The sequence below is a fragment of the Dendropsophus ebraccatus genome, chromosome 5, assembly GCF_027789765.1.
Source record: "Dendropsophus ebraccatus isolate aDenEbr1 chromosome 5, aDenEbr1.pat, whole genome shotgun sequence".
Taxonomy (NCBI): domain Eukaryota; kingdom Metazoa; phylum Chordata; class Amphibia; order Anura; family Hylidae; genus Dendropsophus; species Dendropsophus ebraccatus.
The window spans coordinates 120,745,074-120,889,252 of NC_091458.1; the positions used below are offsets into that span (position 1 = coordinate 120,745,074).

At 41.5% G+C, this 144,179-nt stretch overlaps 2 protein-coding genes across 3 annotated transcripts in view; both read right to left on the minus strand.

The window, feature by feature from the left end:
• Window positions 1-3,388: 3,388 nt before the first annotated feature.
• Window positions 3,389-64,472, minus strand: P2RX1 (purinergic receptor P2X 1). 2 transcript variants are annotated; one of them, XM_069971141.1, is made up of 14 exons: window positions 64,153-64,472; window positions 43,573-43,720; window positions 40,418-40,489; window positions 37,311-37,377; window positions 33,444-33,479; window positions 25,501-25,597; window positions 23,737-23,817; window positions 21,767-21,908; window positions 19,732-19,859; window positions 12,707-12,797; window positions 10,932-10,997; window positions 8,186-8,278; window positions 5,425-5,556; window positions 3,389-4,844 (listed from the first exon to the last, which is right to left on the minus strand). In XM_069971141.1, the coding sequence occupies exons 1-13, from the start codon at window positions 64,287-64,289 to the stop codon at window positions 5,458-5,460; spliced, it is 1,257 nt and encodes a 418-aa protein (XP_069827242.1). In that variant the 5' UTR covers window positions 64,290-64,472; the 3' UTR covers window positions 3,389-4,844; window positions 5,425-5,457. The 2 variants fall into 2 exon arrangements, with proteins under 2 accessions (XP_069827242.1, XP_069827244.1); XM_069971143.1 differs by lacking the exon at window positions 33,444-33,479 and having other exon boundaries at window positions 64,153-64,471.
• Window positions 64,473-87,311: 22,839 nt separating this feature from the next.
• Window positions 87,312-144,179, minus strand: part of ATP2A3 (ATPase sarcoplasmic/endoplasmic reticulum Ca2+ transporting 3) — a 140,581-nt gene continuing 83,713 nt past the window's right edge. The window contains exons 7-22 of the mRNA XM_069971144.1: window positions 143,044-143,129; window positions 140,841-141,305; window positions 122,371-122,459; window positions 119,468-119,570; window positions 117,270-117,401; window positions 116,663-116,788; window positions 113,963-114,181; window positions 113,547-113,882; window positions 112,435-112,655; window positions 111,006-111,208; window positions 109,968-110,053; window positions 108,839-108,972; window positions 106,105-106,222; window positions 105,542-105,659; window positions 97,958-98,033; window positions 87,312-89,395 (exon numbers count right to left, since the gene is read on the minus strand). Of these exons, the coding sequence (XP_069827245.1) occupies window positions 89,350-89,395; window positions 97,958-98,033; window positions 105,542-105,659; window positions 106,105-106,222; window positions 108,839-108,972; window positions 109,968-110,053; window positions 111,006-111,208; window positions 112,435-112,655; window positions 113,547-113,882; window positions 113,963-114,181; window positions 116,663-116,788; window positions 117,270-117,401; window positions 119,468-119,570; window positions 122,371-122,459; window positions 140,841-141,305; window positions 143,044-143,129 (2,558 nt within the window). The 3' untranslated portion in view covers window positions 87,312-89,349. The remainder of the gene's footprint in view (window positions 89,396-97,957; window positions 98,034-105,541; window positions 105,660-106,104; window positions 106,223-108,838; window positions 108,973-109,967; window positions 110,054-111,005; window positions 111,209-112,434; window positions 112,656-113,546; window positions 113,883-113,962; window positions 114,182-116,662; window positions 116,789-117,269; window positions 117,402-119,467; window positions 119,571-122,370; window positions 122,460-140,840; window positions 141,306-143,043; window positions 143,130-144,179) is intronic.

Below are 144,179 nucleotides of genomic sequence, written 5' to 3' on the forward strand. Positions count from 1 at the left end.
TCTTATAGCTGTGCCAATGAATTATCTATATACACCTAAGAGCCTGCACACATTACAGTACATCTGTTTAGAGTTTAAAGGAGGAATACAGGTGTATCACATCAGACTGCAGGTATACAAAACATAATTGATGTGGTGATCTCCCTGGATCTGGCCGCCACCTGTACTACTAAATAGTAATACACTTCACATAATCTAGCATATTTCATTTTCTACATAATTATATTGTACAGGGATGTTCTCTATATGAGTAATAGCTGCATCTTTGTTTCCATCCTGATTACAGAAAAAGGCCATTTACTTGCTGATGCATAATCGAGAGCAAAATATAGCAATCTCAACATGTGCGCTCCATTTACATAAAGGTCGGACACATTTGTAAGAAAAATATTTATTAGGCTTTTATTAACAGAGTGTCACTTTTGTAAAACACACAGATACTGCTGACAACTGCACAAAATCCTAAAATGTTTATAATGAAAGACAGTGAGTGGTTCTGTCCCTAGGGGGAGATTTATCAGACATGGTGTAAAGTGAAACTGGCTCAGTTGCCCCTAGCAACCAATCAGATTCCACCTTTCATTTCCCAAAGAGTCTGTGAGGAATGAAAGGTGGAATCTGATTGGTTGCTAGGGGCAACTGAGCCAGATTCACTTTACACCATGTTTGATGAATCTACCTCTAAGGATGTAAAATGACTGCAAAAATATACAAAGAAAAACCCAATAGTGAGCAAAAAAAGTCACATAATATAACAGATGATGCAGGTGGATCCAGTGTAAAGTGCAGCAGGTCAGACCCGCTGAGGGGTAAAACTGACAACCTCAAACCCGCCAGTCATTTGGCCAATGGCTGCTACTCCTTCCAACATCCCCATTAACATAGAAGCAAGCTTATTTACCCTGACAATTAACCATAGACCTATGTCCTTCCTTATTTGTCTGTTTTAACCCCTTAGTGGCATAAATAATTTTAGCTTGGAAGTATCTGTAAAAAAAAAAAAATATTCCCTCTGAGATGCAGCAATCAGAATTTTTATTTTGATTAAATGTGGTTGTATTTTGCAGGATAGATGTTAGTTTTTATATTGATTGAGCATTGGATCATTGTATTGAACAACTTTTACTAATATATTTTCTTGCCTTTTTTGTGGCATGTGTTGTGATTTTTATTAGTACTCTTTGGGGGTATTTATAATTTATTCATCTTTTTGCTAATTTATGTATTTAATTATTTTTATGGGTGGTGGAAAATGAGCTATTCTTCAATGTTTTTTTGTTTTCACTGTACATTTACAATGTGAATTTGTGGAAATACTATGGGTTTGTCTTTGTCCCTTCTTTCGGCAGATAGCGGAATACACCGGCCCATAGAATGGTGTCTATGGAGCCAGCGGAAAGGCACGCGGACAGCTGACGGAATTCCACGGAGTTTATCCGCGAGAATTCCTCAGTATGAACCCACCCTCAGACAGGAGTGGCAGCAGAGAGCACTGAGTCAGACTGAAAAGAATACACCACTTCCTGCAGGACATACAGCAGCTGATAAGTATGGAAAGACTTGAGATTTTCAAATAGAAGTAATGTACAAATATATATAACTTTCTGACGCCTGTTAATTTGAAAGAAAGATTTTCGCTGGACAACCCCTTGAATGCTTTGTAAACTACAACCACTTTTTATGAGCACTTTGGCCCTTTTTTTTTTTTTTTTTTTTTTAAAAAGCTTACTTAAAGCATGCTGGCTCATGTATGGCTTACAGCAGCATCTTTCTATAGTTCTTACATTTATAACTGTATAACCTGTTCTTCACTTATTAATAAATATTCCCTTCTATAAGTGTCTTTTACCCATTTCCCTCTACTACACCATAAATCAGCTTAGAACTATTATAATCAGAAAGTGATCAATCCTGCTGTAATCCATGGCTGGGCATTAACTGTGTGTGTGTGTGTGTGTGTGTGTGTGTATGTTATCAAATTATTATGTGTAAATGATAAAAAGCGGAAATGTTTGCTAGTAAAATTCTGAAACATTACAATCTTCTATATGATTGGTTTTTTATCTGAAAATTACAAGATTATCATTTATATGGCTATTCATTCTGCTTTAGGCTATGTTCACGTAATTTTGGGTCTAAAATAACGGACGTCATTTAGCTGTCTGGTCTCCCCTTGATGCAATGATGACTGTTGGTGCATAAAGATTATCAAACGGATTACACTGGTCAACAGCCAAAAAGGTTCCGACATGAAAACAGTTGAACTTAACTAATTTTGGGGTGCTGAGATCGAAAATGATGATCAAATTTTGAAATTGGCTCTAATTTTCAAGATATAGACGTACTTTCTACACTTCTCACAGTTTGCATCATCAGTATTGCATCATCAACTGGTGTATTGCATCATCTTTTGCGAAAAACAGATGAAAAAAAACAGAAGCATTTGCGTGCATACGTTTTGATCTGCTTTTCCATTGACTTTCATTATAAAAAAAAAAAAAAACGGATCCGTCAACACTACTTTTGTGTCCGTAAAAAAAAAGGATCCCTTTCGATCATTTTTTTTAAATTTTTTATAATAGAAGTCAATGGAAAAAACGGATCAAAACGGATGCACACAAATGCATCAGTTTGTCATCCAGTTTTTTGCAAAAAACAGATTACAAAAACCGATTGCAAAAATGCAGTGTGAACATAGCCTAAGGTATCGGAGTAAATGGAACCCATCAATGCTTGTAGATTACTGTTGGACAGTTATCAGAGACAATCCCATGTATGAATACAAAAGACATGTAAATGCACCGAGAAGCCATTGAATAAGGACCTACATCCCAGAGTTCAATAAACAATTAATTTGTAAAAATTCTTAGACATGCCTGTAAATTGTAGTTGATTTCAGATAGAACTAAGTTTCCTATGAATATATTTCAAAAGTTTATGAACAGTTAACTTGCTTCCTTATGATTGCAGATGTAATAAATATGTCGGCTATTATACCGTATTCTATACAATTCACAAAACAGTAACATGAGAACTCTTCCATATCATAGAAACTAGAGCCAATTAACATTTTTACTTGTGATATTTGAATTCAGCACATAAAAATCTTTAAGAAATGGATAATTTTATTTCTGAACCAAACAACTTTTGAAAATTTGTTGACCAGTTTTATCTGCCAAAGATTTTAAGCCAAAGCTGGAAATAGACTATGAACAGAGATCACGTAATAAAGGAAAGCCTGAGATTTCTCTTCTTTTCAAATCCATTCCTGGCTTTGGCTTCAAATCTTTGGCAGATAATCTGTCAGATAATCTTTCTGTGTAAATGGACCCTTATTCTAGTTTAGGTGGACTAACTGGCCTTTGGGTCTGTCTTAATTAAAAAGTCTGTTGAATTTAATAGAAAAAACAGAGAGAACGGTGACAAAAGAAAAACTGTGTGTGAACAACTAGTAAAAAACGTCCGCTGTTTGCAAAAGGCGTCCGAAAACAAATGTCATGATCATTATTTTGACATCCGCAGCGATAATGTCCGTTATTCAATACTTTGTTTGCATTGGACGTTCGTCTTCCCATTGACTGCAATGCATTGCATTTGCAGTCAGTTAAATCGTGGCAATAATGGACGTTTTTTATAATTGCAAAAGCGGCCGCCTTTTCTCTATTTTTTGACGATGTGTGAACATAGCCTTAAGGAGTTTTCTGGGACTTTTATACTGAAGATATATGATAGGCCATTGATATCTAATCATTGGGGGTTTCACTTCCAACACACCTGCTGATCATCCGGCCTCTTCATTTCCTACCAGTTACAACTGCCATACAGACTTGGTACTCCAGCTTGTTATACTGGAGTGGATGGCCTTAAAAGGGAACTCCGGATAAGAAAAACTTGTTTTCTATTAAAAGTACATTAAAAGTTATATAGATGTGTCTATACAATGTGTTACCGTATCTGGGCAGTTCTGCTACACTGGTAGCTGATAGAAATCCAGGAAGTGAAAAAAATGGCCCCTGTGCCAATTCACATTGTCTCCTGCTCCTTCTGCTCTCCCCCCTTAGGAGACAAATATTCCATGCCTCTGTCTCACATTGTGTGTGTTTGCTAAGATCAGGCTGATGAAGCAGACGGGGCAGGGCGTGATGTCACAGGAGGCTTGGCTGGATAACCCAATCCCCTGAGTGATTCACCATGTCTGCCCGGCCAGAAGCAGCTGATGCACTAATTTTACTGATTGTAATGGGTGGTGGCTGTGATGATCACATGAGGGAAAGCATTGCATTCTGGGAAGTGCTAAACCAGGAAGGACAGAAACACAAAACCGAGCAAAACCCCCCCAAACAAATGGATTTTTGGTAGTTTCAAAACTGGGATAGACAGGTAAGTAATGCGTTATGCTTCTGCAGAAGTTTCATTTTTTTTTAACCTCTACCTGGAGTTCCCCTTTAATGAATGTACATGCACACAAGTCTCACAATTCCATCTATTAGCTGAATGAATGAATGAATCAATTTAAAAGTCCAAGAAATTCCATTTAAATGACTGTAGAACGGAATATTATCTAATGGTTAAAGCTTTGCTTGGAGTTGCACCATGTACAGGCATATCTGATAGCGATGGTTTTATAGTTTGGAACCTTTGCTGTTTGGTTGTTGTTATATATAATCACACAGTATTTTATACCTTTGGTAATCAAATATTTTTAGAATGAATGAATCCTCAGGGGCATCTCATGTTAAATGTTCATCACAACCATACTGAGGATGCAGCAGGCACTGATTTGTAAGTTCTAATAAATTCATGAAGGATTTGGATGTTGATTGTTGACTTCCATTGTTGCATTTCTAAAAATAAATAAATAACAATACGAGGTATTACTTTATTTTACCTTATAAATTGAGATTTTGTAGAAAACAAACTAAATAATAAAAATATTGAAGAAATATTGAAAGTGTCACTGGTATAACTTTTAAAATCTAAATCAACAGTAGATGTGATATAAAGCAAGTTTGCAATTTACATTATTATTATTATTCATAGAGAACATCACTTCCTGTTTTCTTTTTACTTTTTTCCATCAAAAAACAGAAAACATCTGAGCGCTCACAGTGAAGGCAGCCATGTGATGGATTGGACACATTGAGCCATGACACTCTGTACTGGCAGGAATTCCTGGGTTTAGTCTGTTTTTTTTCAACCAGCACAAGTCAGAAAATCTGCCTTTAGGAGACTGGGACTGGATTTCTGGTAAGTTCAGCTTTGTTTTACAGCAGGATAACAACAACAAAAAAAAAATATGTAAATTTCAAACTTGCTTTATATCACATTTACTGTTGATTTAGATTTTGAAAGTTATAACGACAGTGACACTTTAAGTGGCTTACAAATATTTGTACATACATACATACATACATACATACTTACCTTGTGCTTTTAAGAGACACAATTCTTGGTTCTCTAACTAGGAATTGCTGTTTCTGGAACCCCAGATTGCTGTAAATTCTCTTGTTGAATATTATTAACATAGGGCGAGCTATCATCTTTACTTAATGTTTTCTGCAAGGAACAGAAGCAAAACAAACAGACTGTGAAACATGTTAAGGCTGGGTTCACACACAGTATATTTCAGTCAGTATTGTGGTCCTCATATTGCAACCATATTGCTGTTTTTTTAAACCAACGTCCGTATTGAAATAATGGCAGTTATTTACCGTTATATGGCGGCCATCCACTCAATTTCATCATTGTGTGAACATTGTTGTGTTTTCAGTCCACTCCTGGTTTTGGTTGCAATATGAGGACCACAATACTGACTGAAATATACATAGTGTGAACCCAGCCTGAATCTGGATCCATACAGGGCTGGAGGGTTGGTTATGTTAGAAAGTTTACAATTTACATTGAAGTAAGATACATCTTTAAATACAGTAGGTTTGTGCATCAATGGCTATTTGAGTGTCACAAGTACAAATCTACAATAGCTACAATGTATGCTAACTTCTAGTGGAATTATAATAAATCTGCCATGTCGTTGGAGACTGCACCTACTCTGGCCAAGAACATCGACTTGCTGTAACCAGATGTTACCTTGAATTCTAGTGCAAATTGAAAAGTCACAACATGTTGCCATTTTTAGAATTTGTGATGTTTTGTCATGCTTCAGGTATGGAGGCATTTCTGGAATTTTCTTTTTTGTTATATAGTAGGCTTTTCTATAGAACTTGAAAAATCACTAAACCTATATTCTAAATGTTACAAGGGAAAAAATGCTACTAAAATGGTTTTATAATGCCCAAGATTCAAGGTTTTCTTTTTTAACAGTAAAAAGCGTAAAAAAGTAACATACAGTAGGGCCGACCATCCTCAACACTGAGTGTACTTCTGTAAGCAAATTAGCTTGCAATAGAAAGCAGGCTCTCTAGTACCACCTATTGGAGCCAGCTACCCTGTAGTCTATGTCAGACTCATATAAAGGCCTTAAAACATGACTGGATAATATATACAGTGAGTCCAAGAAGTATTTGATCACTTGCTGATTTTCTTTGTTTGCCCACTAATAAAGACGCTATCCTTCAGCACTTTTAATGGTAGATATATTCTAACATGGAGAGACAGAATATCAAGAAAAAAATCCAGAATATAATTTTAAAGAATATATTTTAATTAATTTGTATTTCAATGAGGAAAATAAGTATTTGATCCCTCTTGCCAAACACACTCAATACTTAGTGGCAAAGCCTTTGTTTGCAAGCACAGCGGTGAGACGTTTGTTGTAGTTAACCACAAGTTTAGCACACACACCAGGGGGAATTTTGGCCCACTCTTCTTTGCAGATTCTCTCTAAATCATGAAGGTTGGTGGGCTGTCGCTTGGCAACTCTGACCTTCAGCTCCCTCCATAGATTTTCGATCGGATTGAGGTCTGGCGACTGGCTGGGCCACTCCATGACCTTAATGTGATTTTTCTTGAGCCAATCCTTTGTTGCCTTTGCTGTATGTTTAGGGTCGTTATCATGTTGGAAGACCCAACCACGACCCATTTTCAGAACCCTGGCAGAGGGGAGGAGGTTGTCCCTCAGGATTGTGCGGTACATGGCTCAATCCATCTTCCCAGTGATGCGGTGAGGTAGCCCTGTACCCTTGGCAGAGAAACACCCCCAAAACATTATGCTTCCACCTCCATGCTTGACGGTGGGCACAGTGTTCTTGGGGTCATAGGCAGCATTTTTCTTCCTCCACACATGGCGGGTGGAGTTGAGGCCAAAAAGTTCAATTTTGGTCTCATCTGACCACAAAACCTTCTCCCAATAACTTGGTTCATCTTTCAAATGATCATTGGCATACTTGAGGCGCGCCTCCACATGTGCTCTCTTCAGCAGGGGTACCTTTCGGGCACTGCAGGATGTGAATCCATTGTTGCGCAAAGTGTTGCCAATTGTTTCCTTGCAAACTGTGGTCCGAGCTGCCTTCAGGTCATTTGCTAACTCCTGCCGAGTGGTTGCAGGACGATTTCTGACTGTTCTCAGCATCATTGCCACCCCACGAGGCGAAATCTTCTTTGGAGCACCGGGCCGAGGTCTGTTGATTGTCATGTTATACTCTTTAAACTTTCTGATAATTGCACCAATAGTTGTTACTTTCACATCCAACACCTTACTAATCTTTTTGTAGCCCATTCCAGCTTTGTGGAGGTCAACAATTCTGACTCTGAGGTCCTGTGACAGCTCTTTGGTTTTACCCATGTTGGAGACTTGAAATCTGTGTGAACTGTCTGATTCTGTGGACAGTTGTTTTTCACACAAGTGATTAGTGAGAACAGGTGGCTTCAGGTCAGGTAACAAGTTGATTGGGAGTGTCTAACTGGTCTGTAAAAGCCAGAACTGCTAATGAATACTAAGGGATCAAATACTTATTTCACTCCATGAAATACAAATCAATTAATATATATTCCTTAGATTTATTTTCTGGATTTTCTTTTTAATATTCTGTCTCTCCATGTAAGAATACATCTACCATTAAAAGTATAGAATGATCATGTCTTTATTAGTGGGCAAACAAAGAAAATCAGCAGGGGATCAAATACTTCTTGGACTCACTGTATATATATATAATTATTTTTTTTTCTCACAATAAAACTTGATATATTTATCGATTGACATGTTAAACTCATTTGTTAGAAAAGATACCTTTTCACTTTTAGCACACTTGAATTTTTTCTCTTTGTAGTAATTTCTTTTTGGAAGCACATGTAGTAACATTAAGTCACACACAACTGTTGCCTGAAAGACAAAGACACACACAGATTAAAAGAAAAGTCTGACTTTTACAGACTAGAACATTGCCAGAGGGATCTACAGAGTCTCATAATAACTTTTTCTATGAGAGTCACATTGTGGCACTATGTATAGAAGGAAGTGATGCAGTTCTCTGCACTGTGCGGCTATGTTCACACCAAGTTAAAAAAAAACCCCAGAAAAGACGTCAGTTTTTGCCACAAGTCAATTCAATGCAATTCCGGAGGTCTAATGCACACAGTGCATTAGTCCGCCTAAACTAGAATAATGTACCGACAGCGAACCAAACAGCAAAATGAACGAGGAAAAAACGTAGTGGGGACATAGCCAGTGTGTGCGTAGTTCTTGTTCATATGTCTTAACTGACGATATTATCATTCTTAATTTGCACCTGTTGCAATGTGGCCCTGAAGGCAAGGGGATATTGGTACATTGATGCAGAAGAAAACTGTTCCAGAATAGAGAACTATCGGCTGCCTGCCCCCTGACTTGTTCTTGTAAGATGCAGACTGCCTTAAAATGAATACCTGTACTATATATATCTATACAGACTGCAAAACACCAGTGTGTCTGGTCATTGTATGACGTTGCAGCTAGGCCAGATAAGATTAATTGCTCCTAAGTACATGGGCTACAATTTTGGGATGTCACACACTGATGCACAGCATTGGGTTCAGTCAGCTGGTGAGTACATCTGGGCCACTAAAGAACCCCTGCTGTGCCCTACAGTGAACACTGTAATGCCAGAGTGATAACTAGTGTACACTGTACATGTGCCCACCATTGGGTAAATGAGTGTTCCACTGAGCACTCATTTACGATAATCTGCCGGCAGTCACCAATGATTGAGTCTTATATGCTGCCAATAAAATCATTGTTATCGGCCATACACTATACTGCCTTGTATAAACAGGGGATGTGATGAACTTAAAGGGCCAGCAATCATTTGTGAAGCCTAAGTTACAACCTCAATGATGTATAAGATATTTCTAAACATGCAGTGTTTTTATTAGTTTAGAACTAAAAGCCTGTGAAAGTGTCAGAGATCAGCCGACAAGCAAGCAGACGCTCAATCTCTTGTGCAGTGGTAAAAATTCATTATCAGCAGCACCTCTCTCTGTATAAACAGGAGACGTGCCGATATCAATGAGTGTTAATGGCCACTCGAACAATGCAGCGATTGTTTGTGTGGCCCAGCCATGTGATTTGTCGTTGTAAAGGCACTGCAAGTGAGCGCCAATCTCACTGATCGGTGCTAGTTTACGCCCATACACGGCCCCATATCAAAACACGAACTGGAGAGAATGGAACGGCTGCACATCCCATCTATGGCTGATACTAATGCCGCCAGGCCTATGTTAAAAATCAACACCAGAGTGTCTGTATATGAATTGATCAAACCATATTGCCCCGTGTACCACCGCGCAGGTCCTCTGGTCCACACGGGTCCCTACGCTAACTCCACACCGTGTCGGTCAGCGACCGCCAACCCCGCAAAGCGTGCACGTGCAGGGAAGGGAGGCCATGGAACGGCCCTGCAACCCCAATGTCACAGGACCAGACCCAAAAAGCCCCACCAAAACCCAGCCAGCACCACCGGCGGGGAAGGCTGCCCCCAAACGACACAAGTATGGATATGGTATTACACTTACCATTGCTGCTCTCACAGAATGGGGAAGACATAGGGTCCAAACATGTGAGCACAGACATATCCTGCTAATTTTGGTCATGTGGGTCTTATAAAGGAGTGCTAGCTGTTCAGAGAGGGAGAATTGCAAAACACGAACTGGAGAGAATGGAACGGCTGCACATCCCATCTATGGCTGATACTAATGCCGCCAGGCCTATATTAAAAATCAACACCAGAGTGTCTGTATATGAATTGATCGAACCATATTGCCCCGTGTACCACCGCGCAGGTCCTCTGGTCCACACGGGTCCCTACGCTAACTCCACACCGTGTCGGTCAGCGACCGCCAACCCCGCAAAGCGTGCACGTGCAGGGAAGGGAGGCCATGGAACGGCCCTGCAACCCCAATGTCACAGGACCAGACCCAAAAAGCCCCACCAAAACCCAGCCAGCACCACCGGCGGGGAAGGCTGCCCCCAAACGACACAAGTATGGATATGGTATTACACTTACCATTGCTGCTCTCACAGAATGGGGAAGACATAGGGTCCAGACATGTGAGCACAGACATATCCTGCTAATTTTGGTCATGTGGGTCTTATAAAGGAGTGCTAGCTGTTCAGATAGAGGGAGAATTGCAAAACACGAACTGGAGAGAATGGAACGGCTGCACATCCCATCTATGGCTGATACTAATGCCGCCAGGCCTATATTAAAAATCAACACCAGAGTGTCTATATACGGCACGAGGTACATGGGGCAGTATGGCTTGATCAATTCATACACAAAATTCTGATGTGTTTTTTATTTAGCCAAGCGGCACTAGTATCAGCCATAGGTGTGATGTGCAGCACTCTGTTTCTTCCCTGACCCATATCAAGTTGTATAACAGGACCTATAGTCCCTAATATAAATAATGTGTGTGTATTTAGCAGGTATGTGCATGATGTAGACTTACGGATAAAGAGTGCTAACATGACGCACTCTGAAACAGATTCATAAACTTACCACACCAAATATACCAATTCCTGATCCTATTGTTGTCATTGTTGGAATTATATCAAATTTCCCTCCCTGTAAAATAAACATTATAGATATTGTTTTATTATGTACATTTCTCTTACTCATGTGTACTATCTATCACATGGACAATTAAGGCATAAGCTATAATATTGTTGTAGTATCTGCATATGTTGTACCCACAATACCGTATTCTCGTATGTTTAACACTCAGTATTCGTAACTAACATTTATGTGCCTTTAAAATGGTCATAGTTTCCACCCTTTCATAATGAACTGTGTTGTGTTTTTTTTAAGCTTTTATGCTCAGTGCAGAATTTCTCCTTTTGGAATGTTCCATTCTAAAGGCATATATGTACATTTTGCATGACACATATTAACGCTTGAGCAACTGACGGCTGTGCAGAATGTATATGTCTCATCACTATGATTTACTCTTGTGTAGGTATAATAGGTGTCGGTTGCTTCCACTCTAAAACTCCCATTTAAAGGAGAAGTCCAGCAAAAAACTTTTATTTAAGTATTGTATTGCCCCCCAAAAGTTATACAAATCACCAATATACACTTATTATTGGAAATTCACATAAAGTACTTTTTTTCTGCACTTACAACTGCATCAAGGCTTCACTTCCTCAATAAACTGGTGATGTCACGACCCGACTCCCAGAGCTGTGCGGGCTGTGGCTGCTGGAGGGGATGATGGCAGAGGGATGCTCAGTGTCCCTCCAGTGCCCTGTGTCCCTCAGTGTCCCCCTGCCATCATCCTCTCCAGCAGCCACAGCCCACACAGCTCTAGGAGTCGGGTCGTGACATCAACATTTTATCCAGGAGGTGAAGCCTTGATGCAGTAGTGGGTGCGTAAGAAGTGTATATTGATATTTTGTATAACTTTTGGAGGGCGATACAATACTTTAATAAGAAAATTTGGCGGACTTCTCCTTTAAATTAATGAGCTTCAGGAATAAGCTTCAGGACAGTACCCTGCTATGCTAACAACTAGAGATGAGCACATCTGAAGCATGCTCAAGTCCGATGGCTGACAAAGTTGGTATTTAAATGCTGAACAATCACACTCATGCTTGGATACAGCCTATGGCTTTATCTAGTGATGAGCGAATTTACAGTAGGAACACAGTGAATCGCTTCGTTCCTATCTGTATTCTGCTCATCAGGCTGCGGGCTTTGTAGTCTGCTCCGCTCCCTGCCGCTCCTCCCCAGGTGCTGGGAAAAGATGCATCCAGTCCTGGGAAACTTCTCCCAGTTTCCCAGGACTGGATCCATCTTTTCTCCAGAACCTGGGGAGGAGTGACAGGAAGCGGAGCAGACTACAAAGCCCGCAGCCTGATGAGCAGAATACAGATAGGAATGAAGCGATTTGCTTCATTCCTTCTGTAGATTTGCTCATCACTAGCTGTATCCATGTTTTCTAGGGCTGCATCCAACAACTTCAGCTACCGGTGATCAAATACCAAACAATCGGACTCGGCATGCTCCAGTTGTGCTCATCTCTAGTAACTACAGCTCCGGAGGAAACCTGAGCACAAAGCTGCAAATGGGTAAAGTCTCTGCCCATGTTTATACGCACTTATAATCTAACAGGGTTCTGCATTTCTCCTGATCTAATTCATAACAATGTTGTGACTTTTTGGAAATGCCAAAAACACCTTTTCAGACATCTCCTATTCTGTTAAATATAAACATGAAAACTGCCAATTACTCTTGTGTCCAAGTGCTTTCTGGATAGAGCTGTCAGTGTACATTACCTGTCCGTTCACAAGGATGTCAAAGCGAATGCCAAAAACCTTGAATAATATCCTTTTATTTTCATCATTCTCTCTGTAGTGTCTTGCATGCCTATAAGCAAAAAAATTTTGGGAAACATTAATAGTTCTTCTTCAAATGACTGTAGATAATTGTCAGGCTTATTACTGGAGGTATAGTATGAGAATGAGAAAACAATCCCATTAATTACCACATGTAGTTATTGAATTCATATAGAATTTCAGCTATTTATTGCAGTGTTAATAAATTGTTAGGTATACTCATAATTGCAATTTCCAGTGCTATATATATATATATATATATATATATATATATATATATATATATATAGTGGTAACTTGGTTTGGTTTAAGAGCATCGCTTTGGTTTAAGAGCTCCCTGTACTGGGTGGGAGGGCGACTGGGGGAGGGGCATGCTCTGTATAGTGGGGTCCACAGCTCTGTACTCTGATCCAGGAAGTCTCCCTCACCTTCCAAATCATAGGAGATCCACTTCAGGCCGGGGCTTACATCAGGGGACAGGACTGTTGAGGTAATCTCTTCATAGCTGTAACCCCTCCCTCCCTGGACAGAGAAGACTGCATGTATGTGCCCACATATGTCCTGCTCATTCCTTCATGCAGTTCCTGCAGTCTCTGTCAACCCTTGTGTTTCTCATAATCTCCATTACTCTACAGTAACTTATAATATCACATATCTGCTGTTTCTAAATGTTTTTCATTTGTTTTACTTGTTATTCAGAATAATAAATAATCATATTTGGGTTGTGGAACCAATTGTCGGCATTTCTATGATTTCTTACGGGAAAATTTGCTTTGGTTTAAGAGTGGATTTGGATTACAAGCGCGGTCCCGGAACTAATATATACATTTGTGACAGAGTGTCTGGAGAAATAGCAGATGGGGTATAGATTTCCCCAAGATTCCTCATGTCTTTTATATAAAAAGCAACCAGGAAAACAGATTGGCCAAAGATCTGTGGTTTCTGCAGTTCAGGTTTGGCCAAAACCAGTTATCAGGGCCAATGTTGCTGTAGTGGGAAGAGAGGGTGGGCCCCACTCCATCGAGACAGTCCGGGTCTTGGGCTGTCTGGTTAATCAGTCAGTCCTCAGGTGTGCCAGCCTTATAAAAGTCCAGGAGTGCAGACACACCTTGGCTCTCAGCCTGGGAACAGGTCATCTGCTCAGAACCTGTGAGAGTGGTACAAGTGTTATGTACAATTCCCGTTATCACCTGGTTAGTGAGGTATGCTGCTGCTTATTTAGTGCTGGACACTAAATAAACAGGTCAGTTGTATGAACTGTACAAAAAAATGACCCAGATACAAACATGCAAGAATTCTGTAAAAAAAAAAAATAAAAAAAAAATAAAAAATGGCACACGGATCTCCGCAATTAGACACTTGGCCATCCAGCTGTTGCAAAATAGTTCACATCATGCTTTGACCGCCAAAGGAAAGTGTGCAACAGCTGCAGGTTTCCCATCCCTGCTTTAGAAACACTTTCTACAGGGCACAAAAAAGGATCATGACCAGGGGTGGATTAACTCTGCAAGAGGCCCCGAACTGTTCACAAAGCTTCCCCCCCCCAAACTATAACTATGGCAGCACTTGTGCAGTGCTCATAGTACAGGATACATAATGTCATTTTTTATGAAATTTTTATGAAAAATGATTATCAGGCAGCACTGTGCTTACTTTTCATTTTCCAAATTACTTCCGTTTTGAATTTGCTGCCTACATACCCTGTATCCCCCTGCCCCCTGCCCCTACCCCAGACTGGTCACCCTGTACCCCTCTCTACTCCCTGTCCTCCCTGTCCCTTTTGCAGGGCCGGCGTTAGGGGGGGGCAAGCAGGGCAAATGCCTAGGGCCCCCATCCCCCAGGGGCCCCCTACCGCAGTTCCAGTGGAGAGGAGAGCACAGGCAGCGTCCTGCAGCGTCTGGCAGTGATCCCCGGCTGCTGCTATCAGGGGTCACGCAGAGGCTGCAGGACGCTGGGCTCGGTGTCTGCTCCCCCTCCCCCTCCCTCCAGCTCCTCTCACTGCACGTGACTTCCTGCTCTGGTGTGGAGCTGTCGGGACGATGGAGGAGAGGGCTGCCGGGGGAGGATGACAGCCTGCTGCTGCTGCTGCTAAGGAACATGAGGGGGATGCACCACTACACCCAGCATGCTTGAGGGAGTAAGTATTCTGTACATGTAGTGTGTAATGTGTATGAATGCTATGTGTATAATGCATGAATGCAGTGTGTGTTACATGTCCTGTGTATAGTGTGTGGACTGGATGGTTTGTATCTGTATAATGTGTTTTCATGGGTGTGTGAGTGTGTGTGTGTTTATATATATATATATATATATATATATATATATATATATATATATATTAGTGTGTGTGTATTAGCACTGCTGACTCCGAGTGTTGAGGTGAATAGACTGTGTATAGGAGCTGCAGCCATTCTCCGGCCTCATCAGTCCTATGTAATTGCTGCAGCTCCTATGTATAGTGTATGATGACATCACTAAGGCAATACGGTGTATTTTATTGAGAAAAAATAAGGTGGTATTCAGTCCTTAGGTGGTGGTCACTGTATGGCGGTAATATTGGTCTGTATATAGTGTCATTATGCAGTGGTCACTCTTTGGCATTAATATTGATCTGTATATAGCATATATACTGTATATAGTCATTACTGCCATAGATTGACTACCACATAATGACACTATACAGACCAATATTACCGCCATACAGTGACCACCACATAATGACTCTATATACACACTATATACAGACCAATAGTACAACCATAGAGTGATCGCCACATAATGTTGGTCTGTATATAGTGTGTATATAGAGTCATTATACAGGAGTCAGTCTATGGCAGTAATTTTGGTCTGTATATAGAGTCAGTATGCAGTGGTCACTCTATGGCGGTAATATTGGTCTGTATATAGAGTGTATATAGAGCCATTATACAGGGGTCAGTCTATTTCAATAATATTGGTCTGTATATAGAGTCATTATGCAGTGGTCAATCTATGGCGGTAATATTGGTCTGTATATAGTGTGTATATAGAGTTATTATGTGGTGGTCAGTCTATGGCGGTAATATTGGTCTGTATATAGCGTATATATATACAGTTATTACTGCCATAGATTGACTGCTACATAATGACTCTATATATACACTATATACAGACCAATAGTACAGCCATAGGGTGACAGCCACATAATATTGGTCTGTATACAGTGTATATACAGTCATTTATTATACAGTGGTCAGTCTATAGCGGTAATATTGGTCTGTATATAGTGTATATAGAGTCATTTATTATACAGTGGTCAGTCTATAGCTGTAATATTGGTCTGTATATAGTGTATATAGAGCCATTATGCAGTGGTCACTCTATGGTGGTAATATTGGCCTATATATAGTGTGTTTTCTTCAATAACGGTATGGAGGTAATATTTGGTCCTGATTATAGTGATTTTTTTTAATTAATTTTTTTAAAGCAATTCATATAAATAGTTCTTGTGTTTACACCACTAGCGGCAGTCCTGACATGTAATGGCAGTCCTGACATTTAGCGGCAGTCCTGGCATGTAGCGGCAGTCCCGGCATGTAGCGGCAGTCCCGGCATGTAGCGGCAGTCCCGGCATGTAGCGGCAGTCCCGGCATGTAGCGGCAGTCCCGGCATGTAGCGGCAGTCCCAGAATGTAGCGTCAGTCCCGGCATGTAGGGGCAGTCCTGGCATTTAGCGGCAGTCCTGGCATTTAGCGGCAGTCCTGGCATTTAGCGGCAGTCCTGGCATTTAGCGGCAGTCCTGGCATTTAGCGGCAGTCCTGGCATTTAGCGGCAGTCCTGGCATTTAGCGGCAGTCCTGGCATTTAGCGGCAGTCCTGGCATTTAGCGGCAGTTCTGGCATTTAGCGGCAGTCCTGGCATTTAGCGGCAGTCCCAGAATGTAGCGGCAGTCCCAGAATGTAGCGGCGGTCCTGACATGTAGGGGCAGTCCCGACATGTAGGGGCAGTCCCGACATGTAGGGGCAGTCCCGACATGTAGGGGCGGTCCCGACATGTAGGAGCAGTCCCAAAATGTAGCGGCGGTCCCGGCATGTAGCGGCAGTCCCGGCATGTAACCTTCTGAACTGAGTAAGGGCCCTAATACATGGAGCGAAAATTGTCCGAATCAGGATGCTATCGCTCTGTGAGGACACTGGGGAACATGATCAGGTAGTATATATCACAGACAAGGCCTGAGGACACTGGGGAACATGATCAGGTAGTATATATCACAGACAAGGCCTGAGGACACTGGGGAACATGATCAGGTAGTATATATCACAGACAAGGCCTGAGGACACCGGGGAACATGATCAGGTAGTATATATCACAGACACGGCCTGAGGACACCGGGGAACGTGATCAGGTAGTATATATATCTTTATTGTTTACTATATACAGCAAGGATTGCACACACATCACTAATGATATACTGTATATATACACATAGGGGGAGATTTATCAAACATGGTGTAAAGTGAAACTGGCACAGTTGCCCCTAGCAACCAATCAGATTCCACCTTTCATCACTCAGATTCTAAGTAGGTGGAATCTGATTGGTTGCTAGGGGCAACTGAGCCAGTTCTTCTTTACACCAGTTTGATAAATCTCCTCCATAGCTTTTGCTGTAGTAGGCTCTCTAAGCGAGCTCCATTCTACCAGATTGGCGCTCACTTCTGCAGAATATCAGGCCGTGTAATACGGCCTTAAAAGTGGCCGTACACTTCCAATAACTGCTGGCTGAACAATCCTTCAGCTGACAATTATCTCTCCCATCCGGTCCCGTCCTCCCCATACACAGAAATTTGGCACATCTGAGTTTTCCTGTGTTTTCTATAAGAGGGGAAAGCCATAGCCATACAGATCTGATGGCGGCTTATCTCTCTTAGAACAAAGAGGTTGGGCATTGATTTTTCATCAAGCTCGACCCCCTATGTCCACTGATATCATCTGTCAGACTGTCCAGAGAGCCCCATACACCTTACACTGATGGCCGAACCCACCACGAGCAACAGGTACCACCAACAAAAAAGTAAAATGTATGGGGACCTTAAATTGTTGCTAAAATATTTCAACATTTGGGGCCCCACCTTTAACTTTGCCCAGGGCCACATCTAGTCTAAAACCGGCCCTGCCCTTTTGCACATTCCTGTAGCTGTAGACTTCCTCCTCCACACTGCAGTCTGTACAGGACTGGTGGTGACATTATAATCACATGTTGAGGTCCTTTAGTATGTGCCCTAGTGTTGCTGAATTGTCTCCTGGCTGCAGTTTTGCCCTCGTTTGTGCAAAATTTCAGAAAAAAAGCATCATGGCAGTACTGTAGCCAAGAGGCAATACACCACTAAAACTATAAGTCTGTTTGTGTGAGCATGGGCCCCTCAGAAGCTCAGGGCCCTCAGCTACTGCTCAAAATGGACCTATTATAATCCGCTACTGATCACGACCCAAAAAGGAGGCGTGTCCTAAAGTGAAACCATGTATGCAAAAAAAAGCAGTAAAATCAGACTCAAACTTTTGGTGCACTTTAACCCCTTCAAGACCAGCCCTTCGATGCACAAAAGTCCGGGTCGAATTAATGCAATGTTCCTCCTCGCCTTCTAAGAGCCATAGTGGTTTTATTTTTCCACCTACAGGGATGATTGGGGTGTCATTTTCTGCACCATGATCTCTAGTTTTTATTAATATCAAATTGGTGTAGCAGGAAAATTTGGATTGTTCTTTATAAATTTTTTTGTGATATATAATTTAATCCAGCAATCCTCGTGCATTTTTTTTGTTTTGTTTTGTTTCAGTTTACGCTGTTCACCGTGCGAGAACAATGTTATATTTTAATAGATCGGAAAATTCCACACGCTACGATATATAATATGTTTATTTATTTATATTTTTATAATGGGCAAGGGGGTATTTGAAACTTTTATTGGGAGGGGGTTTATAAGGGGTTTTTTAATACTTTTAAAAACTTTTTTTTATTACACATTTTTTTTTTAAACACTAATATATGCAATCATTAGATTGCATGTACTGATCTATGCTATGCCATAGCATAGCATAGATCCGTGTTATCAGCGATCTATGTATAGAGCCTGCCTGAGAGCAGGCTCTACACATAAATCGCGGATCGCGGATTAACGGAGTTAAAGAGCTTACCCCCGCCTGTCAGCACATGCGATTGGGACCGTGCTGCGGGGGTGCAGATCATTCAGTGACAAATGCTTGATCTGTCACCTAGCACCATAAACGCCACGATTGCTGTAGATGGCGTTTAAGAGGTTAATGAGTCTGCTGTGGTATCGCAGCTGACTCTAATTACCTGCGGCTGCGAACACAGATGAGAGCGAGATCGCTATCCCTGCAGCGCTCCTGCTCTCATCAATAACCCCGTCAGTGCAGGAACGTATATATACATTCCTACTGCACGGTGTATGTGCACTAGGAATGTATATATACAGATTGCTGATGGGAAGGGGTTAATTGAAATACTATCTAAAGGTTGGCATATACTTTTACACCTTTAATAACTGTCTGTCAAATGATTGTTCAGCTGACCGTTATCTCCTGTGTTCTCTATGGGGGGGGGGAAGGGGTAGACAGCAGCCAGACAGCTCTAGCGGTGGCTTATCTCCCTGAGAACAAAGGGGTCTGGTACTGAAATTCCAACATGCCTGACTCCATCTGACAGTGGATTCTCAGGAGACCCCCCAAAACACTTAATGCTGATGTGAACTGAGGGTTCACCGCACATACAGTACTTTATACTTACTGTATATGGGGACCTTTAGTTTGCACATAGAAAGTTTTAGTACATTGGGCTATTGTTTTTCAAATATATATATATATTTTTTTGTAAATTGCTTAAAATGCATTACATTATTCCATATCATTACAACATAAATCTGGTAATTATTTTGAGAGAGAGAGCATAAAATTTTAAAATCTGACTTACCTGAAATTGAAACCTTGTGAGACTGAGTTCTCATCATGTAATGCATGGAAAAAATATTGGGGTTTGCAGTATTTCACTGGCCAATCTAGATCACATTTCCAGTCTATTACAATGCCAATTGTTCCTCCCTGTTGAAGGCAATTTATAGCATATTTAAAGGGAATTTATCACCAAAAAATGTCATATTATTTAAATCTGGGGTTTTTAATATTGACTTCAACGACATTGATTTCAATGGAATTTTAAATGCAACAACGGCAGTTGTTTGATACTCAGTACAATGGCCATTGTTTGTACATAGCCTGAAGCAGTATACATTTATTTTAATGAAGATATTTTAAAGTAATATAACTTTATAAAAGCAATGTTTTAGAAAAAAGATACAAAATAAAAAATTTAGTCACCGGAGTACCTTAATAATGATTATGGGCCCACCACTGCTTCCACCTACCATGTATTCTGTTATTGGTTCCCAACTTTTTATTAGCAAGTGTTCCAATGAAAGCTCATTTACGTGATGATCAACCCATGTAAAAAGGGCCAGCGGTCAGCCAACAGGCAAGCAAGCAAATGCATGCTTGACAAAGGGAGCCTATTGCTCTTGAAATGTCATGCTTGATATGGATATGCTGGCATGTAACATCTCCCCTAGTGTGAACAGCGTCCGAACTGCAGATGGCTGAATAAGGACATTTTCAAAAACTTTGACGCCACTACTTTGTCACTGGGTGATATTTATACTTCATGCTTGAGTGTGTGTATGTATGTATGTATATATGTGTATATATATTATATATATATATATTATATTATGTTGGAAAAAATGAAGTTTTTAAGTATTTACAAGAAGTAAGTGTTTGTCCATTATTTGTAGATTTGGATGATTTAAACCAGCTGTGGAGCTACTGGTTAAATGCACATTAATGTTATACCCAGAGACTGTGAACTGAATCCTATTTCTATATGGGTGAGTAATATATACTTACCTGTCTTGCTCCCCCGCCACAGCTGCATCTTGGGCCTTCCGTTCTCTGCCGCTGACAGTGCTTTGTAAACATCCAGTAACGCCCTGCTCTCTCCTGAAATGGATGTCCAATATAGATCCTATACTGTCTTAACTGACCAGCCATTTCCAGAGGGAGTGAGCAAGACAGGTAAGTGTGTCTATCTATCTATCTATCTATCTAATATATATATATTTTGCAGTGAAATGATTAAATCTCTGGAAATAATGAAATGACAGCGCTGTAGCATCATTTCCCTAGGGAATTGATGAAACAACTGACCCCTCTCAGGGAAATGATGGAGTGAACTCTATCATTTCCCCTGCGACATAGAATTCGCTTACCGTTTCGTCTCTCTGCTCCCCCCAGCCTGTCTGCTCTGCTCCCCGTCCACCTCCACCGCCTCTCTGCTCCCCGTTCCGCTCATTTTCCCAGCTACATGCCTCCTGCTCCCCCAGCCTGTCCGCTCCGTTCCCTGTCCGCCCTGCCAGCATATGCCTGCCCGGAGGTGTGCCGTCCCGCCCTGCGACATGCCTCCTGCTCCCCCAGCCTGTCTGCTCTGTTCCCCGTCTGCTCTGCCGCCATATGCCTGCTGGGGAGGTGTGCCGCTCTGCTCCCCCGTCCGCCTCTGTCGCCAAACGTAGAGCTGGGCGACCCCTTGATCGTTCATTCCGTCATTTCCCTGAAAAGGGTCAGTCGTTTGATCAAATCCCTAGGGAAATGATGGAACGGTGTGTTCATTCCATCATTTCAAGGGATTTGATCAAATCACTGGATTCTATCATTTCACTGCAACATATTTAAGGTTTTGGGGCCTACCTAAAGCTCTGCAGCAGCAGGGCCTTCTGTCTCTAGTTTCATTCATAAAATATAATAAGACATGCAGTTTTCAAATAGCAGATACTGAAGCCCCCCACAACGAATCACTACATCCACATTCATATTACCTCTCACGCCATGTCACTCATTTTCCTCCATTATATATTCCAGATGAAATACAGGACACAATAGTTTTTATCTTTTAATATTACCTTTCGTGCTATGTCAATAAATTTCTGTCCTGTTTGCTCCACAATATATCCCAGTCGAAATACGGGACACAACGGGTCCTTATCCTTATGATAAGTGCAGGTTTTGAGGTATTTGCTGGTTACCGATTCCACTAGATTCTGTCTGAAAAATATAAATGTTACAGCAATATCTATTCTCATGGATGAATATAGGAAGTGAACTATGCAACTGTTTTCTTTGCTTTAATCTGTACTTGGGCTGGGCACTCCGCTGAAAGTAGTGGTAGATGGTAGTACCAGGTAGGAACCCGGTTAGCCACTTGCCTGATGGTATATCACGGTATGGGCACAAGGGATAGCAGCTGTAGACCGGGAACCTGACCAAGCCGAGCCTGAGCAATTCTTCGTTGTCCTTAGTCAGGGCACCAATAATTACACCAATGCCAAGGTTCAGAAACAACGGTAGTTGTGTATTTATTGTAACGGTGGTAACTAGCAGCAACAGTCTCTCCAGATGCAACTGGGAATAAGGCAGACTTGGATAAGGCAGAGTAATGGATGATGCTGTGATGATAGCATACTGAATGATGGGAGTGGTAGTGATACTGAGGATAAGATGCTGGGCGGAATGGAGCTGAGATGAATACTTGCTGTTGATGATTTAGAGAAGATGATGAGAGGAATGACTGAAGAACGGCACCCAGATCTTGTGGTTAGGATGAGAATCTTGAGAACTTGAGAATAGAACACAGCCAGGAACACTTCTGGTAAGTGCAGCAGCATGTACCGCAAGGTTGCGGCCTTTTGACACAGGAGCAGCAGCAACACACACCCTGTCCCCCTAAAGGTGGAAGACAGGACTGAGGCAGAGAGGAAGTCACATGGTATTCCCCAGCCAAAGCTCGATGGCCATTGGGGTTACCATGGAAGCAGGGCAGTCACGTGACACCAAGCTATTGCATCATCACACCATTAGGACATATGGGACCAAATATACATGAGAAGTACCATACCTGAACACTGGGGGGGGCAACATAATACCCTTAGGCACTGATAACTGAACATGCATACAAGAAATGAATGGAATAGCAGACCTGAACACTGAGAGGGGTGACACAATACACACAGTTTGCAGTGGACCCTAGCTATCCAGAACAGAACTGGCCATAATAAAGGTGCGGAGATAAAGTGACAAATACTCTGTTCTGGGACACTGCATACTCAGCAAGGGCACGATTATGTTGTTTTAGAAGAGCTTCTAGACCATTTAGGGTATATCCTGCTGTTAACCCTGGTTGGTCATTTCAAACTAACATTATGGCACTAGCTATGTGGGATTATTCAGGCCCTGCGTAGAACTATAATTGGGGTGCTTTTAGCCACTGGCGTAGTTCACATGGAGGCAGACCACGCAGCTACTATGAGGCCTGTGTGGCAGGGGGGCCCGAGGCCCACCCTGGCGATACGTGGTTTGCCTCCATGATACAGCTCACGACAGCATCCTCACCCCCCCCAACAACTGCTGGGGGACTACAGGATTCATCCTAAGAACGTCCCTGCTTATAGCATTGTTTTATAACCACTGTATAGTATATTTATGTAGCCCTCTATGTTGTTATACACAGTATGGGACACATTTAGTATGTATTACTATTTATTTATTTTTTATCTTGACAACCCCATATTTTGCTAGTAATATGTTTTTTATTCAGTCTCATTTATAGCTAGGTAAAGAAGGGAACCACAGTTAACTCCCCAATAAATACAAATTGCTCTTAATGTACTTGGCATTTCAATGGTGGATGCAAAGAGAAACAATGAACTGATCAGATACAGGACTTCTGGCAATTATTATATCGTTTTAGACAGAAAATCTTATTTGTCTCTGGCTCCTCTAATAGCAGATGTGAAGTTGAGTAAATCCATTGATAATGCAAACAATATAATTTATAACCGAGCACATGAATATTAGTATGTTTGCTTATACTTACCTATTAACTTTATGTCTTGGAAAACTAATACTGTTTTTAATAAATAAAGTAAAGTTTTCTGCATGTAACAATAATGGAGGGCTGTGAATTAAAAGAAAAAGGCAGGAATTAAGCTATAACCTCAACCAAGCATGTAAGACCATAATGCAGTCATTTGTCAATATCCTATTTTATCGACAATACTAACAAACACCCTTTGGCAAAAACATTACTGTATTTCAGAGCCATGAATCATCTGTTAGTAGAATGAATTAAAGTGACATCCTGACAACTGTTACTAAAAGGCAAATAAGAAAGATAACAGCGGTAAAACATACTTGTTTCAAGAAAACTTTTACTATAAGCTGTCATGTTTGTTCTTAAGGAGTAACATTATATGGCTATTATATAACTTGTATTTATATACATTTAATTTTTTTCACCACTTTTTTCTTATGCAGGCTTAAAGGGGCTTTCCAGAGCTACAAAAACATGGTCACTTTCTTCCAGAGACACTCTAGTCTCCAGTTTGAGTGCAGGTTTTGCAGCTTAGTTTCAACTAAGGGAATGGAGCTTAATTGCAAACCGCACCTGAACTGGAGACAAGAGCGGTGCTGTCACTGGAAGAAAGTGGCCATGTTTTTGTAGGGCTGGATAACCCCTTTAATTTCTAATTTTAGTTGTCCTTCAGCTGGTGTATAGAGAGCAGCTGCTATGTCTCCCACTGTGCACACACAGAAAAGAGGATTGTACTTCCCTATGTTTCTCTAGCACAAAAAAGTGAGAACATTATAGAGTGCCTGCAATACCGAGCAGTCTAATCTGTTAATCAAGTACTGGGGGGGGAGATATAACTAGATATACTGGACTCTCCCTGTGTCTCACTTTCTGCTTCTTTCTCCAGCCACTCTACCAAGCCCTTTCTGTATACTTATATGAAAGTATACATTTAAAGACACACTTGAGCAGTTTAGAGTGAAGGAAAGGGGGCAGGATAGGAACCTAATATGTGGAGAAAGATGCAGTTTCTCACTTTCTCTATTGATTAATGCAAAGTTTGTTGAAGCAAATCAACCTCTTTACATCACATGACATACATGTACATCATTTATCAGGTGGGGGGGGAAATATGGAGGATAGAGATCTTGCTCCATTCATGGTGGGTTCTGTCTGCTATCATCAGCCAAGCCCAGCTGTTAGTGACCAGCATTGGAAATCGCTGTTATTACTGTCATTTACGTCTCTAGATGAAATAGTGACCATGCAGTTTAGTGAGTTATACTATAGGTGCTGTGCCTATCTTGGTTTTAATCAGCTCCCTATTAGGCCATTTCGGGAAGCAACTAGTAATTGCCAAAATGAAAGAATAATATTTCAGTGACTTATATAGGCATTTATTCAAATTGCTTAAACAAGTCCTTTTATGAGAACAAAAATAAATTTGTAAAAAAAAAAAAGTTGGGAAAAAAATCTCAATAAAATATTAATTTATAATTGTATTGATTAAAAAAAATAACTTTTTTTTTTGGAATAAACAAACAAACAAAAAAAAAAAACATTAAAAGGGCATTGGTGTAATATCAACCCTGGGGGGAAATGTAAATTTTACCAAAAAGGAAACCCAACATTTTTTTTTTATGGTTGTGCAGCAGTTTATAGTAAAATGAAGAATGCCATTATAAAAGTAAAACGTGTCCTACCCCAAAAAAACTCTTATGACTTTTAACGAAATTGTGATAATAAATATGTATTGAGTAATTTCTATACTTGGGGGGGAAAACATACTTAGGAATATTATAGTCATTTTCCACAGGACACCAAGCATAGACTTCACAAGACTTGGTTTCATTGTTGATAGGTAAACACTTTCCTGTCAGGATGCCTAAAAAAAAAATGCACAAGTAATATGGAGAATAAAACATAAGTTACCGTATATCTTGTTCTCATGCAGTTATGAACATATTTTTTGTGTTGGAGCCATTCATTCAATTAAAGCAAATCTGTACTGAGTCCCTAAACCACCAGCACCCGGTAGTACCAGTTCCGGTAGATCTTTTATCAGGGTCAAAAAGGCCGGGCCTAGAGCATCTTGCTTGCTTCAAGATTTTAATACAAGTTCACACATGGGAATCGGCTTATGTTGCTGTAGGACTTTAGTGTTACCTCTGGGTTGCTGATGCACTGCACCATTTTTGAGATGAAGGTAAAATCAGGTCTATGTAAATTAGCTAGTTTAGTGCTCCCTGGCCCCCAATTCCACTGGTCCACCTGCCCACCTGCCCAGGAAGCCAGGCCTTGTAATGAATATTTGTTTTGTTCCCCTGCTTTGATAGTGGGGAACCTATTCTGAGGTCCCATGCTAGCACAGTAACATCTGCTATATGGCAGCCAGACAGTGTTACTGCACATGCACCAGTCTGTCCCTATAATAACTGCAGGCGAGTAAAACACTTAGTTTCACAGCCACCCATGGTCCTGATGCCTCTACCACCTCTCCGCTTATAGTATAGTTTTTGGCTTGTGAATGTGCAATAACACTGTATTTGCCTGTGCAGGATCTCAAAACAGGACCCCCTATGTCTCAGCAGGGGAATGAAATAAATATTCATTACAAAGCATGGCTTCCTAGACAGGCGGGCGGGTAGACCAGTGCAACCGGGGGCCTGGGAACATTCACAGTGCACTTAATCAAGGGTACTATTACACAGAACTATAATTGGGCGAACTGGCCCTATTTGCCCAATTATCGCTCTGTGTAATAAACACAACGATCAGCCGATGGCAACAATCATCGGCTGATCATTGATATAGGTTTGGACCTATAATTGTCGCGCGCCAACCGCACATTGCTACATGTAATAGCGGTGCACGGCTGACGATATGCAAAGTGCATACATTACCTGTCCATGCTGCAGGGCTCCTCTTGCTCTGCTTCTCCCCGGGTCCCGCTCGCTCCAGCTTCAGAGCGGCCGGTCTGAGCTGACAGGCCCCTTAGCCAATCACAGGCTGGGACCGCCGCGGCCAGTGATTGGCTGAGTGGCCTGTCAGCTGAGAAAGGCCGCTCTGAAGCTGGAGCGAGCGGGACCTGGGGAGAAGAGCAAGAGGAGCCCTGCAGCCTGAACAGGTAATGTATACAGTATAAACAAGGGCTGCAAGGACATCGGTGATGATGTCCATATAGCCCTTGTTAAACGATTATCGGGCCGTGTAATAGGCCTAGTAAACGAGTGCCGATCTAGCAGAACGGTGCTCATTTGCAGTTATTATCGGGCCCCCATCGGCCCATATAATACTGCCCTAACTTACTCATGCCTTTAGTATAAAGAATAATGTATATTTTAGAATAAAAATGTATATTTTTTAGAAAATTTAGCTAAAGTCTCCAAACATTGAATATATCAAATACAAATACATCATTATTTACTTTCTCATTTTGAAAACCCTACTCTAACTTATCTTTTCCATTTATCTTTTATCTATCCTTAAACCAAGAAGATATCCAAAGAATGATCAGTGAAATTTTTTTTTTTGCATGACATGAGATATTAAATATAAAGAAAATATGAGTCTTTTAGGGAACTCAATGACACACTTTGTTCAATAATTTGATTAAGCATCATTATACAGTTGTTATACATTATACAGTATCTACCCACAATAAAAAGAAATAAAACAAAGAAATATGCTGTAGTCATTAGAATACAGGACTGGTCATCATATAGCCCAACAGCATTGAATTTGTTTGGATTACTGGGATCATGAGATTCAGAAAATTCTCTGAAATTCTAGTGGGAACAACAACAAATGAGTAGAAGCTGTAAATTAGCTAAAAGCTAGACAAAATACAGAAAAAAATATATTTTATGTTTAATTTCCATGGCTTTACAATAAACAACAACCTTACAAAAAATGCTGTTTTAGTATTCTGATTTCTCTGCTTATAAGACAGTCATAACACACAAAATAGTTCAAGGGAATCTGCCAGCTGTAAATTATGTTCAAACCTGCTGACACTGGTAAATAGCTATTAAGTCAAGGAGACACACAGTACTTTTCATATATACATTGTTCATCCATAATGTACAAAAATTCTTTTATTCTCTTATATAAAAAGTCAAAGGCTTTTCCAACTTCTGAATAGCTGCACTTGGAAGCAGAGTTCCAAGCAGGGTCAGGTATGGGGATGGGAGGGTTAGGACATATTACAGCTTGGTGCCCGTAAGGAGCACGCAAAAGCCTCTTTGTAATATAGAGTAAAAACTTTTTTCTGTGTTAGGCTATGTTCACACAACGTCACCGGTGGAGAGCCGAAAGGAACCTAACCCACGACAGAGTTGGTCAGGTAGCAGTGGGTTAAAATGAGAGTGCTTTCTACCCATCACAATATCAGGATGGGGGCTTGTATTAAGAAATCTTGCTCATTTACAGAGTTATAATTTTTTATAATTGTTACCTTGTCTTGCAAAACGCCCTGAAACCAAGTTATTTGCAAGGTTTCACTTTACTTTCAATGTTACCATTTTGACATTTTCTCTTTTTATTCTATTTTTTGGGAGTCGGCGTACACACCAAATGCTGCCATTATCATTTCATTTACTTTTATGGTTTTCTCCATTTTATGGTATAAATTATCTTGATTCTACAGGTTGGTATGATTACAACAATACCAAATTTATATACTTTTTCCTATGGTTTACTATAACAGAATTTTGCATGAGGAGTTTTTTTTTTTAGTGGGACCACTTTGAGGTACATGAAATTTTTAATTTGTTTATTTTTTAATTAGATGAGTTTTTTTTTTTTTTTACAGTATACACCATATAGGTTTAATCAATTATTGTTTTATAGCTTGTAGCGTTTTGGGCCTTGATTTTTAGGCCATCTGTTACAGGAATCCATCTGAGCTTTCTAGTGACTGTTACAAATTCACTTTGGATCCAACACACTCAAAAGCAACTCACGTGACATTAACACTTAACTGCTCTTTGAACACTGTTATGCTTGCCTCAGACACAAATATTACACTGTCTTCTTAAGCTATGTTCAAACAGTGTAATAAATTAGGAAAACTCTGGCCGTAATGGTCATTGAAAACAACAGCAGTAATTTTCTGAATTTGTTTGGTTCTATTGATTTTAATTAAAGATGAGCGAACCGCGAGCATGCTCGAGTCCATCCGAACCCGAACGTTCGGCATTTGATTAGCGGGGGCTGCTGAACTTGGATAAATCTCTAAGGTTGTCTGGAAAACATGGATACAGCCAATGACTATATCCATGTTTTCCACATAACCTTAGAGCTTTATCCAACTTCAGCAGCCACCGCTAATCAAATGCTGAATGCTCGAGGTTCGCTCATCTCTAATTTTAATAGAACAATGGTTGTTGTTCTGCACACAGGGCATCAACTGCGGCAGTACAAAATAATGAACATGTCTATTTTCCACAGCTGCAGTTCATGAACAATGGCCGTAAAAAATGTTCACACACTGCATGGCCGTCCTGCTAGCCGCAATGTGAATGAAAGTTAATGGTTAATTGATTTTCATTCACACTCATATGGCCAGCAGACTTCCATGTGTGGAAAATAATGTTCCTACGTGCAACAATGCAATATCAGCCAGAAGAACGCGTAATACATTGGCCGTTTTTTGACACTGACACCGACAGCCGTTGTATCACACTGTGTGAACGTAGCCTTATGCTGAAAAATGCCACCAAGACCTGCCAGGAGTGTTTCCTGCTTTTAAGTTTATAGTCATTTTAATCTTCGTTATTTTAGTCACTATAGTAATTCAGTTGGTTATCATAACTGTACTCACCATGTCCCGTTTTGGGGGGGGGGGAAAACAAATGCTCGGCCTCTTTATTAAAGTGTTGCAAAAGAGGTGCACACACTCTATAAATGTTGGCCAAAAAAAAGGCACCAGAATTCAGCCCATCATGGGACAGAAATTTGGCAAATCTCGGTTAAACTGGTCCATTCTCTTTTTGTAAGAGTATCTGCACACTACGAAATTTTGCCAAAAAATTAAAACAGAGTCCACATGGCTTCACTTGAAGTTCCACCTGTCCCATAGATTGCTCAATCTGCCTTCCGCCCAAAGAATTGACATCTCCTCCCTAGTACTGGATGTGCCATTGCTACAAATATTTAGGCTGCCAGGCCCTTCTATCCATTATTCCCACATTACTTTCCAACTAGTTTTTGCAGGAGCTATCAGCACTTACTACCAATAGCTGTGGCAGCTCCTTGGCTGCAACCTAGTATAGAGCAGAAGAACCATCATTGTTGACGGTAGAAACAACTGACTGCTCTGTGTAGAATTTGCAGGAATTTTTAGCACTCTTACCAACAGCCTTGATGGCTTTGTAACATGTGAAAGGATATCTATTTTTTATTGGTAAGGAAGGGCAGGGATAGTCAGGGCAGTATTTAAGAGCTGCAGCTCTGACTAAGGGCCGTATTACATGGCCAGATGACTTCATTTAAGTGAGTGCGGATCTGCTAGATCGGTGCTCACTTACTGAGCCCATATACAACACGATAATCATCCAGTAAGGGCTGTGTGTGTGTGTATATATATATATATATATATATATATATATATATATATATATATATATATATATATATATATGTATATAATATATATATAATCGTTAGTGATATCCGTGCAGCCCTTGTCTAAGAAGTATAAGATAGTAAAGATATACATACCTCTCCACACTCCGATGTCCTGCTAGCTTTGACCTGCTCCCCACAGGGTCTGAAGTGATAGGCCGCTCAGCCAATCACCAGATCACCAGGGCAGTGCTGCGGTCAGTGATTGGCTGAGCAGCCGGTCACTTCAGACACTGCTGGGTGCGGGTCAAATCTAACCTGCTGTCTGCTCCCTAGTGTGCACAGGGTGCTGAGGATGAAGGTCTGTCTCTTACCGTCATCCTTGGCACTGTTCTCGTGCTGTTTGTTGTGAAATCCTTGCCTGGTAAGGACATTAGGTTCACTGAAGGGGGCTACTGCCCCCCGTGCACCGATCCCGCCCGGCCCTTCTAATGATGATAAGCATAGTAGGGTAGCTGGGGGCAAACCAGATAGTGCTCGGGGGCCAGGGCTTACGAGGCAGAGCATTTCACAACAAACAGCGCGGGAACGGCGCCAAGGATAAAGGTAAGAGACTTACCACAATCCTCAGTGTCCCATGCGCCTTTTGGAACTATCAGCAGGTTAGATTAGTCTAGCCCGTTCATAGCTCCCCTTTAAAATTGTAATAGTTTTGCTGTATTGTCTGTATCGATGTAGAGTATACATCTTGTGATTTGTCCACTTGCCACCTAATAACTGCTATAGTGTAGTGTGTGGGTGGGTGATATTGGGGCTGTGAAAAATCCATAGCATATCTACCCTGTGTGAACATACCGGGTAGATATGCTGCAGATTTTCTGATGTAGATTTGTGTACAGAAAACCCACAATATATTGCACTGAATGGTATTTGTCAATCTCTGGTATTTGTCGTACACTACATTAAAAAAAATCAGAAAAAAATCTGAGCATTAATTGATTTGATTTACAGATTTCAATTATTGTGGCTATTCAGCTTTGGATTTTGGACCCCTTTTGTGCTTCAGAAAATCTGCAGTGTATCTGCCCTTATGTGAACAAATGCTAACATTCTGTACGTATAGTGAAATGTTACTATTTATGTAAAATGTAACAACTATGTTCACATGTTGCATATAAGTTGTAAATGTAATCCCTGTAGTATATAAAAATAAATATATTTCACTTTATTCCTCTTTCAATCATTTGACAAAACATAAAATCTGCAATAAAATTCTCAGCATCACCTCCGCAGCTTCGGATGCAGAAAAACTTGCTGATTACAAACTGCAGTGTTTATGCTGTATAAGTTATGTTTCTATTAGATTTGGATTTGTTTGTTTTATGATTAAAATCATCGCTACATGAATTTCTCAACAATCCACTAATCTTTTGCATACACCTCCAGTAGAACTAAAGGAGATCTCCAGCCAAATCTAAAAATAGCAGAAGGGCAGGGGGAACATAATAAGGATGTCATACTAACCCGTCCCCATGCAATGGCATTGCAGCCTCGCCACTCATGGACCTCTGCCACGCTCCTGCAGCTTCTGGTCCAGTGATGTCATGTCCTGGCTCAGAAATGTCTGCTCAGCCATTTAGTAAATGGGGCAGGACACTGCTGCAGTTACTGACTAGCTAAGCGGCAGGGCCAGACTGGCCATCTGGCAGTTCTGGTAATTACCAGATGGGCCTGTGCCCTCCAAGGGCCACTCTTCTTCTCCCAACCAGTGAATCAAGTATTATTCTATTTTAGGCAAATGATGGCAAAAACTACACAGACTTCTAAGCAGCTAGAAGCTGTAATGATGATATTTAAATTCTTGAGCACTAGATAGAGTTCAGCAGAGCCAATCAGTAACTATAAGCTTAAGGATCTTTGCATGAGAAAGAGGATGAGGTAATAGAGTATGTAGGGAAGCTTTGCTAAAGGGAATAAGGGCCACACAGAGTAGTCTATATGACAGAGCGAGAACCATCAGCAGAAATCAGGGACATTATAGAGTCTAATCAGGCTAATGTCTACATTCTATGCATACATTCCATGACAACATTCTAATCCTTCATTGTATCCCAACATTCTAAACCCATTTTCTATGTCAACCTTCTAAACCTAAATTGTAAGTCTACATTCTATTACAGCATTCTATGTCAGAATATTGACATAGAATGTTGGCATAGTATCTAAAGAAGCTTCACATGATATTCAAAACCTACATTCTATGCCAACATGCTATCACAGAATGTCAGTGTCATGTTGTCGTGGTGAATGGTGATATAGAATGTAGGTTTACAAAATTCTAAGCCAACATTTTAAGGCTGGGTTCACACTACGTATATTTCAGTCAGTATTGTGGTCCTCATATTGCAACCAAAACCAGGAGTGGATTAAAAACACAGAAAGGATCTGTTCACACAATGTTGAAATTGAGTGGATGGCCGCCATATAACAGTAAATAACTGCCATTATTTCAATATAACAGTTGTTGTTTTAAAATAACAGCAAATATTTGCCATTAAATGGCGGCCATCCACTCAATTTCAACATTGTGTGAACAGAGCCTTTCTGAGTTTTCAATCCACTCCTGGTTTTGGTTGCAATATGAGGACCACAATACTGACTGAAATATACGTAGTGTGAACCCAGCCTAAACCTGCATCCTATGTCATCATTTAAATCTACATTCTATGTCAACATTCTAAGCCTACATTCTATGTTAACATCCTAAGCCAACATTTTATGTCAATTTCTAATGTTATGTGGGCTGATGGGGTAGTTTGTGTGCCAGGGCGGATTTTTTTTTTTTTTTCAAATCCCAATCCGACCCTGCTTAGCGGATACTTCTGCCAGGACCCGACAAAGCAGGAAGCTGGGAGAAACTAGTAACCAGAGGCCGACAGAGAGCTGATGACGCTGCACTGTGGGGGCATGGGGATGGATAAGCATAACTTCTTTTTTATGTTCCTCCCACTCCAGATTTTAAGTTTTGGCCAGAGTTCTCCTTTAAGGTTACTTCTATATATACATGCAGTAGATTATGTTGGTGCTATAATAATGAGAATATATACATTTGACTAAAGTAAAATTACCACCAACGAATAATTTATGGATGGTTTTGAAGTTACCTGATGTACTCAGTAATGGACCACTGTTTTCTCCTTCTTATAAGTGAAGTTTGCAAAAAGATAAAGAAAAAGCAAAATCAACATTTAAAGTTATGACATTAATAAAAAATGCTATTAATTCTATTTATTACTCTGCCATTTAATGTATTGTAGATAACTGTAACGAAGTGTAGTATGTGTTCTATTACCTAACTTATACAGGAATATATTCACTTACATATTTCATTATATAAGCTGCGTATTTAAAAACAAAGCTTAAGTTACGGATGGAACATAATTACTGATGAAGTTAGGGATGGAAAAGTTAAAGGGTTAAATGGCAAAATTAATATGAATGAATGTATGTATGTATGATGTATGTAATATGTTTTCCAGAAAGCAGGGCAATGAAAACATATGACACCACTGACGGGTAAAGAGTATAACACTGGTTTTCCCACTGTGATGGCAACTGTCAAAATGTAATATAATATAGACAGCAAGTGGACAATCAGTTCATTTAAAGGACAACTCTAGCCAAAATCTAATTTTAATATGTTATTTCATAAGGAAAGTTAGACAAATTCCTAATGTACACTAATTATGGGAATTGCACCTATAGGGGGAGATTTAAAGGGTGTAAAATTTAGACTGGCGCAAATTGGCCACAACAACCAATCACCAATTTTTACACCCTTTGATAAATCTCCCCCATAGTGTTATTTCCCTCAATTTTGTATATTTGGCAGGCTTCAATTTCTGTAAAAAAAAAAAAAAAAAAGCGTCGTCACGAACCAGCCTAAACCTGAACTGACCAGCAAGGGCCCCAAAATACATAGAAAATACATGTAAAAAAATAATCTACCTTGCCCCCCAGCTCACCTCTAACACTCTCCCCTACCCCAGGGCCGCCCGATCACACCAGAAGTACCAGCCCCATCCTGTGCAGCGGGGTGAATGCCTCTCTCCCACTGCAGTAATTAATCAGGTTCGGCAAGGACTGCGATAGAGGAGCGTTCACCCTGCTGCTCGAGACGCGGCTGGTACTCCCGCTGCAGTAATTAAGCCGGAGGGGGATGCTTGCATAACGGCTACTTCAGGGCAGGCGGGGGGGGGTTGGGTTAGTCGGGTAGCATAAATTTTGTGCCGAAAACACAGGAAGGGCCCTGTTATTTTTTAGATGTAATTTCTACATATACTGTGCCCTCTGCTGGACAGTTCAGATATAGATCAGGTTTTGACATCACATTTTTTTAAAGAAATTGAAGTCTCCATGATCTACTAAATTGAAGGAAATAGCACTATATGTGCATTTCCCATAATTAGTGTAGATTAGGAGTTTGTCTAACTTATAAAATAACATATAAAAAAATAGATTTTGGCCGGAGTTGTTCTTTAGGTTTATGCATTTATGGCAGGAAAATGGGTTAGTGTAAAAAGCTGAGCAACTTTGTCCTAGCAAATTTGAGGGCTAGATGAGGACTGGATCAAGGTATCTCCTAAAGGGTCCATCTTATGGGATATTTCCAGTATAAACCTACTAAAACTGGCTGAAGGAAGTATAACTGGCCACCCTTCTTATGGTCATTGGTGGCTAAGGCTGGCTGATGTCCATAGGGAGAGAGGACTAGGTCTTTAGCTCAGATCCCACAGAAGAGCTACTGTAATACAGATTGCTTAAAAGGAAATTTGCAGGGAGCAATGGACGAAGGTGGCTTGGGCAGATCAATCTTTTTTTTCTATATTTTTTTTTCAAACATTTCATAGTCATCTACAGGATAGAATTTTAAATCCTAATCACAAAGCAGAGAGCAGGTACAATGTCCAAACAGGACAAAGAAGAAGAAACATTAAAAAATACAAAATTAACGCCAAACAAAGCACCACGACGTTGGCCGTTGTTATCGCTTTTCCGATCTATTTAATGTTCATGATAATTCCATCTGTTTTAAAACAACGGCCGTTGTTTGCGATCTTTAGTGCATTATAAGAACATACAGTAGCCTTAAAGGTCTTTTTATTCCCCCCTTCCAACTTTTCCCTGCTGTTTTTAAGTCACATACCTGAAAACCTGAGAAATAAAAGAGCCAGTTTATCCAAAATGGTGCTAATAAAATCTACAGCTCACTGTGCAAAAAGGCCCCCACACAACATAGCAGATAAAAATTATATATATATATTATTTATTTATATTATAGGGGTCAGAATATATAGCGATGCAAGCCAATATTATTTTTTTCTTTTTTTTTTCTTTTTTAAAGTAGTAAAACAATAGTACAATTTACACTAATGCATCCTGGCCTTCCAATATACACCCACAGACTTTAACTTACAGAAGCTTGTGCACTTCTGGCTGCCTCTAGTGATGATTTGTACTGTAAGCGATTGGTATAAGAGCAGATCAAAGTGAAGGAACCACCCACCTCTGCTGGGCTGTAAGTACAGGCTTCTATCTGTAAAGTCTGTAGGCGTATAACTGTGCTGAGCTTTTTAGCCCAGTAGAATGGCTTTTTTTATGTTAGGTTGTCTAGTGCTACAAAAACATGGGCACTTTCTTCCAGAGACAGCATTGCTCTTGTCTCCATTTCAGGTGTGGTTTGCAATTAAAGAGGATGTACCACCAGGTACATCCTCTTGAATTTAACACACCAATAGATCGGCGCCGTCACGGGGAAGCTGATGCCGGAGTCCATTTTTCAAACCGCAGCTCTGTTCCCTTGTACGGTGCCATTCTATCCAGTGGTACCGGGCCGTGCTGAAGCACTGGAGGTCGGCCGGCCCCCAGTGGGAGGGAATTCCCTCCCCTCTATGACGCGGCTCCATTGAGCCACGTCATAGAGGGGAGGGAATTCCCTCCCACTGGGGGTGGGCCGGCCGGCCTCCAGTGCTTCAGCACGGCCGGATACCACAGGATAGAACGGCGCCATACACGGGAACAGAGCTGCGGTTCGAAAAATGGACTGCGGCATCTGCTTCCCCGTGACGGCGCCGATCTATTGGTGTGTTAAATTCAAAAGGATGTACCTGGTGGTACATCCTCTTTAATTGCAAACCACACCTGAAATGGAGACAAGAGCAATGCAGTCTCTGGAAGAAAGTGCCCATGTTTTTGCTTCACCACTGGTACCGCTGGATAGAACGGCGCCATACACGGGAACCGGGCCGCGGTTCGAAAAATGGACTGCTGCACCGGCTTCCCCATGACGTCTCTGATCTATTGGTGTGTTAAATTTAAGAGGATGAACCTGGTGGTACATCCTCTTTAAGCTCCATTCAATTCAATAGAACTAAGTTGCAAAACTCCAGAACTGTCCAGAGCAGCAGGGGTTTTCTATGAGGATTTACTACTGCTCTGGAAGTTCCTGCCTCGGACAGAGGTGGCAGCAGAGAGCACAGAGTCAGACTGAAAAGAAAACATTTCCTACAGGACACACAGCAGCTGCTAAGTATGGGAAGACTTGAGATTTTTAAATAGAAGAAAATTACAAATCTATATAACTTTCTGAAACCAATTGATATGAAAAAAAAAAGATTTTTACTGGACAACCCCTTTAACTATTCAACTCCCACCTCAGAATTTCATCTTCATGGTACAATATACTTTTTCATGCTGTATTTTAGTTTTTTATTCTGAAGAAGTTTTTTGTTTTCTCAGTAGGTTACTGTTTGTAAATGCTAATTACAATATGAACACTACTTTGGCAAACTAGCCATCACAGAAAATTAAAATCCACTAGGTAATGGAAAGTTTAATAATGGACAACATGCAAGAATACACATGCTATTAATACAGTGAATATGATTAGCAGGGACATGAACAATTTCTTCAGCACACATTCTGTAACCAGGACTTTTTTTTAAAGATACCTTATCAGAAACAATGCATACCTTGGGTTTGCCGGGTAGACATTGCTTTGCAGTCATCATCAGTTTTGCAAGGTGCAGCATCAGGAAGCTGAAAAAATGTGACTATTATTGGTAAGGGCTGCAATGCTTGGATGACTGTCCCTGCCAATGCTACTGCCCGGTAGTCTGCATCTTGAGCACATTTAAAATGATTTAGAGCATTCTTAAGCTGCTTGGCAAAAACCCTTAATGAAAAGAAACCGACCTTATTTGGTTTTGAATTGCTGCATATTCCCAGGATTTTCAAGCACTTTCAGATAGACATGTGTTAATAGAAAGCTCTATTAACCATAATCTAACTCTTTATTTTTAGTTTCTGTCCCAAGGGACTTATTTCCATTAAAAAGATTTCCCATGTTCACATTACCTTTATTAACGCTTTCACGACCATGGGTCAAGGTCTTTTTAGGACATCAGCCTATGGGATCCTAATTATCCCATAAGCTGATGTCCCTATGTCTGCCCCCTCTCCTCTGTCCCCTGGCCGCTGTTACAATCTTGTGACAGCAGCAGGGGAGGGGGCAGAGCCCCACACGCCCAGCCTTCCTTCCCTCCCCCCACCGGCCTCTGTAGCCAGGAAACCGGAAGCCTGAGGCTTCTGGTTTCCATGGCTACCATCGGGGCTCTGCAATCACTTCGCAGAGCTTCGATGGACAGCTGACAGAGAACTCTCCCTCTGTAGAGGGAGAATTCACTGTCAGAAGCCCTAAAGATGCTGTGGTCGTGCTGACAGCAGTATCTATAGGGTTAACTCTCAGGTACCAGTGCTGAGAGTTGCGGCGGGTCTCTGGCTATCACTGATAGCCAGGACCTGACGTGGATGACACAGGTGCAGCTCCTGCGCCTGTGTTATCCTGCAGTGTAAATTAACGTTCCTGCGGCATCAGGCGACGTTAATTTACAGTGCAGCAGCGGAAGGGAATTAAAATAAATGTACCACTAGGCACATCATTATGGGCTTTTTACAATAATAGCCCATAGCGATGTACCTAGTGGTACATTCACTTTAAACCTGTCACTATGAAAATCAGGGCCGTCTTACCCATTGGGCATGGTAGGCGGCTGCCCGGGGGCCCTTGCGTCCTAGGGGGCCCCTGCCCTCTGGGACACACCTGTATTTTTTGCTTTATAAGACGCACTTATAAAACTAAGTGCGTCCTATAAAGCGAAGACGGCTTCCAAGCAGTGCTGAGCACCGCAAGGAAGCCGTCCTGCCCGCCCCCTTTATTGCCGCTCACTAAGCATATGCATAGTGAGCGGCCCTGAGCGACCCCCTCCGCCCGCCCCTTCTATCGCTTCTCAGCTGAGCCGATCAGAAGCCCTGGGCTTCTGATCGGCTCAGCTAAGTGGCGATAGAAGGGGTCGGCAGTCCAGGAACTTACCCTTCCGCCGGCCCCAGCAGCTGATGTCTCCCGTCAGCGCGCCACTCCCGTCATCCTCCGGGCACAGGCAGCAGGGTACAGAGACGCTGCCTGTGTCCTGGATGTGTCGTGCAGCCGGACACTTCCGGCACAGGCAGTCTCTCTGTACCCTGCTGCCTGTGCCCGGAGGATGACGGGAGTGGCGCGCTGACGGGAGACATCAGCTGCTGGGGCCGGCGGAAGGGTGAGTAACTCGTTTGTTGTTTTGGGGGTCACTGGCTACTATGGGGGGCACTGGCTACTATGGGGGGCACTGGCTACTATGGGGGGGCACTATATGGGGGAATTGGCTACTATGGGGGGCACTATATGCAAAGATGTGGGGGATTTGATGGCGGTGGTTGGGGGGGCCCAATTCGCACCTCTGCTCAGGGGCCCATAATGCTGTTAAGACGGCCCTGATGAAAATACTACATAAACTATGGGCATCTTGTTATAGAGCAAAAGGAGCAGAGTGGATTGATATACATCTTTATGGAAAAAGATTCAGTATGACTTGTAATTTATTGATTAAAGTCTGTGATCTTTCCATGCTTAAGAGTCCAGTTCACTGAGTGACACCGCCCACTGGACTCCTCATCACAGAATGAGCAGGGATTTCAATCAACATGTTAAAGGTTATGCTGAATCTTTTCCCACAAAGATATATATCATTTACTCAGTGTTTCATGTTCTTTAACATGATAATAGATAAGATAGCATTGTCTTAGGGCCCTATTGCACCAAAGGATGTCTGACAGATCTTTTCAACCAAAGCCAGGAATGGATTTAAAAAGAGGAGAAATATCAGTGTTTCCTTAATGACCTGTTCTCTGTTTATAGACCATTCCAGGCTTTGGCCGAAAAATACTGTCAGATAATCTGTCAAACATCTGTTGGTGTAATAGGGCCCTAAGTGACAGATTCCCTTTTAAGCAATGGTGAATTCAAAAGCCACAGAATACACTAGAATTCTGAAAACATCTCCACAAACATTTCTTCTCAACCTAATAAATAGTAGTGTTTCAACATATAGGACAAAATTCATAATGTACAAATAATTTGTGTTATGGAAACTATACCAAATTTCCTTTTGAAGAATTGTTTTAATTTTTTACTCAATTAGACCTTTAGGTCGCAGCTGAATAACTAGTCACACATTATTTGCAGCTGTAGGGAAATATTTAATTCAAATAACTAGTGATGGGGTGACATATGACAAAGTATGTGACACTAATCATTGTTATATAATTAAAGTGACTGTACCATCAGGTCCGGGCTGAAGCACTGGAGGTGTACCGACCTACCCCAGTGTCAGGAAACCCCTGCCCCTCTTGAAACCCCTGCCCCTCAGGAAACCCCTGCCCCTCAATGGAGCCATATCATAGAGGGGTGGGGGTTTCGTCCCACTGGGGGCAGGTCGGCCCGCTTCCAGTGCTTCAGCCCGGACCTGATGGTAAATTTACTTTAAACAGGGACCATGACTGTTGCACAATGTTCCCTGTCTACTCCTATTGTGCAATCCTGTAGTGCAATTCAATGGAAGGGAAAGTCAAATCTAGGGTTGTATGTGACAGCTGTGTTTGCTGGAGACAAGAGGAGGTCTCTGCTGGAAAGAAAAAAAAAAAAAAAAAAAAAAACCTACAACAAAAAAATCAATCTTGCTGCCCTGTAATTGGTTGTTCGTACCTCATTACAGAGTCCCATTTGTTGCTTTGGAGTAATTATGAAGTTGGTCATCACAACAAAAGAGTTGTCTCCCTGTTGAAAAAAAGCAGAGAACAACGTTTGTTAGTCAAAAGCAAAAGGTCCAATAGATAAGAGGTTAGCAATGAGACTGTATGTAAACCGACTCTAGAATAAGAGCTATTGGTACTTCTACAAAAGTATTATTTTTAGGCTATGTTCACACTACGTAAGTTCCCCAGAAATCACGGCCGCTGTTAAAACGACCGTGATTTCTGTGGTACTTGCGTTGTGCTGCAGGCCGAGGGAATCCTACCCAGAGTGTATACACATAGTAGATATAGACATAGATCCCTAGCGGCGCCATAGAAAACTGAAATATCAGTTTTGTGCGGCCGCTATTCAGTGAATAGTGGCTGCAGAAAACCCAGTCAGTGCACACAGTGGAGAGAGCGGCTCTGGCTGCTTGCTCCATTTTGTGCTGTGGGGAGTTCTGATGCGGGCGTGCACGGATGCGCCTGCATCAGAACTCAGCGGCACTAAAGATCATCCAGCTGGTACTGCAGTACCGACTGGGATGATCTTTTCTGAGACCGGCCGTTCCGTGACCTGGCCGGGTCATGGAACGGCCAGTATTATACAGCGTCTGAACATAGTTGCATTTTTCTATTAAATATTTTTCAACGTAACAACACAACAACCCCCGACACAAAACATCTGTGCCAATGAAGAACAAGGAACGCAGAAACATGTATTCATTGTCTATACAGGATTGCTGCCTACATACGGAGGCCAGTGCAAAAGAGAGCAGGAGCCAAAAAAAAGTTTTAGAGTTAAAGCAGTACTTGGCAGTGAAATCCTACAAGGTCACGTGAGGCCAGCCCATAAGTCTCCATCCAGCCCAGATTTCTTCAGATGTAAAAAGTGCCCTGCCATTGATACATTACCATATCAAGGTGGTTGGTTTATTTGTGCTCCATGTAAAGTATTTGTGCAGCAGTGAGTTTACCATGGTCCTCTGTGGTCACATCTTCCACATTACCCAGCTTCTGCTTAAATTTAACACTTATGGGATACAAATGTAATTGTTAAAAATCTAGGATCCTCAGGGGACATGAATCCCTAAATACATAATCCATCAGATGCAGATGCACGTTCTAAACTGCTGAGACTGTTACATAGCTGTTAGATCAGGAAGACACTTGGTACCTTTCCTATATCTGTCTGTGATTTCAGGATGTAAAAACATGCTTTTACTACATAGCAAAAAAAAAAAGAAGAGCTTTCCTGAGCTCCTAATGTCTCACCCCTTCCACACCTGACCTTGATTATGATTCGGCTTCCAGGTGTCAATCAAGTAGGGAGGGGAGAGAGGAGACATTGCAGCTTACAGCTATTCAGGAGCTTGGAAAAGCCTCTTTGACTCCCTGTACCAGAGAATAAAGGCATTTCTCTACATCCTGGAAGCACAGATGGATATATGAAAGGTAAAATGTGTCTCCTTGTCCTAACAACTATCGAACATGATTGACAGCTTACAGATTCCCTTTAAAAACAGACTATTTGTAGAACTAAGCCAGAGTTTACCCCCTTGCTATTATACTATTCTACAGACAGCAGAACTGATTTCCTCCAGGTAATAACTACCCCCCATAATAATTGGAATATCAGGATGTTATTGGTGTAATGGGCTTTTCCATATGAGGGACCTCATGGTACTTTTACGCGTAGCGATAATTCGCCCAATCACACGATTAACGATTTCAAAGTAACAATTTTTTTTATAACGATCAGATTTAGACAGAACGATATATTGTACGGAAAAATCGTTTTGCGATCGCTTAAGCCTATGTTTACACGGAACGATCTGCGAATTTTTTGCGAACGACCAACGATGATTTGAGAACATGTTGAAAGATCAAAATGAATGATTTCTCGCTCGTCGTTTGATCATTCGCTGCGTTTACACGTACGATTATCGTTCAAATTCGATCGTTATCGTGCAAACTCGAACAATAATCGTTCCGTGTAAAAGGACCATCATTTAAACCAATTCACCAAATCAAGATGGCCAGGGGGGTCCTATGGCTAGGGGGAAGAGCAAGGGGGGAAGTAGAGTTGTGACTGCAATATCTGTGTGTGTGAATATATATTATATAAATATTGGATCCTGTCCTGAGAAACTGAGAGAAGTTTCCCAGGACTGGATCCAGCTTTTCCCAGCACCCGGGGAGGAGCGCATGAAGTGGAGCAGACTTCAAAGCCAGCAGCCTGATGAGCAAAACACAGATAGGAATGAAGTGATTCGCTTCGCTCCTACTGTAAATTCCCTCATCTCTAATGATTATTAATTACGGTAAGTAGCGTTACAGTTTTTGTGAACATAGCCTTAAAGCGGCTGCACTCAGCTGGAAACTGAATGGATAGACCACACTTATACATAGCTCTCCCCACTGAGTGGCTTTCAGCTGCCATTGAAGGGGAAACCATGAAGAGTTGTTTATACAGGGCCTATTGTGTTCAAAGGAATCAGTAAAAATCAGCCTTCACCTTGTCTTTTCTAGCAGTGTAAAGGGAGACCCAAAGGGAGACTGCTGGGAATTCTGTTTCTGGTTTTCCTTGTTGTACAAAACCATCAATGTGAGAATGAGGTATTCCTTGTATTTGTTTTTAATGTGTTTTTGCCACTAGTATCAAGAAATCTTGAGTGAATAGTAGTTTTTTCCTGTATAGTAGCTTTTTTTTTATTATTGTTTGGTCCCGTCCTAGTTTACACGTTTTATATATTCTTCCAATAATTTAGTTAATCTCTGTATATACTCAAAGGAGGGGATCTATGAAGACTGTTGTACTCGTCCCCTTTTCTCTGGCCCAATTCACTCTTACTTAATCCGGCCGTCTGTGCGCCCGACCCTGCGTCCGGCATACCAAATATACACTTTCTTCCAGCAGGTGTAGATTTGAATCATGATTTTCACCTGCAAGCTGGCGTAAATCATGATAAATGAAGTGCGGCCCCTGTGCTCACCATAAAGCAAGCGGGGCATACGCCAGGGAGAAGGGGCAAATCCACGCCTTCTTCCTGGCCGTAAGTTTGATAAATGTCCCCCAAAGTATGCAAAAATCTATAAACTAAATAAATAAAATGCTTTTCTTACCTGTGGGGGGAAAACATAGTCAGAAGGATCCCAGATTTCTAGACCAGTGTTAGAGAGATTCGTAACGGCTATGCCTTTCATTTTCACCGAGACAGAGCTGATGATGCCATCTACAGCCTGGTAGCCTTTCTCATATAAGAACACCCATCTATATGCAAACAAGAGAAAAGGGTTGTTAATATTATTATATGTATACATGCAGCAGTAACTTTAATGATATCAATAAAACAGTATATGAGAAAAGGAGGCTCCATGGACAATCTGCTGCTCATATTTGCAATAATACAATTTGCCCTTCTCCTAAACCTACTTTTCTAGATATTGGTTTTAGAAATAACTCTTGACTTGCCATGGCAAGAAGCATGTTATGGAGTGTTAGTATACTTAAAGAAAATCAAGTGGTTTCATAAAGTTTATGCAGATTTTTAATTTACTTCTATTTAAAAATCAAAGTCTTCCCATACTTAGCTACTGTATGTCCTGCAGGCAGTTTTGTTTTCTTTCCATTGTGACACAGTGCTCTCTGCTGCTATCTCTGTCTGTGTCAGGATCTGTCCAGAGCAGCAGCAAATCCCCATAGAAAACCTCTCCTGCTCTGGACATTTCCTGTCTCAGACAGAGGTGGCAGCAGAGAGCACTGTGTCAGACTGAAAAACAAACGCCACTTCCTGCAGGACCTACAACAGCTGAAGTATGAGAAGAATTGAGATTTATAAATAGAAGTAAATTACCACTTTTACTTGAATGTGGCCTGGAGGACCTCTGTGACAATGGTAGATTACAAAGAATATCTGCTGTTATCTGCCACTCATGGCTCTTTTACACACACAGATTTATCTAACTGATTTTTTAAGCCAAAGTTAGGAATGGATTTGAAGAAGTCTTTCAGTCTTTATGACCTGATCTGTGTTCGTAGTTTGTTTCTGGGTTTGGCTTCAAAAATTTGTCAGATAAATCTGTGTGTGTAAAAGGATCCTTACTAACTTAGGGTGGGTTAAGATTAGGGATGGTCTGAACTTGGTTCGGACGGGGTTCATACGAACCCGAACCCTCCGCAATGATTGCCGCTGTCTGCCCGCTCCGTGCAGCGGGCGGATCCAGCGGGAGGAACGCCTGGAAAACTGGGATACAGCCATAGCCATAGGCTGTATCCCAGTTTTCCAGGTGGTCCTCCCACTCTATCCGCCCGCTGCACGGAGAGGGCAGACAGCAGGAATCCGATGCCGAGCGGGTTTGGACCATCCCTAGTTCAGACTATGGAATTCTCGTGGATAAATCCTGCCGAATTCCGTTGCCTGTACGCGTTCACGGCCGCGCGCCTTTCCGTCGGCTCCATAGATACCCTTCTATGGGCCGGCTGATTCCACGTGTCAATTCTTTCTGCGGAATGAGGAATCCGCCTATGCATAGAATGGTGTCTATAGCACGGGCGGAGAGGCGCACGGCCGTGAGTGCGTACAGGCAACGGAGTACAGTGGAATTTATCCGCTAAAAATTCCATAGTCTGAACCCCCCTTAAAGGGCGATAATCATTATAAATTCACTGTTAATACATTACTATATGACCCTGAGCACTTTATTCAGGCAATCTGGCTTTCCGTGGAGCGTCGGCATATATCTGAGCCTTCCTGAGCACCGATGCTCCCCAGGAGGCCTGATTCCCCGCCAGCAGTGACTAGTTAGCAGCTGAGGACCACCCACATGTCTATATAGGTAGGATTTACAAAGTATGTTTTTCAGGTGATATAAGTAACGTATAGTGATTACTTATCTGCCTAGAAAGTGCTTGGGGCTGTAAAGCAATGTAATAATAGCTGCAGGGCAGATTTTATAATTGGTTCCCTTTTAATATTTCAAACTGACAGATCTGACAGATTTTTTAAGCCAAAGGCCCCGTTCACACGGGGTAAGCACGGCGGAATCCCGTCGTGCTCAGTGTCCCGCTGTGAGTGAATAGGAGGGCGCGCGCTCCGCCGCTACCGCAACTCTCCGCTCAAAGGAGTGGCATGTCACTTCTTTGAGTGGAGAGGGGAGGAAGCGGACGCACGCGCGCGCCCTCTCATTCACTCACAGCGGCACACTTGGCACGGCAGGATTCCGCAGCAGAATTACCCCATGTTTACTCAATGTGAACGGGGCCATAGCCAGGAATGGATTTGAGAAGAGGAGAAATCCCAGTCTTTCCTTTATGACATATTCTCTGTTTATAGTCTGTTCATGGCTTTGGCTTCAAAGATCTGTCAGATAAATCTTTCTGTGTAAGGGTGGGTTCACATTGAGGAATTCTCGTGGATAAACTCAGCTGCATTCCGCTGGCTGTATGCGATCACTGACGCACGCCTTTCCGCCGGCTCCAAAGACACCATTCTATGGGCCGGCTGATTCCGCATTCCGCCCAAAGAACTGACATGTCAATTCTTTGGGCGGAATGCGGAATCAGCCAGCCCATAGAATGGTGTCTATGGAGGCGGCGGAAAGGCGCGCGTCCGTGAGCGCGTACAGCCAACGGAATTCCGCTGAGTTTATCAACGAGAATTCCTCAATGTGAACCCGCACTTAACCATAAGAAAGTTCACTGGAGAAAGAAAGGGTTTGTGCACACTGAGGAATTGTAGAGGAAAGTTTTCCTGTGAACAAGAGAGTGGAAATCCCATTGAACACAATGGGACATTGCTCTGTTCATATTTTACAGGAGGAATTTCAAGCTGAAATAAGGGCCGGTTCACACTGAGCAAACACGGCGCAATTCTGCGGAATCCCGCCATGCTCAGTGTGCTGCTTTTAACGAATGGGAGAGCACGCGCCTGTCTGCTCAAAAAATGAACATGTTCGTTCTTTGAGCGGAAAGGAGAGGGAGCAGACAGGTGCGCGCTCTCCCAATCGCTCAAAGCAGCACAGTGAGCATGGCGGGATTCCTCCGTGGAGCTCTCCTCCGGAATTGCGCCGTGTTTGCTCAGTGTGAACCGGCCCTAAGAGCGGATTCCTCACCTAATTCCTCACCTTTTCCTCAGTGTGCACATACCCTATGAAGGCGAAACCAGGAATCTGTGCACACCATTTTTGCCTCCTACACTTGTGCTATATGTCGGCATTGAGTCAAGGTCCATTGAGTTTAATGGACTGCTGTAGTTAACTATTGACCCAGTTTGGTCCATTTTTCAAGTCAATTCTTTGGGCGGAATCTGTTAGAGGAATCCTATAGAAGTCAATGGGGCTTGAATTCTGAATTCAGTCAGAGCTGAATAGGTGAAGAATTTCAAGCACAAAACTTTCCTCTTCAATTCATTGCCTATTCCTCAGTGTGCACATACCCTTGGGCTATATTCAGTTCATGATTTTAACAGCATATAAAGGATGTTATTCGTATAATAGCAGCCATTATATGCTATTATAACAGTGTGCAAACATAGCCTAGAGTTAAAGGGGTCCAGCAAAAATCTTTTTCTTTCAAATCAACTTGTGTCAAAAAGTTATATAGATTTGTAATTTACTTCTATTAAAAAATCTCAGGTCTTTGCATACTTATTAGCTGCTGTATGTCCTGCAGGAAATGGTTTATTTTATTTTCAGTCTGACACAGCGCTCTCTGCTGCATCTATGGCCAAGACAGGAACTGTCCAGAGCAGGAGAGGTTTTCTATAGACCATAAAAAACCTTTACTACACTGGAAACCAGACTCATTTTATGGTTTTGGCAGATTCTGTCATCTGTGGATGGTGGAATCTGCCAAACCATAGAAAGAAGCCTATGGGATCACCGGAGTGGCGAGCAGTGGCGAGCTGTGGAATCTGCGGTGGGTGATCCACAGGGATTCCATAGTTAGGGTATGTCCAAAGTGTTGAAAACTGCACTTAAGTCTAGGCATGGCCCATAATAAAAGTATGGTGCATTCCATTTAGCTCTCCATGGCAAGTTATGACATATTAAATGTGATGTAAGGGCCTGTTCACAAAAAACAGGTGGAAATCCCAAGCAGAACCCCTGCCCATGGACTCCGCTTGGAATCCCGCCTGCTATCTGTTTTAATGGGGTGCCTTGCGCACCTCTGATCTCTGTGCCTCGCTGTGAAATTTGCTGGCTCTAATGCTAAAACCTTACATCCATGCCAAAGTTGGACACGATCTCCACCTCTGCTCTACACTATGAATGCTTTTAATCTGGCCTTACTAATGGGTGCCGCATAGCTAAGCTTGCATGTAGCTCTCCAGAATTAGTTTTATCCAAACAATCTCAACACACAAATATTTATCTTTAATTCTCTAGAAAATACAGCGATATAGCAGCCTTAACTGTTAGAACTGATAGAAAAAAAGACAACAAAAACTAAATTCTGGTTAGAGAAAATTGGATAGTTTAGTGGATTTGTGGTTGGCTGAAGGATAGATATCAGAGGGTTGTTGTTAATGGTGTATATTCCGAGCAGAGACTGGTTACAAGTGGTGTGCCACAAGGGTCTATTCTGGGTCCTATTCTTTTGAATATGAGGTAAGTGACATACTGTAGGAGAAAGTTTGGTAGGTAAGGTTTGTCTGTTTGCTAACAACACATGCAAGTGTGCAATAGGGTTGATATTCCTGGAGGTGTCAGTAATATGGAAAATGATTTAGCTTTGCTATATAAGTGGCCCAAACAATAAAAAACTGAAGTTCAATGTTTCCAAATGTAAAATAATGCATTTGGGGAGGAGGAATCCTTTATCCGAGTATCACATCAGCAGTTCTGTGTTGGAAAAGACTTCAGAAGAGAAGGATTTACGGGTAGTGATTTCTGACAGCCTTAAAATGAGTCACCAGTGCAACCAGGTGGTGGGGAAAGCAAATCGTATGCTGGGGTGTATAGCTAGAGGTATAACCAGTAGGAAGAGGGAGATTGTGATCCCGCTGTATAGAGCTCTGGTGAGGCCACATCTGGAATACTGTGTCCAGCTCTGGAGACCTCATCTAAAAAAGAATATTGATAAAACAGAAGGGGTGCAAAGAAGGGCCACAAAATTGTGGAGGGTGTGAGGCATAAACCATATCAGTATACAGATTTGAATCTGTAGTCTGGAGGAAAGAAGGGAAAGGGGGGACATGATGGAAACCTTTATGTATAATAGAAGACTAAATAAGATTCAGGAGGTGAGTGTTTTTAGAAAAAAAACTGAACTCCAGAACAAGAGGACACAGTGAGAGATTAGTTGGGGGAAAGATAAGAAGCAAAGTGAGAAAATATTACTTAACTGAAAGAGTAGTAGATGCTTGGAACAAACTTGCAGCAGATGTGGTTGGTAAATCTACAATAACAGAATTTAAATATGACTGGGACAAATCTATCTATCTATCTATAATGATGAATAGTCTGCAGCACTCCAAAGGTTAGGTGAAGTGTAACTTTATTCCATCAACTCGAAAACATAAAAATAGTGATACCATGCAGCACAGACACGTCTTTCGAGTTGATGGAATAAAGTTGCACTTCACTTAACCTTTGGAGTGCTGCGGACTATTCATCATTTTTTATATCTGTACCCGTGGTTGGGGAATCTACTGGCACCAACTGAGGCTACCAAGTAGTGCTGCTCTGATATCATATCTATCTATCTATCTATCTATCTATCTATCTATCTATCTATCTATCTATCTATCTATCTACATCTAGATCAGAACATGGATTGAGCAAACAGAACAATGAGCACTATAGACAGGGCTACTAATCTATATGACTTTAGGATCTGGTTCTGGAGATCACACCACCAAGGTGTGCAATATATACAGTAAAGCAAATACAATAAAAAATAGATCACAGTTAGAGGTTCGCAAAAAACGAACTCTTGGTTTTTGACTCCTGGTGGCTGGAGAAGATGGCTAAGGCCCTAGGTCTGCCTGGAAAACATGGATACAGCATGTTGATCCAGGGTAATGAAGGGTTAATGTCAGCTTGCCTGGTAAGGTAGGGAAGTAAGGAAGTAAATGGCAATATTGCTAGTGGTCTGCTAGTGGCAGGGGTTAATGGGTTAATCTCAAAATCCCTGGTGATTCTGGGCAGGGGAGAGATTTCATGTAACATTAAACATACATCCTATGCTATGTTTACACGGAGTGATAATTGGCCCAATCGATCGGTTAACGATTTTGAAGCAACTATTTGGTTTTTGGAACTATCAGCGTTTAGATGAATAAATCGTTAGAAAAATCGTTTTAAAATTTATCGTTATTGCGATCATTTTTAAGATCGCTTAAGCCCATCTTTAACATAGGGTAAATTGGTGAAAGACTGTTGACACGAAGCGATCTGCGAATTTTCAGCGAACAACGATTTAGGAACATGTTAAAAGATCAAAATTAACAATTTCTCGCTCGTCGTTTGATTGTTTGCTGTGTTTACATGGTACGATTATCGCTCAAATGCGATTGTTATTGCGAAAACTCGAATGATAATCCACTGAATGCGCTATCTCTCTTTATCATATACATGTGTTCTCCATTTGGCCAAGTATGCAATGGGCAGAGGGTTGTAAGTTGCTGCACAATAGATCTGGTGACTTCTTATCTCCCCTAAAAACACAAGGAGTGGGCATGTTAAAATTGATCATCACTCCTGAAATCAGTGAGTTCAGATAACATTAAGATTGGGTGGGGTTTCTAATGCTGCGTTTACACGGAACGATTATTGTTCGAATTTTCGCATAAACGATCACATTTGAGCGATAATCGTACCGTATAAACACATCAAACGATCAAACGACGAGCGAGAAATCGTTTGTTTTGATCTTTCAATATGTTCTTAAATCGTCGTTCGCTGAAAATTCGCAGATCGCGTTGTGAATCTTTCACCGATTCACCCTAGGTGTAAGATAGGCTTAAAGGGGTAGTGCGGCGCTGAGAAATTATTCACAGAATAACACACATTACAAAGTTATACAACTTTGTAATGTATGTTATGTCTGTGAATCGCCCCCTTCCCAGTGTCCCCCCGCACGTGTACCCGGAAGTGTGGTGCATTATACATACCTGTCACGTGCCGACCCCCTTCCCCAATCTTTTGTGCCACGACATAATCTTCGGACGGACGTCCGAAGCTCTACGATCGTCCTGAGTGCCGGCCGGCTGATGACGCTTTGTAATGTGTGTTATTCTGTGAATAATTTCTTAGCGCCGCACTACCCCTTTAAGTGATTTTAAAATGATCGAAATAACGATTTTTCAAACGATATATCGTTCTGTCTAAACGCTGATCGTTTTAAAAAACACATTGTTATTTCGTTAATCGTTCGTTGGCTGCATTTACACGAAACGATAATTGGCCCGATCGGACGATTAACGATGTCGGAGTAACGATTTCTTTTCATAACAGTCAGCGTTTAGGCAATACGGAAATTCGTTTTGCGATCGCCTAAGCCTATCTCACACATAGGTGAAATCGTTGTAAGACTGTGTACAATGAACGATCTGCGAATTTTTTACGAACGACGATTTTAGAACATGTTGTAAGATCAAAATGAACGATTTCTCGCTCGTCGTTTTATTGTTCGCAGCGTTTACACGTATGATTATCGTTTGAATTCGTTATCGTGCGAATTCGCACGATATTGGTTCCGTGTAAACGCAGTATTACTCAGTTCCATTGAAGTAAATAGAGCTTAATTGCAAACCACACCTGAACTGGGAACAAGAGAGGGGGAAAAGTGGCCATGTTTTTGTAGCACTGGATAACCCCTTTAATGTTGTATAGCTGGGGTCCAGTGATTACACACCTCTCCAGCATTGTCCTGACTTTCAGTTTCCTTAGTGCTGTAGTTATATAGACGCACAGTTCTCTCTGAGACCGGGCAGAACAACTCCGGAGCTCTCCGCACAATCCATGAGCGTAGGATCAGGGTTAGTGTGGTGATGGAGGCCTGTGGCTTAGGTGCCAGATCACATCTGTAACTGTTATAGCTATTCCACTATAGAGATATAGACATAGTTACAGATACTGTATGACATAATGGAGCTAATTGTATTAAATTCAACCTAGATGGTTGATTGAGATGACACAAAGAAAACTAATGTTCTATTCAACCCCTGGTGTATTATCTAGCTGGTTCTCCAGAACCAGGATAAATCAGACAACTAGGTTGGAGTGGGCAGCACAGGTTTATAGTCAATCAATCAGGCCAAGGTAAAACGCAGAAGAGTCAAACATAGAACATGTGTGGGGTTGTTGGATAAATGTGTGCTGTGAGTGAAGCTGGACCAGCCAGCAGTTTATGAACTCATTGGTACATGTTGTACAGGAGATGTATGTTATGTGTGTATTTTTTTTTGTAATGTTTTAGACTTATTTTTTAAAAATAAAAGAGATACAGCTTAAAGGACAACTCCGGCGGGACCCCCCCCCCCCCAAAAAAAAACACAGACACACACAGACACCATACTCACCATCCCTCCGGTGACGATTGTCACTCCATTCGCCCGCCGTCCGCCTCACCGTCACCTGCCTCCGCCGTCCAGCGATGTCTCTTGCTTCCGGGTCCATGAGAGAGAAAAGGCTGCCAGTGCGCTTGCGCACCGGCAGCCTTTTCATTGGCTGGAGCGCATCACATGGCTTCCAGCAAGCTCAGCCAATCAGGGCTGAGCAAGCTGGAAGCCATGTAATGCGCTCCAGCCAATGAAAAGGCTGCTGGTGCGCATGTGCACCAGCAGCCTTTTCTCTCCCATTCACTCTCAATGAAGACGCCGAGGAGGAAGAAGACCCGGACCACCCCCAGCTCTGACATCACCTGACACCAGAGAAGAGGACCGTGACGACCGTAATAGGTCATGTATATATTCTTTAACTTCCGGGGTGGGGGGTCGGGGGTCAGAAAGTGGGGGAAGGGGGCCAGACCGGGTATTTAACCACATTACAAAGTTATATAACTTTGTAATGTGTGTTAAATAAGCCAAAAAATTTTTTCGCCGGAGTTGTCCTTTAAGGGTTAAACAGTCTGATATAGATGGTGCTAAATAGTTAATGGCTGGGTAATAGTTTTGATTAGCGATGAGTTCAACTTGAGCATGCTCTATCCATGTTCTCCGACTTCTTCAGGCACCGGTATTCAAATGGTGAACGATCGGGCTCGAGCATGCTCCAGTTGTGCTCATCTCCAGTTTGGACTGCAACTGGAAGCAGAGACAGGTGCGCATGAGCATCCTATCAGCATGACCGGAAACCACACAGGGAAGGGAAGATATGGACTAGACTCCAGTGGGCAAGAACTTCCAGTGTTAGGGTACAAACACACACCATATACGCAGCAAATACGCAGCAGATTTGATGGTGCAGATTTGATGCTGTGCTCAGTTATTTAGATCTAATCTGCTGCGTATTTGTTTGCGTATGTGCTGCGTATTTGCTGCGTATTTGCTGCGTATCGCAGCAGTAAATACGCTGCGTATACGGTGTGTGTGTTTATACCCTTACAGTCTGCAGTGAGATGAGAGGTACAATTGATGTTTGTGAAATGATAAAATAAAAACCAAAAATATGAGGTATTAAGGACCCAGCGCTGCCTCTGACAAATTCTAATTCCTCAAAGCGTTATAAAGGAAAATAGCAATTTAGTAAGGCCCCGTTCCCACTGAGCAAAGGTAGCGGAATTCCGCGACGGAATTGTCCGCCGCGGAATGCCGTTAGCCTCCCGCTCATAATGGGAGTCTATGGGAGGCGCGCGCTGCTGCTCTGTACGCGCTGAAGAATGAACATGTTCATTCTTCAGCGCGGACAGGGCAGGAGCGCGCGCCTCCCATAGACTCCCATTATGAGCGGGAGGCTAACGGCATTCCGCGGCGGACAATTCCGTCGCGGAATTCCGCTACCTTTGCTCAGTGGGAACGGGGCCTAAAAGCACAGGGTTGTTTCAGGAGAAAATCTCCCTTCCTCAGAATATATGTGCACATACAGTATGTTCTGAGGAAGGGAGATTACGTCCTACCCTATGGCATTGCACGAGGCGCCGGCGCGCTTGTTTTTCTTTTCCCTTCTAGATGTTTGTGAAATAACATCCCCCAGCATACCCAAACTATTGTTCAGTTCATACTAGCAATTCTAATACATTTTATATGGAAGGAGCTTGGTACTGGTACTCTGTGTAAGGGTACAAACACACACGGCATATACGCTGCGTATTTACTGCTGCGTTACGCAGCAAATACGCAGCAGATAAGCAGCAGATTAGATCTAAATAACTGAACACAGCATCAAATCTGCACCACCAAATCTGCTGCGTATCTGCGGTGTGTGTTTGCACCCTAATAAGCTTTCTCACTGTGCTGTACTGTATATACTGCATGGACTGAGCTCCTACTGGTTCTCCTATTGTCTTTATGTAACAAGCTTGCTTCAAATCATGGATTTATGTAATGAACCTATTTCTGTTTGGGTTTTTTTTTTTATGTGATTATGATATTCTATGGCATACTACATTCTGGTCACCACACATGTATATTTTGGTCAGGCAAGTAGCAATCCTGTTGAGAATATTGACTACCACTCCAGCAGGTACCATTTATTTCATGAAAGGAGAAAAAATCGTTCTGTCTCCATTTGTAACAATAAGAATAAATTCCAAGATTGGCGACCCATCTCAATTACAGATCATGTGCAATATTATGTTTTATGAGAGAGACTAGTATCAGTCTGTCTCATAATAAAACAACATTGCACATGATCTGTGAGCTGTTCCCGATTATATGAGAATTATTCTCTATCAATACAGAGCACTTTTGATATTAATATACTTGGCTTCTATATCCTCTCTTTATTTACCTTGTGTTAATTATTTGTGAACATTTAAACAAGCATAACAGGTGGAAACCAAAGCCAGCAGATAAAGTTATCATTATGTAAGCCGGTTTTATGATAACTTCTGGACTCCAAGAATTTCTAGAAGCAAGTAACGTTCCAAGACACCGATCATAAAGATAAAACATGTACTAAGTCTTAATCCTACCGGTCTCCTAACTGCCTGCTGCTGCTTCAGCACTGTAAAACACTATACCTACAGACACATGGACGTACGGGAGAATATCTTTTAGCCAACCTTAGCTGTCTCACTTGTTTAGTGGCACAGCTTAGAAACAGTCAATTTACGGTTATGTTCCCACAGTGGGAACATAGCGGGAAAGATGGCCATCTCATAATATTGATATCTCGTAATCATGATCGATATTCATAGTTGTGATTATAAGAAGATGGCTTCCGGGAAGGCATCATGGGAACATAATCTTGGGGTAATTTATTATTTTTATTATATCCGGTTTTCAATTTTCGAATAGTTTTGATTTAGCATAAGAGCATTTTCTCTTGCAATTATAAAGCATGGTCCCATTTACTATTCTCACTTTCCTTTGAGCCTGTTTAGGCCGTGTTCACACAATGTTTTTGTTGTGTTTTGTATTGATCAATGATTTTTCCATCTCAGAGCTCTTAATTCAGATATGTAAATGATTATTAAGGCTATGTCCATGGGGTAAAGATTTACCTTGGGAAATCAAGTGTCTATTTTTTAGATAGATGTGTTTTCTTTTGCCTAAGATCCATGCATAGTGGATTCCTTCAAAGATTAGCCCACTCAATAAATACATGGTGTTCACATCCGGGTCTGTGGAAATAATAAACATGCTGTGGAATGTATTTTTCATCCTGCGCCCTAAACTCGTGTTGTGTGAACTGGAGGCAGAGGTAAAATTATTCGAATGGAAAGAAGGAGGAACCAAGGATGATGATGATGATGATAATAATCTAAATATACCTTTCTGTATGTGTTTTGGAAGAAAACCCAAGCAAACACGGAGAGAACATACAAACTCTTAACAAATGTAGGCCTTGGTGGGATTTGAACCCAGGACCCCAACGCTGCAAGGCTACAGAGCCTGCCACGACCGGAGAGCCTAAACTCCTTTTTAAAACATAGTTACGCTAAGAAAACGAACATTGCCCATTTTCTGGGAACCTGGACTGTCTCCCTGGACCCCTGGTGCCAGGGAGACAGGCTCCCGACCCCCCGCTAGAGCACCTTATATGTACCTGATCCCGCCGGGTCCTGCTTCTTGATTCGGTCGGGTTACTGAGATATCAGCGCCCGAAGCCTGGTGCACGCACTCCTGAGATGAGTCCAACGCTCATAGAGAATGACGGAGCGTCGGACTCACCACTCATTCTCTATGAGTGTTGGGCTCATCTCAGGAGCGCACACGCTGGGCTTCGGGCGCTGATATCTCCGTCACTCGACCGAATGAAGAAGCGGGACCCGGCGGGATCAGGTACGTATAAGGTGCTCTAGTGGGGGGTTGGAAGCCTGTCACCCTGGCACCGGGGGGGGGGGGGGGGGGAGGGACAGGTCCTCTTTAAGGGTCTGCTCACACTAAGCAAAACAGGCGGAAATTTCGAGTGGAACCCACACTGCATATCCTCTCGAAAACCCACCTGCCTATGTTTCAATGTTATGTCTCGCGCACCTCCGCTCTCTGCTCAAAGAATTGGCATGTTAATTCTTTGACTGGAGAGCAGTGAAGAGTGAAGGTGCGAGAGACATCACATTGAGACGGATATGCAGGCAGGATTCCGAGCAGATTTGCGGTGTGGATTCTGCTTGAAATTTCTGCCTGTTTTGCTCAGTGTGAACAGACCCTAATGGACATAATAATAATGAACATCGCCAGACCCTATTCTTTGTATAGGACATGTTTGTATGCATGCTCAGTTTCTTATGTGACCTATGGAAATGTTATTTATCATAGGGAGGGGGAAGCAGAAATACCATTGTTTTTGCTATATACTGGTGTCCCCACTCACTGTAAGGCTATGCTCACACAACTTTTTTGTTACATCTTTAGACAGCCATCATTTTAAGGCAAAAATTACGATAGCCAGAGCCTGCCAGAGCTGGTAAGGGCCCTCGAACAATACTGCCCGCCATGAAGGACCTCCATGGAGCTTTGGCTCATGTGACTGGAGGAGAGGAGGGGGAGGGGACGGCTATGGAAAGAAAGGACTGAAACTGCCTGTGGCCTAGAAGTTAGCACATTGCAACAGATTATAATATGAGTGGTCCAGAAGACTAGAACGCAGCAGCAGCTTTTTTGAGAGTGTATCCTGCCACCCGCTAAACATTATAGTTGCCCTTTAAACAAGACTATGCTATTTAAGAAACATACGGAAAATCATGCAGACTGGCAAATACTGTGGGCAAGTTTATCTGTTTATTTTCATCATTCAATCCAAAGTTTAGGTTTTTGTTTTTTTTGGTTTTTTTTGTTTTTTTTCTGCAAATGAAAATAAGCCTTGTTTTATTTTAGATGTAAACCCTATTATATATCACATAAAAGGTGACATAAAAATACGCATGGGAAATTTTGTGCTCTAGTCACAATCCTACTGTAGAGCGCACTGCAAACCATTTGTCACCACAAGATTTTCTGTAGCAGGAAAGCACAGAGCTTCCTTCATACACAGGGAAGTAAATCCAGAATTACATTACTAGGTCTAATAGTACACAGATGGTAACAGTATGTTGCAACATAACCTCATCATCTGCGCTTTTGTTACAAATGAACTTAAGGAGCCCTTGAAACTGTTTGACTTCTCAAATAAAATGTAAATAATAAACTACAGCAGGTAAACATAGAACCATAGCCCAGCTGTGTAGTATTAATGTGAGCCTGAAGTCGGGAATGGTACCACAAACGTGGAAATAATCTTGTGTGGTACCAGGTCCAAAGACACCTTACCCAATAGACTGGAACAGCTAGAGACCTGTAGCATTGAAATCCCACTGGATGAAGGGCTTGGAGAGATTGGTTCTCACACATCTCCACCCTCTAGTAAGCTTGGCTATGAAACCCCTCCAGTTTGCTTATCGGCCAGGTATTGGGGTGGATGATGCCATCATCCATCTTCTACACAGAGCTTTTTCTCACCTGGTGAAACCAGGGAACCCTGTTCTTTGACTTCTCCTGTGCTTTGAATACCATACAGCCTGGGCTACTAAGAGACAAGCTGGCCCTTGTTGGAGTGAACCTCCAGCTCTCCAACTGGATTCTAGATCCTCAGTATGTGAGAGCCCAGGACTGTGTGTCAGACACTGTGGTCTGTTATATGGGGGCACCTCAGGGTACAGTTCTTGCTCCTCTTCCTTGCTTAATACTGTACACTGCAGACTTAAAGGGAACCTGTCACACGGTATGCTGGGACAGAGCATATTTTTTAAGCTTGTGATACCCCTTTTACTTTTTATTCTCCTTTTTTTTATCTGTACCCACTGTCAGTGTAATGCCTTTACCTTAGAGCTTTTTTGTATTTGTAATATCTATGCTGCTGTAACACAATGGATTTCCTCATGGTGGGACTATTAAAGGATTATCTTATCTTATCCTATAGAAGATTGTCAGCAAAGAAAGATCACCTGACAAGTCACCCAGTGATTGGTTGAATGGGCGAGACAAGAGTGACAGTCCACTCAGCCGATCATTGACTGACAGAGATGGAACAGCGCCACAGCCAGTGGATGGTTGGGTCGGCTGTCAATCTCAAGACAAGAGGCTGTCCCGCCTCACTCAGTGATTGACTGAATGGGCTAGAGGCATCTGAGGACACTGGGATAGCGCGGACTGGTGTCTTTTTATTTAGATGTGCAGCTGCCATATCTCCAAACCTTTTGCAAAGTTTGGAATGAATCTCAGTTCACTCTTCTCTACTCATAACTGCAGAGCACCAAATGAAACGGTGAGAAACGGTGGGTGTGGTGAGGGTGGTAAATGGGTGCATTGGGGGCTGTACATGTCAAATATTGCGGCGGATGGCGGAAACCGCACGACCATAAAATAAACTACAATGTTTCTTCAAAAATAAGACCTAGCTTCATTTTGTCGCCTTTTTGAAGTAGGCTTGAAACAAAAGTCCTGCTCCAATAGTAAGCCCTAGTTACAGTCAGCTGACCACTTAGAATAAGGGGAGGCAGGAGTAGTAAGAAAATTCACATTAGGGGACAGTAATTATTGGAGGACAAAAGGTACATGGGCCAATTACAGAGGGTGGAGGGTATAAAGTAAGGGGACCACCTGAAGAGGGGGGGAATGTATACATTATGGGGAAAGAACTACAGAGGAGGTAGGTATACAGTATGGGGGGCTTTACTGCAGATGGGGCATGTATATAATATGGCACAACAGCTATAGAAGGGGAATGTATACGGTATATAGGCATAACTACAAGGGAACTGAGGCTTCAAAATGTCCGTAATGTCCACATGCGGCTCCCATAGACTTTTATTGGTGTTCTGTGTCGCAATTTTGGTCTGCACTAGGACATGACTTTTTCTTTCTTTTTTTGCGGATCTGCAAAAAAATTGCAGACCAAAGACTAGGCAAATAGAAACCAATGGGATTAATGAGATCTTGCCATATCTCATTTACACGTCCGCAAAGTCTGTATAGTATAAGACCCTAACAAGAGTGGGACACACAGTATGGCAGCTAACTACCATATAGAGAGGGGCTACAGTGTAGGGGTTTCTCTGAAAATAAGTCCTAGCCCCTTTTTTAGAGAAAACAAAAATAATTTAAGACCCTGTCTGACTTATTTTTGGAGAAATAATGTATGTTTAATATACTTAATTTAAATACATATCTTTATCATAATCTCAGGACTGTAAATATAACAGGGAAGGATAGAGAATATCTAGAGAAATCAAGACTTCTACACCAACAGAAATAAGGATATTTTTGCTGTAGGAGCGTTGAGACTATGGAACTCTCTGCTTAAGGAAGTTGTTACAATAAACTCATCAAAAGAGTTCAGAGGGGCCTGGACTTACAGTATTTCTTGAAAGAAATAGATGACTTACTTGCACATGTAGTGTAGTTGATCCAGCAGATGTATTCTGACTGTTCGATTTTAGATGAGAAAAATAGTTTTTCATTGATCAGTTATTGTTATTATGAATTATTTGTTTATATAAACAAAATGCAAACTGCCTAGGGTGAGGAACAGCCGTAAATGGTAAAATTATTATTTTATAGCTGATCGTTATCAATTGTACCATTATAAAATTGTGACTGGATCAGTAAATGTAAGGCTGCTAATAACGACACGATTGCGGAGAAGCAATCCCCGCATCTGCCTCGGCCGGGGGTCTGCAATGTAATGGCGCTGATCCCGGCTCGGCAATCTATTATTCTCGGCTGCAGCAGCCGAGAGCAATAGAACACTCATTGATCTCATTGCTCTACGAAGTATATCTATACTGCATAGATCTCAATGAGAGATCAGAGTAGTGATACTAGAAGTCCTCCAGGGATAAAAAAAAAAAAAAAAAAAATCCCCTTCCTTAATAAAAGTCTGAATCATTTTTTGTCACCTCAAATCCAGAAAAATTGTAATAAGGGATCAAAAAGTCGCATATATGCAAACAAGGCACAGATAGAAAGTAGAGATCATGGCGCAAAAAATGACACCTCCCACAGCCCCATAGACCAAAGGATAAAAGCGTTATAAACATGGTAAAAGAGCAATTTAAAGGAACGTTTAGTTTTTTAAAAAAGTAAAAAATTTTAAAAAGCCATCAAATAATATAAAAGTTACACAAGCTACATATCATTGTAATCGTACTAACTTGAGGAACATTTATAATGAGTCACTTTTACCCTAGGGCAAACTGTGTAAACACAAGACCTCTCCAAATAATTTTTTTTTCCCAATTTCACCACACATTTAATTTTTTTTTTTCTGGTTTCACAGCGTATTTTATGCAAAAATTAAGCCTGTCATTGAAAAGTACAATTAGTGGCACAAAAAATAGGCTCATGTGGGCTTGTAGGTGAAAAAAATGCAAGCGCTATGGCCTTTTAAGCACAAGAAGGGAAAAACAAAAACGCAAAAATGCAAATTGGCCCAGTCCTTAATGGGTTAAAACACATTGGACAAAAAGGCAAGCGTTTTTAAGATTATGCTAAATAAGCTGTAGCTGATTTAGCAACAGTCCGTCTATATTATAAGCAATCTGACACGCTTGGTAATACTCATCACATTGTAGACCAGACGGTTTAGCTTCTGACCATGTACACAAAGAAACTTGGCAAAACGCAACAAAAATGCAAATGTGAAAAGACAGAAGCCGTGTAAACAACAATGCTTAAAAAATGGGGAGACTCTTGAGAACTGTCAGGATTTGTTGCCCATATTGACCAATCACGCACAGCTGCAATGAGCAACAACGACCGTTTTCTTGTTAGGCAGCTGTCATGCATTTCCCCATATGAGTGTCCAAAAAAACTCATCCTGATGGAAATAACTATCAGATCCTGTTGTATGACCACCATTCCTTTGTTATCCTGTATAAGTTCAGGCTCTCTTTATAAGTTCTCATAGTATTTGATAAAACTTAATTAAGCCCCTATTACACGGAGCGGCATAGAGGAGCAAACAAGCGCTGTCAGCGCTTGTTTGCTCCTCATTTCCCACTTGCTGCCGCCAATATTACACACATCGGCAGCGAGCAGGTAAGTGCAGGAGAGGCAGCGGGAAGCTGGGAGGGGAAGGCTACCCCGGAGATAGCTAGATCACCCGGGCAGCCCATAGAGGATAGTGGCGGTCTGCTGCTGCCGATCCTATTCCACGGAGTGACGGCAGCAGATTGCTGCTACCATTGTTGTTTGTCTTTCAACATGTTGAAAGACAAACGACAGCAACGACCAGCCGACATAATTCGTGACGGCTGATCGTTGCCTTCTATTACACGGGACGATTATCAGCCGATTATCCGATAATCTTTCTGTGTAATAGGGCCTTAAACCCCATTGCTTCTGATAGCATTTACTTAGCCATAAATGGGAATGCACTGGAATGTAAGGTATCTGACAATGTATTCCTATAGAGCGGAGCAGCCTCTGAGCTGTTATCACTCACCATATCTTAATTAAGGTTACCAACAGGAAGTCTGCTGTGTCCGCCCCCCACTCACACCAACAGCCAGACCTCCATTATACTGTATACAGTTTTTACAAATTACTAATAATGTGACCGCAAACATGACTATTTCTGGTTAACCTTTTCTTTTATATACAGAACATACAGACTACTGCTTATCTTCTAAGTGACCTCGATCAAGCTGATTTATAGGGGTTAAAAATATAATTTTCTGCAAGGAAAGCAGATGACAGACAGCTTCCTGTATTCGCCTCTGCCAGATTAAAAATGCACACAGTCTTCCTCATTTACCAAACTGTAATTCTCCTAATCTTATACAGAAGGGCACTCAGTATCGATAATGTGTTCAAGGGGTACTCCAGTAAATAAAAAATGTTTTTAAATCAACAGGTGTCAGAGAGTTATACAGATTTTGTAAATTGCTTTCATTCAAAAATATCAAGCCTTTCAGTACTTCTCAGCTGCTGTATGTTCTACAGAAAGTGCTGTATTCTTTCCAGTCTGACAAGGTGCCACCTCTGTCCCTGTCAGGAACTGTCCAGAGCAGAAGAGGTTTACTATGGGGATTTGCTGCTGCTTTGCCACAGACAGAGGTGGCAGCAATAATAATATAATAATAATTTATAATACACTCTTATGTTCACCTTGACTGTACATAAGAAGGCGCCTAATTTTCCCATATTAGGCTAGGTTCACACTACATTTTTGCAAAAAACTGATGCATTTGTGTGCATCCGTTTTGATCAGTTTTTCCATTGATTTCCATTATTAAAAAAAAAGGATCAAAACGGATGTCGACGAAGTTTGTGTGTACTTTAACCCTTTGAGGACCAAGCCCAAAATGATCCAGTGGACCGCGCAAATTTTCAGTTTTTGTTTTTCCCTCCTCCCCTTCTAAGAGCTCTAGCACTTCTAGTTTTGTATCTACAGGGCCATGTGGGGGCTTGTTTGTTACAGGAATAGTTGTACTTTGTAATGGCGTCTTTCCTTCTACTATAACATGTAAGATGGAATATTATATTATGGGCTTATTGTGATGCTTATAACGGTTTAAATTTTTCACCTATGGGGCTGTATGGGGTGTCATTTTTTGCGCCATGATCTCTAGTTTTTATTAATACTATATTTGTTAAGATCGGACGTTTTGATCACTTTTATTAATTTTTTTTATATATAGTGTAACAAAAAAAATCTGCAATTTTGGCCCTTTTTTCCCTCTTTTCATTTACACCGTTTGCGATGACAATTGTTATATTTTAATAGATTGGACAATTAAGCACACTACCATATATGTTTTTTTGTTTGTTGTTATATGTTTTATTTATATAATGGGATAGGGGGGTGATTTTAACTTTTATTGGGGGGGGGGGGGGCTCTGGGTTTTTTATAAAAAAAACATTTTAACTTTTTTTTTTTTTTTTTTTGTTCCCCTGGGGGACTTTTACCTGCAATACTTAGCATTGTACAAGGTTTGCAATCTATGATCACTGTTATAGGTGCTCTGCTCATTAAGCCTTCCTGTGGCAGATTCAATCAGCAGATCGCCGATCGGTCTGCACGGAGGAAGGTAAGAGACCTCTGGTGGTTCGTTGAAACGATCCGGACCCCTGCAGTCACACTGCGGGGGTCCCGATCGGTAAGTGACTGGGGCTGCCCCTGTCAATTACACTTAAGCAGCGTTTAAGGGGTTAATGGCAGGGTGCAGCGTGATCGGTGCAGCCTGTCATTAATGGTGAGGGCCCAGCTGCTCACTGAAGCTGGCCCCCACCTGCTATGAAGCGCACTCCGCTCCGGAGCGCACTTCATAGCACCTTAGACACCCAGGACGTACTGGTGGGGTCGTCTGGTGACAGGCGGCCAAGGGCGTAACTGTATGTCCAGGGTCGTCTAGGGGTTAAAAAAAAACGGAACCGTTTTGATCCGTGTTTTTATTTTTTTAAATAATGGAAGTCTATGGAAAAAGGTATCAAAACAGATGCACACAAATGCATCAGTCTTTTATACATTTTTTTGCAAAAAACGGATGAAAAAAAACAGGTTGCAAAAATGTAGTTTGAACCCAGCCTTACTAGATTGCCATTATTAATATTGGATTTGAGGGGCAGTATAATGGCCAAGATAAGTTTTATAAGGTCTGACATAAAAAAAAATAAAGAATGAAGTATATTTATCCCACTGGTGATGTAGCAAGAGGCTTTATTCCATAGAATAACGTTTCTGTACACTTGAGGGGTATGTACATACTGATGTAAGACAGTGGCTCATGGAAGCTTATAAGGAGGGACCTGTGTAGCATATACAGCCCATAGATAATGGGGTTAATTACAGACCACTAAGTTGGTGCCTGCAGGCACATGCCCATTGTATATACAATTTATACTTTTAGCCACAAGGCGCTGACATAAATGCCATTGTAACAGTGTAAATTAACATATTGACAAATGGAACAAATGAAGTCGGTAGTAAAGCATATGTGTATAGTATGCGATCATCCACATATAACAAATATTTGTTTCATACAACTATGTAACTTGTCTGTACAAGAAAAAAAACTAAAGAACATCCAATCTGTATAGAACTTGCAGTTTTTGCTATATAAGTATGCATGTCCCAGTCCCCTCTATGCTCATTGTCATCAAGTCAAACACTTACCCCACAATGTAGCACAAGACCCCAAACTGAATGAGTCTAAATGTCAACCCAACTTTCTTATCCCGGACCAGGACCATCCTTGGGGTGTCATATTCAAAGAAGAAGTTAGAGATCTCTTTCCTTAACTTGCGCCCCATCCTGAGCTCTGTGCTTGGAGAACAGTCAGCCTGGAACAGCTCCTTACAGTAAAAGGGTGGAGTTCCTTGGTATCTCACTAAATCCTTGTTTGCATAAGAGGCACAGTCTGTGTGAGTATCCCTGTGAGCTTCTGGAGGAGATCAGGATGTGCTGGGATTCCTGGACAGAAGAGAAGACCTATATGCCTGCTTGCTATGGATTGTGGACTGAGGGATGGGTGTGATCATCAGGAAACTTCACAATGTAACTGCATGTGCCTGTGCTGGAGAATTTAGCAGCCTGACAGTCAGGCATCAGTCACAGCAGCCCAGCAGTACTGAGTGCATACACCCACAACAAGACAGCCAGATAAACCCCAGCTACAGAGGAGTTTGTCAGGCTGAGATAAGTGTAAAGGAAAGCTGGTCAGCCCCTTATCAACACAATTGGATCCGCTAGAAAACTCATAACTCTTGAAGATCCTTATAAAGTCTGTAAGGCGCTACGTCTTCTATTGGCAGATCCTGATGGTTTCGATGGAACCTGCCTATGTTGAGTTTTGAGTGAAAAAAGTGAAAGTAAAAAGAATGAACTGTGCTTTATTCTTAGGGCCCTATTACATGGGACGATTGTCGTGCGAAAAATCGTTAAATCATTCTAATTTAAACGATAATCGTTCTGTGTAATTGCAGACAACGATCCAAAAATCGTTCGAATGTCGTTGATTTAGATCTGAACCTAAAATTATCGTTAATCGTTCACTGAAATTCTGCATTCATTCGCTCAAGTTCCACATTTGTTCACTAAGCGCCCAGTGTAATTGCACATTGTTCATTGTTTTGATGGGATCAGAAGGAGTAAACGATCATAGTAACGATCGTAACTAACGACCATCATTCTGGTTGTGCATCTTCATCATCTCTTCCCCCCCCCCCCCCCCCCAGTTACAAATGTTCACCATATTTTAGGGTCCTATTAGACCAAGTGATTTTTATTGATTAATGATAAACGATTGCAAACGAGAGTTTATTTTTAACCTAAAATCGTTAAAAATATTACACAGAACGATAGTCGTTATTGACCACTGTTAAAATGAACAATACTACAATTGTTTACTCCATCTGATCCCAGCAGGAAGAAACAATTTGGAATTACACTGAACGATTAGTGAACAAATGCGGAATTACAGCAAACGATTAATGATGATTTAAGGGTCAGATCTTAATCCACGATCAACAACACACACAATTTTTCGATTGTTGCCTGCAATTACACAGGACGATTATCATTTGGATTCAAACGATTTAACGATTTTTCGCACGATAATCGTTCTGTGTAATAGGGCCCTTTTTGGGGGGGCCAAACTGTGCAATCATAAATTTAAAAACATAAGGTGGTATCACCACTACAAAGTTGCACATTTTTGTAATATTCAGAATACCTCTTGAGCAAACAGCCAAGATGAAACGTCACATAGAGCACAACCACTGAGACAACAATGTACTCTCCCCCCTGTATAGCTGAAGTATATGAAGTATATAAATTAGAAACATAAGAATCACAGTATCAAAAGTTCAAACATCTGGCCATCATCTGCTTAAGAGAAAGACCCCCAAGATTTTTAAAGACTATTATCTTCCTTAGAAGTAGCTGTATAGTGTGGAGGCTCCAGCAATTGAGTAATTGGGCTTACCCACTGCACAACCATATTTCAGAAATAGTGGCCGTTGTTTGCACAATAGATGTTGTTAAATACGGCCATTGTTTTTACATAGTCTTTATATTGTGTTCTCTTACGTTCATATAGGGGGGACTTATATTAGGTCCCACCCCCTTTTACTCGGCAGGATACTCTAAGAGGCGCATGCCTCTTAGTGAATCGGGCCAGGCGCCCGAACCTGCACCCAGTGTACCAAATTTAGACTGGCCTCCAGCAGGTGTAGATTTGGATCATTTTTTTCGCTTGCGAGCAGGCGTAAATCATGATAAATGAGTGGCAAGAAGAGGTCACACCTCCTCCCCGCCTTGTCATGCCGCCCCCCCCCCCCCCCCCCCGAGGTCCCCCAGCCCTCCCATTGGACGAGCGGGGGATATGGCAGGCGTACGCCAGGGAGAAGGGGCAAATCTGAGTTTAATTTTTAAGAACTGACCATACCAATGAAAAGTGGATTTATAGGGAACCCTATACAATGCAGTCTCTTGTCGTTTTTTGTTTTGTAAACCCTTTTCATTGAGATTTTAAACCTATACCAATGCTTGCAGTCATCATTAGCTAAAAATAACGTATGTCCATGAAGTAAAAATCTCCATCAAGGTATTATAAATTAAACACTTGGTGTGTATTTCATGGTCTGAACATGTCCCTGTCAATGAGACTCACAGCATTAGGTCATGTTCACAAGGCCAAGGCGTAAGAGACCAGCCGTTCCGTGACCCGGCCGGGTCACTGAGCAGCCGGTCTTTGAAAAGATCATCCCGGTCAGTACTGCAGTACCGGCTGGATGATCTTTCACACCGCAGAGTTCTGATGCGGGCACATCTGTGCGCGCCCGCATCAGAACACTCCACAGCACACTATGAAGCTTTATTGAATAGCGGCCGCAGAAAACTGACATGTCTGTTCTTTGAGGCGCCGCAAGGGATCCCAGTTGGAGCGTATTCTATGTGTATACGCTTCGTCCGGGATCCCATAGACAGCAAGCCAACATATTTTTTTCGTATTAACCATTAGAAATACGAAAAAATATGTTGTGTGAACATAGCCTAATACTGAGTTATGATGCAGTGAGCTCCCCTACATCCAGAGTACCACCCTACCTAACTCACAAAGCTGTTCAGTCCGTAAAATGCAGCCGGCCCGTGGACAAGGTTTTATGAATGGAACACGGTTATGTGCATGCGGCCTTAGTGTATAAAGTGAAATGTGCTGCGAATCCTTAACACAATTTGTGCCTGTGTGTAACTGGCAGATTTTGCTGCAGAATCTCTTTGGATTCACTAAGGATTTGCTGCAGAATTTTTCCACTGGAAGGGATTCTATTGTGGCTGTATGACTTGCTGTGCCATAGAACCTAATTTTCTTCTTTGCTTTTCAGTTGTTAGCCATACAGCAGTCATACTTTTTCATTAATAGACAGATAACACACAGTCTGTTGAAATTTTGGTCAGCTCTTCCTCAGTAATCGGTGGCCCTAATTTTCTTGAGTCCTTTTTTACAGAATTTTTGTTGAATTGTACTATTTATAGGTATATTAAATCATCACTGAATCCCTTTCTGAACAAGATGAACTTCAATTTGTAGAAATTTGTAAAAAAAAATAAAAATAAAACATGAGCAGAAAAAGACCACCTGATCCATCTAGTCTGCCCTTATATTGTTTTCTTTCTTATTATCTTAGGATAGATATTTGTTTATCTTAGGCAGGTTTACATTGTTACTGTAGATTTACATACCACATCTGCTGGAAGTTTGTTCCAAGCATCTACTACATCTTTCAATAAAGTAATATTTTCCCATGTTGCTTCTGATTCCCCCCCCCCAACAAAAAAACTAACCTCAGATTGTATCCCCTTGTTATTGTGTTCAGTTTCTTATTAAAAACACTTACCTATATTAATTCCAGTAACATATATAAATAATTTGTTTATGTCTCCCCCCCCCCCCCCCCCCGCCCCTTTCCCTTCTTTCCTCCAGACTATACAGATTCAAATCTTTAACTCTTTCCTGATATGTTTTATGCCTCACACCCTCCACCATTTTTGTAGCCCGGCTTTGGACCAGCTCTATTTTATCAATGTCCTTTTTTAGATGAGGTCTCCAGAGCTGGACACAGTATTCCAGATGTGGCCTCACCAGAGCTCTATACAGCGGGATCACAATCGCCCTCTTCCTACTGGTTATACCTCTAGCTATACAGGCCAGCATACCATGTGGTTGCACTGTTGACTCAAAGCTGTTGTGGGACTATACCTAGAGCTGTTGCCAAGCTAAATCCAATGCTACACGTATAAGGCGGGCACCACATACTTACTATATTGTGGAGGTGCAGACCTTGTTTTTCTAGATCTATTTCTTTTTTTGTGTACCAAGCTAAATCTAATGGGCAAACTCTTTTATAGCTCTGCAGTTCCCCAACATCTGAACAAAACTACCTTTACCTTTAAACTGAGAATTTGTTAGGAGGCTACTACCACTTTAAGAGGCCAATGCCTATTACTGTCAGGGGAGGGTGCGATCAACCAGAATCCTCAGGTCCTGGTTGTTAGTGTAGTGGTGATAAGATAAACACACACTCTCACCTTATGTGGTTGTACATGGCTAGGCACAACACTACAAACAGGCTCTAAGTAGGAAGATGTCATCACTGCTCGCCTGGGACCATCACAGTATGACACTAGAACGTTCACAAATACGTAGGAAGATTGGCTTGGATCAAACCAATGCAAGGTTTTCCTCTGGCACAAACGTGAGTGCAGGTGACATCCAGATAGATGTCGCTTCAAACATTTATAGCCACAGAGAATAATGTCCACAAAAGCGTTTTAAAAGAATGACAACACATTTCGGCCGCTCTGTACTTTCAGGCCGTCTGAAACTTAACCATACAAACCTACTGCTTTCTATATAGACTGTGAAATTTAACACCTACTGTGTTTGAAGGAGCTTATTTCCATAAAGTCATCTGTGAACGGTTGTTATTAGACACACTAAGCTCTACAATATATCTTCATGGGACAATGAAGGGCCACAGAGGTTTACATTCCCACTTTCCCCATCCAGTGATCCTTTAGATATTTTTCATTCAAGGGTTTACATATAAATGTCTGTTCTAAGATGATAGTTGATACAAGCTGCTTCAAGCACTATTTAAAAAAAACAAAAAAAAACAATATTTTCAAACCTTGCAGAAGGTTTTCATATGTTTATTACAATTGACATAGATAAATTATTATTTTATTTTAAATGATCCTTACTACTGTAATTCTGTTGGGCTGTTGGGTATACAGAGAAAAGACCCCAGAGCTTGCCCGAGTGTTATAGCCCCTTCAATCAGATGATCAGTGTTGTGGCAAGAGTTGCACTTTACCAATGTAATACTGGTTTTAATACGAACAGCTGTCTGTGGAAGGATAACTGCCCTTGGTTTTTCCCTGGTCATTACATTGACTTACAGGGCCACTTAATATGGTGGTTTGGTGGTTTCCTTACAGGAGCCACCCCTTGGCTGGGTCCTTCCCAGAGGGATATCTGGCTAGTCCTGTGTTTTTAGACTCTTAAATGAGGCTCCACGGGCTCTTCTTTTGCATATTCATGTTTCCTAGGGAGCAATGCACCTCACTTTATTGAGTGCTGTAACCAGCAGCAGGCAGTGATATCGTTTGGCTGGTCTCCCTCAGATCAGCGATCTGTTTCTCTTATGGTTTCAATACTAAGCCCTTAGCAATATCTACCATAAATGCAAGGCAGATGTGCATTGAGTAAATAATTTGCAGCCACAGGGACACGATATTCTGGCTGTGTTATACACTTGCCTCCAGTGACCAAGAAAAAAGATAACTCAAATCATAACCAATTATATATATACTGTATATTCATATATTCTATTTGGTGTTGAGAATGTTGTTTGGATTGTATGTATGTATTTAATATTTTAGTTTTTTATTTATTTTATATTTATTCCCCCCCCCCCCAATTCAGCTGCTGTGCTTGGAAGTAAAAATATTTGTTTATTGTGGCATTTGAGTACAAATATAGCTTGGTTGCAATGGGTTATGGACCACCCTAAGGGGAACTTGGCCCAATTAGACTGCGCTCTGTTTATAATCTTCACAGTTGAGCTGGCTGTAGTAATGAAGAAACTTTTGGACTCTTACATGATGCCCCAGATCTCTCACATGATACCCAAAGGAACACAAGCAAGTGCACAATGTGGAAGCCGATCAGCACCATCTCTAATCCGAGGCCTACTAAAAGTATAAAAACTGCCAGGGGGCCCTTGAGCAGATTATCCAAGCATGGGCTGGGAGAAGGTTGTACTATGTAGCACTTATCCGTGCAGCATGGACTGCAACTTTGGTAAGTACTGGATAATCTCAGGTACAGCATGTATTGTTTTTAGCTTGTCCTATTTACCAACACTGAAGCTGGGAACTCCACCAGAGGTCAATTGTTCCCCAAGTAATTAAAGCACACACGTTTGATTCTCTTTAAGACACTGAATGAAGCTGTGACAGGTCATGCAGATTGTTGCTCCATTCACTTGGGGGACAATTGACCTCTCTTCTTGTGATCAGTGATTATTATAGTGTAAAGTAATAAATATTACCTCACCCTACCACTTTCCCAGGTGTCCTCGAAGGCCTTCCGCGCTGCATGCAGCTCTGCTTCTGCTCCGGTCTTTGCCGTGACAGGCTGTGGCTGCTCAGTCAATCACCATCCGTGACCAGCCTCTCAGCCAATCACTGGCTGGCCTGTCCCGGCTAGTAATTGGCTGAGCGGCCTGTCACTGCAAAGACCAGAGCAGAGGCAGAGTTGCATACAGCCCGGAAGGCCTCCACGGACGCCCGAAAACAAGGTTTGGATGAGTTAATATATTTATTATTTTACACTAAATGCAAGGGCTGCACGGACATCGCTAACAATGTCCGTGCAGCACTTGCTTGCCCGATAATCACCCCTTGTAATAGCTCAGTAAATGAGCGTCGATCTAGCAGATCGGTGTTTGTTAACTGTTTATTATCAGACCATGTAGTAGGACCCTAACACAGAAGGGTAACACAAAAAGGGTAAACTGAGGGCAAAATGATACTTCTTTTGGCCTTTAATGGGCTATTGGGGGTCTATGGATATGACACCACAAAAAGATTAGGACTTACAGGCATGTGATTTGGACTAATCTAGAGCTATATATACTATATTTATAACACTCTGGTAAAAGTTATCTTAACATTAATTTCTTATTTCCAATTATAGAGATAACGTTTTTGGATGTTTGTTTTATTATAATTTTGTCCAGCCCAACCCGTAGCTGATTTTCAATGTATCTGGGTAAATCAACAAAAGAACAGGAACTAGGCAATTGTAAGGGTAATAAAACCTCAGATTCTTCCCAGTAATCTTCTCTGTTTTCTGCACATTAAAAAATCAGTCCCTGGGGGCACTAATTAGAATTCCAGTTTCGCTGTAACACATTCTGTCCCCTTGATGGAATGTGGCTACTAAAGGCCACTATATCCCTCACCACTAACCTACATTTCTTATTACATAGCTATATAAGCATGATGGCTTCTGCTACCACTTTACGTAATTGATTTTGATAGTTATCCTACACATATGCTTTTCTACTACAGGAACTCTGCTTTCTTAGAGCTCACTTTACACAGTGACCTCTTTCGTCAATTTTTGTATGAACAAAACATCTTTGTAGTCCATTGCTGTATTTCAACTCAAGGGTTCCCTTAATTTACTCCTTATGGAGAGTCTGCATTGTTCCTTGTACAGCCCGAAAATATGGAATTACATTTGGGAAGGGGGGGATTAGGATTGATAGCCCTTTGATAGGGATTGCATAAAATGTGCATCTTCATTCTTTACATAGTCATTTAGGCCTGTTCATACAAGTTGTTCATAGAGATGAGCCAACCTCGAGCATGCTCGAGTCCATCCGAACCCGATCGTTCGGCATTTGATTAGCGGTGGCTGCTGAACTTGGATAAAGCCCTAAGGCTATGTGGAAATCATGGATATAGTCATTGGCTGTATTCATGTTTTCCAGACAACCTTAGAGCTTTATCCAACTTCAGCAGCCCCAGCTAATCAAATGCTGAACGTCGGGTTCGGATCGACTCAAACCCGAACCTGGTTCGCTCATCTCTAGTTTTTCAGTATAACCCATTCACTTGATCAGTATCATCTGTTCATTCATTGGAGTTATACAATGTATACAGATGGACATGGTTGACTGAACTGTCTGTAGATACTGGGTGCTCTCAGCATGTGACGAGGAAAGTGAAGCTTCCGGTCTTTTATCTGTTTTGAAATAAATTACACAAAATAAAAGATTAGAAATTCTAAGTTACTTCTGCTTGATATGTTCTTTTTTTTTTTTTAACCCCTTCAAAGCCCTAAGCTAGTGATCTTACTCAGCTGTATGGAAAGTCACTTGCTAGCTGGTCTGTGAAAGGTGTATGGACAGCCCAGCTGGTGTAAGATACTGTTCTTGTCACCATCTACTACTGTGTTTTAATAGAAAACTCAAAAGGAAATATTTCAAGAACCACATACCACTGCGTTACCACAGAAGAACCCCACGCAAACTCATTCTTTTTGTTTTGTTTCTTTTTTTCTTTATTTTTTATTATTTGTATTTTAACTGTTAAAGCTCGGCTCCCCCCAACAGATTAATTTAAGCTGAATTTATACATAGTATTTTGGTCAATGATTTAGTCAAAACCAGGAGTGGATCTAAAATGCCAAAAATTTTCAAATTATCAGGGGGACCAGAGTTAAGAGCCAGACTTAAAGTGGGAAAACCCCTTTAGGGGTCACTATCAGAAGAAAACATTTACAGATACATATCTATATATTGTGGGCAGTAAAATGACTCCCCCGGGTTCCAATGTTGGCACGACTCGGTGGGTCCCGGAGCAATGAGACAGCACTATGTGGGCATGGGGAGAGATACAGTAAGTAGGACTCGTTTATTATGTTCCTTCCTGCCCCTGCCTGGTTATAAATGCTTATTTCCTCTGAACTTCTCCTTTTAAAGTGTCTTCTCTTTCTGTTTTGAAGTGTTGGGGTTGATCTGTAAATGGATAGTGAAGCTCAGAAGTCAGTGTTTTATCTGTTACTAATCACCAAGCTGTTTTTCGCATTATATCGTAATCATTGGCAGCAAATCAGATTATGTTGAAAATGTTTGCAGAGCGGAAATAGGTTGCTGAATGAAAACAAATCCAATATTCACGTTGAAGAGATGATTTGCTATGAATGTAGCAAGATTGAAAACTATATGATTTTAAAATGAATAGGTTTGCTGCTTTAAAACTACCCCCAACTATAAAAGAGGAAAAAAAATAAAGCATGGCTGTGTTAACCTTATTTATGTGTCTCAGAAGTTAACCTGTTCAGGAATTGTTCAAGGAACATCAAGCATCTGTGAATGGTACTGGTAAAACAAGCCTGATCCATATACTTTGCAAGTTACAGGCCCTAAAGGGTATGTTGCCCATTTGCTGACATAGATCAGTCACCTCCGGCCTGTGGACTGCGAGATTTGACCCAGGCCAGTGCAATGCAAAGATGTTATCATGCCCAGCCGACAGCAAGGGCCCCAGGCAGAAGTCGGCCTAAGCAACACCTTTTGCTGTGGGTGCATGGTTGGGTGAGTATATTATACATGAATATACAGCAGAGGGCACCTTGCCTGCCTTTGGGGCAATAATAGACATTAAAACTATATTTATTATTGCTGCACTCATCCCAGCCTAGAGAATAAAAAAAAAAAAAAAAGAAACACAACCTTCATAAAAATGATGTTGGAATTTTAAAGAGCACATCAAAAGAAATGTCTGCCCCAATGTGTGCCATTTTATGAATTGAATAAAGTGTAACATTATTTTGGTGAGTGCCGCAAACTGTATCTTTTATACAAGGCTTGTGCAGATTGGAATATTACTATTTTCACTGACAGAGCTAAGCACCACTAATAGGAGTTGTTTATACCAAAGTATCTCTGTTTGTAGCAAATAGTTACTTGTAGAGATGAGTGAATTGACAGTAATACCTAAGTGAATCGCTTTGTTAGCTTGGCTCTCTTATCAGTCAGCTGCCTTTAAACTCTGTGTTGCTCTGGGTGCCTGGAAAAGCTGGATTCATTCCTGGGAAACTGGGAGAAGTTTAAGAGGGTGTTAAGACCCTGAATGACTACTAGAAAAATCTGGGAAAGGGCTTAGCACATTCATAATGCAAGGCTATGGGATGGTCTGAGGATTCCCTGAGTTGTCAGAAACTTTAAAGCCACATATCTCAGGACCAAAAGGACATAATAAGAAACTGTAAAGGAAATCAGGACATCCCAAGCTTTGTTTGGAGCACTTTGTGAAGACACAATGTGGAGCACTGTTACTGTGTTGATGCCCCTAAGAGAGCACTATACAGTGGCATGCAAAAGTTTGGGTACCCCAATAAAAATGACTTGCATTTTGTGGGGGCATGGTAAAACCTTCATTTTGGCCTTTTGAGGCCATCTTTTATGAATTGTGAGATGTTTAGGATCATTATTCATTTGTAGTTTTCCTCCTTTTTTACAGTTGGTGTTATGGTTGTTTCCAGAATTTTATGGAATTTCATTAAATCCATTCTTTTTCCATGCTATTGGCTTAAACACAACATGAAATAATTATTAACCCCCCCCCAATACCTTATGGTTGGAGAGATGTTCTTTCCATGGAATTATGTGCTCTTTTTCTCTTAACATGCCTTTGCTAATCTTGGCCTAAGAATTCTATTGTCAGGTACTTCCCTGCTATTCAGTATTTGTTTGATACTATCTAGTGGTGGTGATATCAAGTTACAGGTTAGAGGTATTAAGAGGTATTGTGCAGGGCTGACATTATCAGTGGAGATTCTCCTTTGAAGTTCCTGCATTGTAAGGGCCCTATTACACAGGACGATTAACGTTCAGATTATCGTTAAATCGTTCGAATCTAAACGATAATCGTTCGGTTGAAATGCAGTTAACGATTAACGACCGAACGAGAAATCGTTGATCGCTTTATAAGACCTAAACCTATTTTTATCGTTGCTCGTTCGCAAAACATTCGCAAATCATTCGCATTGAATAAGACATTGTTTGGGCGTTCGCAATAGATACGAACGCAATAGCGAATAAATAGCGAAGAAAAACTATCGCAATTACGATCATAAGTAACGATTATCGTTCCATGAGTTACGTTCGAAATGAGTGGATGTTTTTAGGTCTTTCGCAATAGCGGTCGTTTGAGATCGTTAATCGTTAAAGATTATGCAAACGATAATCGTCCGGTGGAATAGGGCCCTTACACAGGCAGGAACTTCAGATTTAAACTTTACTGCATCTTGAGGATCCAACAACAGTTGAAACTGAAATACCTTCAGGGATCCAGTTCACCAGGCCAAATGTCTTGTGTCCTGGCTCCTTGGAGGACCTGGACAATTGCTCATTTTGGCCCCCAACACCATAATTTGGAACTGTATGACTATTATTTATAGACTAGTACAACATACTCTGCCGACAAGATGACTGTTTTTCTTCCAAAACACCAGTGTCCCTTTTCAATGCCTGCAGTACTGTACACAATCTGCCTGTCCTATCACTGGTAGAGAACACTTTGGGAGGGGATTTAGTACATCTGGTGTCTGTTCATTCTAGTGTTACCATTTCACAGGATCCATGTTTTTTAACATATCCTATAGACTTTTCATGGGTCTGGTAAGTTATTTTATTAACTCCTATTCCATAACAGCAAGCACAGATATTACAAGCATTGAGAAAATATAAAACAAAGTATACATTTATAGGGCAAAGTCTATTTCTTTCGTTGGCCTTTTATCTGAATTACAGGAAATGTAGAATTCCTGCTCTTAGTCAGAAGAATCTACCCAAGTATGTGATAGCAATACTGGGAGGCTGATGTTTTACAATATTGTCATGCCCTGCATAAGTTTTTTTTTTGTTTTGTATTCAGTTCCTAAAGAACACATGATAGTATTTTAGAAAGAAATCATTATGTTCATTAGCTTTCAACATGCCCACGAGTCACAGATGAAATGAATATAAATAAGGCAAAACTAATAATATTGGCCCTCTTTTATTCATATTTTTGTGCAATTTTAGGCTGTGTTCACACTACGTGAGAGAACGGCCGGTCTCTGCAAAGATCATCCAGGCCGGCCGGAGACGCTCTGTTCATTGTGAGAACTGACAGGTCTTTCTGCGGCCGCAATTCACTGAATTGCGGCTGCAGAAAACTGACATGTCAGTTCTTTGCAGCGCCGTATGGGATCCCGGACAGAGCGTATACTATGTGTATACGCTCCGGCCAGGATCCCATAGCAGATAAGGCAGTGTTCCACACCGTACAACGGACGTATTTTTACGTAGTGTAAACATAGCCTTATAGTGCATTTTAGCCCTAAGTCATGCGAGACAAATCTATTAACCATTTGCACAAGAATTTAGAGCTATTTTCACTAGGCACAACAGTTTGTAGCAATGGAGTAAAAAAAGTGGGGATTAATGTTCGGCCAGGATGTTGACACAAATATGAAATTGCAAATGAGAAAAGGAGACTCTTATTTCTTGCAAAATATTGTAGATTAAAAAAAATTAAGCAAAGCTTTAATTTAGACCTTCATCACCTTGAGCCAAAGTCAGAAGTACATCCAAAAAGAAGGAAAAATTTATACACATTTGTTTCATTTAAAGGGATATTTTGAAACATATTTAAATTTTATTTTAATGGGAGCTCTGGATATTCAATGAAATACTTGAAATACAAATGAAAATATGCTATAAATAATCTTTCAAAATGTTGCAAATGTATATGTGTTACATATGTATTTCTTTTGGTTCTATTTTATACCATGTGAATCCAGTGTAAGGCTCCAGCTATGTCTTTGAGGCCAAATAAAGTCAGCAATTTTATAATGATGGGTGTTATTATAAAATAACGCCCGTTATTTGGCCTCAAAATGATGGCCGTCAAATGGCCAGAAAAAATGTTGTGTGTGAATGTAGCTCAACGCCACTATTACATGGCCGATTTTTTTGTAGCAAGTGAATGCTGACCTGTTCCTCACTCGCTGCCAGCGCTATTACGTGCACTGACAGCGAGCGCAGGGCTGTGGGGAACCTGCCCGAGCGATCTTTAGATCGTCTGGGTATCCCATAGAGGGGAGTGATAGACCGCTGCTATCAGTATTGTTTGCTATCAATGTGTTGAAAGACAATGATCAGCCAAAATCGTTCATGTCGGCTGATCGTTGCTTTTTAGCACTAGCTATTACACCTAGCGATTTATCAGCTGATTATCGCTTGGTGTAATAGGGCCTTAAAGGAAACACTGATATAATAGTTATCCTCTTTTTCATGTGCCCCATAAATCATCCAAAAAGAAAAAGGTTTGAAAGAAGTTGAAAAGGGTTGTGGAGATTGAAACTTCCATTTTAATATTATGATGTTGAATATCTGTTGGAATTCAAAACTGTAGATCTCTAACACCATTTAATGTATTGAGGCGAGCATTATTTTGATTTATATTATATAGGGTTTTTTTAATTTATTTTTGGAAAACATATGCACATTTATTTATTTTCACTAAGTCCTCCTAAGGGCCTTTTTTAAGCCCCATGACGTTTAAAGGGTTACGTGACCAATATAATCTCTCTGCAGGAGATAGGCTACATAGGAATTCCATAGAATTCCTCCAGCAGTGAGATGGGGATCACAAAGAGATGGGAAGTAAAACACTCAGCCACTCACTTCTTCTGACTCTAATCTGATCCTTGGCCAGGGTCTGAACACTGAAAACTTTTGACGTACAGTATCTGTCTTACTTTTTCCAGATTACATGGACACATTGTGAATTGCAGTTGACAGACTCTCTTCAATGTTATATGACTGGGAGAAGGTAAATAGAACATCCCAAGCACAAGTGTTATCTTATCACACATTGTAACGTCATACTCATGTTTCACTACACTCTATGTATGTGATGTAGCCAAAAAAAACTCTCCATATTTTAAACTTTTTTTCTATATTTTAAACATTTAGCAAGTCACTAAAATGTAAAATATGTTATCATAGTCATCATTTAAACAGTGGTGTGTGTTGGTGGCAACAAGCAATGTATTAAAAAAAAAAAGTGAGCAATTTAACAGGACCCAGCCTGAAACCAAATTGGTAAATGAAATTCAGTGGTCTTGCATATGCCACAATTTCCCACAAACACTTGGCAGCTTGAATGACCATTAGAGATGAGCCAACCTCGAGCATGCTCGAGTCGATCCGAACCCGAACTTTCAGCATTTGATTAGCGGTGGCTGCTGAAGTTGGATAAAGCCCTAAGGCTATGTGGAAAATATGTATATAGTCATTGGCTGTATCCATGTTTTCCAGACAACCTTAGAGCTTTATCCAAGTTCAGCAGCCACCGCTAATCAAATGCCGAATGATTGGGTTTGGATCGACTCGAACCCAAACCCGGTTTGCTCATATCTAATGACCAATGCATGGTATAGACTGGGATCTAAATATTGGGGGACATTAATTAAAGAGGTTTTCCAACATAAAACTACCTTGTCTCCTATCCACAGAGGAAATGTGCAGTACCGTGGCTGTATTTAAAACAAGGGAGCCAGGGGCCAACCTGAAGATCACTGGGGAGGTATGGTGGTCATATGCCCTATCCTGTAAACCAGTGCTTCTCAATTCCAGTCCTCAGGCCTCACCAACAGGTCATGTTTTGAGGATTTCCCATACACAGAACTGCTGTGATACTACCTGATGCACTGAGTATAATTATATCACCTGTGAAATACTAACGAAATCCTCAAAAAATGGCCTGTTTGTGAGGCCTGAGGACTGGAATTGAGAAGCACTGCTGTAAACCATGATAAATTAGGCGTGGGAGGAGGTCAAAAATCTGTGCTTTTTCTGTGGCTAATAAATGTGCCCCTTTGTGATCTGGTCTGGGGTCTTCAAAGTGAAGTATGGTCTGGGAATTGAGTTTTAAGTAGTTATGGGGTTCAGTATATAATAAAGACAATATCCACACAACAAGAGACATTAAGGATTATCATTAAGTGGTTTTCCAAGATAAGAATACTGATGGTCTATCTTCAGGACGGGGTATTTAAAGGAAACAAATCAGCCCAATTGGGCTGATATGGTTCCCTGGAGCGTGACAGACTAGTCACCGCGCTCTGCCTGTCAGCACGCTCTGTTGGAATGATTGACAGGCAGAGAGGTCCATTACTGGCCTCTCTGCCTGTCAATCATCCTGCCGAGCATGCTGACAGGCAGAGCACTGTGACTAGACACTGCTGGGGAGCCACCCAGATGACTACTTCCCCGCCCGTGTCTGTCACGAAACGGGGGAATTAAAGTCATTTTTCCCCGGTATACAGCTCCTGCTGCAGCTGGGACTGATACGTGCCGCGGCTGCGGAAGGTGCTTTATACATTGCTTCAGGGAACCAGGCTGATTGGTTCCCTTTAAGCTAAACTACCTGCAGGTTAGAAGCATAAACTGCTGATATGTCTGCTGATAGAGACTTCTAACTTGCTGTAAGTTTTCTTTTAATATCAGACTGGTGGGGTCAAATTTGAAGGTGACACACATACACACACACGACCACTGAAGCTATTAAAGTGAATGTACCATTTTTAATAGTGATTCTTTTCTTCCTGGAGGCACAGTCCATTTTTCAAAATGGCGCCTAATTCCCACGATCAGTGCCATTTTCCTTAAGTGCACCAGCCCACTCTATGCACTGGAGGCGGGCCCGGCCCCCCACTGTAATGATATCCCATCAGTGACCCTGCCAGGCTTTATTTTAACGCGTTACCAAGTGCGCGTTACCAAGGGGACATCATTACACTAGGGGCCTCCAGCGCATAGAACGGGACAGTGTACATAGAAAAACTGGTGGCAATAGTTGAATTAAATGGGGCTTTTAAATTTGGACCCCTCCGACAAGGTAGTGGGGAAAAAAACATTCACTACTCAAAATCGTACATTTTCTTTAAAGGGGTTGTCAACCTACAACCTGGGGATAAAGGGGTGCAGTTTTTTTTTTTCAGAAAGTAGCACTTTAACTAGCATTGTGGCCCCTTCATTCTGAGAATTATAAATGGCAGCATAACCTAGCAATCGGTCACTTAGATCAATGGTAAAAAAAAAAAAATGACAATTCATGGCATGACAAACTGTAAATAAGCATCTTATTTTAACTAATATGCTCATAACTATGAAGAATGCTTTGGGATTTATTTCGCTATACAGTACATGACACTAATGAATCATGCGGTAGTTAAACTGATTATTTGTGACAATTGTGAGTAGCTAAGTAAGTTTATCTTTAAACGCAGAAGTCGGAAGGATACAGTATGTTCTTCTAAAGGACACTTTAGGCTAAAAACCACAATGAGCTGTACAAAGTTAAAGGCTTCAACATAAGCATTTCTTGTCTAGTTTCTAAAATTGTCCAACTATTTATTTTAAAAAATTTTACTTAGCCACAAAAATGGATGTTGATGACTTTTTTCTTGGGCCTGCAGGTTTTCAGGTATTATTTGTATTGTGCATAATGGGGATTTATAGTCAATAAAGATAAAAATATCTAAATATTGGAAGTAGCACTAACAAAGATATTGTTATCTTTGATATATCTGTCATTAACCCCTTAAATGCTGTGATGTATAGCGTTTGCTGTATTTAAGTGCCTCAATGACAGGGGCAGTGCAGTGTGACTGCAGAAGTGCTGATCGGCTTCCAGGGCAGCGGGAGGCCTTCTGCTCACCTCCATGCAGTCCAAATGATGATCAGCTCCGAGAGTCTGCTTCAGCAATAGCAAAGCATTGACCAGAATAAGCAATCAACAGATGATGATTGCTTATAAAAATCCCCTAAGGTGTGTAAAAAAAAACAACAATTTTTAAATATATTAAAAATCCCCTCCCACAATCAAAGTTGAAATCACCCCTTTTCCCCATTTTTCAAATAAAAAAAAATAAATATAGTTGGTGTCATGCAGAATTGTCCAAACTATCAAAATATAACAATATTGATGCCACACAGTGAAGAGGATTGCAGATTTTGTGTTACATTTAGAGATCAGAATTTTTTTTAAAAAAGCAGTTAAAAATTCCAGTCTACACCAATACGGTACTAATAAAAACTATAGATCATGGTGTAAAAAATATGGTAAAATAAAAAAAGGTATAGGAGCCATAATAGGGCAATTCCTAGCAAGGGGTGTTTTTTTTACTATATGGCCGGGCATGGGCTGTTTTAACATAATATCTTAAACTTACCTCCTGGCTCCAGTGCCGCGGCAATCCTGTTGCTGTCCCCTAGTTCAGCCACTTCCAGGGGCTGGGGCCGTGATGTTTCAACCCACCCACCCAATCAGCCCACAATTAATATTTTGGGGGTTTTGTCATACAATTTATGGTATATTGAAAGTCAATACAAAGTAAAATTGTTGCTGAAAAAAACAAGCCCTGATATGACCCTGTAGATAGAAAAATAAGAGTTATGGCTCTTATAAGGAAAGGAGGGAAAAAACTAAATAAAAATAAAATTGTCTTCATCCAAAAGGCCAAAATTCTTTGTATCCTTAACCCCTTCACATCAGCAATCTTTATATACAGTATACGTTCCTACCGCACATACCCCGTGCAGTAGGAATGTATATCTACGTTCCTGACTGTGAGGAGCTGTAGATGTGTGCGGGACCGCTGCAGTGAGAGTGGCCCTGCCCAGCATAATGACAGGTAGCTGCGATCCCAAAGATCGCTAATAGCATAGATCAGTAAAAAGTGTTAAAGTATTAAAAAAACCCTTATAAAAATATTTAAAAAAAACAAACAAATAAACATAATTGTATATCTTAGCACGCTGAATTGTCTGATTTATTAAAATATAACATTGTTCCCGCACGGTGAACAGCGCAAATAGGAAGGAAAAAAAAAAAAAACGGAATTGCTGCTTATTTTTTTTTAATTAATGTCAGAAAAAAAATTAATAAAAAGCGATAAAAAAATGTAGAGACTCTGAATCACGCTCAAAGTCCAATCTGTTGTGGTGTTTTGTCAGGTTTTTTGGCTTTAGAAAAAGACCCAGTAATTAAGTAAGTAATTTGGATAATTTGTTATCCAAGTTAAACATAGAGGTTTAACCAAAACGGTTGTACTCCCACCATGTGTGGAGATCGGAATCAGGAATACCACCAAGTGGTGGATGCGGAGAGAATCATTGAGTGGATTTGTTCTGTGTGTATGGATCTGAAATATAATGACAAGGGAGTAGTAAATATGTGTTTATCTACTAAATATGAACCAGCCATCATAGGCAACAGGGGGCCTGTCTGTTAGAACAAGCAAGCCGAAGCGCCTTACATAAGTGTGGTCTACAATCTATGGGTAAACCTAGGAGACTAAAGACGGGAGTCAGGGGGCCAAGTCAGGAGTCAAAATATTTACTGAAGAGTGCCATAGACCCTGATAGGGCAGAAGGATGAATTGGGGAAGGACTGGTCTAGAAGGCGACCCATCATTTTAAGGAAAGGTGATGTCATGAGTTCAAGACCTGAGTGCAGACTGTGATCCGGTTTTTGCTTTTGTATCGGTATTATTTAATGTTAGCGCTAATCAATAGACATAGTACCAACCACTAAAAAAACAACTGGTTTGAATGTGCTCTTATTTTTTAATTTGAGGATTTTTAAGAGTCCATTATTCAGAAAGCAGTAGACAATAAAGAGCAGGAAACTTGTCCATTCACATCTTTAGCCCACGACAGATGTCTGTTTGCTGAACCCTGACAGATTCCCATAAAAGGCTCGGCTTATTTGGCTGTCGCTGAAGATGCACAAAGTTTCAAGAGCTCTTAGAAAGAAGGAAACACGAAATAACGTGTATGGAGTTCTAAGCACACTGTTTACATTTGACGGGTTATCTAAAGCGGTGACAAATCTTTTGACATTTTACAATAAACAGTCAATGTACTAGAGACAATTCGCACATACTCATTCTGTAACAATAAGAGCATAAATCTTATATCCACACAGACAGAAATAAGTTGTCCTGTTCTATGATAGATTTCCCTTAAATGTGCAGCTCTTTTTTTATTGAAACAATGACATTACTATTTTTAAAGCGCCAATAAACAATGCATAAACTCAGTACAATTCCTTTCTATTAGAGGAAATGCGGGGATGTCCAGGATTCCTTTTCAGATGTTGTACCTCAGGCTTAATTGATAAAAATCCACAGCTCCTTACTGACCCATACAGATTCACTGTTGGAAAGTATAGTCTTCCATACCAAAAGAAATGGATGGATTCCCAAGGTTATGCCAAAATGGAGAATGCATGGGGAGGCTGTTCAGTATGAATGTAAAGATATTGTTAGTAATGTATTCAAGCAATGCCCAGAACTTGTAGTGCCTGTACTTGCCTCTGTCAACAATCTGGAAACATGTCAATGCTCAATCTCTGTGATGCCTACTTCTCAATTACCCCCATGTTTGAAAAAATCATAGTTATTTGCTGTAAGGATAGATTCACACTATATTTTTGTAAACAGCAAATCAAAACCTAACATACGGAAACAGTTAAAAAAACGCAGTGTGAACCCTGAGGCTATGAATCCACACAGTATTTTTGCTCCGTATTTCGTAACCAAAACCAGGAGTGCGTTTAAAAATACAGAAAGGCTATGTTCACACACTGTTAAAATTAAGTGGATGACCGTCATTTAATGGCAAATTACCGTTATTTCAAAACAACAAAGTAATGTCAATTATGTCAAAGATGGACCTTCATTTTAAGCACACTGTGGCATCCTAACTAAAAGACTCCTGCTTCTAAAGTGTTCTATCAGTTGTTGTCGTCAGTAGGGTGGTGATGGATGGGATAAGGCTGTTTTTGGCAGCAAATTAGTAAACATGAAGCTTCTGGGCAACTATGCAATTTATGTGCCTGGGCCTGACTTACCCATGTGCTATTTATGACACCACTATTCTTTTTTGTGGCAGTGGGCCTTTGTGCTTTAGTTAAACATTTTAATGGCTTGTATATAGTTAGATGTAGCTGATCAAAAAATTGAGCTAAGGGCCCTATTAGACAGCGCAAGCCACAATGTAAACGAACACCAGTCTTGTAGATTAGAGATGATTGAACATCGGGAAATCTTAGGTTCAATCAAACTCGAACATTTTCGAACGTGCAGCATTTGATTCCCGATGCCTTACCGGTCCGTGGGGAAGGAGGAGACAGCCAGAGTACCGCCTGGAATTCCGGGATACAGCCTAGGCAAAAAACTTTGCACTTTGGCGGGTTTTTGTGCTTATGCAGTTTACCGCGTGAGATCAGGAATGTGATAATTTAATAGTTCAGGCGATTACGCACGCGGTGATACCAAATATGTTTATTTATAAAACGGAAAAAGGGGGGTGATTCAAACTTTTTTTTTAGGGGGGGGTTTAATAACCCTTTTTTAGTTTTGACAGCTGCATTTAAATATATAATTAGAGGGCGCAGTAATCAGACCGCGCCCGCTAATAGCTGCGGTCCTGGGCTACAAATAGCATCCGGGTCACCGCCCCTTTGGATGCAGCTGAGGTTTGGGAGATGAGGGGGGAGATTTATCAAACTGGTGTAAAGTAAAACTGGCCCAGTTGCCCCTAGCAACCAATCAGATTCCACCTTTCATTCTGCACAGACTCTTTTTAAAATGGAAAGTGGAATCTGATTGGTTGCTAGGGGCAACTAAGACAATTCTACTTTACACCATTTTGATAAATCTTTCCCTATGTGCGTAAGATTTCAGTGATATGGTTTGTGCTATGGTATACTGTCCATTTTTCTGTTACATCTCTCCTAGGATAAAAGGTTGTTTGGATCGTTGGGCACTCTTACGTGCACTGGGCGGCAAGTTGGGCTGGAAGACGCCCTTACAGATCACAGCTCCGCCTGCCGACAGAAAATTGTTTTGTGAAGTGGTTTGTCAGGAAAGGCCTGCACCAGCTTATAAGTGAAATCTCCTGGAGGCGTGCACCCCCGGATGTCATTGTGGTACATGCAGGAGGCAACGACTTGGGCACTTTGAAGTTCTTGCAACTGGTGGCCGAAATGGAAATCAAAGGTTGGTTGGCAAGGTGGCCAGCTGTTACGGTGATGCGGAGGAAATTGAGGCAGGCGGAGTCTTGGAGGGCAGTTGAGAGAGCCTGAAAGAAGTTGAATAATAAATGAAGAGGTTTGTTGGTGGTCTAGGAGTAGCCACCATTGGTTATGATTTGCTAGATCATAAATACATGAGTTTGTACCACACGGACAATGAGCGTTTTTCGTTCATTGGTTTGGACATTTTTAATAATGTTTTGCAGGAATCCCAGGAGATGCAGTTGAAGGAGAGAAGGTAATTTTTTGGTGGTGGAAAGTAGGGCTGGTGTGTGTGTGTGTGTGGAGGGGGGGGCCTTCAGCCTAGGCATGCACTTGGATTAGGGGCCCCTCGGCAGGGACAATTCTGCTTTACGGCAGTGCTGCTGCTGCCGCCAAGGGGGGGGGATATCTGGTACAGGCTACCCTCAGTAAATAGTTAGGGCCCTATTCCACCAGACGATAAAAGTTTGAATAATCGTTAACGATCTCTAACGACCGCTATTGCGAAAGACCGGAAAACGTTCACTCATTTCCATGGAACGATAATCGTTACTTACGATTCGTATTTGCGATCGTTTTTTCTTCGCTATTACTTCGCTATTGCGTTCGTATCTACTGCAAACGACGTCTTATTCAATGCGAACGATTTGCGAACGAGCAACGATAAAAATAGGTCCAGGTCTTATAAAGCGATCAACGATTTCTCGTTCGGTAGTTAATTGTTAACTGCATTTCAACCGAACGATTATCGTTTAGATTCGAACACTTTAACGATAATCTGAACGATAATATCCGGTGGAATAGGTTCCTGGTTGAAGGGTCGTGATTTGCGTCAGGCCTCCCCCTTTTGTGTTTACAATGTTTAAATAAAGTGCAGCAGATGAGCAGAAACAACGGCCGTTGTTGTAAAACCACAGCTGGAATTAATGTTCATGACTGAAGTTGTCCAGGACTGGATCCAGCTTTTTCAGGCACGTGGCGCAGAGGGACACAAACTTCAAAGGCAGCAGGCTTATAAGCCGATTGCTGAGCTAACAAAGTGCTTATGGTTCAATGTTTTTATTAATGTTTTCAACAAAATAATAAATACATTATACGGTTCAATGGCTGATTACAGCAATCACAACATGGAAATGTACAAATGTGTACAACATGACAAGGGAAAGCTGATCACTCCGCAAACTCTTCTGCATACCCAACCACATACCACCTTCCCTCCCCCCCCCCCCCAGTAAATAAAAACAGGACCCCGGCTTTGGAAAAGTTTTGGCCACAGCAGCCAATTTTATTAACAATTAACATATATAAAAACACCATCATGTAAAATAATTAGCAATAACATGCTACCCCTAAACTTACTAGAAAGGGAAGGAGGTCCTTGAGGCTAAAAGATAACCGGCCACCTGTAGAATATGCCAAAACATAACTGGTTGTTACCAACTCACTACCGACCCCCAGCCGGTTCCCACAGGCTCGGGGGCCCTACCCCAACTCCAAATACGCTGGCCGATTATACATATCCCAGATTACTCCCCGGGACACCACCCAGTCAGGAGCCCACAATCCTCCAATTCCCCCGATGATCCTTTAAACAACATGAGGGGGAATAGGGGTGCACCTCCCTTCGTGTACCCCTTTCTCTGCAATTTTGCCAACCCCAAGGACCCCCTAACCCCGCCAACGCTGCTATGACAAAATATCACATACCCCGGGACACTCGGACTCCCCCCCCATACCACCCGTGCTGTCCAAACCTTACCCATAAACCAAAGGGAGGGCGGGCGGGACTCCTCAATGCTGCTCCGCGTGTGTGCTGTCCCACCCAGAAGAGCCTATTAATACCCCCTCCCTGCCCTGATCCTCCCCTTAGTAACTCCCGCTCAAAACAGCTACCCCTGTTAACCCCCTGCGTGCCATTTCCCGTCATGTCGGCCTCCCTTAACTTTGTCTCGTCTGGCCTTTACTTTACAGCTGGTTATGAAATGGTACAATATTTGTCACATATAAACCAAAGAAAACGCCTATAAAATCTTGGTTGTGATCCTGTTCTTGTGATCAGTCAACGTACAGTGTATGCTGTAAATAACGCTGAATAACTAAACCCAGACAAAATGTAATATAATTGTCTTTTATTCTTTAAAAATTCCACTCATATACAAATATTGTTAAAAATCAGAACCCACTCTAAACAGGAATACATTTCAACAAAAAGTAAAACTGAATAATATATTTGGTCAAACCTTTTTCAAGATCTTCTGTAAAATAATAGCTCCTTAAATATAGAATATATTAATTAATTACAGTAAGATATCTTGCATTTTTTTTCTGTACAAGGACTCTACTCAGTAGTATAACAAGTGAACACATTCCTATGCATCTTGGTGGCATGACATACACTATATCCGAGTATGACAAAACAGTGGGCAGCATTTTACCACTACACTACATGATTTATAGCATGGAATCAGTCCCTTTTATGCATTTTAAGGCAAAATTTTGAAAAAAAAGAAACAAGGATGGAAAGCATTCTAAGCAACATTTCTTACGAAGTAATAACCGCATAGAACATCTTCCTTACTTCATCTCCTTTACACCAAGGAAGCAGATTACAAATGTCTATTCATTATCACCTCTTACCAGATAACATTCTGACATATACTGCACTGTGAAGTACATTCACGGGCTAAGGTTTCTGACATGACTAATAGTAGAACTTGGTTCAGCTGATAAAATAGATATGTACTTATTACTAACTCTCTGAAGGAGAAGAACTACAAGTTTTCAAAGCGTAACCTATAGTATTGATACTATACTGTTTATTTAAATGAAAATGGGAAATGTCCTCCTACACAGAATAACTTCCTTACCATTGCATAGCACACTCCTAGAAGCAGAAACAAAGAGAAAAGCAGAAAAAGAAAATAGTAAAACTTGCTAGAAAAGAATAATTTTTCAGTTCACTGAAAAGCAAGCAGATGAAGACCGCTACACTCTTTACTGCTCTTCTTTTCACATCAGACAAAATCACATGACAATCACATTGACAACCATGTAAAGTTCCAGGATAAAGGTAAACTTTCGTTGTGCTTTCTTATGTGAGCAGCACTGTACATCAATGAGAACACATTGGTTGGGTTATTTTTTTTTTTTTGCTGTTTTACTAGCTTTCGTATAAGAATTAACGTCAACAAGCAGAATCAAGTTACAATCCTTGAGAAAGCTTGAATTCTAAAGTGGTTTGTGTAGACACAGGTCCAATTTATGAGCTTGTTGTCCTTTCTGAAGACCCTGTATACCGTAGGATTCTGAGAGATCATGAAGAAAGTCCACTACGTCATTAGTGTGCAGCCCTGTATAAAAGTCATCCACCATAAAACTGTGTATATAGGAGCTATAAAACCTGTAGGGAAAAATCCAAAGCAGCCAATGAACCCACACACCATTACTACTTACTTTCCACTCCTCACACACAACTTACAGTGCTAAAATCTAGGCAAACCTCAGAACACAACGTTTATGCTGACATGGTGAAATGAATGAAAGACACACCAGAGCTCTCTTGACAGATACATACACAGTAAGGAAGAAGTGAGACTGCTTAAAACTTCACACAGTGAATGTCACAGCTTCTCAGTGTCATAGCAGAAGGAAATCGGACAATCTGTAGATCAGCAGCAGAAGCTGATCAAAGCATATATTTTTGGCAATAGCGGAATAGCTTAAGTTAAACATGGACTTAGTCTTTGAACTGCCTTTGTACAAGCTGACTACAGAGTATTGTAAGCTGGAAGCGTCTCCTTTTCCCATGATGACAAGTTGTTAATGCATGTTGTAGCCTTCCCTGAAGTTACATCATTTCATGTGTATGTCAGCACCAACAGGGGCTAAGGACCTCTTCACATTACATAAGAGAACTAGTAAATCCCATTTTTCAAAATCCTGCATTGCCATGAATAATTTTTATCCCCAAGCCACAATTAGGATGTCCAGTTATTGCACCATTATGTACAGAAAAAAGCTACAAACAAATATTTTTTTTTTTCTTGTTCCACCCACATTGTTGCAGTAGATGGAAATGTGCAAGTCCTATCTCAGGTTTTAGACTTGCAGACAAATGGGATTCTTTAGTTTGGATTGTGGTGGTGGAAAACTTTATTTAGAAACATTATTGTCCGAGTGCTGTGGATATCGTTTCCTCCTACAAAAAAAAAAAAAAAGGATGAAAAACTATTTACAATAATAATCATAATAATAATAATAAAAACCTACATGCTTAAACAACCAGCTTCGTCTAAACTAAAATTTTATCAATTGTTTGGAAAAGATTTTTAATTTAAATTCTCCAACATATTTTTAACATTGATAGTTTTACTTATCAGAACTAGATCAGTATATTATACTTTGTTCACACTATGTCTTTGTTGTATGCATGTGAAAATACCCCAGGAAAACGTCCTGCCATGTACACCAGAATTATGCAGATATTTGCTATATACACTAGTTTTAGGTCTGTCAATAAATCCATGCAGTATTTGTCATGCCCATGCCTGTTCAGACCTTGGCACAGTCCTCTGTACTGCGCTTTTGGCCATGATTTAGTATTTGAATTCCTTAGTTTCATTTACAGCTGAACACAGCTCTATTTCTTCTGTTCTGGTAATTGATTCTCCATCACACCCATCTCTTCCCTCCCGAGTACCTTCTGGTCATTAAACAGCTAAACTCTGTTTTGCTATGTGATTGACATCCTGCTTTTCCACTCATCCTTTGTTTTGTCAGTCTGTGTTCTGTGTGCCTGGTCCAATCGTGCTGGACTGGGACCCGGTACGCCTATAAAAAGTTTATTTATCCAGTAGTCTTTGCTAGGTATTAGTCTCTCTGAGCATGCTAACAATATTCATATTTTTGCAGAATGTCCACTTCCAAATAAAGTAAGCTGACACATATTGGCCAAATAAATGTCAAAGGGATATTCCTTTTGAATACAATCAGTTGATAGAAGCCTATGGATAAAGAGTGACCACAAGATGAAGATTTTGGAAAGTTCTTTAATAGATGTTCAATAGTGAACTACAGACAGATATATATAAAATGCAACTTCAGGCTATGTTCAAACACTTAAAATTTCAGACGTTTTTATTGGATGGCCATATTTTAACAGCAAATGAAGGCCTATATTTTAAAACAACTGCAATTATTTGCAGTTAAATGAAGGCCATGTAATAAAACCAGTCAGTATCCTCCTCCACTCCAAGACGGGTAAAACAGGCGCAGGTCCAAAAAGGTAGTAGAGATTTAAAAGATAAGATTTATTAAAAGAGTTATGCCAGCGTCACAACATGTTTCGAGACCGGTCCGGTCTTTTTATCAAGTGTCTAAAGAGAGAGACTGGAACGGTCTCGAAACGCGTTGTTGCTGGCATAATTCTTTTAATAAATTTTATGATAGTGATATAAAATACTACCTCTTTGACCTGCGCCTGTTTTACCCACCATGGAGTGGAGGAGGATACTGACTGTCCTTAATCCCTGTGAGGATTAGTCGGGAGTGGCTGTGACTTATTCACATGCTATCAGTAAGAGTTGTGCCTTACACCAGTACAACCTACTCAGGTGAGAGTTCTATGTGCCTTCTTTCACACTTCAGCCCTGTCTGAATTACGCTATGGTGCACTGTCTTATATTTTGATGCAATAAAACCGGCCATCATTTTGATGGTGTAAACATAGCGTTAAAAGGGGAGTTCCAGTATAGTTAAATAATAATAATAATAATAATAATAATATAATAATAATAATAATAATAATAATTTAAAAAAACTATACACCTTGGGTCTTTTAATTTTCCCCTTGGGAGATTTTAATTGTATGTTTTTATAAAACTTTTTTTTTTTTTTAAGTTTACTAACCAATTCAAGCTGCATACCAGTGCCTCTGCTAAAACCATATATAGTTTAGTGTCAATGTAACATTTTTGTGTTAGACTAATGAACAATTAAATTTTGCTTTCAGTCCTAAGTATATATTCAGATATGGTGGATTTAAGCACAAATCCGCAGCAATATTTACATGTGTTAAAGGTTTTGCTATGGATCACAATAGTTGAATTACATTTCCACACTATGTGAATTTGCCCATAATCCGCATGCCATTTGAACATTGATTGACTGTTTCTTTTTGTGAATTTGGAATACATAATAATTTATGGTGCACACTTAGAAACCAAGCAGCAGTATGCCTTCTAACACCATTGTGAGACTGGAGGGACAACACTAGATTTATGTCCTACAGTATAGTAAGAATTTAGTGCATCTGTGAGATTCCTGACTTAAAGGGGTAGTGCGGCGGAAAAAAATTATTCACAGAATAACACACATTACAAAGTTATACAACTTTGTAATGTATGTTATGTCTGTGAATGGCCCCCTTCCCCGTGTCCCACCACCCCCACCCGTGTACCCGGAAGTGTAGTGCATTATACATACCTGATCCGTGCCGACACGCGTCCGCCATCTTGTGACAAACGTCATCTTCGTTCGGCCGGCCCGAACACCTCCGATCTTCCCGAGTGCCGGCCGTGTCATCAGCTGCTCAGCCGTGATTGGCTGAGCATAACTGTGCGGATTAGGTATGTATAATGCACTACACTTCCGGGTACATGGGTGGGGGTGGTGGGACACTGGGAAGGGGCCATTCACAGACATAACATACATTACAAAGTTGTATAACTTTGTAATGTGTGTTATTCTGTGAATAATTTTTTACCGCTGCATTACCCCTTTAAGTGCTATGGCAGAAGGCTTTTTTTATATTCAAGGCTGTCCAGGCATGATGGGAGTTGTAGTTTTGCAACAGCTGGAGAGCCAAGGTTCCCTACCTCTGATCTAGACCCTTGAGCAGCACATCAGAACTGTCATTTAATCCTCCACCTACTATTTTGATAAGACCACCTTAGCAGGTTGTAAACAGAGATCAGTTCGCTACCCTTAATGAATTTTAAAGTGGTATTGTGTTGAGATGTAAGTACAGCTAAAGTGCCATGTTTAAAGTTATCTTTGGTCAAAAGATTCATCTCCCAAGGCTCAGGTCAATTCAGCCTCACTATACAGGTCTCCTGAAGTGAATCTGATGTGTTGGGCCCAGAAAGGGAGGAGAGTGAGCAGAGAATACAAGCTGACATGCAGGAGGAGAAGAATAGTACACATTTTCTGAGGGGAAGATGAGTACACAGAAAGCCTTGACTTTACAAATACAACTATATTACACCAATATATAACTAAGCATTTTCTTTCTCCTGTAATTTCTCACTAGAAAACCCCTTTAAAGGGATACGCCACAAAAGAAAATAAAGGCTGGTTCCATACTGCATTTTTCCTATTCGTTTAACGTATATGTTTTATGGAAATAACAGATGAATTTGTATGCTAGTTTTTCCACTGACTTACATTATTAGAAAAAAAACGGATCGAAACGGATGTTTTTTTTTAATTTTTTAACAGACACAAAAGTAGTGTTGACTACGTTTTTCTGTCCATTAAAGGTAACCAAATAAAAACGGATATGTTGAACGGATAGGAAAAACTTAGTGGGAACCAAGCCAAAGCTTAAAACACGCTGCAGATATTTCAGTATTAGAAAACTGTTCTTAAAACCACCCCAAGACATATAACTTACTAATATTGTGTTATTACTGACTTTAGCATTATTTTGCGTTATTCCCCCTTGACCACAATTTACAAATAGAACTACAAATTTTGTATAGTCTACAGCTCCTCCCTCTCTTGACAGATAACGCATCATCCTCTGATGTAACAAGAGGCATGGCTGGATTCTTTCTCTGAGCTCAAGCCCTACCACCTGAATAGCGTCACTATCTTGGACCACCCATTCCAGCAAGAGGCGTGGCTAGAATTCATAGGGCCCTATAGTAAGAAACTGTATGGGGCCTCATGAATCCTGTACAGCCGCCCCCCCCCCCTAAACTCAAATAACCTGGCACAGCCGCTCAGCGTTCCATTCCCCCAGATCCTCGGCACATTAGTGATGGCACTAGTGTGCCAGGGAGAATGGAAAGTTGGCAGGTGCAGATTGGAGGCGGAGGATGATGCCATGCCAAGACACATCATCGCAGGTTGAGAAGGGGTGATGAAGGTTTGTTGGAGTGTGCCCTGTCACTATCCGTGGGGGGTGAAGTTGTGGGTGATAGGTGCAGGCGGAGGATGGTGCCAAGACACTGTCTCTGTCTGGGGGGGAAGGTGATCACGTGGTGCAGGCAGAGAATGGTATAAGCGGACGCTTCTGAACCTGCCATTGGTGGTGGGGGTGGGTGGATGGATGGTGGGTGCCAGAAGGGCCACCCGTTAGTACCATGTATTTGCGTGGTCTGCCTCCATGGTAGCTAAACCACTGATTTTAGCCTACCGGAGTAAACCCAACCCAAGTTAAGGGAAAGCAATACAGTCTGGGATATGTAGTACTGAGCAACTGTTCAACATGGAAATTCTGAACTAAGAACCCCAATTGAATACATTTTTGGTTATTTCAGAACTGGGGCAGACAGGTAAGCAATGCTAAAGGCAGCATTTTTGTGTAACAATTTTATATTCTGTCTTACTGCACACAAAGTATAAGTAAATGTAAGTTTCATTAAGTTTCATTAATAGAGTTTAGCAGGGATATCTGGAGAGCAGGAAAGGTCCTACCTTTTCAGCTCTTCTGTGCTTCACTACCACCGTCTGTACAGATACTTCCGCAGATAAGGGATTTGGGAAGGGGGGGGGGGGGGTCGAAGCATGTTGTGGGGCCAGTGACCAATAGGTGCCCAATGTCACTAATGTTGTGGCAACATCAGGCAGCTATTAAACATTGGTTGTGGACGTGGTTTAGCGCACACAAAATATCTGCAGCACCCACAATATGCTCCCACCCACTCTTGTCTGCAGAAGTATCATCACGGATGGACAGATGGAGGAAGTGGAGTGCCAGTTATCAGACAAGCTACTTGTATATACTAATGTGAATGTTTATGTTAGAAGGAAAGGGAACTATAAGGATACAATTATAAGTCTTACCTGTTAAGTTCTGGAATAAAAGCCACACAAGACAAGCAGTAAAGCAAGAGATGAAATACAGTAAACGAAAACTGGCTAAATTGATTTATAACCCAAGAAAATAAATGTAAACATGTGAATGGAAAATATCCTACTCATGCTTAAAAGCTTGTAGACTCAGTACTTGCATACTGTGCAGAGAGGTAAAAAATAATTTGCTTAGCACTTCACTGTTTAGCTTACAGGTCACTGTGGCAAAAGCAAGATGCCAATCTGCAAAGCTTCCCTTCAGGAGTGTATATATTCTGCCAGTCTATTTACAGCAGCACTGGCATCCATTTGCCATTTTAGGACAACAGAATATAGAGACGAGACCTTATGAGTTAATGTATAGTTATATATAACACTCAGGAACAATTCCTGCTGTGTATTCTGTTCGCAACTTACAATGGACAGAGGAGAAAAGTATGACAATCTAAGTTTAAAGGGAACCCATCACTACAAAATTGCCCCCACAGCTATAAATTCGTAATTTTACAGCCCCAAGCACTGTTTCAAGCCATATAAGTATTTCCTATGGGTGTTACTTATATGGCCTGAAAACGCACTTTGTAAGTCTTGCCTATGTAGTCATGGGGGTCATCCTCAGCTGCTGACTTTTCATGGCTGGCAGGAATAAGCTCAGGTAATCATGTGTCGGCACTCAGGGATAGCCCCTCTGTGACACTGCAGGCTCCTATACGCCAACGTGATCATGGAAGCGTGATTAACAAAGATGTTTCCCACCAGCCGTGACTAGTTAGCAGCTGAGGACTGCCCCATGACTACATAGGTGAAACTTACAAAGTGTGTTTTCAGACGATAACGCTCATAACAATTACTTATATGGCTGGAAACAGTGCTTGGGGTCATATAATCACATATTTATAACTGTGGGGGCAATTTTGTTGTGATTGGTTCCCTTTAAGGACTATGGTACACAACAATGACAGGAGAAGGACAATTTATTGTAAATATATATCTTTCAATAGAAATACTGATCAGGAAATAGACATGAACATGTTTAATACTAGGAAACTGTTACAAGAGCAAGAATCTTCCAACCACACACAATGGGCGAATGTCTTTTGGTTTTATTTTTTTTTTTTTATGGCTTTTATTTTTACAATCAAAATAAAAAATAAAAAAAATAAAAAAAAACTTGACAATTATCAAGGGCCTGGGAACCCAAAAAAATCAGGTAGACACAAAAGGACAAAGCATAAAAGATATCATCATCACAGTAACCGTAAAGTCCTAAAAATTAATGGCAGACCAGGAGAGGTGTTCTCGTTTTTATATTTAAATTTATTATAACAGGATTAAAAGTCATAAAATATCAGTCCCCTGGCAAAAAATGAAATAAGGATCTCTCACTTGCAGATTAGCAGAATATGGGGCAAACAGTGAAGAAAAGAAAAAAAAATCCTTTTTGTTGTCAAAAGGCCCTTTACATGGGCCAATTATCATCCACGACCATTCCTAAAAACACTCACTTGGCTAATAATTGCCCGTGTAAAAGTGCCAGCATTCAGCCAACAGGGGTGTTTTCTACATTTTTTGTGAGGCAGTAAAATTTATTATCAGCTGCACATGCCTTTGTGTAAACAAGAGACGTGTGGCCCATAATGAGTGTTCATGGCTGCATAAACTATACATCGATGAGCATGCGTGCGGCCCGGCCCCTGGATTGATTGTGCCTGTAAATGCACTGCAAACAAGCACCGTTCTTGCTGATCAACACTCGTTTGTGGCTGCGGACATATGAAGACCGCTAGGTGTAAAAGGAGCCTTACATACACTATGCTTCCCATTGAAATCTGCATTCCTATATATAGGGGATAACAAGTTAAAATGGAAAGACCCATTTAAGTGTTACTATACCAAGCTACTAAAGATAAGCGTTTTTTGTGCTGCATTAGGCTATGTTCACACTACGTATATTTTAGAAACTATGGCCGTTGCCAATTGCAACAACGGCCGTGATTAATACAAAATATACGTGATGTTGCCGCCTATGGAACCCCGGCCGGAGTGTATACACATAGCATACACTCTGGTCAGGGTGCTTAGCGGCGCCGCGAGAAACTGACATGTCAGTTTTCTGCGGCCTCTATTCATTGAATAGCGGCTGCAGAAAACCCTGTCAGTGCACACTATCGAGTGAGCGGCTCTGGCCGCACGCTCCATAGTGTGCTGTGGAGAGCTCTGATGTGGGCGTGCACAGATGCACCCGCATCAGAACTCAGTGGTGCTAAAGATCATCTGCCCAGTACTGCAGTATTGGCCGGGATGATCTTTTCTGGGATCGGTCGTTCAGTGACCCAGCCGGGTCACGGAATGGCCGGTCAATTACAAGGTCTGAACATGGCTTTATAGTGTTTGTTAGTGCTGCTAGAGAGGCATTCTGTGCTGCATTGTTGTTGGTGCTGCTGTAGAGGTATACTATGCAACAAAAAAGCGACCATAATATATAAACAGAGATGCACACTCATGTATCAGAAAAAGAAATAATCTTTATTAGATGTACAACACACTGATTAAAGACGCTTAAAAACTGTGACCAACACTAGTGTTTTTAATTGGTGTGTTGTACATCTAATAAAGGTTATTTCTTACTTTTTCTGATACATGAGTGTGCATTTCTGTTTATATTATGGTCGCTTTTTGTTGTATAGTCTGTGGAAAGACACACTGAATTGCACCTTAATTAGTAATCACTGCTGTGCCCACCAGTATATCAGTTTCTACGCTGAATAGGAGTACCACATTGTGGTGTTTGACATGACAGGAGAGGTATTTTGTGCTGCCAGGAGGTAAAATGTGCATGGTGGTGTGTGGTTGGCACTGATTGAGGGTAATATGGGCGCTGAACAACTGTATTTAGCAATGCATGTAATTTGTTCACTGGTGGGGTCCAAGAAGGAGAAGTTTGAGAAACCCTGGTATCTAGTACATGACTGTCTTTGGTATGATGAAGTATTTAATGAATAGCGGCTGCAGAAAACTGACATGTCAGTTGTTTGCGGCGCACGAGAGATACCGGCCGGGATCCCATAGGCAGCAATGGCACATATATTATCATAATAATCACGGCTGTTGTACAATACCCGCGATTTTACAAAAATATACATTATGTAAACATAGCCTAAAACTGGTCCTAGGTGTTCCTCTTTTCTTTATGGTGCAGCTGGCTGGGTTTAGTCTAGAATGATAAGCTGCCCCATCATCTTTCTGCGCTTTGTTCTGCTCTGCAACTGCTGAGAATAACCCTACCTCCTCCAGAAAAACAAATTTTCTTAGGCAATGTTAAAAGAATGTAAATCGCTTTTATTATTGTATGGAAGTGCCGCCCCCACTAGCTGACGCCCTAGGCACTGGACCACCAGTGTCTAGTGAGAAATATGGCCCTGAATAGAGTGCATATTTTTTAACCACCGAGCTCTCACCTTTTAGATTCACATACACGTACTTCCAACAAAGTATTGAAAAAATAAAATTGACAAAGAAGTCCTTCTTTCTTCCTTGTGCCATCAGTATTTTTAGTAGTTGTTGCCCCATTTACACTGAACCCATTAGCTGAGGTAATATATCTTGTGCTTCTTAGCCAGATTTCTTTTATAAACAGCCATACGGTACATAAAATACCCCCACATAAATTAAAAGCACTTACCCAGTTTGTTCTTGACTTCGAGAGGCCTTCATCTCAGTAGTTCCATTCCAGGACTGTTCTACAGTCTTTAGTAAACCTAAAAAGGGACAGTAAGTGGAAAATTAGATGAGGAAAGGTAAAAATAACTGCACACAGTGCTTGTGCTTACTCAATCTGCCTGAAACCACAGCTGTCTGGTTTTGCCCATAGCCAGCATATAGGTATGCTCACCAAACAGCAGAAGAGGGAAGTAAGTTGCCGTAAGTGTGGAGCCTAAGATGTTTCTCTGGCAGGTTCAGAAGAGATGAATTGTAGATGGGGGGGGGGGGGGGGGGTTGAGGAACTGCCCTGTACCACAGCTCATTAATACTTCAAGCTGAGCTGTGATTGATAGCTATGGGCAAAACCAGACAGTTTTGGTTTAAGGGTCCATTTACACAGAAAGATTATCTGACAAATTATCTGCTAAAGATTCAAAGATTTGAAGCCAAAGCTGGGAATGGATTTGAAAAGAGTAAAAATCTCAGTCTTTCCTTTTATGACCTGTTCTCTGTTCATAGTCTGTTTCTGGCTTTGACTTCAAATCTTTGGCAGATAATCTGTCAGATAATTTTTGTGTAAATGGATCCTTAGGCAGATTAATAAATCAGGGTCAATATCTACCTATAAGCATTTTTAATAACTACAGTCAATGACCTTGTACTTGTCCATTACATTTCTGACTACTACTGAGGCCCGTTAAGACTGACCTAGTTATTCCCTTAACATTTTCCACATTTTCAGGCACCGATCAATTCTTTTTACTTACACAAGATTAACAAATGTGCCTGTGTGGCATTATACTATTAGTCTCGGCCCTGGAAAAAATAGACCTATGTCATCCATTGTGAACACAAAAACTGCCGGAGGCTGGGTTCCTGCTCATATACACAAAAGTCACCTTTTTCTCAATAAGCAAAGAGTTGAGGTAAGGTCACTAAAAGTACAACTATGATTTGCAACTTACATTCATGTTATAGCATTATTTTTTTTGTAATAAATAACATGACATGTTCTTATCATAAAGAACATTACAATGCTTTTTATCACTATTTCTTATCAGTCAAAAATTGTCTGTAATACAACTTGTCTTACCCCTTTTTAAGAATAATGACCAAACTTATACTACCCTGCAATGCTGATCAGCTATTATGTGTATGGAAAATAATAATAATAGTAAGGTATGTACATTATCATCCATTATGATTTCATACTTCATTTAGACATAGCTTTAGCAATATATAATTTTTGTACTAAGTAAAGCTATCCTGAAATCACCATAATCACAGCTCAAAAACACTGTGGCCTGACGTTAGCTGAGAATCAATAGGAAAATATGTTTTTTAAATAAAAACAGCGGCACGTGAAGGGAGTCATGTGAAGAAAGAACCACATAATTTGCAATGGTTAAAAAAAAATGGGATAGAATGGCATATAATGAAATTGCCTATACTAATACACTGTTGAAAAAATGTGACTGGTCCATCATGCAGCATGGGGAGTGAGCGAGCCCCAAAACTGCAGCACCGCACTGGCTATCATCCGACTGGGTAAGTTAAGAGCCTGGTCAGAGGACAGCTTGCACACACTGACTCTGCCTGCTGCAAACCTGCTGCCACCCGGGACAGTCAGACAGTATGCAGTGTTCTGGGTTGGGAGCCCCCAGAAGCAAGTGGGCCCATTGTAAATGCTCCATCTGTCTTATGGTTAAAGTGGCCCTGCATACCTATCGGCCGTAGTTTTGCGGGTTGGAACATAGTCTTATTTTCAATGGAATCCCGTCCGGAGCGTACACACATCGTATACACTCAGTCCGGGATCCCATGCGGCGCCAGAAAAAACTGACATGTCAGTTTTCTGCGGCCGCTTCATTGTGTGCTATGGGAAGCTCTGATGCGGGCGCACGCTGATGCGCCCTCATCAGAGCTCCGCGGCCGGAAAGATCACCCGGCAGGTACTTAAGTACTGTCCAAGATGATCCGGGCTGAGACCGGCAGTTCCATGACCCGGCCGGGGTCACGGAACAGCCGGATGTTCACAGCGTGTGAACATAGCCTAAAGCTGCATGGCTGTTTTGGCAGGGATTGGTTCCCATTAATAGCATAGCATTAGAATCAATGGTAAATCTGCACTAAAATCTATCATTGTTACAGACCGAACTGAAATCTGTATGTTTTGCTGCAAATTTATATGAACTTTAAGCAATCTGTACTACAGTAATACTTTGAAATTGGACCATGGGGGCTAGGAAACAATATCCATGTGCATCAATGTGCTAAGGGACCTAGAAATCTGTGGCCGACTGTCCTTCCTTGATCGCTTTTGGTAAGTTATGGAGATACTATGTCCAGGTCATCTAGCCATTACAGTTTGACCCTTGTTCTAGTAGCTCAGATACTTACATCTGCCTTATTTTCAATATATCAGCTTAAAGGGGTATTCCCCCCAAGAGCTTAAAAAAATGTAATACTCCCAAACCTAGCTGGTCTTACTCACCAAGTCCCCCTGAGTATTTTGAGTCCTCCCATCGTTCTAGCTGCCACCGTTCCTGAGTTACAAGTTTTTCTAAAAGATGGTCTATATGCAAGATAGGAAACTACATTTCCCATCATGCAATGTTTATGCCTGATGATGATGTAGCAGAGCTGACATGGTGTTGAAGCCGAGCTGAGATGATGGAGGTGAAGGATCACATAAGCAGAGGAGCAGAGGGGAGGGGCGGCTACCAGGTGAGATACGGGGTGGGGGGTGCGGCTATCAGGTGAGATGCCGGGGGGATGGTTTGCCCTGGCTGGCTATCACCTGTGATCCTGGGGGGGGGGGGGGGGCATTTTTCACCCCTCAGTTTTCATTAAATGATGTTCATTTGTGGAAAAAAAATTTCCACTGAAAACTTGTAAAATGTAGGAAAAGCACACCAAATTTTATCATGCTGTTTGTCCCGTATCAGATGGTATCCCCTTTTAGGCCATGTTCACATAGTGTATAGGACCGGACGTCCTGTGACCCGGCCTGGTCACAGAGCGGCCAATCTCTGAAAAGACAATAACGGCCGTTATTGTCGATTGCAACAATGGCCGTACTTTTACGCTGTGTAAACATAGCCTTAGGCTGTATCTTGTTGCTTGGCCTCATGGTGGGACTCTGAAGGACAGGAGCACCTACTGGCCTTCAGCATATCATTTTAGGATTCATTACCAATTCCATTTTTGCTAACGATTGGGGCTGCCAGAACAATACCTTATCCCCATAAGTGACCCCAGTATCAGGAGTGACAGCATAGTAACCATCGCTGTCTAAGACACAGATCGCGGACCAATGACAGGGGTTCCCGGACTGGTAGCAGTAATGGTCAGCTGTCTTGGACAGCGATAGTTACTGTGATATCACCCTGTGTTTATAAGCAGTGGCAGTCATAATTGATGACGGGTATACCAGTCATAATGCAGGAACGTTCATCTGCTCATGACGGGTAATACCCGTCATCAGTGGTTAAGGGGTTCAACAGCCTGGTTTCAACAATTTGGTTTATAATCAGCAAAATTCCAACCTTGGACAACATTTTTCGGCAACTAACGTTAAGCAATCTCAAACAACCGCTACGACGAACAATCTTAAGTCGTTAAACCCTATTACACAGGACAATGATCTTTACTTATGGTTGTTCTTGCACTCGTCCTTTCCTGGCTGATAGACCAGGGAACGACGTGTTATTACACCGAACGATGTTCAAAAGATTTGTAAACGATTAATGATGAAAATAGGTCCAGATTCTATGAAACGATCAACGATTTCTAGTTGGTCGTTTAATCGCTGCCTGCTATTACACGAAACGGTTGTCCTTTAAATCCGACCAATCTAACGATTTTGCGAATGATAATCGTCCCGTGTAATACGGCCCTTATTCAGAGACTGTTTGCCTATGTAAAGGTGTGATAAAACATCCTGGAGGATAGAACTACTTGGAAGGCCATTCCAATTGCTGCCTTTTATAACAGTGAACTCTGTGTGGGTTTTTCCACAAAGGATATTTATCACCTATCTGCAGGATTATTGATGAGTGGCTGACCAGTGTACTTTCTGTAGGTGCCATTTTTGGTACGTATTTATTAGCATTTCATTTTTAATATTGGGAAAAATGCGTAAAAAAAAGCCAATCTACCACACTTATTGTATTTATGACATACATCATTCATCATAAAAATGTGTATATATTCTAAGTCATTAACTTTTTAAAATTGTAATTCAGAGTGAAGGGGCGTGGGGTAATTTAATTTTATGAATTTTGATTTCCTGTAACATGATCAAAGGGGTCTTGTGGCTATGTCCATATGAACAGCCTAATGGACAGCATGACAAATTGCCTACTTCTGATGACTAGCATAATTGTCATGCATCACCAGGCAGGATGTGACTACTGTTTTGGTTATTAATTGCTGTAAAGTTATTAAGCAGATGTGTTGACTTGGAGCCTAATAACACCATATATCCACCCTTTTATCAACAAAACCCCTCTTTGTATGCACAATACTTATTTTGTCATACTCAAAATTGGGAGGATGCATGCTTGAACGAGACTCCACAGGAAAATGACTGCTTTAATGTTACATGGCATTATATATACATGGCATTATATTTTACCATATGAACTTTCCCTCCCATTGTTGACAGCTTGTTATTCTGTGGATAGGGGAAAAGTTGATTTTGCCTGGATAACCTCTTGAGTATTGTTTTAGACAGAACTTTATTTTTAATATTTAAAGCTTCTATTATGACAGGGATTGTTCCACAAGACTGGCACATAGGTAATGTTGTGTCAATATTCAAGAAGGGGTCAAAGAGTGATCCTGGAAACTACAGGCTTGTAAGTCTAACATCTATAGTGGGTAAGGTATTTGAGAGTTTTGTAAAAGATTCTATACTGGAGTATCTTAATAAAAATAATCATAACATAATTATAACACAGCACCAGCATGGGTTTATGAGGGATCGGTCCTGTCAGACTAACTTCAGCTTTTATGAGGAGGTCAGTTATAGACTGGACTTGGGGGGGGGGGGGGGGGGGGGAAGCTATGGACGTTGTGTATCTGGACTTCTTAAAGGCATTTGATACTGTGCTGCATGTACAGTTCTTTCCTAAATAATAAAACTGATTCCGAAAATTACCTCAACTTTAGTAATCAGTGCCAAGCAGTGGCTGCCAAGGCTAATAAAATAATGGGATGCATCAAAAGAGGCATAGATGCTAAAGATGAGAACATAGTTTTGCCTCTTTTTATAAATCACTGGTCAGACCACACATGGAATACTGTGTACAGTTTTGGGCACCGGTATATAAGAAGGACACAGCTTAACTGGTGGAGAGGAGGGCGGCCAAGGTTATTAAGGAAATGGGTGGGATACAGGACCAAGTCAGGTTTTTAAGCTTGGGGTTATTTAGTTAAGAAAAAAGACGTCTTGGGGGTGATCTGATCCCAATGTACAAATATATGAATAGACAGTACAGGGATCTTTGAAGTAATCTTTTCCATGACAAGGGGGCATCCTCTGTGTCTAGAGGAGGGGAGATTTCACCATCAGCACAGACGGGGATTCTTTACTGCAAATGCAGTAAGACTATGGAACTCTCTGCCACATGATGCAGTCATGGCTAATTAATTAAATAGGTTCAAGGGAGGCCTGGATGTTGTTCTTTAAAAATATAACATTACAGTTATGGGCACTAGATTACATGTGATAGAACGGTGATCCAGGGATTATTCAGATTACCGTTGGAGTCGGGAATAAATTTTTCTCCCTGTGATAGGGCAATTTACATTTGCCTCATAAAGGGGTTTTGCCTTCCTCTGGATCAACACAGTAGGGTTTCTGTAGGTTGAACATGATGGACTCTTGTCTTTTTTTTTAACCTTATTAAAGAGACTCTCCCACTAGGTTTATGCCTATCTTATGTCCTATCTAAAGGTAGAATAAACTAGTGACAGAGAAGCTGAGCAGAATGATGGATAACTTACATTCTATGCAGCTCCTTCAGAGAGATCCTCCTGCTTAAAGGGAATCAATCACACTAAAATTGGCCATAAAGCTAAGAAAACATGCTGGTAGATCAGCCAGCACGCTTCCTAAACATCCCCCTGTACCCTCCGTCCCCTGTACATACAGCCCGCAAATTTAGTTTAACAGTCTCCCGCGCTCTATGCAAATTACCATCTAAGTAGTCACGGTGGGCGGGTGTCTTCTTCAAGTAGTCACTGTCCTGGGCTGGCTCCGGCGCTGTTATCACACCCCTTTGGATGTGTGTGTGGAAAGCGCCGCATGGTGACGTCACTAGGGGGGACCGGCATTGCACGTCGGCCATGCCGACGTCTTTACTAATGTGCAATGCAGCTGGAGAAGAAGCTGCTGTACTGCGCAGCGTGGTACAACAGCGGCTTCACCCACTGTACTGCGCATACGCAGCTTAGTAAAGACGTTGGTGTGGCCGACGTGCAATGCTGCCCCCCCCCCCTAATGACGTCACCATGCGGCGCTTTCCACAAACGCCCAGAGGGGCGTGATAACATTGCCGGAGCCGGCCCAGGACAGTGACTACTTGAAGAAGACACCCGCCCACCGTGACTACATGACCAGCCACCCGCCCACAGTGACTACTTAGATGGTAATTTGCATAGAGCGCGGGAGACTGTTAAACTAAATTAGCGGGCTGTATGTACAGGGGACGCAGGGTACAGTGGGATGTTTAGGAAGTGTGCTGGCTGATCTACCAGCACGTTTCCTTAGCTGTATGGCCAATTTTAGTGTGATTGGTTCCCTTTAAACAGACGGAAAGTCCGTCGCGTAATCCGCTGCCCGCCCATGTCATAGACTCCATTCTATGCACGGGAGGATTCCTTCCTCCGTCCAAAGAATGATCAAGTTCATTCTTTGGACGGAAGAAGGAATCCGCCCGTGCACAGAATGGAGTCTATAAAAAAAAAATCAAGTCTATGATAAGGGCCGAGACACGCGCGCCCACCGCAGTCCGGGAGCAGGCACAGGCGGCGGATTACGCCATGGATTTTGTCTGTTTTAAGCAGTGTGCACATACCCTAACATGGACAAGTAGTCCTCTCCATTATAAGTATGTCCTGGATATTCATGACAAGCAGAAAACTCCACCCACCACCTGCTGATTGGCAGTTATCTTTCTATGCTATGTATAGGCAGTCAACTGTCAATCAACAGCTGGAGGGTGAGGGGAGGGGTGTGGCAAGAATCCTATTTTCCTGCACAAAATGATGTAAGTAATGCACCAATCTGTTCAGCATCTCTGTTACTACTTTATGCTGCCCTCATTTAAGGCGGCATAAACCTAGTGACAGACTCCCTTTAACTATGTAGTTACTCATAGTAACCTAGACAACAAGCTGTCAACATTGGGCATATCAAAAATATTTAACTTGACAGGCCCTAAAAGTTAACCTATGTTTTTTAGGATGGTGATACCCCTTCAAGGGCTGTTTTGTCACTAACTGTAGGATTTAAGACACATATAATAAAACAGAGTTGTAAAAGTAAGATATTTACCATCCAAGTGATACCGTGAGATATATTTGAGCCCTTCATCTAGCAGAATAACAGGCAATGAGATCTTCATAACTACCACCCACTGACACCAGTTCAGAGGAGTTACTTGAAAGATTAGCTGCAGATATAAAAGGCAACAATATGTCTTATTAAAAACCAAGGCAACAGGAAGCACAGCACAGAAACAGTATGCAATCTACAAGAATTACAAAAGATGTGCAGTAGAGATGAACGAATATACAGTAATAATGAAGGGAATTGCTTTGTTAACTCTGCAGTCGGCTTATTGGCCAGCTACCTTTTAACTCAATGCCGCTACTCCCCGGGTGTCAGGAAAAGCTGGATCCTGTTCTGGGAAACAGAGAAGTTTCCCAGGACTGGATCCAGCTTTTCCAGTCACCCAGGGAGGAGCAGCACTGAGTTAAAAGGCAGCCAGCTTATAAGCCGACTGCGGAACTAACAAAGCAATTCCCTTAATTATTACTGTATATTTGCTCGTCTCTAATCTGCAGAACAAGGATTTCAGCTTGAACTGGGAATTTCAAATATGCTTCTGTACTTACCGGCATCGGCTTCACGTATAGTATAAGGAAATGTAGAGCCATGGACATTACAATGGCACCCAGAAGCCAGATGTTGAGCCATGGTGGCATCCTTAATAAAGACTGATTTTCAGACAAGCTGAAAAAATAAAAAGGAACATATATTAAGATGCACAGTGTTTTCATTTAGTGTACTTTTTATAGTCACACATTTGTTAAAAAGAAAAAAGAACAAGAAGAATACACAGAAAACCATGAACTAGTAAGGCCAGCTAACATCAGTATGGCCCTTGTGATTTTTTTTTTTAATGTGAAAACCCTGCTGATTTTACACATGAAAAACCTTATGGTTTTACCTTAAAAACAATCTTCCACTGATTTTAATGTGAGACACAAAAAATAAAGCTGGTTTCAAAAACTGCACTGCATCATTTTTCTATGCAGAAAAAAATGACATAATAGCAACATAGAGTAGAAATACCGTAAATGTGAATTCTCTCATTTGTGTTAGGTGACTATCTTTGTTCCAAGCAGGGTATTTCAACCCGAGAAAAATGCAAATGTTTCTTTCTATTTATTTTAAAAATTTTACAATACTAACATACACTACACTTTTTGGCGCAGTGCCTATTAAGTTTTACAAAGATATTAACATGTAAAACAAGACAGGTCAGATTTGAAAAATTGGCCTTAGTCCTTAATGCCAAAAGTGGCTGTGGAGTTAAGGGGTTTAAGATGCACCAGATTTTCAGGTACTGTTATAAATCTGGTGCCTTCTTACACTATTAGGTCTAAGCTTATACTGTCTACGAATTACAGTTTTTATCTATTCCCTCCAAAATCTGTAAGACACACAATATGAGTTTTGTTTTTTTTTCTTAAGTAAAATTAATCATTGTTAAAAAAGTTATTTAATAGTGGTTTATCACTAGAATGTGCTACCAATGTCCAATTGCTGTGACCCTTACAGATTTCTAGAATAAAGTAGCAACACTGCTAGGAAAAAGTTTTCCCCTTTATGCTCTGCTCAGCTTTATTACAGGTGGCTACAAAGATGGCAACTGACTAATAACAGGAAAACCTACACTGAAAATTTGCTGCAAGCTTTCTGCACGGGTTACACCGATTCTTTTCTAGCAAGACATTGTGATTAAATTTATCATCTAACAGAATATCTATGGATACTACTAGTAAACTGTCTTCATACTATAGCTATTTGTGATTTTTTTCATATCTGTACAAATAAAAAATTACGGCGATGCATGTCAAACTGTTGTATATGTTTATTATTTTCCATAAGTCAGGACTAAAAGGCATTGGAGTGCCTTAACATGATAAATGGACACTATAACACGTACAATTACAATGAGTATATACTACTAACCTCTCTACCTCTCTACTCCAGGAGGAGATAACTGAGAGCCATTCAGAAATTGAAGGGTCTGCCTCAATTTCCACTGTCGGGGAATCCCTAGTCTAGCAGCTAGTAAGAAATATCTATTCTAAAGAGAGGAATACTGGACATAAAAGTTACTGGAAGCATGGAGAGAAGGGAATCTTCTGGGCTCAATACAGAGTGGTCACCCATAACTTAGTGTACCCTTAACTAAGTGTACCTGTTTGTAAAATATTTGGACATGTCAGAGAGTGAGTGTTCAGACACGTACCAATCAGGAGAACTTGCGCTGTAGCGTAGTCCTCTCCCCACTCTCTCACAATTTATATGCGCCTGAACACTCATGTCATGTTTCTATGACATGTCAAAAGTTTTTACAAATGACAGGTACACAATAAGAATATAAGTGATTGAGTAATTACACCTCTTTCTAGGTTTTCAACAGTCTTTGGAAAACATATTTTATCTTTTATAATTTAATTTTCCCATGGATCATAGGTAAACTGAACTAAACTATATGAAACAATCATATAAATTCATGTTTTAAAGACTCTGATGTCAAGGAAGAATTTCAGTAAGGACCTAATATGGTAACATCCAATGTCAATGAGAAAAAAATAAATACCTTTCTAATCTCAACTAGCTTAATATCAACTTGTTTGTTTTCAATGATAATATCAAAGATTCAGAAATGTGCAATGTATCCACATACTATTTATGGCATGGGAAATTCTGCATGCTTTTACCTCATACAGAGGAGTTGAGGTTGTAAAATACACATGATCAGTTTAACAAGATTATTTGTGTCTAATACAAAAATCACAAATGTGGTTTATCTCCCCAATCTAACAGTCTGTAATCCTTCATGCTTTTTTTTTTATACTTAAATAAATGTGTCACCTAGATTTATTGTTTACTGACTAGGACCAGATACTGAAACATGTTTTTGTTTTGTTTATTCTATTTTGTGATTGTACATTTATTTTATTAGATTTCTTGATATTATGTGGGATAGCGGTATTGCTTGAAATTCTGCAAGACATTTAAAGTGTGAGTAACACATTTTTTTCTTTTTAATAAATATATATGCACAGAGGTACAAAATATTGAACTGAGTAGTTATGTCTATTAGTTCTACAAATCAGTGAAGGTTTCCGCATTGCTATGAAATGTCAGAAGTTAAATAAAGGTTTAAGTACACTTTGAAGGGAACCGGTAAGATCCTTCTGCAGCAGGGCAGCATTTTCAAACTAGCACACTTAAATTGCTGTTCCCATTGCTAGGTAAGTAGAGTTTTGGCCTTCCCGAGTGCCAATGTAAACTCTGTTCTTAGAAGGCAACTTTTATTATTCAGCCTACCTGTTTAGGGCATTACACATCTCGATAGTTACAAGCACTGACAGGGCCATAGTTGTAGGATAGCGGGACTCGAACACTTCACAGTCTATTCCTTCAAACAAAGCATTGTCAGGAGTACATTTCATAAAATGTCTCTGTAAAGAAAGTGAAATAATTAAAGAAAACATAGCACAATAATCCTTTCCTTCAGCTGTGAGCCTTTTATTTATTTATATGATTGCTGAATTGCCTCTGATATGCTGAGCTTTGTAGCCGTGTATGCCCTTGGTAGGTGTAGGTGTAAAGTGCTGTAGGTCTGAGGTATGGACATCAGCATGCAAGCCTGTCCTTCTCCAGGAGAGGCAGAGGGTCTGAAGGCTACAGAGATGCCGGTGGACTGGATACTGAATATGTGGCATTGGCCTATGAGAATCTACAGGAGAGGGTCAGTAGCTTGGTCAAATGGGACCTAATTATTGAGAAGCAGATACTGATCTAGTAAAGTGGCCACTACAATGCTGTGGATGGGACAGATGCTCAGCGGAAAAGAATGGCGTAGTGTTGGGTGTATGTGGGCTACCACTGAAGTGTTATAGGCTGTGTGTACTATTGGTCTGGGAGTGGTTAGCTCTGGGGGCTATAAAGACAAAGTCAGCAGGGAATGAGAAACCTTTAGAGCAGTGATTCTCAAGCTGACTCAGGCCTCACCAGTGAGGCCTCCCCCTAGTTGCTGGTGAAGCGCACCTGGGGATGCAGTTTTTACAAAAGTGACTATAAGCTGCACAGTTTTTTCCTTGGCTACAAAAATCTCTGGTTTAGGAACAGTACTGACTCTGTACTGATTTTAATGTTATACAGAGTTTAATAGTCAAAGGGTAGACTAAGCAATGGTTTTTATTTTTCCATGTACTCTACCACACTACCACAGATAGTGATGGTTGAGACTCCGGTATAAAACGTTTGAGAAGCACTGCTATAGAGTGCTTAAACCTTGGGATGACTATAGATTTAGTCATGTTTTGGGGTTGATAAGGGAATTTCTTGTCCTGCTAGGTAGGATTTGGTTGCCCTATATAGTGTCTTTGAGATAAATATAGATTATATAGTGTTTTATATTGGTATCTAGTGCATGAAGAGAGATTAAACTCACCAGCTGGTAGAATGTAACCTGTGGTCCATCTTCATCATATAAGAACCACCATGTTGCAGCACCTACAGTGGCCAGGCCTACATAGACTGCGAAAAGAAAGGTGAGGCAAACACTTTATACTGAGCAACATGTAGTCGGGTAATCATTTAACTTTGGATATGGAGGGAAATCTGAGAAATGTCAGAGTACTAAATACTGATCACATCTTATAGGAAATCCCGGCAAACCTTAAAGGTGGCCTTACACTATAAAGTGTTACTATCAATAAAAAAACTACTTTTGGCATGTCATGGATACATGTCAAAAATTTTGATCATGTTCATTAATTTCAACCTTAGGTAGTGTTAAACAGCCAATGTTAACGTGGAACGGCATTGTTTAGACTACAAAATCTAAACAGTAGATGTAATATAAAGAAATTTTGCAATTTACATTTTTTTGTTATGGAAAACACAGCACTTCCTATATTTAGTCTAAATCAGGGCCTGCATGCTAGTTTTCTGGTGAATAAAAAAAAAAAAAAAAATTACAAAAATCACAAATTTTTGCACAAGCTCGATAAGTTCTCCCCCACAGTCTTTTATAGAGGTTAACTGTATTTTACATTGTATGGTTTCTATTTCCCCATAAGTATCATACAGTGCAGAACACATAGCAGTCAGGTATTTCTTCATTAAGGGTACAAACCCACACACCGTATACGCAGCAAATACGCAACAAATACGCAACAAATACGCAGCAGTTTGATGGTGAAGATTTAATGCTGAGTTCAGTTATTTAGATCTAATCTGCTGCGTTTTTGTTGCGTATTTGTTGCGTTTTTGCTGCGTATTCGCTGCGTATCGCAGCAGTAAATACGCTGTGTATACGGTGTGTGGGTTTATACCCTTAAAGAAAATCCAGTATACAAATGCCTATTTTGACTTAAAAGGCAGACAGCAGCCACCTGTCTCTCCAATATATAGAAATAGCTCTTGTTGTGAGAGTGGGCGGAAAGTACTTTTGTAGCTTAAAAAAAAAAGATTTCTAAGAAAATACCTCCAATAGCTAGGTATCTGAAAAATAACCATCCGCTAATAAGTGGCTCTCGAGGATTACGAGGCTGCTTGTCCATGATGTCAAGGTCCGGTGGGTTAAATCCCAGAGCAGTTGCAGGTAAGCCATCAGTGACCAGATTAACCCAGAGGAGCTGAACGGGGATGAGGGCTTCAGGTAGGCCAAGAATAGCAGTAAGGAAGATGCTGAAATAAAATAAAGTGATTATTTTCAAGAAACAGGTTTCATTACACATTTCTAGTTCACAACTTTACATTAAAGTGTTTAGAGAAGTTTAAAAAAATATATAACTTATCAGAATCCTGTCTTTGTATAGAGATCAAATAGTGTAATACACAAGAAAAAGTCTTTACACTAGTTCTCCCCAGCCATATCCGAGTAATTCTTAATCAGATTAATTGCAATTCCATTAAATCTACGAATCTTCATAATTGTTGTCCCTAGTTACCTATGGCTTGAAAAGTATAGTATACTAGTATACATATAGATTGGTTTGAGATCCTAACATAAGGAATATGGATTGAATACAGGATAATCAGACCCCAGTGACCGCATTCAGGTAGATTCCGACCTTAAAATAACAGTAAATTTTCTTTTCCCAAGCCGGTATTTGTTTTAACCTTAGGATGACTAATACATTTATTTAAAATATCCATTGCATGCAGTTTAAATAAACTAATGTTAAGTACAGATGTGTGCCACACAATAAATACACATGTATGAAAATCTGGGAACATGTTTAGGTAGAGACAGCTGGGGATTAAATGTTTCTGGTCAAGTATACAGTCAGGCAGTAATGGTATAGTATGGGACCTCCATATGCTGCATACACTGTGCTTTAGAAATTACCAAAATGGGCACATTTAATAAGCATATGATATCACCAAAAATTTCCTTCAGAAAATATTGAGGAGAAAATATAAATGGTGTCTAGATCGAGATTAGCGAACCTCGAGCATGCTCGAGTCCATCCGAACCCGATCGTTCGGCATTTGATTAGCGGTGGCTGCTGAAGTTGGATAAAGCTCTAAGGTTGTCTGGAAAAAATGAATACAGCCAATGACTATATCCATGTTTTCCACATAGCCTTAGGGCTTTATCCAACTTCAGCAGCCACCGCTAATCAAATGCCAAACGATCGGGTTCGGATGGACTCGAGCATGCTCCAGGTTCGCTCATCTCTAAGTCTAGAAGCTCTATAAATATGATGCACATACTAGAGCAATTGTATCTACTCCAAATATTTTATGAAACTGTAACTAGAAATGTGCCTTAGCGTGTGCTAGTATTTTATTTTTCTTGGGCAATATAGAAATACTGATAGCTGTGAACAACAGTAGAATATGTTACACATTATTTATATATACACATATATACACACACACATACATATATCATCAGTATGTCTTACCAGACCACTTCGCCAACATTAGAAGAGATGAGATAGCGAATGAACTGTTTCATATTGTTATAAATTGCTCGCCCTTCTTCAACTGCAGATACTATAGTGGAGAAATTGTCATCAGAGAGAACCATTTCTGCTGCCGATTTTGCCACGGCAGTGCCAGAACCCATAGCAATGCCTATCTCGGCTTTCTTAAGGGCAGGCGCATCATTTACTCCATCACCAGTCTAAAAACACAAGAAAATTAAAACATATTTTAAATAAACTATTATTAAAGAATTACTGTCATTTGTAAAAATTTCTGAAATGTCATCAGACACGTCAAAATGCAGTTTATTTCACTGCCAAGAAGTTTATTTTCACCGTTGAAATCCTGAGACTGGGGAAATGCAAAGATTCAACTCTTTTGCTTCATAAACAGTAATAGGGTACAAACCCACTTGACGTATTTGCTGCGTGAATCAGTCTTAAAAATAAGCAGGCAAAACGCAGGTTGGCTTTATACAGTTGTTCTGCGTTAAAATACGCAATTGCGTATTTTTGAAGCATGAAGCTACATGCGTTTTTCGCACAGGTTGTTAACAACTGATGCTTTGCTAACAACAAGCTTCACGCTTCAAGAATACGCAATTGCGTATTTTAACGCAGAACAATCGTATAAAGCCAACCTGCGTTTTGCCTGCTTATTTTTAAGACTGATTCACGCAGCAAATACGTCAAGTGGGTTTGTACCCATAAAGTGAAATGAGTTGGTCGCAGCTGGGAAGAGACACTCCCCATCTCAGGATCACAGCAGGTCTTGGTAGTAAGATATGCTGCGATCAGTAACTTAACCTGTCTGATGACATGTCAAGTTATTACAAATGACTAACACTTTAAGGCCAAGTTCACACACTGTATTTTTGTAATAAACAACTGCCATTGTTGCAGGTTCCAACAACCAGTAAACAGCGGTCGTAAAAGATAAGCTGTGCTCACAGTATAAAGTATGGCTCCCTGACGTACTTTACATTGTGCACACTTGATGTTTTCGCAGCAGTTTGGAATTGTATGTAAGAGATATGAATTGCACCAAATTCATTAAAAATAAAAATGTTAGCAATTGATGAATATCTTACCATGGCAGTGATTTCGTTGAATGACTGCAAATATTCTACAATTTTAGACTTGTGTGCAGGTTCCACACGGGCAAAGCACCGAGCACTACGGCAAGCATCCCGCTGTTTTTCTAATGGGAGGTCATCAAACTCCCTGCCAGTATAGGCCTTGTCTGTTATGTCCTCAGAGTCAGAGAAAATTCCAATCTTTCGGCAGATAGCCACTGCTGTGCCTTTATTGTCACCAGTTATCATTATAACTTTAATTCCAGCTTTTTTGCACATCTGAATTGAGATAGTTACTTCCTTTCGAGGAGGATCAAGCATGCCAACACATCCAACAAATGTCAAATTTGTCTGATAAAACAGAAAATAGAATTGGTACAAATGTATAGTTAACGCTTTTATTTTAAAAAAACAAATTCTGAAGCATTCACCTCGTAGTTGATGAATTTGTTAGAATCCTCTAATTGCATGTCTTCTATTTTTGGTGGCACATCCCGTGTAGCCAGAGCAAGACAGCGCAGTGTGTCCATACCAGTACCCCAGTCTCGAATCTTGGACATAATCCTCTCTCTTGCAGATGGAGTCAAAGGAAGCTTGGCAGAACCCACACGTACATAATTGCAGCGCTCTATTACACTTTCTGGAGCACCCTAAAAATTCAATAAAATAAAGTTTTTGTAAAATACATAAAGAAGTAACAAAATGTACTGAGAATTTTTTTTCTTCTTAAAATATATATTTTTTTCATTAAACTAATATTGGTTAAAAAAAAATTTTTTTTCTTTACGCTTCACTATCTTCTGGAATTGACACCTGACATTGTCTAGAGGATACTCTAGTAAACACTGCTAAACTTAGCAGATTTTACTAAAGTATCCTCCAGACAATGCACCATATGAAAAAGTTAAAGTCAAATAATTACCTCTACATGGACTGTATAAAACAAAGATATCCTAACAGGAGTAGGTAAAATTAACATTATTCTGCAGGGGGAAAAAAAAATAACCATGGGCAAACTAGGCTAGTTATTTCTACACTAGATGGTAGTATAGCACCACTCTAATCAGAAATTACAGACTGAGTGCTATACTTGTTATAGGATGGATAGCCTCATGGGTACTAAAAGCTTATTTACATGTACAGAACATTAACATTTGGAAAGGTGTTCGCTGTTCAAGCTTCCAAACTGCACCTGTGTTTTTGTGAGGAAACAATGTTTTGCAATTTCCAAAAGCTGCAGTACTTCGTTAAAAGGTGCTCAGGTGTGGTTGTGGTTTTATGGCTCACTTCCATTGAAGTGAATGGAGCTGAATTGCACTACACACTACCTGGGGAAAGGTGTGTGGCTTTTGAAAGAAAGTGGCCATGCTTTTTACAATTAACCCCTGGTTAATCCTGGTAGAAGGGTCCGAGTCCAGATGCAATGTGAATGTGTCATAGACTTCACCAATAACAATTGCAGCAGGTCCCAGGACTCAGAGCTGATGCAATCTTTACTTAAAGCGTTATTGTCATTAAAGGACAACTCCCACGAAAAAATTTTTTAGCTTATTTAACACACATTACAAAGTTATATAACTTTGTAATGTGGTTAAATACCCGGTCTGGCCCCCTTCCCCCACTTTCGGACCCCCGACCCCCCCGCCCGGAAGTTAAAGAATATATACATTACCTATTACGATAGTCACGGTCCTCTTCTCCCGGGCGGCATCTGGTGACTACGACGTCAGAGCCGGGGGGGAGGTCCGGGTCTTCTTCCTCCTCGGCGTCTTCATAGAGAGTGAATGGGACGGAAAAGGCTGCTGGTGCACATGCGCACCAGCAGCCTTTTCATTGGCTGGAGCGCATCACATGGCTTCCAGCTTGCTCAGCCCTGATTGGCTGAGGTTGCTGGAAGCCATGTGATGCGCTCCAGCCAATGAAAAGGCTGCCGGTGCGCAAGCGCACTGGCAGCCTTTTCCATCCCCAGGACCCGGAAGTCAGAGACATCGCTGGACGGCGGGCGAATGGAGTGGCGATCGTCACCGGAGGGATGGTGAGTATGATGTCTGTGTTTTTCTTTTGGGGGGGGGGGTCCCGCGGGAGTTGTCCTTTAATATCAACTTTTACCACATCATACAAATCATGTCCAAAGTAGGTTGTTTCCCCTCACTACCAGCAGGCAGGTATTCCCCTCTATGCAGGTTGTTTTTCCTCTCCCCAGTAAGCAAATATGTCCTTAGATAGTTAAGTTATAATGATTTTAAACCAATATAAAAGAGGTGGTCTATTCCATCAGTGAATGCACTAAATATTTGTGGGAAATCTACATCTGATGTCCCCCCCCACACCCCAAAATGACAATGAACACATTTTTGACTCACTTGCCTACAAAAACTTGGTGCACAATAGGTGCTACAAAAAATATGGAAAAGACCACCAGGTAACTAGCATGGACAATGTTTATAGATGTGAGTCAGTGTCTCTATTCAATCATTTTTATACAGCATATTTTAATAAAATTGTCCACAAGATGGCCAAGCATGGAGAAGCACACTCCACCTCTGAATCTGTACAAGTCTATAGAGAACAATGAAGGAGGAGCATGGTCACATGCTCCCCAATTATCAGCCATCATATGGATAAGATCGTTGATTAGTATAAAGAGCAGGATGACACATCCTGGAGGAGGTCCGTCTGATATATGAGCAAGGCTGGGTTCACACTGTGCGTTTTTACCATCCATTCAATGTATCAGTTTTTAATTGTTTACTTTTAATGGACAGAAAAGCGTAGTCAGCACTACTTTTGTATCCGTTAAAAAAAAAATAAAAAAAAAGCATCTGTTTCAATCCATTTTTATTTTATAGTGGAAGTCAATGGAAAAAGGGATCCAAACTGATGACACACAATTGCATCCGTTTTTTTCCATAAAATGTATATGTTAAACGGATTGCAAAAACGAGGCACACAAGTAGTAATGTCAGTAAGTACAAGCATACAAACATACAGTACAAATTTTTATATTTTATTATTATAAAAAAATATTCATACTAAAAAGTGTCCCTTAAAATAAAAAATTATCACAACTTTGAAAAATAACCACAAATGCCCTATCATTCTCTGTACACACAATGGATGTGTCATCTTACCTTAACAAACATCTTACTGCCAGATGATGCGACACTGGAACTAACAGGAGTACAATACACAGACATGGACTTGCGATCCCGCGAGAACTCCAAAGTACATTCTTTCTTCATAAGTTTTTTTATAACCTGATTTGGCATGGAAGAGTGAAATTTGTTTTTACACACTGGCCATCAGAGTTAATCTGCGAAACCATTGCACTTGTTTATGATATCCATAAAGTGTATACACCAACTACATTCAGTCATACATTATAGTATTATAGGAAGGCCGTCCATTGTGTGCCAGAGGGCTCTAAAAGATCACATTTGATTAATAGGATCCCTTTAATAAACCCTTTTTTCCTTTTAAATGTTGAATTAGTGTATGAGATAGCTACAACACAACCTCTTGCACTATCTGGCTCTGATGCCTGATGAGGTAGTGGAGGGAGGAAGTAAAGATCTGGTGGAATTTGCCTTTTCTTGTTCTATTATTAGAATATTATAGACTGAATGTGTATATTAACCTTTGACCCATTGTATATGTACAGCATAAAATTCAAGCACAGGTTTCCATCTAGTTCAGCAAGTGTGGAAGTCAGCCATGGTCATTACAGAAAGCACTCACAGAATTGCAGGCGTTCGCTCGTTCCACCTTGGAAAGACTGGACAAATCGGTATTAAATACATTCATCTTTTCCACCAGGCAAGTCAAGGCAGTCTCTGTTGCTTCTCCAACCTTTTCATATATTCCCTTGGACTGCAGAATGGATAAATTGTCAATAGATTAATTCCTTACAACAATAAGATGCAGGCATTTTATATGGTCAAGATTCTGTAAGATGATATCTATGTCACTATCTACAGGTAACACACACCAGTGCTTGCCGTTTGGTGCCCCATTAGGGCAGACTTGCAATATGTAGCAATATCTGTCCCTACAGGGAGTAATCTGAACCCCACTTTCTCCCTCTTCATTCGTTCAGGTTGCTGCTCTTTTCCTCCTCTGCAGCTTTTCTTTATTTTGGAGAATGGAAGGACATTCTCTTCTTACACAAATATCCAGTGGCAGTTAAACATTATTCTATTACTCACTGTACACTTTTAGGGCCGGTTCACACTGAGCAAACACGGTGCAATTCTGCCGTGCTCAGTGTGCTGCTTTGAGCGAATGGGAGAGCGCACGCCTGTCCGCTCCCTCTCCTCTCCGCTCAAAGAATGAACATGTTCATTCTTCGAGCGGAGAGCGGCGGCAGCGGACAGGCGCGCGCTCCCATTCACTCAAAGCAGCACAGCGGGATTGCGCAGTGTTTGCTTAGTGTGAACCGGCCCTTAGGGTGCATTCACACGTACAGGATCTGCAGCAGATTTGAAGTAAATCTGCAACTTCAAATCTGCTGCAGATACTGTACGTGTGAACGCACCCTTAGGGTACAAACCCACTTGACGTATTTGCTGCGTGAATCAGTCTTAAAAATAAGCAGACAAAACGCAGGTTGGCTTTATACGATTGTTCTGCGTTAAAATACGCAATTGAAGCTTGTTGTTAGCAAAGCATCAGTTGTTAACAACCTGTGCGAAAAACGCATGTAGCTTCACGCTTCAAAAATATGCAATTGCGTATTTTAACGCAGAACAATTGTATAAAGCCAACCTGCGTTTTGCCTGCTTATTTTTAAGACTGATTCACGCAGCAAATACGTCAAGTGGGTTTGTACCCTTAGTGTGTTTCATTGCACCTTCATATAGACAGTAGTGACAGCCCGCTCAGCCAATCACTGACTGAGACGAAAACAGCCCTGCGGCCAGTGGTTGGCTGAGCATTAAGCAGGGGGACACTGAGGGAGCGCAGACTTGTAAGGATAACATGTTTTTTGATTTAGATGCACCAGGAGAAATATATTAATAAAGGCTGAGTGTCTGACAACCCCTTCAGGAATGGGAACCATTCAAGCTTTCTCAAGATCGCAGGGGGTCTGACTGTTGGAATAAGGGATGACTTTACCAGATGCGAACAGGGTGATTCTGGGGTCTCTGCCGCCTGAGACAAACCTGAGGAGGCTGCCCCCTCACTAGCACCCCCCCCATCCGGACCACAACGTGTCCCCCGCCGTTAGTCAGCAGCTGTCATCGCCGCCGTCCCGCCGCCAACGCTCTACGCTGTCTCCCCGGCCCTGCAGCCACTCACCTGTCCTGCCGCAGGTGTCCCATCCCGCCGACAACTATCATCGCTGTCCCCTCATCGCGTCCCCAGCTAACCCCGGGCACTCACGACTCACTGGAGGACGATGACAGCTGCTGACTGACTGTGCGGGAGCGCAGCGGGGGACAGCAGTAAGCATTGGCGGCGGGACCGGATGGCTGCGGCAGGACAGGTGAGCGGCTGCAGGGCTGAAGCCTCATGGCAGAAGCGGCCCTGGATGAGAATATCCCTTTTACATTTTCTTCCTTAAAGTGTCATTGTTGTTTCTTTTTTTATTGCAGTAATCAATAGTCCAGGCGATTTTAAGAAACTTTGTAATTAGGTTTATTAGGTAAATATAGCATTATCTGCATTGAAAAAGACTCTCCCCAGGCCCCCCCCCTCCCATCCACTGTTGATTATCAGGAAATCTTGAAAAGGACAGTGACACTTTAATGAAATAAAAAACACGGTGCCCCTCTTCTTGAGATACAAGCACAAATCCTTTTTGATTATGGCTATTATATTGCATATGATTACTTAACGCTACTTCTTAACACATTTAAACATCCTATATAATAAATTCATCTATGTGCCTATATCCTGTAATAAGGCCTGGGTTTGTATCACTCCACCGTACCTACCTCATTAAAATCCAAAGAGGAGTCATTACAGAGAGCACAGATTGTAGCCAGTTCCACCAGACCATCATACTGTCCACTCTGAACAGGATTCTCATCTTTCAGGCTGTTTACATAAAAGCATTAAAATAAGTTTTATTTGGCAAACTAACCAACTGCACTGTACTTCTATATGGCTATGATTTTAGAGAAATGCATAATATTTATTTCCTGTGGAAAATGTATAAAATCAATTGAAAGCAAATTGTAAAACAATCCCTGGGATGCTCTTTAAGGGTATGTTCACGCTGACTAAAATTGGCGGAATTTATGTCAATTCTTTGAGCGGAGGCGCACAAGCCCTCCCATAGACACACTGTTGGACACTGAGGCAGGCGGAATTCCATGGAATTTTGCGCAGTGTGAACACACCCTTACAGAACCACTCTCCACTAGAAGCCCTTCTTCTAAGGAGTATTATCTATGCAGTACAGTGCCTAAGGCAAAGTAACATTTCAACCACAAATATTTATATGAAATAATTAAAGGTGGTTAATATTTGGATCTGTTTCAGTGTATGTCTTTATTGTATCAGCTGCTGTGACATTTACTGACAACGATTTGAGAGTTCCAGGTTGGAGCATATTATTTACAGAGACGGGTTTTGCTGACTGACTAGAAACTTATTGACCAGCTATGGTCCAGTGACCCTATATCATGTTCTTTTATTTCCGACAGGAATAATTGTCACACCTTACTGGGATACAGCTCTTCCGTGTTATCTTTAGACAACGTTTTCAGGGTGCGGATGCTCTGCCACACCCAACTGTATACTTGGTATTGGTGTTAATTAAATTAATGAAAACATGATTATACATAAAATAATTAAAGGGTATTCCTATTACCACTAATGTAGTTTACCTTGTAGGGCACATAACGTTAAATATTTCTGTAAATTATTTATTTAGTAAATTAAATCTAAATCAGTGATTTAGCTAGTGTATATATAGCTATAGTATACATCTACCTTTATGATACAGTGTATATACACTAATACAGCACATCTCTATATCTACTCTGTATCTATACGTCCAAAACATTTACAGCACTCAGAAAGATTAAAGCTTGAGGGCGCCGGCTGTCTCACCAGTGATACTTATTATGTATACATAATGACTGCAGCCCTCCGGACTTGGATGAAAAAAGTAAGTGTTTTTATTACTGCACGCAACATTTTAGTCCTTCAATGTCGACTTTTTTGTTTAAAAGCCATGCCACTGCTTTTAGAGCAGGGTGGTGGTTGTTAAAGACAACAAGCTGTCAGAAATGGGAGGGAAAAAGCAGCATATCAGGAGAAGCTGATTTGCAAAAAGCGAATCTGTCATCTGGAAAAATATTAACCCCTTAAAGCAACTCTGTGCCCACAATCTGTCCCCCCCCCCCAAACCACTTGTACCTTTGGATAGCTGCTTTTCATCCAAGATCTGTCCTGGTGTCCGTTCGGCAGGTAATGCAGTTATTGTCTTAAAAAACAACTTTTAAACTTGCAAGGCTGTCTCAAATTGGCATGGCCTAGATTTTGTATGTATTAGGCTGGCACCACCCCTCTGTCCCTCCTCCCCACCCTCTTCATCATTAGGAATGCCCTAGAACATTTTCTCCTACTAAACATTGCACAGGTGCCTTAATGATCCAGCCCATGTGCCGTGCTGACACTGGTGATGAATAGGAGACAATCTGCCTGGAGCATTCCTAATGATGAGGAGGGACAGAGAGGTTGTGCCAGCCTAATGCATACGCAATCTAGGCAACGGTCGCTGGGCACGGGGCTGCAAGTTTAAAAGTTGTTTTTCAGGACAATAACTGCATCACTTGCCGAGTGGACCCCAGGACAGATCTTGGATTAAAAGCAGCTATCTGAAGGTACAAGCGGTTTGGGGGGGTCAGATTGTGGGTACAGAGTCGCTTAGATAGATTTGCCTCAAAGTTTATAAGCAAGACAGTCATTTCACCTAAATGAGTTAATAATTCACATTTGCAACATGTCTACTTTATGTAGGACTCAACCCAATTGTCGGCACTCTGTGACTCGGTGCTCGTGGATACCAATACAATTCCACACGAACAAATTCCCGGCACTCCAACCGCACTTCAAATGCAAAGTGGTTTATTCATAAACAGAGGTGCACTAACATACACAGAGTCAGGACGCGTTTCGGCGTTACCGCCTTTCTCAACTGGCAGTTGAGAAAGGCGGTAACGCCGAAACGCGTCCTGACTCTGTGTATGTTAGTGCACCTCTGTTTATGAATAAACCACTTTGCATTTGAAGTGCGGTTGGAGTGCCGGGAATTTGTTCGTGTGGAATTGTACTTTATGTAGGAACTATTTGACGCATGTCATTTTACGTTTTAGGATGCTGGGGGGGCTTAGAAGTTTTAGTAGTAAATTTGCACATTTCCAAAATTAGTCAAGGGATCATTTTATTTCTAGGCCATGTATGAACATCGACTATTGTTGTACACAGCCATGTCAAACAATGGCCAATACTGCAGTATCGGCTGAATAAACAGCACTTGATTTAAATTGGAATGCGGGCACATTTGGATGTGCCCACCCTCCAATTTACTATAGACCACAGTGATAAAAACTCACACTGATATGTGCACAAGGCCTTAGTCTGTAGTATTTAGAAACATCCCAGTGTGCTACTGGACATGCATAGAGGCCTCAGAAATAAAGGACCACCTTGTGAGTTTTGGGACCTTCTTTTTATAAGGGTTTTCTCTAATGCGCCATATTGGGTTTGCAATTATGACATCCACATTAAGACCTGTAATTCTCAGGAAATTATTAACTATAGTTTTACTATTATTTTTTATCTGGTTAAGGAAAAGAAAGTTTAATGTGCGACAAACTGTACTCACACTTGCCCCTCTGGAGCATAAGTAGATCCAGTAATAGTGAATTCGTGAAGACTGCAGTTTGTTCCTTCAATCTTCTCAACCACAAACATCTTAAAAGAAGAAGAAAAAAAAAAAAAAACGCATATCATTTGGACTCATGTACACCCTAGTTACACTTCAGAGATGTCCAAACAAGGTAATACAACTCACAAGCAGCTGAATCACTGGCACTGCACCATTGAAATTTCTGCTTTTTCTTCTACATGATTACCCTTGGATCACTCAAATGGGTTTTATTTAAAGCAAACCTGTCACCCTGGCAACCAGGGCAGAACCCACCTGATCCCCGATAGAGCCCTCAATACATACCCCCTCCTGTCAGTCCCGCCGTGAAGAAAACACTGCCTGCTTTAATGTTGTCCTACGGGTATCTCTTCCCATTTGTATATTGACTGCCCAGACCAGGTCTGGGCAGTGATTTCTCTGCAGTGGGACCGGCAGGAGGGGGTATATCAAGTGTGTATATATATATATATTTTTTTATTTTTTTCTTTAATTTAAGCACACACAAGTTAAAAAGCATTTTTGTAGAACAAAAGGGAAAAAAAAAAAAATGTAATTTTCCTCCTACTCATTACTCTACATTACACACAAGCATATTATAGCACTGTCTGCTGCGTCCAGGAAAGACCATTGTGACAGGAGGCCGTTGTAACTTAAAGAGACTCTTATCCACCAACCCACCCCACCAATCCGCGAGTACCAGCCGTTTGATGAGAGTAAATCAAGACACAGATTGTGTCTTTTAAAATGTGCCTGGTGCCTTGGTTAGAGCAAAAAATGTCATACTGGCGTGGCCTAGAGCAGAGCTTCCCAACCGGGGTGCCGCGGCACACAGGTGTGCTGGGAGAACCTGCCAGGGGTGCCGCGGGATCCCGGTGGGAAATGTGCGCTGTCTCTTTAAGCATCCCAAGAAGCTGCGGCCGCGCAGCTTCTCGGGATGCACAGATCACTTTCATGTTCCGTCCGCACTGTGAGCGGGCGGAACATTAAAGTAAGCAGAATATAGGAGCAGGAAGTGTCAGCGTCCTGCTCCTATATTCACTCCCATAGGCCGTCGGCACTTAATGCCAGCAGCCTATGGGAGTCCGGGACGTGACCTCTCCGGCAGGCGTGATGATGTGACTTCATAACGCCTGCCGGAGGTCCCGGCGCTGCGGCTCGCAAGATGGAGCCCGAAGAGGAGGAGAGCTGCTTCCTGCAGCTACACAGCGCGGATTAGGTGAGTAGGATGTTTGTTTTTTTAAGGGGCAGAGCAGGGGGGCATTATTAGTTCATGGGGGCACCTCTGGGGGCATTATAAGTTCATAGGGGGCACCTCTGGGGGCATTATTAGTTCATGGGGGCACCTCTGGGGGCATTATTAGTTCATCACAGCAGGGGATCCTACATACAGGGGGCATCCCACATTCCTACTCGCTTTACTGCACATAACACCAAACAGCGCAGTTACTTTGGGAGCCAACAGGAGGGAGAAAGGAAAGGAAGTTGCTAGAAAAGTAGCTGGAAGAAATCATCATGGCGGATGGAGAGGAAAAGGGAAAGTGACTCCTCAGATCAAAGAAGACGTCACCTGTGAGTCACTGTATGACGGTTTTCTTATTTTGTAGAACATTATTTAGTAGGGGTGCCCCGAGGAAATATTTTTTTCCAAGGTGTGCCCCGAGGTGGAAAAGGTTGGGAAGCACTGGCCTAGAGTGTCTGTACCACCTCTCCTTTCCTCCTCCCCACTCTCCTCATCATTAGAACACCCCCAGCCAGGATTTTTGTTTCTCACCTGTCTTAACAGTGCACATGGGCCATAGCGACACAGGTGCACTGTTTAGACCAGCAATGAATTGAAATACTGCCTGGTGGCGTTCCTAATGATGAGGAGGGTGGGGAGGAAGAAGGGAGAGGCGTCGCAGACCTGGGGCACAGACACTTTAGGCCAAGCCAGTATGACAGTTCATTTTTTGCTCTAACCAAGGCAATGGACAAATTATTAAAAGACATGACCGATAAGGATTTACGCTCATCAAACGGATAGTACTAGCAGGTTGGTGGATACAGAGTCGATTTAAAAGATCACCACACATGAACATTGGAAATTGTTGTCTATAGATGACTCATTGATGTCTAGGGTAAAGGGCTATTGGCATGCTCCGTGAACTGTGTGTGGAAGGAGAGGGGGTAAGTTTTGTCCATCACCTATTGTCAGCAGTGTGATCCTGTGCTATCTGCCTCCAACCCCAGTGTATCCTGTCTGTGATAATAACCAGATGACTTCTGGGAAGTGATAACTACAGGACAGTAAGGGCCCTATTCCACCGGACGATTATCGTTTGCATAATCGTTAACGATTAACGATCTCAAGCGACCGCTGTTGCGAAAGACCTGAAAACGTTCACTCATTTCCATGGAACCATAATTGTTACTTATGATCGTAATTGCAATCGTTTTTCTTCGCTATTTATTCGCTATTGCGTTCGTATCTATTGCGAACGACTGAACGATGTCTTATTCAATGCGAACGATTTGCGAACGAGCAACGATAAAAATAGGTCCAGGTCTTATAAAGCGATCAACGATTTCTCGTTCGGTCGTTAATCGTTAACTGCATTTCAACTGAACGATTATTGTTTAGATTCGAACGATTTAACGATAATCTGAACGATAATCGTCCGGTGGGATAGGGCCCTAAGTGTCTACCTAAAGTGAGACTTAAGGCCCTATTCCACGGGTCGTTTAGAGGAGCAATATCGTTCGTATTCGGCCGATAACGGCCGCTACGAACGATATTCGTCCCGTGGAATAGAGTGCAACGATCAGCCGACATCGTTCATGTCGGCTGATCGTTGCAGTCGCTTGTTTTTCAACATGTTGAAAAACAAGCGACTGATATAGCAGCGATCTGCTGCCGTCGCTCCGTTGAATAGGACCGTCGGCAGCAGATGCTGCTCTATCCTATGGGCTGCCCGGACGATCAGCGATCCCCCGGGCAGCCCCCCCAGCAGCTCCCCGCCGCCCCACCCGCACTTACCCGCTCGCTGACGCCGCGTTGAATAGCGGCGGCAGCGAGCGGGGAACGAGGAGCAAACGAGCGCTAATAGCGCTCGTTTGCTCCTCCAAACGACTCGTGGAATAGGGGCATTAGTCACCAGTGCGGAACATACAAAACTTTTGTATTTTATTTTGAATATTAGTATTGACCAGAGAAAGTATAAAAAAAAAAAAAAAGAAGAAGAAGAAGAAGAAGAAGAAGAAGAAGAATCACCAACTTAAAATAATATGTTAATGTTATAGTTTTAACCCCTTCAAGACAGAGCCCTTTGATGCCTGGATCAAATTAATGCAATGTTCCTTGCCGTCTTCTAAGAGCCATAGCGCTTTTATTTTTCCACCTACAGAGCTGGTTGAGGTGTCATTTTTGCGCCATGATCTCTAGTTTTTATTAATATAATATTGGTGTAACAAAAAAATTAATCCTGGTGTTTTTTTTTCGTTTATACCGTTCACCGTGCGGAAAAAGTTATATTTTAATAGATCGGACAATTTCGCACGCTACGATATATGTTTTTTTTTTTTTTATAGATTTCTAATTTTATAATGGACAAGAGGGCATTTTAAAATTTAAATTGGGAGGGGGGTTTATAAGGGGTTTTTAATACTTTTAAAAACTTTTTTTATTGCATTTTTTTTTTATTTTTTTAACACTGGTTCACTGTAAGAAAGATGCAATCATTAGATTGCATATACTGATCTATGCTATGCCATAGCATAGATCAGCGTTATCGGCGATCTATGTATAGGGCCTGCCTGAGAGCAGACTGTAAACATGGATCACCGACCTGAAAGGACGAAGGTAAGAAGCTTATCCCCCGCCTGTCCGCACAAGCGATCGGGACCCAATCACTCAGTGACAGATGCTTGATCTTACACAGAGTACCTTAAACGCCGCGATCGCTATAGATCCAGCAATTAAGGGGTTAATGAAACGCAGCTGCCTCTCATTACCTCCGGCCCCAGACATACTGATGTGTGCGGGACCGCTATTACTGCAGCGGTCCCGCACACATCAGTAACCCCATGAAGTCAGGAACGTATATATACATTCCTACTGCACCGTGTATGTGCAATCGGATTGTATATATACAGATTGCTGATGGGAAGGGGGTTAATAACACGGCCTGTTCTAGCCTTATTTTTTATTCAGTACACATACCCAGATAAGGGGCTTGTTTTGCGAAACAAGCAGTATCTTTTAATGAAACATTTTTAAAGGTACATAACAGCATAAATAAAACTAAACAGCTTGTTTGAGGGGAACAGACAGTCATTTTTTGGGTTTTTGTTAACTTTATTGTAAGGGTTGGTATGCAATCTGTGGCTGAGGCAGTACATTGCTGAGTGGACAGTCCATGTGCCAACCCCAAACACAAGAAACATTGTGCAACCAAACTGTCTCTGACAGAACTGCAACGGGAATGAGAGTTATGTTTATGGTACATAGGTTACCCTAGGCTAGGCACTGTTAAAAAAAACAAAAAAAAACAGAATACTTTAAAAGGGTTGCTTTACTACCGGAGGAGCAATATGTACAGTATTTCTGCTGTACGTGAAGCATTTATTGTTGCACTATGGTGCTGCTAGTGAACATTATGTGCTTGTGCTTGTTAATGAGGTCCCAGCACCAACATGGGTTACCTGGTGAGGCCTGGGGACAAAAAGTATGTCATCATTTTTTGTTGTAAGGTACACCACAAATTCTATAAATATCATTTGCCTATACTGATGAATTTTCAATAAGAAAAACAGTAGCAAAAACTTTCAACAAAATTACTTTCCATACAATTATAAGTAGTAGGCAAGATTTCTTTATATTTTGTATATTCTGTTAAAGATGTTTTCCAGGCTTAAAATGATTAAAGGGGTTATCCAGCGCTACAAAAACATGGCCACTTTCCCCCTACTGTTGTCTCCAGTTTGGGTGGGGTTTGAAACTCAGTTCCACTGAAGTAAATGGAGCTTAATTGCAAACTGCACCTGAACTGGAGACAACAGTAGGGGGAAAAGTGGCCATGTTTTTGTAGCGCTGGATAACTCCTTTAATGGCCTATCCGTAGGACAAGGAGTTACCGGCCCTTTACTGTTCATTGTGTAGTGGTGGTGCTGGGTTACTACAGCTCAGCTCCCAATAAAGTCAATGAGAACAGGCCATTAATCATTTCAGCACGCAAAACCCTTTAACTTGATCCACTGTTTTATTTCCCATGTATTGCCTTAAAGGGGTTGTCCGGGGAGCAATAGACAGCTAAAGCCTTCTGGTTCCAGGGGCTCACAACTTCAGATTCCATGTCTCAGAAGTACAGTGTAATACGGCGTTGTGAAGAAAGGCAAATTATGTGAACAGCTCTTCCACAATAGAGCTTAGGGCCATGGAAGCAGTTCATGGGTCCTTAGTAGAGATGAGCGAACCTCGAGCATGCTGGAGTCCATCTGAACCCGAACTTTCGGCATTTGATTAGCGGTGGCTGCTGAAGTTGGATAAAGCACTAAGGCTATGTGGAAATTATGGATATAGTCATTGGCTGTTTTCCAGACAACCTTAGAGCTTTATCCAAGTTCAGCAGCCACCGCTAGTCAAATACCGAACATTCGTGTTCGGATCGATTCAAATCCGAACCCGGTTTGCTCATCTCTAGTCCTTAGTATACAGCCAATCTCTGTACACTGCTGTAGAGGTTCTCTGTATGGAGATATACTCCATTAAGAGCAATAAAAAAAATAAAATAAAAAACTACAGTTGTTAGTCACCATGGACTAAAATACTTTCACACAGAAAGTTCCCCAAAAAATAATCATACCAATGTAACAGGCATTTCTGCACCAATATTTCTATCATGGGATCTAATAAAATGGTGCTATGAGCTTATCATTTAAAGGGGTTACCCAGCGCTACAAAAACATAGCCACTTTCCCGCCTCTCGTCTTCAGATTGGGTGGGGTTTCAAACTCAGTTCCATTGAAGCAAATGGAGCTTAATTGCAAACCACACTTGAACTGGAGACAAGAGAGGTTGAAAAGTAGCCATGTTTTTGTAGCACTGGATAACCCTTTAACATGCAACTATTGCATGTAAGCATGAAAGATGATACACACCCTTATCATCAATAGTCAATAGTCATTCAGCACTTCTAGTTGGAGGAAAAATGTCAGATTCTGTAGCTTTCTTTTAAGCATGTCACACTTATTTCCTTTTCAATGGCCTTGTGTATAGACTATGTCAGTGCTGGACTAACCTGGCTTATGTTACAGAGGATTTATAAACATGCTGTATGAAACTAGTTATGATGATTTGCACAACAGCACAATAAGTGTGGGAAACAAGCGGGAAGAGGAAGGTCACAAGGGCATACATTTTTTTAACCATCGCTCACATTTGACTAAATCAGGGGCAGTGCAGGATACATAAAACTAATCTTATGGCACTGTTCACATTCTTTATGTATTTACTGCAATAGTGAACTGCCAATGCCCCTTTAGTTTCAACTATAACCTTTCTTACTGTATATGCAACCTACTAAGAGAGGAGGAGATGCTATTTTTATTGATGCTATATTGTGGATGATAAAAGGGGTATCCCAAAGGAAACCTATTACGTACAGTATAAACCCATTCACTTATTTCAGAATGGACTGCTTTCAGTAAATAGCCTGAGATTTATAAAACTTTCATTAATATTTGGAAGAGAGAAGTCTCCAGCCTTGTGTGTAACATGTAGCGTCAGACGGCTGAATGAGTTAACAATGGTGGTAATGAACATGACCTGCACAGGAGGCTGGTTCCCTGCCAACAGAGTTCCCTTCTTTGTCTCACACTTGGTTAGTGAGTGCCCTCCACCCTTATAGGGTAAACACTGAAGCAAGTTTATGCAGAGGCCGTTCTACCTGGACCTGGGCCAGCATCCCACAGAGAAGGCAGAACACTTTCTGACATTTAACACATATTTCCACAATTCCTTTTGTTCCTTGGTGTAATACATTTGTAAGAGACTGAACATAATATCTTCCCTTATTGGACAACATTTTGAGAGGCTAGATAGAATGTAGATGAGGGCCACCCAAACATAAGCCTAAAATAAAGAATAATAAAATATAAGTTGTAGCCAATCTGCTAATAAAAGCAGACCGGAGATGCCCCTGTTGCAGGGTTGCAATGAAATCTACACCTGCTCCAGACCATGATCAATTAGGTGCAGGAGGCCACATCTCCTCCCTATCCATCAGGCAAGCGTGGCATACAGAGGGCATATGCCCCCGAAAAACCCAAAAACTGTGCCACTTCCATGGTGTGCATGTGGTGTAAATACATTAAAGGATGAGTCCGGTGAAAATTTTTACTAAAGTATTGTATTTTCCCCCCAAACGTTAAACAAATCATCAATATACACTTATTATGGGAAATGTACATAAAGTGTTTTTCCCTGCACTTACTACTGCATCAAGGCTTCACTTACTGGATAAAATGGTGATGTCACGACCCAACTCCCAGAGCTGTGCGGGCTGTGGCTACTGGAGAGGATGATGGTAGGGGGACACTGAGGGACACAGGGCACTGGAGGGACACTGAGCACCCCCCTGCCATCATCCTCTCCAGCAGCCACAGCTCTAGGAGTCGGGTTGTGACATCACCATTTTATCCAGGAAGTGAAGCCTTGACTCCTTTAATGACACTGCATAATAATAGTTTTATATAAATGCATTATGGATATTGCATGACATATTAGTGTATTTCAGGTCCTGTGTAAAGATGCATACATAGGAAGTGGTAACAATATCTATATATAAGTAATTGGGTCATGACATTTTTTAATATTAAAGGGTTTATACAGCGCTACAAAAACATGGCCACTTTTCCCCCTCTCTTGTCTCCAGATTGGGTGGGGTTTCAAACAGAGTTCCATTGAAGTAAATGGAGCTTAAAAGGGAACCATTCCCCACGTGGCCCCAGGCAGAAACTGACATACAGTGACATAAAGGTCAATATACTTACCACATCGCTCCCGGTCCCGTCCCGGATCCCGTTGTTGACACGGAGAAATCTCCGATCCTTCTTTTCGCGCCCATTATGGTAATGAGAGCAGCAGGGCCCGAAGTCCAGCCTTCTCCCCGCCTCTGACACTTGATTGACGCCGGGTCTTCTTCCTCCTCGTCGGATCCCACGCAGGCGCAGTGACGGTCGATTTCGGCGCATGTGCAGTTCACAAATGAAGCCGCTCCGCAGTCTCACCGGTTTACTGCGCGTGCGCCGATTGTCTCGAGCACGTATCCTGTTTACCGCGCAGGCGCAGAAGAGGTGACGAGACCATCGCAACGGCGCCTGCGCGGGAATTCGTCAGAAGACTGAAGACGTCAATCAAGTTCCAGGAGGCGTAGATGGGCGGCGATGAGAAGAGGACCTCATGAATAAGTTGGACTTGTCCGTCGTTTCCTATGGACGTTGGACTCATCTCGGCTCATTACCATAATGGGCGCGAGAAGAAGAATCGGCGATTTCTCCGTGTCAACAACGGGATCTGGGACGGGACCGGGAGCGATTTGTAAGTATATTGACCTTTATGTCACTGTATGTCAGTTTCTGCCTGGGGCCACGGGGTGAATGGTTCCCTTTAATTGCAAACCACACCTAAACTGGAGACAAGAGGGGATAACCCCTTTAATCAATGAGAAAATCCTGGGGACTTTGATATATACATTAGCCACAAACATCATCCAGTTCTGGCTGTGGTGTAGGTAGTATGTTTATTCCCTGAAATAAAAAACATATTTGTTCATTCAAGCTATGCTACTGCTATTAGGTAAATATTTAACAATTCAACAGGTCTGGAAATCCATGAATAATATCTATAATCCTGCCATTAGCGTTCACCTATATTTATCCAGGGAACTCCCAGCAGTTAAACATTAACAGAGCTCTCCTGTCTACTCTCAAGCCCGCTGATCTGTAATAATACTTGTTCTGCAGATTTATGCTCTAGCTGCCTCCAATGGAAAGTGAAGCATTCAATACCAAGTGGCTTTGTTGGGCTTAACACAATTACTAGGTTATTATGTAAAGGATGCATTGTACAGCGGCTACTACTATTAGTAACTATGTACAGACCCCACACAAACTGCTAAACCTGTGATCTGGACTAAACGTTCACACTAAAGCTAATACACTCAAGTGTACATTTCCACACATTGAGTATTAATGCCAACACCACCCCGATTTATTTCCTTGCCAATTATACTGTTTTCACTTAATGACTCGGTAATTCGAGAGCACTGATTGGCTTAGCGGGACACCAGTACCCGGGAGCCTGAGAAGCAAGCAGGAGTGCGGCCTGGTAATGTATTACCTGTCATGGCCAGGTAAGGTGGGAAGGGTTTACATACTTGCAAGGGAATGAAAAATCTGCTGCGAGTATGTAAACCCATAGAAAATCACAGGAGAAAGGATCGCTGCGGAACTTGCAGCAATCCCTAAAGGAGAAGTCCAGCCTGGGCAATTTTTTTGTAAAATTGCCGGTGAGGGGGAGGCTGAAAGAAATAACATGCTCTCACCTCCCCTGCTCCAGCGCTGATGACATGTACCGCCGCTCCAATCCCCCAGCTCCTTTCTGGTCTCAGTTGGGACCCAGCGTGTGACGTGTCAGGCCTGCTCAGCCAGTCACTGGCGAAGGCAAGATGCTCTTAGGGATGCTAACTTACCGCCCGGATCTGACATGTCACAACCTGGGTACCAACTCAGACCAGGAAACGGCCAGGGAACGGAGCGGCAGTACGCAGCATCAACGCTGGAGCCGGGGAGGTGAGAGCAGGTTATTTTTACAAAACTTATACAAATTAATCGCCCTGCCCAGACTTAAATGAGAGTTTTGTAAATGAAGTACTCCTGCAATCAATGATTAAGCATCAGGTTTAAAGCGACTCTATACCCACAATATGACTTCACTAAACAACTCCGGATAGCTGTTTTTAATCCAAGATCTGTCCTGGGGTCTGTTCGGCAGGTGATGCAGTTATTGTCCTAAAAAATAACTTTTAAACTGGCAGCCCTGTGCCCAACGGCTGTGGCCTAGAGTGTCTGTGCCCTAGGCTTGCACTGCCCCTCCGTCCCTCCTCCCCACCCTCTTCATCAATAGGAATGCCCCTAGGCAGCATTTCTCCTCCTCATCACTTGTCTGAACACTGCACAGGTGTTGGGTCATTAGGGCACCTGTGCAGTTTTAAGACAAGTGATGAATAGGAAAAATGCTGTCTGTGGCATTCCTTATGGTGAAGAGGGCGGGGAGGAGGGACGGAGGGGAGGTGCAAGCCTAGGGCACAGACACTCTAGGCCACGCCATTTGGCACAGGGCTGCAAGTTTAAAAGTTTTTTTTTAGGACAATAACTGCATCGCCTGCCGAACGGACCCCAGGACAGATCTTGGATTAAAAGCAGCTATCCGAAGGTACAAGTGGTTTGAGGGGGGGGGGGGGGGGGGGGGAGATTATAACCTGGTAGAAAGGCATCTTTCTCTAAAACATAACACAAAGGACCTCATATAGTACATGTGTGATTCTGGAAGTGACAAATAGGTTGTACCCAATATATGATGTAGTTGCACCATGTTGTTAGATGTATTTTTTTCTTGTAAAGTGTCAACTATGTTCCTTTACACTCACTTCTTAACAGCCTGGTATAGGATTATGATTTTTGTGATGCAGGCCATAACATCTATTACCAGTGCAGGAGACAGAACACTAAGACATAAGAGAAGAACTGAGGAACCCAGATGATGCAAACAGAAGACAGAAAGTACTTTTCTAAATAAAGTCCTGCTAGAATAAAAGGTGAAAAAGTTGCAAAGCATGCAAAACAAATATTCATCATTATAAAATCATGTAAGCTGGCAATGACCCTGCGTACAATGGAATGGAATGAGGTACCTGCAGAACTTTCATTTAGGGCATATAGTGCAATGTCATACAATGGATGAAAGTCTGAAATAGTTTCACAAGTGTATATAAATAGGCTCTTGAAAGGCCATGGCAGTAGCCCTTCATTCGTATTTGACGTAGAAATGTGGGCAGCATGTGGATATATTTTTGGAACACTCATCCCTTAAATGCATCATATAAACAAATTTTCTGTTCCTTTTCTACATTTCGCCAGACAAAAGAATGTGCTATTAGTCAGTTCTGTTGTATAGCAGCGTCCTTGTACAGTTTCATTGCTTAGCATCTTAGCAGTAGTCATTTATTATTATGGCTGATACTTTAAGAGCATCACGATTAAAACTGGAAGAAAATATTTACCGTTTGAAGAATAGATAACTTTACATGGTGTTATAAATCTACAATTTTCAAAACATTCCTTTTACCAGGCTCCATTCTTTCTTGCCTTTCTACATATGTTGAAGATAATGATCAGGGATCCCTGAGGAAGAAGATCACCATATTCGAAACATGTAGGAAGTTTGTCCTGGTGGCAGCTCCGTAGTGCACTCTGCACAGTGGAGAAGCAGCATAGTGAGCGGTTCACTTGGAGACATGAAGACACCGGGTGATTTTTCCTCAACTAAGAGGACCCAGGCATGTGAACTAGGTGTAATTCAACAAAAAGGGACACATAACAGACAATATAGGAGGCAGGTAATGCCATGTAAATTACCCCCAGATCTACTGTCATTTATGTACAGTGCTCTAAGGTGGTTAAAACTGCTTTTACAGTACACGAACCACAGAAGAACATTATAGGCTTGTGCGAAACACTCCTATATATTTTTTATTTTGTAGCATTGTGATGGTATTACTATGGTTAGAGATACATTTGAACAAATAGTGACCCTAAAGTCATATGCTCTGGATTGTAGACATGTTGTAATGTTTGGGCTAAACTTAGTAGTTCAAAGTGAACCAATCAGCATGATTGTGCCGATACGGTTCCCTGCAGCAGCGTATAGAGCAGGGGTCCCCAATCTAAGGCCCGCGAGCCGCATGCGGCCCCCTGGGGCCATTTATCCGGCCCCCGCCGCACTTCCAGAAGAAACAACTTTCATTTGTGGTCAGTGAGAGGACTGCTCTTACTGACCACCAATAAAAGAGCTCCCCCTTCCGGATCACGCCAGCTGCAGCCAAACTCCGCCGCCGCCTATCCCTGACCCTGCCCCGCATCCATGCCGCCACCATCCCTGGGCCCTTGTTCAGCAAAGTGCTGACAGCGTGTCCTACGACCCTCCTGCATGCAAGTGACAGTTACGTTGCTCATGCACGTCCCGCAGCATGACGTCACTTGTCTCGGCATGCCGCAGTGGGATGTGCGTGAGCTTGGCTTGCCTCACTGTCATTCTGACAGAGCTGCCTCCTCCAAGCAGAACAGCACCCGGTGGGGTGGGGAAGGGGGGTCGAGTTGAAAGGGGTTGAGGGGGGCTTATTGAGGGTATGAAGGGGGAGTAAGGGGGCTGGTTTAGGGGATGAAGGGGGAGTGAGGGGGCTGGTTGAGGGGGTAAAGGATAAGTGAGGGGGCTGGTTGAGGGGGTGAAGGAGGAGTGAGGGGGCTGGTTGAGGGGGTGAAGGCGAAGTAAGGAGGGGCTGGTTGAGGGGATGAAGGGGGAGTGAGGGAAGGCTGGTTGGGGGTGTGAAGGGGGAGTAAGGGCCCTATTCCACAGCAATGATAATCGGCCGGATCGGCCCCATTTGGCCGATTATCGTTCGGTGAAATTGAGAGAACGATCAGCCGATGATTGTGTCATCGGCTGATCGTTCATTTAGGGCCAGACCTAAAATCGTCCCAACACCGCGCATCGCTACGGTTGAATAGCAGTGCGCGGCGGGCGACCAACGATTTGACAGCAGCAGCATCATCATACATTACCTGTCCAGGCTTCTCCGCGCTGTCTTCCTCCCCGGGTCCCGAGCTCTCTATCTTCTGAATGGCTGGTCAGCTGACGGAGCGCTCAGCCAATCACAGGCCTGGACCGCCGCGGCCTGTGATTGGCTGAGTGTGGCCTGTCAGCTGACCGGCCATTCAGAAGATAGAGCGCGCGGGACCCGAGGATGAAGACAGCGCGGAGAAGAAGCCTGGACAGGAGATGTATGCTGCTGCTGCAAGGACATCAGTAACAATGTCCCTGCTACCCTAGCTCAACGATCATCGGGGCCGTGGAATAGGCCCAGTAAATGAGCGGCGATCTAGCAGATAGCCGCTCGTTTACATAGTTGATCGGGCCCTCCTCGGCCCGTGGAATAGGACCCTAAGGGGCTGAGAGGGGCTGGGTGAGAAGTGGAAGGAAAGAGGGATGCTATCACTTTGGGGTTGGTGGGTGGGGGTTGTGGCATTTTGCATTGGGATTTGATTATAGTTTTTTTTTTTTTTAGTCCGGCCCTCCGACGGTCCTAGGGACAGTAAAATGGCCCCCAGTGTGAAAAGTTTGGGGACCCCTGGTATAGAGCTGCTGTGCAGCTTGTGGCATGTACCTGCAGAAGTAGCTTTGCCAATGAGAAAAAGGTGTTTAATCAAGCCGGAAGAGGGGCAGCAACTAGTCATCTGGTCGGGGAGCCACCAGTGCCTAGTCATGGCTCTCTGCCTGTCAGTGCGCAGTGTGGGGATGATTGACAGGCAGAGAGGCCCTGTTAGTGTCCTCTCTGCCTGTCAATAATCCTGAACTGTGCGCTGACAGGGAGAGAGTGGTGACTAGTCACTAGTCGTGGGCGGCTTTCTGCACAGATTACTAGTTGCTGCCCCTCTCCCAGCCTTATGTGGCTTGATTTTTCTCCCCAGTAAAGCTTCTTTTTTTTTTTCTTTTTATAAAAGTGTGCTCTAGTTACAGAGTTACAATGCTTTTTACAAGCATACATAAAAGTGTATGAAGGTGCCCTTACATTTAGACTTTTCAGGAAAAATTTGTAGCTTGTATTTTCAATGGAAAAAAAATCTCAAGCAGCTAAGTCTGCAGCTGATGATAAGCTTTAGAAAAACATATGGAGTATACTGGGGCACTAGTTAAAACTGCTATAAAAATTGGATTCTAGCAGTTTCTTGTAAAACCTCCTCAGCTTGTAAGTGCAAATGATGAATGGAATAATGAGAGTGAAAATGGAAACTATTTCATAATTATCACCCTGGCGTTCAGGTCGCTTACATGATTTATAACGAGGATTACTTTGGTTTTAACGCCCAGGCTTAACCCTGAGGCTCAGGAGGTCACTTCTCTTCTAAAGTCCCTTAAGGAATTGCAGCTGCAGCCAGAGTTAATGGATGAACATTGTACATGCAGCAGATTTCTGATCATATATGTGTAGAAATGATATCACCACAGTATCCCATTAATCGCTGCATGTCCATAGCACAGCAGATCACTAGAGTCTCATCACATAGGGGCAGTGTGTATATTCCTGCACTCATGAGAAACATATGGGTTTGGATTAGAGATGACTCCCCCATGCTCAAGTCCGATCATTCGGCATTCGAACAACAGTGACTGAAGAAGTTGGACGCAACCTTAAGGCCGCCTGGAAAACATGAATACAGCCTAGGGCCATGTTCACCGGCCGGATAATCTTCATTGCTGCTGAATTCAGATGCGGGGCGCATCAATGTGCTCCTGCATCTGAATTACCTGCTGCACACAATGAAGCGTGCAGCCGGAGCCGCATGCTCCATTGTGTGAACTAACAGGTCCTCTGCGGCTGCTATTCAATGAATAACGGGCACAGAAAACTGTCAGTTTTCTGTGGCCGTGAGTTATTTGTGGTGCCGCTAGCAATCCCGGATGGGGTGTATACTATGTGTATACACTCCGGCCGGGATTCCCTCTAGCTGGAGCACAATGAAAGTAAAGTATTAATCACGGCTGTGTTGCAAATCGTCAACAACGGTATTAAAAGAGTTATCTAGCCAAAATCTTTTTCTTTCAAATCAACTGGTTTCAGAAAGTTATATGGATTTGTAATTTACTTATTTAAAAATCTCAAGTCTTTCAATACTTAACAGCTGCTGCGTGTTCTGCAGGAAATGTTTTCTTTTTAGTCTGACACAGTGCTCTCTGATACTGCTCTGGGCAGTTCCTGTCTCAGACATTTCCTGCAGGACATACAGCAGCTGATAAGTATATAAGACTTGAGATTTTTAAATAGAAGTAAATTAAAAATCTATATAACTTTCTGATACCAGCTGATTTGAAAGAAAGAGATTTTCGGTGGATAACTTCTTTAAGGGCAAGACAGCCTCATAATGAAGGTCTATGGGGCACGTCTTTTCTCACAGACACGGGCAGGGAGCAGACCACGCACTCAAACCATGACCAATAGAAACGTTGTCATTTCTGTTTTACATGTCAAAAGCTTTTTCTGGTGACTAGTACGCTTTTACATAAAAGCTTGATTTAAAGGGTTTATCCAGCGTTAGGAGAACATGGCTACTTTCTTCCAGAGGCAGCACCACTCGTCTCCAGTTTGGGTGGGGTTTTGCAACTCTGTTTCATTAAAGTGAATGGAGATTAATTACAAACCCCACCTGACTTGTTGTCTCTGGAAGAAAGTGGCCATAATTTTCTGAGGCTGGATAACCCCTTTAACCCCTTAAGGTCCAAGCCAATTTTCGTTTTTGCGCTTTTGCTTTTTCCATTTTATGTTTAAAAGTCCATAGCGCTTGCATTTTTTCACCTAGAGACGTATATGAGCGCTTATTTTTTGCGAAACCAATTATACTTTGCAATTACAGGCATCATTTTTCCATAAAATATGTTGTGAAACCGGAAAAAAATCATTTGCGCTGTCAAATTGAAAAAAAAACGAATTTGTTTTGATTTCGGGGAGTTTTGCATTTACGCCGTTCGCCCTATGGTAAAACTGACTTGTTATGCATGTTCCTCAAGTCGTTACGATTACTATGATATATAACATGTATAACTTATATTGTATCTGATGGCCTGTAAAAAATTCAAACCATTGTTAACAAATATATGTCACTTAAAATCGCTCCATTCCCAGGCTTATAGCGCTTTTATCCTTTGGTCTATGGGGCTGTGTGAGGTGTCAGTTTTTGCGCCATGATGCGTTCTTTCTACCGGTACCTTGATTGCGCATATACGACTTTTTGATCGCTTTTTATTACATTTTTTCTGGATTTGATGCGACCAAAAATGCGCAATTTTGCACTTTGGGATTTTTTTGCGCTTACGCCGTTTACCGTGCGAGATCAGGAATGCGATTAATTAATAGTTCGGGCGATTACGCGCACGGCGATACTAAATATGTTTATTTATTTATTTATTTATAAAATGGGAAAAGGGGGGTGATTTGGACTTTTATTAGGGGAGGGGATTTTTTATTAATAAAAACACTTTTTTACTTTTTTTTTTACATACACTAGAAGCCCCCCTGGGGGGCTTGTATATACACAGCAATGATCTCTCATAGAGATCATTGCTGTGTATATACACAGCAACGATCCATGAGATCGGTCATAGATTGCTATGGCCTGCTGCAGGCCATAGCAATCTACTGCCGAGCCGGGATCAGCGTCATTCCGACGCTGAGGCCCGGCACGGGCAGAAGAACGGATCTCCCCCCCGTGATCGCATCGCGGGGGGGAGATCTGACCCACTAGACACCAGGGATGTGATGTCTGAAGCCCTTCAATGCAGCTGTCAGGTTTGACAGCTGCATTGAAGTGCTTAATTAGCCGGCGCGGCAACGGGACCCGCGCCGGCTAACAGAGGCACTGCCCGGCTGCACGTGTCAGCCGGGATCAGCGCCGTTCAGAGCGGGGTCCCGGCGGGACCCCGCTCTGAACACCCCCCGCGGCGCTATGACGTATTAGATACGTCATGGGTCGCTAAGGGGTTAAACAATAGGTCATCTTCTGATGACACATTTCCTTAAAGAGGTTATCCAGGGCTACAAAAACATGGCTACTTTCTTCCAGAGACTCTGTACTCTTGTCTCCAGCTTGGGTGGGGTTTTTCTGCTCAGTTCCATTGAAGTGAATGGAGCTTAATTGCAAACCGCACCTGAACTGGAGACAAGAGTCATGTTGTCTCTGAAAGAAAGTGGCCATGTTTTTGTAACACTGGATAACCCCTTTAAAGATTAAAAGACTGGAAAGGACTAACTGAATGCAGATTTTGAAACAAAACATTTAGAAGTTCAACTAAGTCAAAGTAGTGCCTTAAAGGGGTACTCCATGCATGTAATATGTTTCAAATATTGCTGCTCTTGCATGCAACATCATAAACATGCTATTCTTACCTCATCGCACTTCCCCAGAGTCCTCCTGGGGCATCTTCGGGTCCCCCGCTGAACATTCCCACTGCTACTTCTGAGACTGACTCTTCTGAGCAATGACAACCAGCTCAGCCAATCACTGTCAATGTCGCCGCCCCCTTCAGTTATTGGCCGAGAGGCCTGTCACTGCTGAGATGAGTTGCTCTAGGAAGTAGCGGCAGGAGTGTTCAGCAGGGGGCCGCAAGAGGACCTCTCCGGGGGAATGTAGTTAGGTAAGAATAGCATCTTTATTATGTTGTAAAGCAAGGGCATCAATAAATCAAACATTTTACATGGACAAAGTACTCTTTAACATTATCAAAATATTTCAGAACTAAATGAAATCCAGCTTAAAAACACAAGCTAAACACTTTACGTGATAACTCTAACATCATACCCTAAATAAAATCATATGTTCATTTCCAAGAAAAACAATAGCAATGCTGACGCAAGTTTCAGAACGTTTACGATCTCAAAATATCCTATCTGGAGCCATATTAATTTAATTTACAATTAAAATATAATTGGCAGATGTCTCCAGAGACAGCGATCTCTTGATAAACAGCAATTCAGTAAGCCTTACTCTCATTCTGAGTTTTACTGTGGAAATTTAAAAATATTAGTTTTCAGTTTTTCGCAGAGTTGTAAGTAAATGTGAGGAAAAAAAACTACTAACTACCTAATTTTATCAATATAAAGGGCTTGTCTGGGGATGAACTTTATTATAATAATGGCCTTATGTTTTGACAAAACAATAAATATCCCATACTGATACTTTTCTGTGGTCCTCTGTGATTCTTCCTTCCATTGTGACAATGCCACAAACCAAAATTAGCTGACTATTTAGCTAATCCCTGGCCCCAAAAGTTACTGGCTGAGCAGCTGCTGCAGGGTAAGGACGACATGAAAGCAATATAAAGAGAAGTGCACCAGGGACAGGGCGCTGTCAAAACAACAGTGGTGGGGTATACGGGCAGAATGAGTTATTTTTTCTTTTGACAGCATCTGGGGGGGTTGTACTGATACTGATGTATTTGGGTCCCAGAGCTAGGATCTACATCAGATATTTATAGGATATTCTATGGATTCGACATAAATGTCTAAGATGGGAAAACCCATGTAACCTCTACTGTAACAATCACAGAAAGATTCACTTACCCTGGACACAGACATCTGATTTGTTGTCAAGGTACCAGTTTTGTCTGAACAGATGACGGATGTGCAGCCGAGAGTCTCAACAGATGGAAGGCTCCTCACAATAGCATTCTTTTTAGCCATTCTGCGTGTACCAAGGGCCAGGCAGGTAGTAATCACAGCTGGGAGGCCTTCAGGAATAGCAGCCACAGCCAACGCCACAGCAATCTTGAAGTAGTAAATAGCTCCGCGAAACCAAGAACCTCCATGCACAGGGTCATTAAAGTGGCCAATGTTGATAACCCAAACAGCTACACAGACCAATGAGATGACTTTAGATAATTGTTGTCCAAATTCATCCAGCTTCTGTTGTAGTGGGGTTCTCTCTGGCTCGGTTGCAACCATCTGGTTCCTGATCTTTCCAATTTCTGTAAAAACTCCTGTGGCAATCACTACTCCAACAGCTTTTCCTGCAGCAATATTGGTTCCCTAAAAAAGCATTGAAAATGATAACAGTAAGTAAAATGGAAAATATTCTGTACTGCCTCATCTTCATGTCCCTCCAATTTATTAAGAGTAATGGCTGGACAGCAGTATAGTGAGGGGAGAAAGTAGTCCCTTTAAATGTGTTAGGTGTTCAGACTCCCACCAAGTTCTAGAGTGAGAAAAATCACCTCTTTGCATATCAGGAGGCAATGATCCAAACAGGATTTATACACATTAGGCTGGGGTCACACTAAGTTTCTGCAATCTGTTTTTTTTTTTTTTTTAAATGGATGAAAAAAAACGGATGTAATCGTGTGCATCTGTTTTGATCCGTTTTTCCATTGACTTCCATTATAAAAAAAAAAAAAAAAAGGATCTGTTTTTTTAACAGACACATAAATGAGGTCAACTATGTTTTTGTGTAAGTTTAAAAAAAAACCCATTGTTTTGATCCTTTTTTTTCTTTCATAATGGAAGTCAATGAAAAAAACTGATCAAAACATATGCACACAATTGCATCTGTTTTTTTCATCAGTTTTTCATCCGTTTTGAAAAACGGATTGCAAAAACGTAGTGTGAACCCAGCCTTACTATGTTCACTCGTCTCTACTTTCATACTGAATCATCTTTAAAGCTATGATATTACTGCTATATACAGTGCCATAGCTACAATAAAGGCAGACCATGCCAGTGCTACGGGGCCCATGCACAAAGGGGGCAGTAGAACCCTGGCCCTAAAAACTGTGAGCTCACAGATAAATGCTGCAGTGCCATTGGCTTCCTGCCCTGCTAGTCTCTCTCTTGTGGCTGGAGGCAGCATTGCACCTCCAGGCCACAAGAGCATAGACCCCTCCACCCCAATCCATACACATTCAGTTGGCCCGGCACAGATTCCCGGCTTTCGTTTTCCCAGCCCCCAGACACACAAGTGACGTCACTTGTGCAACAGGGAACTGGGAAAATGAAGGATCGCTGGAGGGCTATGTACCTGTGGCTATATACATCTGTGTGCAAAAAAAGTAGTAGCAGTTGGATAACATTGTAAGGCTGGGTTCACACTACGTATATTTCAGTCAGTATTGTGGTCCTCATATTGCAACCAAAACCAGGAGTGGATTAAAAACACAGAAAGGATCTGTTCACACTATGTTGAAATTGAGTGGATGGCCGCCATATAACCGTAAATAACGGCCATTATTTCAATATAACAGCCGTTGTTTTAAAATAACAGCAAATATTTGCCATTAAATGGCGCTCATCCACTCAATTTCAACATTGTGTGAACAGAGCCTTTCTGTGTTTTTAATCCACTCCTGGTTTTGGTTGCAATATGAGGACCACAATACTGACTGAAATATACGTAGTGTGAACCCAGCCTAGGGTTGTAAACATCTTTTCATTCGAGGGCAGGCCGGTGCTTGAGAATTGACCGGCGCCCTCTGCGGGAACCTGGTGACTGTTCAAAAAGATAACCGCGCCACCGGCATCAGTCTGTTAATGTAGAAAACACAAAGTAATGTACCTAGTGCTTTAAATATGCAAAATTTTCTGCAATGTTTACCTGTTGCATACCTAAAACTAAGCCCCCTTTCAAAGATGCTGCCGCCCCATTTCGTGCCTGAATAGTAAACGGGTCATATAAAAGGATTGTGGCGCATTAGAAATAGTAACTAGTAGTCTGGGTCAATGCTCAGTGTATGATATAGAGAATAGAGCATATAAAAAGAGCAATTTTACTTACAGAGAAAAGCATATTCTTTTTGTCCTGATTGACAGCTCTGGGGTCTGGGATTGGATCTGTATGTTTAATCACAGAAACGGATTCTCCTGTAGAAAGCACAATAGCATGTTTTAATAATACAATTTTTATCCTCCTTTCTACAATATAGTGTGCAAATAGCAAGAAGTGTCTATGCAAAAAGTGAATTTAAATTACAATAAAGCTTCATTGTCTCAAAATGTAGAAGATATTTAAACAGTCAAAGGGAATCTGCCAGCTGTAATTCATGTTCCAAACTGCTAACATGTGAGATAGCTGTTAGGAGAAGGAGACACATGGTATCTTTCGTATATCCATCTCTCCCTTCCAGAATGTAAAAAAAAGTTCCTGAATAGCTGCAGGCTGGAATGCCTCTTCTGTCCCCTCTCCCTGCTTGATTGACACCTGGAAGCTGAGTCCTAAATAGGAATGTCAATTACAGCTGACAGATTAAGGGTACGTTCACATGCAACGAGTGAAGCTTTTAAGCTGCACATATTGCAGCAAATCCTCTGCAATACTCGTTACCATTAGAGTCTATAGCTAAAAAAAAATAAAATAAAATAAAAAATCACGGCACTGTCCCGCCGCAGCCAGTTATTGGCTGAGCGCACTCTCAGTGAGCAGCGACCCAAAGAAGCAGACAGGAGTTTGCCAGAGGAACGGGAGCGGGTAAGTGTCACTGTCGTTATAACTTTCAAAACCTAAACCAGCAGCAGATGTGATATAAAGAAAGTTTGCAATTTACATTCTTTTTCTTGTTTTTTTTTTTAGTTATTATGGAAAACACTGCACTTCCTGTGTTTAGACTCTTGAAAAAAAGTCTAAAATGCAGGAAGTCCGGTGTTTCCCAGGTCATCTGCGCTCTCACAGAGAAGGCAGTCATTTGACTGACAGACACATTGAGCCATCATTCTCTGTACAGGACTTAGTCTCTTTTTTTCAACCATCACAAAACTAAAAAGCTGCCTACAGGAGACTGGATGTGGATTTCAGATATATAAGTATAGCTTTGATTAACAGCATAACTAAAAAAAAAAAAAAGTGTATATTGCACACTTTCTTAAAGTGACTGTACCACCAGGCCCAGGCTGAAGCACTGGAGGCGGGCCGACCCA

Excerpts from the sequence above, each read along its gene's own strand:
- P2RX1 (XM_069971141.1), bottom strand. The coding sequence starts at position 64,289 with ATGGGGCGCAAGTTAAGGAAAGAGATCTCTAACTTCTTCTTTGAATAT. Across the intron at positions 33,480-37,310 it reads GTCTACCCGGCAAACCCAAG|AAGGAGAAAACAGTGGTCCA; the intron begins GTATGCATTGTT and ends TTCACTTATAAG. Across the intron at positions 10,998-12,706 it reads ACATCCTTGTGAACGGACAG|GGAGGGAAATTTGATATAAT; the intron begins GTAATGTACACT and ends TTTATTTTACAG.